The sequence below is a fragment of the Brienomyrus brachyistius genome, unplaced genomic scaffold (assembly GCF_023856365.1).
Source record: "Brienomyrus brachyistius isolate T26 unplaced genomic scaffold, BBRACH_0.4 scaffold32, whole genome shotgun sequence".
NCBI lineage: Eukaryota > Metazoa > Chordata > Actinopteri > Osteoglossiformes > Mormyridae > Brienomyrus > Brienomyrus brachyistius.
The window spans coordinates 4788404-4932582 of record NW_026042307.1 but is presented as its reverse complement, the minus strand read 5'-3'; the positions used below and the strand labels follow the sequence as shown (position 1 = coordinate 4932582).

Here is a 144179-nt window from a genome sequence, read left to right as displayed (position 1 = left end):
GATTTACAAATGAGAGGAGGCCATTCGGCCCATCAAGCTCCTTTGAGGAGAACTTAGCTAATAGCTCAAAAATCTTATCTAGCTCTGATTTAAAAGAACCCAGGGTTTTAGCTTGTGTTACAATAACAGGAAGACTATTCCATACTCTAACTACACGCTGTGTACAGAAATGCTTCATCAAATTCGTTTTAAAATGTTCTCCAGCTAATTTCCACTTATGGCCACGAGTTCTGGTATTTAAACTAACATTGAAATAGCCATTTGGCTGAACAGCATCCAGACCTGTTAGAATCTTAAACACCTGGATTATGTCCCCCCTTAGTCTCCTTTGCTCGAGGCTAAACAGATTCAGCTCAGCTAACCTCTCCTCATTAGACATTCCTCTAAGACCAGGAATCATTCTCGTTGCCCTACGTTGCACCTTTTCCAAGGCAGCAATGTCCTTCTTAAGGTATGGTAACCAAACCCGCACACAATATTCTAGGTGGGGTCTTACCAAGGAATTATATTATCGTAGCATCACTTGCCTTGTCTTAAACTCCACACACCTAGAGATGCAATGTGCCTTCTCGCGTGGTGTTCCTGCAGAGGGAGTCTGTGAGTGCTGGAGATTGGGGGAGGGGGCAGTGTGGCTATGTCTGCTCTGTGTTCCTCCAGACGAGCAAAGAAGCTGTTTAGCTCCTTTGCTAAAAGGGCGTTGCTGTTAACAGTGACGGTGTTGTTGCCTTTGAAGTTTGTAATGTGTTGTATTCCCTGCCACACCCACTGTGGGTTGTTGTATGTGAAGTAGACCTCTATTTTCTGTTTCTCTGCCTGCCTGGCAACCTTGATGCCCCTATTCAGGTTAGCTCTGGCTGCACTCTGTGTTCTTGACTGCGCTGTCTTGTCCTGTAGTATTGTATTGTTGCTCTTGTGTTTATCTTGCACTTTCTCCCTCTGTTTGTGCTCCTTTCACTCTGTATAGTTCTATCTTGCCCGCACTTGTGTCATCTTGTGTTGTTTCTGTTTTTCTTCTTTGTGTTGCACCGTGGTCCAGGAGGAACAATGTTTCCTTTCACTGTGTACTGTGTATATTGCTGAAATAACAATAAACCCACTTGACCACCTGCCTCAATTCATCCTGAAGAGTTTTCCAATGTTGTTCAAAGGTCTGTTTGTTTCGAGTGAAGGACACGCCCCTGGACGTGCTGGATAAGGGGACCACAGATCAGTGTCCTCAGTCCTGCTTCTCCCTTCAAAGCTGAGAGGAAGATGACCCGCCTGCTGCTTCTGGTTTTGGCTTATGGAGCTCTGCTTATCTCCACAGAGGCCCAGCAAGATTACCACAGTCTCCCTGCACTCACAAGACGGCCATTAAACTCGCAGTCGAAAATGCTCATCAAGGAACCCGTCAGCACATGAATTTCTATAACATCCAGGGCCGTCCGAAGGTAACTGCTGAGAAAGTGTTTACAAAAGTGTGAAACTTTCATCATCTGCAAGCTGAACTAATGAGTATCACATTGATTTTGATGTTTTAATTTCAATGCATATGATGCTTAATGTCTCTTCACAATGAAAGTGATGGTTGTATATCTCAGCCCTGGTCAATTTTACCTTCTCACAGTTTCTCTCTGAATCTGCTGCAGTCAAGTCTGTGACAGTTTGCCATTTTTTGGGTGATTATTGTTTGTTATATTGCCTTTAAAACAGTTGTAGGCAATTTTGTATATAACGTGTTTATGTGATTTAGATCAGCAGTGAATACATTGACATTGAGATTCTCTTGAGAGCAACAAAATGTCCAAAGTCAACTGCAACAGACCATCGGGCTGACTGTATTTTCATGGACAAGAGGGTAAGTAAAGAGTCACTGTGACTGTGAGCATTGGACATATCAGTTAGCAAATTAATTTAGGTTCATGTTAACTTTTTTGATGCCCTGCGGGGGAAAGTTAGCCAACAATAAAGTAACAAATACATAGGTGGCCTCAAAGAGCCAGTTCCTTCACCTTATTCTCAAATTTTAGTAGGTTTACAGGCTTAAAGGCTGGATTACCAGGCAGAAGCAAATGCTAATCATCTGAGGGGTGACCTGTAGATTATGCTTCGAGCTATGAACCCTAGCTGGCCTTATTTAAAGACCTGTGGGCTGTACTACAAAGCGGGTTTTACATACCCAGAGTTAACTCAATCGAGCCAGGTTAACTAAAACTCATTGTTGAAATCAGCCTTAAATGGCAGTGTGGTGTTTTGTGGTGAAAGGGCAGGACTTAACTCTTGTTTTAATTAGAAAGCCAGTAATTAAACCTGGTCAGAGCAGGGTAGATGTGCAGTGTGAATTACCCTTTAAATTTACCTCTTTAAATAGTGAACTACAGGACCACTTAGCTTGATCGGAGGACAGTATTTTAATACAGAGCAGTGTTCAGTTAAACGGGATTTGTTGTTCATACTTTTAGATGAACTTGCTTTGTATAATATAGCCTTATGGTGACCCTGCTTTGGAAGCTCTTTCCTCTAAAATTGTTCTGTGTCATTAAACCCTGCACTCCAGCAGCTCTGCCTTAAATCATTAGATATATCTTTACTACACCTTCTCTCACTGTATTTATTGCCCACCACTCTTTAAATACTGTTTTTGTGTGTCTGTGTGTTTTTGCAGCCATTCATTAACTGTAGAGTTTGCAGCAGACGGTCTGGTAATGATCTTACACATCCATCAAATGACTGTGTACCAAACAAGAAAGTGGATGAAGTAAGTGTAGAGAGTCTTAGCATTATGGAAATGTAACAGGTGTGTGAATTGTGTCTAAACATGTGGTTAAACTTTGATTGTGTTTGTACATGCAAAAATTTGATCAGAGTACTGTTTATTAATGACAATGTTACTTTTAATCTGAACAACAGTGGCAGCACCAAGGAAAAGCTTGGGGGGGGGGGGCTCTAGCTCCTCCTCCAATGACCATAGTACCCCCACAGCACCCCCAAAATATTGGTTTCATTTTTTCTTTAACTATCTGTAAAATCTGTATATTGTGTAAGACATTTTTGCGGTTTTTACAGCATACTTGTAGTGTATTTTTTCTTCAAAGTACACATAGAGGCTCTGTGAGCTAGACGTTAGAATTTCATATTTTATCCTATTTTATCCATGCTGTAGCTTATCGTGCTGTGTGCTTCTATACACCATCTACATAAGCTGAAAAGCTAAAGCACCCGGTCTAAATAATCTCACTCCCCTATAGCACCTGTAGCATTAAGTCACTGGCGCTGCCACTGCTGAATAAACGACTCCAATCTGACTAAACCGCTTAACTTTTCCTCCCCATGTTACATTTCAGGACAAACGACGTAATATGTGTCCTTCTGATAAACCTCTTCTCAGACCTAAAACTGCCTTGGCTTCCAAGGACACTAAAGAAGCTGAAGGAGACCGTCTGACTGTTTCTGATGGCTGATGGTCCTGCAATGTGGACCAGAGGAGGAAACTGGGAGGGAAAATGCTTTGCTTTATATCATGCCCACCCAAAGCCCCCAGTGAGTAAGCCATAGGCGCCGATAGGATGGAAAAACTCCCAAGAAGGAAGAAACCTTGGGAGGGACCAAACTCAAAGGGGGAGCCCATCCTCCTGGGGCCGGCAAAGTGTAGGTGCAGGATCACAAAAAAACTTGACGAGAGAAACGAGAGAATTCGACTGTCCCTCACAAAAACTGTAAAGTTTTAGTGGCTAAATTGCTTTTTCTATGCCTTTTCAAACAGGAGGAGATTTGTTTGGCTATACGTAGAAATTTTCTATACAATTTAGACAGCACAGAATCATTAACCTACTTTAATGCATTTATTAATACAACCACATATTTCACACATTTTGACATCAGTCATGCAGTGAAGATACAGTCTCTTTATTTCTTGACGCCAACCCTCCCCATTAATCCGGGCTTGGGACCGACACCTAGTTGAGCTGGCTTTCTCCCTTAAGTGGCTGGGTTAGGCTAAACTATGCACATATTTATGAAGACTACTATAAATTTATAAAGACCTCCCTAAATATGTAGTCTAACAAAACGCAGTTTAAAGAAGGTAGCCTACCTGGTAAACAAAGAAATTAAAAGGCCCACAGCATATAATCGGGCTATATCCAAGCAGTTTTTAAGAACGTAACCTACATGGCGAAATTGAATTACTTTCTGGACCAACAAACGCAACCAGACATGAACATTATGCACCTTCCTAGTCTTGATGTATGTCGTCATACAGATGAGGACGTTAAGGCAGCCTTTAGGTCCGACCCATCATGCACTGCAGTTTTTTGCAAATTCCTCAGATGGAAAACCATTAAATACCTCTTCTATTACCTTATATTACCTTATATTCATGTAATAAATATACAAATATCAATTAGTTGGAAATCAGCCAGACAGACGTAATTACTACAAATGGTTTCCACTGTATTTGTGACTCTGAGTGCCGCAGGCTTGGATGCAGTGCCGCACCATTTTGTAAGGCATGCACTGGCCAATCATGTAGCACTTCTCTCATAAATATTAATGAGACATCACCTACCACCCTGCAAAAAAGAAATTTGCCGCTCGTCCCCCTGCACATGAACCAACATGGCTGTCTCAACCAGCGGAGCTCCGGAGCCTCTGGAGAAACACGCGGCAAAAAAGGCTCGCATACGGTCTTCCAGAGTTTGGGAATACTTCAGTCATGACACCTTTTCTGCGCCTCTACTGTAGCTGGCGTTAATGACGCTGTTTCAGCCATTTTATATTTTCTGTTTACTTATTCTGTCATGTAAGACTGAGACAAATTATCGTTTACGACTATTCTTACACACTGTAGCCTGACTTGCTGACTTAAGTAAGCTTAACTATAAGCTACCTTTGCTAGTGTTTGTGAATAACATGTTTCTCTAGTTATGAAATTATTCCATGTTTTAGCATCTGTTTCAACATTAAAGTCAAATTGGTATATTGAAATATGTAAAAACTATTGAACTATTAGCTTAAGTCTAACATAGAAAATCCTACTGAATCTCTTAAGATTTTCCTTTTTTGTTAATGCACTAATGTTTAAGAAGTGTCTTAAATTGAATTTCAGATTTGTGTGTGGGTGGGAGTGGGTGAATTGTATTAAATTCATACATTCATTCTTTTGGCTCAGACATTACTGACCTAAAACAAATTGAGGCATTGGGTAAGTGCTTAAATTAGCTACTAAATGGCAAAAAATATTCTAAATATCACATTTTCCATTCTTCGGTATAATTTTAATGAATCACCTATGCTGCCAAACATTAACGCATAGATTGTCACAACACTCTATGTTTTAGTTCTTCTTTATGTGTATAGGACGGTGTGATGGTTCTGGTGGTGGGTGTGGCCGACGCTGCTCGCGATGTTTGGCTATGCTGCAGTCCCAGGGACCAAGTTGGAACACATTTCCACCTTCAAGCTTAGGTGGAAAAACGGCACCGAGACCCAGCAGCAGGACAACTTCTTGTCCAGACAACCAGCCCTGCTTCATCATTGAAGTAAGCCCTGTGAACAGGAGCGAGATGTACTTCTGCAGTGGATGTTATAGCGGAAAGAACATCCCCATCCTCACGTCTGCCGGAGTGCCCCCTCAAGTGGGTGTGTGACTTAACTCGATGGATGAATTGGACAGAATGTACTGTTACTAGAGGTCGACCGATATGGGTTTTTCAAGTCAAGGGTCAGGCGATGGCCGATATATGCTGCTGATTTTTTTTGGCCGATAATTGGACGTTTTCCCCTCTATTTGCATGGTAAAATATCACACTAATAATAACAAACGATACACAAAATTTCTCAATTTAGCATTTATTGAATACTCAACTTGGAAACAATAACACATTTATAAACAATAAAAATAGCAGCATCAGAATCTCTGTTAGTGCACAATATAGCAGCAAACTCCTCATGTTTGACGGAAGGAAATTTGTAAACAATACAAAAAGGAATAAGCATGTTATCTTTAGTTGTAATCCCACTTCCAGTCCCTGAGTCTTACTCACCACACTCATACTTCACAGCAAACAGACAGCAGTTAATTAACCAGAAGAGAAAAATGCAAAAACACAACAGAACTTGTAAATAATAACAAACTAATAGACAATAAAAATAGCAGCATCAGAATCTCTATTAGTGCCAAATATAGCAGCAAACTCCTCATGTCTGACGGAAGGAAAATTTGTAAATACACAAAGGAATGAGCACATCTTCAGTTTTAATCCCATTTCCAGTCCCTGAGTCTTCCTCATCCCACAACCAGGCAAGGCATGTCACCCCGGTTGTGTGACACTTATTTTATATAATAAAATAAGTGCCCCCTGCGGCCCCAGAGCCCGAGCAGCCGTCTCCGCTGCCTGCAGCTACCGCGCCCACGTCCGAGGCGCTTTCCCTGCCTGCAGCTCCCGGGCAGGCGCCCCCTCTGCAGCCTGCAGCTCCAGTCCCTGGCCCCACTCCAGTCCCTTCTCCCCCTGTGACTCTGGTACCCTCACCCCGACGAGCCCGACCCCGGCCGCAGGTCCTTATGTCTGTGTCCCATAAGGGGAGAGGACACAGACGCACGGCTGGGGTCCCACCCGCCCAGCCCCCTGGCTCGCCCTCCCTCGCCGGCGCTAGGGCTTGGTCGGCACCTGCGGGTCCTGGCCCTCCGGGTCGGCTGTCGTCTGCGGGTCCCCCTCCGCGGCCTCGTCGCCCTGCCTCGGTCCCTCCTCCGGCGTCTTATCGGTTGCCTGCGGGCCCCCCGACGGCGGCTCCTCATTCGCCTGCTGGTCCTCCCGCTCTGGCGTGTCGGAGGACGTCGCCGTCTGCTGCGGCTCCCCCTCTCTCCTTGCCCTCGCCAGGGTCCCTTCCAGCTCCTTCGTCCCCTTCCCTGGTCTCCCCTCCGACTCCCTCCTTCGTCCCTGCGTCTGTCCCTCACCCCGTCTCCTCGGCCCCTCCGGCTCCGGCCTCCCGGCCGCCTGCAGCCCTTCCGGCTGCCTCCCGTCGCCCGCTGGGTCTCCCTCGGGCTCCTCTTGGTTCCCCCTCCTTCTCTCCCTGGCCTCCCGTCTTTGTCCCTCCTGCCTCTGCTCCCCCTCGCTTTGTTCCTCCTGTCTCTGTCCCTCCTCTCTTTGTCCCTCGTCCCTCTGGCTTCTGCTCCTCTTTCCCCGATGTTCCCTTCGTTCACTCCCGGTCCTTTTGTCCTGCCTGTTCCCTCCGTGTCCCCCTTTCTGATCTGTTTCTCTGCCTTTCCTGTCTTATGTCAAGTCTTGTCCTGGCTCCTTCCCCTGTGCCAGTTCTGTCTGTCCGTTCTGTTCCCTGTCCCTCATTAATGAGGTTTTATATAGATATACATATATGCCCGGCTTGTCCGCTCCTCGTGTGTGCCACGCCCCCTGATTACCCACGTGTGCTTCCCTGATCGTCTCCTGCTTTGCCCGATTACTTTGATTAGTCATGACCTATTTTAAGTCCTGGTCTTACCTGTTTGCCCTGTCCGTCATTGTAGTTTGTCAATGCCTGCGTTCCGTCCTGCTCTACCCGCTCCGTTTCCCCGATTAAAGACCCGTTTTCACAAACACAAAAAAAACTATATGTATACATATACATACACTGAACAAAAATATAAACGCAACACTTTTGTTTTTGCTCCCATTTTTCATGAGATGGACTTAAAGATCTACAATTCATTCCAGATACACAATATTACCATTTCTCTCAAACATTTCTCACAAATCAGTCTAAATGTGTGATAGTGAGCACTTCTGCTTTGCTGAGATAATCCATCCCACCTCACAGGTGTGCCACATCAAGATGCTGATCTGACATCATGGGTAGTGCACAGGTGTACCTTATACTGCCCACAATAAAAGGCCACCCTGGAATGTGCAGTTTTGTCTCACAGCAAAATGCCACAGATGCCACAAGCATTGAGGGAGCGTGCAATTGGCATGCTGACAGCAGGAATGTCAACCAGATCTGTTGCTCGTGCATTGAATGTTCATTTCTCAACCATAAGCCGTCTCCAAAGGCGTTTCAGAGAATATGGCAGTACATCCAACCGGCCTCACAACCGCAGACCACGTGTAACCACACCAGCCCAGGACCTCCACATCCAGCAGGTTCACCTCCAAGATCGTCTGAGACCAGCCACTCAGACAGATGATGCACGGCCCCATGTTGCAAGGATCTGTACACAGTTCTTGGAAGCTGAAAATGTCCCAGTTCTTGCATGGCCAGCATACTCACCGGACATGTCACCCGTTGAGCATGTTTGGGATGTGCTTGACCGGCGTATACGACAGCGTGTACCAGTTCCCACTAATATCCAACAACTTCGCACAGCCATTGAAGAGGAGTGGACCAACATTCCACAGGCCACAATTGACAATCTGATAAACTCTATGCGAAGAAGATGTGTTGCATTGTATGAGGCAAATGGTGGTCACACCAGATACTGACCGGTTCTGAGTCCCCAGACCCCCAATAAAGCAAAAAACTGCACATTCCAGGGTGGCCTTTTATTGTGGGCAGTATAAGGTACACCTGTGCACTACCCATGATGTCAGATCAGCATCTTGATGTGGCACACCTGTGAGGTGGGATGGATTATCTCAGCAAAGCAGAAGTGCTCACTATCACACATTTAGACTGATTTGTGAGAAATGTTTGAGAGAAATGGTAATATTGTGTATCTGGAATGAATTGTAGGTCTTTAAGTCCATCTCATGAAAAATGGGAGCAGAAACAAGAGTGTTGCGTTTATATTTTTGTTCAGTATATATATTTATGGGTGTATCGAGACTAGATGGTCAGTATGGATAACTAAGGTGCACTAAAACTGGGTGAGCAGGCAAGGCATGTCACCCAGGTTGTGTGACAATTATTTTATATAAATGTATATATGTATATATATATTCCATCCACCATCCCTCCTTTACGGAGAACTGCGTTATTTTTATTGTCCATTACGAAAAAAATAAAAAAACTATATATATATATATATATATACATATATATTTATGGGTGTATCGAGACTAGTTGGTCATTATGGATAACTAAGTTGCACTAAAATTGGGTGAGCAGGCAAGGCATGTCACCCAGGTTGTGTGACAATTATTTTATATATATGTATGTATATATTCCATCCACCATCCCTCCTTTACGGAGAACTGCGTTATTTTTCTTTTCTATTGCTAATAAAAAAACTATATATATGTACATATATATATATATATATATGGGTGTATCGAGACTAGATGGTCAGTATGGATAACTAAGGTGGACTAAAATTGGGTGAGCAGGCAAGGCATGTCACCCAGGTTGTGTGACAATTATTTTATATATATGTATATATATATTCCATCCACTATCCCTCCATTATGGAGAACTGCGTTATTTTTATTGTCTATTGCAAAAAAAAACACAAAAAAACTATATATATATATATATATATACACATATATATTTATGGGTGTATCGAGACTAGTTGGTCATTATGGATAACTAAGGTGCACTAAAATTGGGTGAGCAGGCAAGGCATGTCACCCCAGTTGTGTGACAATTATTTTATATAAATGTATATATATATTCCCTCCACCACCCCTCCTTTACGGAGGACTGCTTTATTTTTAATATCCATTGCGAAAAAAAAACACAAGAAAAAGAAAAAATATCTATATATATACATATATATATATATATATATATATATATATATATATATGGGTGTGTCGAGACTAGATGGTCAGTATGGATAACTGAGGTGCACTAAAATTGGGTGAGCAGGCAAGGCATGTCACCCAGGTTGTGTGACAATTATTTTATATATATGCATATACATATTCCATCCACCATCCCTCCTTTATGGAGAACTGCGTTATTTTTATTGTCTATTGCAAAAAAAAAACAGAAAAACTATATATATATATATATATATATATATATATATATATATATATATATATATATACATATATATTCATGGGTGTATCGAGACTAGATGGTCATTATGGATAACTAAAGTGCACTAAAATTGGGTGAGCAGGCAAGGCATGTCACCCAGGTTGTGTGACAATTATTTTATATAAATGTATATATATATATATATATTCCATCCACCATCCCTCCTTTACGGAGAACTGCGTTATTTTTCTTTTCTATTGCTAATAAAAAAACTATATATATATATACATATATATTTATGGGTGTATCGAGACTAGATGGTCATTATGAATAACTAAGGTGCACTAAAATTGGGTGAGCAGGCAAGGCATGTCACCCCGGTTGTGTGACAATTATTTTATATATATATTCCATCCACCATCCCTCCTTTACGGAGGACTGCTTTATTTTTAATATCCATTGCGAAAAAAAACACAAGAAAAAGAAAAAATATCTATATATATATACATATATATATATATATATATATATATATATATATATATATATATATATATATATGGGTGTGTCGAGACTAGATGGTCAGTATGGATAACTAAAGTGCACTAAAATTGGGTGAGCAGGCAAGGCATGTCACCCAGGTTGTGTGACAATTATTTTATATAAATGTATATATATATATATATATATATATATATATATATATATATATATATATATATATATATATATATATATATTCCATCCACCATCCCTCCTTTACGGAGAACTGCGTTATTTTTCTTTTCTATTGCTAATAAAAAACTATATATATGTACATACATATATATATATATGGGTGTATCGAGACTAGTTGGTCATTATGGATAACTAAGTTGCACTAAAATTGGGTGAGCAGGCAAGGCATGTCACCCAGGTTGTGTGACAATTATTTTATATATATATGTATATATATATTCCCTCCACCACCCCACCTTTACGGAGGACTGCTTTATTTTTAATATCCATTGCGAAAAAAAAAACACAAGAAAAAGAAAAAATATCTATATATATATACATATATATATATATATATATATATATATATATATATATATATATGGGTGTGTCGAGACTAGATGATCAGTATGGATAACTAAAGTGCACTAAAATTGGGTGAGCAGGCAAGGCATGTCACCCAGGTTGTGTGACAATTATTTTATATAAATGTATATATATATATATATATATATATATATATATATATATATATATATATATATATATATATATATATATTCCATCCACCATCCCTCCTTTACGGAGAACTGCGTTATTTTTCTTTTCTATTGCTAATAAAAAAACTATATATATGTACATATATATATATATATATATGGGTGTATCGAGACTAGTTGGTCATTATGGATAACTAAGTTGCACTAAAATTGGGTGAGCAGGCAAGGCATGTCACCCAGGTTGTGTGACAATTATTTTATATATATATGTATATATATATTCCCTCCACCACCCCTCCTTTACGGAGGACTGCTTTATTTTTAATATCCATTGCGAAAAAAAAACACAAGAAAAAGAAAAAATATCTATATATATACATATATATATATATATATATATATATATATATATATATATATATATATATATATGGGTGTGTCGAGACTAGATGGTCAGTATGGATAACTAAGGTGCACTAAAATTGGGTGAGCAGGCAAGGCATGTCACCCAGGTTGTGTGACAATTATTTTATATATATGCATATACATATTCCATCCACCATCCCTCCTTTACGGAGAACTGCGTTATTTTTATTGTCTATTGCAAAAAAAAAACAGAAAAACTATATATATATATATATATATATATATATATATATATATATATATATACATATATATTCATGGGTGTATCGAGACTAGATGGTCATTATGGATAACTAAAGTGCACTAAAATTGGGTGAGCAGGCAAGGCATGTCACCCAGGTTGTGTGACAATTATTTTATATAAATGTATATATATATATATATATTCCATCCACCATCCCTCCTTTACGGAGAACTGCGTTATTTTTCTTTTCTATTGCTAATAAAAAAACTATATATATATGTACATATATATATATATATATGGGTGTATCGAGACTAGTTGGTCATTATGGATAACTAAGTTGCACTAAAATTGGGTGAGCAGGCAAGGCATGTCACCCAAGTTGTGTGACAATTATTTTATATATATGTATATATATATTCCATCCACCATCCCTCCTTTATGGAGAACTGCGTTATTTTTATTGTCTATTGCAAAAAAAAAACAAAAAAAACTTTATATATATACATTTATATTTATGGGTGTATCGAGACTAGATGGTCATTATGAATAACTAAGGTGCACTAAAACTGGGTGAGCAGGCAAGGCAAGTCACCCAGGTTGTGTGACAATTATTTTATATATATGTATATATATATTCCATCCACCATCCCTCCTTTATGGAGAACTGCGTTATTTTTATTGTCTATTGCAAAAAAAAAAACAAAAAAAACTATATATATATATACATATATATATATGGGTGTATCGAGACTAGAAGGTCATTATGCATAACTAAAGTGCACTAAAATTGGGTGAGCAGGATAGGCATGTCACCCCAGTTGTGTGACAATTATTTTATATATATGTATATATATATATATATTCCCTCCACCACCCCTCCTCTACGGAGGACTGCTTTATTTTTATTTCCATTGCAAAAATAAAAAAATTTAAAACACAAAAAAAAAAAAAAAACGAAAATAATAATAATAAAAATAATTTTGAATGTGTATTCAAATAAGTTTGAATGTGTGTGAACTATATATAAATATATATATACACATGCATATACAGAAATATATACACACACACACACAGACACACACTCACATAAACACATACACACACTGTGTACAGTCTTATGCAAAGGTTTGGCACCCCTTGACAAATAACATCTTTTCAATTACAAAAGCAACAATATCAGTTAATACAGTCTCTTTAGGAACTGGGGGAAAAATACACAATATTTTCAGCAAACATTGATGAATAGTTACTTTTTATGCCATAAATTGAACAAAATTACAAAATAAAAACATTATTATGGCACTCTGCAAAAGTTTGGGCACCCTACGTAATCAGTACTTAGTAACACCTCCTCTGCCAGATATCACAGCTTACAAGCGCTTCTTATAGCCAGCTGAAAGGCTTTCAGTTCTTGTACTTGGGATTTTCTCACATTCTTCCTTGCAAAAGGCTTCTAGTTCTGTAATATTCTAATATATCAAGGGCTGTATTGTCAAATAGGAGATCGGCAGCATTCTCCCACCTGAGAAAACTGTACTACAATGCCCTTGATAGTGTGTAGAAACACACTCGTCAGCTCTAGTCCTCCTGTAACAACGCAAAAGGACTGGCAACCCTCAGGTATTTATGCGTGCGATTGTATGATAAATTCACCCTGACAGTCTCACACTTCTCTTGGTACCAACAGGTCTCATGGAATATATAAAAGGCAACTGCAACAATTATACTCGGCACTAAACATCGAGGCACGGAAATGCAGCAGAGCTTGTGTATTTCTCAGGATGCATTCTAGTAAAATGCCCGGAAAATGAGCTAAAGACATATTTCAAGGGGCACTATATAAAACCGATGGAAATTTTACTGATTAAATAAAAGGAAAAGCATCGTTTGAAAAATCACAAATGTTTCTAAGATTCAATGCATCGCTTTTTGACCACATCATAGCGATGAACACATCATTGTTCCTGACAATGTCCTAATACAGAAATAAAACTTTATGTTGGTAAACTCAAAAAGCCTTCAGCTGTCACACTGGCTAACGATCTCAAACGATTATAAAGCAGCATTTTGAAAAGCGCTGTTTTAAAATAACAGATACAACACTTACCTTGTCTTCTGGCCAAATGCTTTTCACGGCTTGGCACTCCAACGGTGCTGAAACGAAATTTGTATTTCCTCCTACCTCGTTGGCCCTTCAGTTCTTCTTTTCTCCCTTTGGATGTTTTTTTCCTTCTTCTTTGGATATTGTTTTTTATTTTTGTTAGTTTTTTTTTACTTTGCATGTTTTTCCTTCTTCGGATATTATTTTTTTGGCTTATTTTTTTAGACGATGTTTTTTTCGTCTTCTTTAAAAATTGATTTTTTTCGTCTTCTTTAAATATTGTTTTTTTTTTCATCCTTTTGATGTTGTTTTACGGAACAAGAGCCGTACAGTGCTACTCTATCAGGAGGTAGCGCCAACTGAACGCCTTGAAGCAGTACCCAGCTCTTTTATAGGGAGCGTCAACCCGAAGTCAAGTTCTAGAACGTTGCACTCACTTTTCATTGGTTTCCCAGCTATGCTGTCAGAATAATGTTTGCTGATTGGTCGAAAATTTTAAAACGTACCCGAGTACTGTAAAAAAAACTCAAGATCTTGCTACCCTACGGAGCACCCATAAGGTGATTTTTTTTATACGTTATATGCAGCTATTTGTAGCAGGCCGTAATTAGACTAATCCACCCTTTGTCAATAAAGCCAACAAGAGAACAGGTTGCCCAAAGTTTGCTCAGGTACACGCCACAGCACAACCTTAAAAACACATCCAGCACAAATCACACTAGTGAATGACACAGCAAATCACAGCAATAAAAAAGACCCCTATGGGCAATCCAGCACCCAGACTACAGGTGCCAAAAGGCCCAGCCTGCCTAATAATGAACCCAAAATATACATACAACAAAGAAAAAGACACAAACAAAAAAGAAAATAAAACTAGCCAGCTGCTCCCACTAAACCCCGCTCCCGAGGCCACTAAGCCGGCTGGCTTGATAATACACGATACAACCTCAGATAAAACATATTAAAGCAACACCAGGGAGGTTTACAACCTGATCCTTAAAATTATCGACCCGTAATTCCACCTTGAAAACCCCTAAAGAACAGTAGTTTACCCCATGACTCACTGCCCCATTCAAACAAAAAAAAAACAGGTTTTTGGGGTAACCTTTAGGTCAGCTCTTCAAAACCAGGTATGAGGACTCTTCAGCTAATCAGTCCTCTAATTAGAAATCTAATTAGGGAGTTGCAGCGAAAACCTGCATACACACCGGCCCTTTGCGGATAAGATTGTTCACCCCTGAAACAAGCAAACAGAAAGGCTGCTACACTGCAAATTCAATATGCCCGCCGATGCTCCACCAAATCTATCAGGACCCTGCCTGTCTTTCCCGTGCCTGCTCCTTTGCCAATATGCCCTACCATCGGAACATGCACAGCCATCTCGCCCCGGCTATGCCTCCAGTCCGAACTGCAGTTCCTATACCTGCCTATAATTGCCTGGCTACAATCCATCCCCCAAAATGAAATTGATGACCCAACGATCACAGCTAAGAATTCTATCCCCAAACCACTGGTCTTCCTCCCCAACCGAACGATCATTCACTGACCGTGGTAACTTATAAGGGTTGGTATGATGACCAGTGGTGGACCTCACCGAACGTTTAACTGGTCTCTACACCTCGGGGGGGACATAACCTCCTCCATTATACGAGGCCTACTTGTGGATGCTCTATTGCGACCCCTCCCACCAGCCCTGTCCCCGTAAAACCACAGAGTCCTCATCCGATTCCATTTCTGTTGCCCCTGTGGGCAACCCAGACTCAGGAGACATTACCAGAACATCTTCCCCTGACATAACAACCCCCTGTGGTACTGGACGCAACTCTGTTCGGTGAACTTGACGGACAACCCCGTCCCCCTCCATTGGAGTTGCAGAGTAAACTGCACCCTGATCTTGGGGACACCGAACTACCATATACAAACAGGCATCCCAATGATCCTGTATTTTACCTCGAACATGGTTCCGCAAACACACCAGCTGACCTTCATCAAACCCCTAATCATTAACCAACTCATTGTGTTTCCGATTTCGTGGTGTGGCTTGTTCCTCCAACTAAGCCTTCACATACTCTTGAAGCACCTGCAAACTTTCCTGATGGTTTTGTACCCATTCCTCCAAAGGTCCACCATACTGACTGATCCCGGCAGGAGCCTGAAGATAGTGTATCGGTAATCGAGGCTCACAGCCAGACCTTAAATAAAAAGGCATCATCCAGTCATTTGGTGGGGTGTAGTATTGTAAGCTTCTCTGCTGGAGGAAGTGTGTGAAGCAAATTGTGCAAAAAAAATATTAAAGCAACACCAGGGAGGTTTACATCTAGATCCTTAAAATGATCGACCTGCAATTCCACCTTGAAAATCCAATTACCATATAAAGGATACAAGATGTAAAGATGACAAATGACATGGCACACATTTGTTGTTTAGACTGTTGTGTCAGGTTAATTGAAAGCTGAAGGATCTTAGTGTTTACTAGTCTAAGTAACAGAATGTCTAAACACTGTGCTTGCCTTTATGGGTTTTTAAGCAGAACATATAGGTATAGAAACATATTAACATTACGTTTCACGATTCACTGACTGGAGAATAGGAGAATATACACATCAATATTACTACTTAAGTTAACTAACCCTAATCCCAACCCCTATTGGCACGGAGCCCGCCAGGGTTCAGGTGAGATATAAATCTGTAATCTGTATCAATGGTTTTGCTATCCATACCCACCCTATTAATGTTAGCTTCCCAGGGTTTCTTGTTAGACAAGCTCTGTGTCTCTCTATACCCCCATTTACTGCACGACTGATTGTCCATTTATAAAGAATCAAATAGGGTGAAGATGGTTTTAGTTTACAATTACTCTGGAAGGTGACCAGATTAAAAAAAACTAAATACCATGCCTACGTGTATGTAATCTCCATCACAGTCCCCATTTTCCCCATAATCCTCGTTTTGATAGTGCCAATTTGTGTAATGTGAGTTTTTTTTTTTTTTTTAAAATTGTTATAGAAGAACATACTGGATGCCACATGTGTACAATTACCCCTTTCTAATTAGTGGGGTCCATTGTGTCAGCTACAGCCTTTACTAACATACACATAAGTATACAGTCTTACAGCACTTTTGTTTTCCTTTTGTATTTAATGGTTTTCCATTTAGGGGGCAGCATGGTGGTGCAGTGGTTAGCACTGTTGCCTCACACCTCTAGGGCCCGGGTTCGAGTCTCCACCTGGGTCACATGTGTGTGGAGTTTGCATGTTCTACCCATGTCATCGTGGGGTTTCCTCCGGGTACTCTGGTTTCCCCCACAGTCCAAAAACATGCTGAGGCTAATTGGAGTTGCTAAATTGCCCATAGGAGTGTATGCGTGAGTGAATAGTGTGTGAGTGTGCCCTGCGATGGGCTGGCCCGCCATCCTGAGTTGTTCCCTGTCTCGTGCCCATTGCTTCCGGGATAGGCTCCAGACCCCCCGCGATCCAGTAGGATAAGCGGTTTGGAAAATGGATGGATGGATGGACAGTTTTCCATTTGAGGAATTAGCAAAAAACTGCAGTGCATGATGGGTAGGATCTAAAGGCTGCCTAACGCCCTTAATTTGTTTGCAATTTCGCCAGGTAGGCTACCTTCTTTAAACTGCGTTTTGCTAGACTACACATTTCGAGATGTTTTATTGTAGTCTTGGTAAATATATATATATAGTTTAGCCTAACCCAGCCACTTAAGGGAGCAAGCCAGCTCAGGTAGGTGCCAGTCCCAAGCCCGGATTAATGGAGAGGGTTGGCGTCAAGAAATAAAGAGAAATAAAGACAACTAATACTCCTAGTTTGCGAGATCTGACTGCAATGGCAGCACTGCTACAAGGGTGTGGATAAATCTATACAAATATCACCTGCATGCACATTACTTCTTTTACAATAACCAACTCCTGATCCATACTGTTAGTCGTGAAAAAAAAAACTATCGTGTACATAGAGGCCCTGTGTAAAAAGATAACTGCCAAGGAAAAGATCAAAAACATTTATTTCAAGGATACAAAGTTTTTATGGTCATGTACAGTGTACAGTGCAATTCTTATTTGATTAACTTGAATGTCTCCACAGACTAGACGATTAAACAAATAAAGCAGCGCAACATTACAATAACTAATAACAAATAAACAAAGCTCACGAGTACTATTACAGTATTTATATCATTTATTTAAACTTAATTTTACCAGGTAAATTAACTACAAAGCAGTTACCACTGCTTTACCTGCTTCTCGGGAGAAATAGCAGATATACGTCATGTATGTGACTAAATTCTTAAGCCAATAAGGGCAAAGTTGTGTCGTAATGGAGGCGGATCCAGTTTGTGCAGCCGGTTAAAGACACTACGGGCATGTAAATGGAGAACGAAATTATAGTTATAATTCGGCGTGTTCGCGAAAACGACTTCATTTATTTTCTTATTGATTTATCGACAGACCATCATACTTTTTAGACGTTATAATAACAACACTCTATTGATCCCCAAAGAGAGAAATTCTCTCCTTGCCTGCCCCCTCTTACTGTCCATGATACACAAGCACATATGTAGAAAAACGTCAGCTTGGAAGCCAAGGCTGGACTTAACCTACTCTATTCTGGTATTCTGTTCTCCCAAGTAAGGCATCCCAAGTTCGAATCCAACTTCCGACAAAAGTTCTTCAATCGCTACAGCAGAATTTGAGCCACTGATCGGCTTTAATTGCTTTGTTTTATTTTTGCGTTTCAGGCAAAACTACATAACACTTAAAGACACTACGGGCATGTAAATGGAGAACGAAATTATAGTTATAGCGAATCTCCTACACACAATACCAAGGTTACCGAACTTTGGTCAGCTGGCCGGAGTGAGACGTTCAATTCCCGTAAGATTTCTTTGCGCCAGCCTGAGAGTCTGAAAACACGTCACACCAGATGCATGAGAGATGGAAACCTGGGATATTCAGTCGAATCAGATCAAATATGATGCTAAGTTAGTACTAAGTTAAAATATGTTCCGCACTTGTAACATGCACCCATGATTTGGAACAGCAGCATACCTGTCAAGGTTTGGATTTGAAAATAAAGGAAATTTTCCGGCACCCGCCGTGAGCCATCCCACCACCGCAACCAGGCTCCAGTATCCCTTACATTTTAAGACAGGAAATATAAAATAATATAAATTATATAAAATATAATATAAATATAAATATAAATATATAAAATATATAAAATATATTTTTGGCCACAACCGGGATTCGAACCCCGGTCTCCTGTGTGAAAGGCGGCGATCTTACCACTACACTATCCAGCAACTATATAATATAAGGGAGATTTACGGGAAAATACTAATACGGGAGGACGGCGGGAAAGAGAAGTAAAATACGGTAGTTTCCCGGCCAAAACGGGAGACTTGACAGCTATGGCTGTCTCTGGCCACGCCCCCTACAGTCGGTCCGGCCCCTGTTCGCGTGTTCGCGAAAACGACTTCATTTATTTTCTTATTGATTTATCGACAGACTTTTTAGACGTTATAATAACAACACTCTATTGATCCCCCTCTTACTGTCCATGATACACAATGACGAGACACATGTTCACTAATGACGAGAACTATTCTATTTTTCATGCCGGGGGTCCTTCAAATCTTACATTTACAAATCTTGTTCTTGTTCTCTGCTTTCTCCTTTCTCGTTCCCGTAGATATATATTATTATACGGAGATTTACGGAGTCTTCAAAGACGGTCCGGCTCCAGCTCAAGGATCACTGTTGCTGTGGTGTAGATCAGCTGATCTGTAGTAGTCTTCTACGTACATCTTCTAGTAGACCTTCTGAGGGTACTTCACGCATTCTTGGTCGGAGGGTCCAGGTTTCCAGCTTAGCTTATTTCTTATTTCTCAGGTCAGCTGCTCTTGTTTGGGATGTGCTTGACCGGCGTATACGACAGCGTGTACCAGTTCCCACTAATATCCAACAACTTCGCACAGCCATTGAAGAGGAGTGGACCAACATTCCACAGGCCACAATTGACAATCTGATAAACTCTATGCGAAGAAGATGTGTTGCATTGCATGAGGCAAATGGTGGTCACACCAGATACTGACCGGTTCTGAGTCCCCAGACCCCCAATAAAGCAAAAAACTGCACATTCCAGGGTGGCCTTTTATTGTGGGCAGTATAAGGTACACCTGTGCACTACCCATGATGTCAGATCAGCATCTTGATGTGGCACACCTGAGAGGTGGGATGGATTATCTCAGCAAAGCAGAAGTGCTCACTATCACACATTTAGACTGATTTGTGAGAAATGTTTGAGAGAAATGGTAATATTGTGTATCTGGAATGAATTGTAGGTCTTTAAGTCCATCTCATGAAAAATGGGAGCAGAAACAAGAGTGTTGCGTTTATATTTTTGTTCAGTATAGAATAAGCCCAGATTTATGTTTATTCAGTGGAGATAAGTACAACCTCTAAAGATAGGCCTACACCCGTTTTGGCAGTGTCTCCGGATCCCATGACAAATAATGCCTTCAGTACATCCTCCTCAACCCACACTGAAAGCAGAAGTGCTATGGGCTTTGCAAACGGTTTGCCGACATCACTCCTATACGTCCAATGATGACATTCACACCGTCTCCAGGGTGATGTTCCCTGACTCGCAGGGTCACTTGTGGTAAAGATAAAACCGCTTTTCTTGCGCGATTTGGACTCGCTCCATATATTAAAAGGGAGCTTCGTTGTCATGTTTGACGTAAGTATGAACAGGACCATCAAAAGAAAACAACTGGATGTGCATGTCAGGTATTGGGTGAATTATGAGAATGGCTCTCGAGTGCAGTCCTGGTTCTGGGATCACAGTACATGAGCCACTCCACCGCTGAAGACTTACTGGAGAAGTTTAAGGTAAGCCATTCAATAACATTTAAACTCATTAACGAACCCATGATTTTTAAATATCCATGGTTTATCTTTACATGTGTTTAAATGGGAGAACCATATTTATTGGTAAGCATATTTTAAAGATTTTATTGCTGCTTCATGGCTTTTGCTGCAAAAAAAATAGTTCATTGAGGAAATAGAATGTTTAAGTGTTGTGTAGCAACATGTACAGCTGTTGTACAGGCAAAAACTCTGGCTCAGTCCAAAGGAGGTGGATATAGGAATGGCTGTCATCAAGGTGGGACTTCTGTGAATTCACTGGTATCTTTACATACAAATGTATCAAACAATTGTGAAGTAAAAAATATGTGAATAACATGGAGTTTGAGCTGGTTTGATATGTACAGCTGAGGTAGTGTTAACCTTGGGCTGAGTGTGCAGAAAGATTCTGGAAATTTGACAAACCATCTTTTTGTCAGAGACAGTCAGGAGCCAAAGGCAGTGGAAGTGACCTTGGTGTCCTTCAGATTAAAAAAAATTGCCAGATTGTGCTCTCAAAAATGTGCAAAAAGGCCTTGGATAAATGCCCTCTGAAGTACTCGATTGTACATGAGATGACGTGCTTGGACCCAAACAAAATGCACACCAGCCAGATAACTGCCAGCAGAAAAGGAGAAATCTCATGCAGAAGTTTGCGCAGGAGAATCGGTTGGCAGGCAGGATATCTGCTGGTAAATCATAGGATAAGAATAGGATAGTTCAGAATATTATTTTTAAATTATGCTTTTCTTTTTTCACATCTAACTGAATCAGGGACGGATTACAAACCGGGTTAGCGGGGCCGCTGCCCAGGGGCCCTTGGGGTGCAGGGGGCCCGTGGGCCCCAAGCCCAAAACAATTTGCAACGCTTATCAGCAATGTATTTTCGTTTGTCTATTTTAGAGGGCCTACATTCTTTGATCCTCTGCCTACAAGGTCCCCTGACCCTATAGGGAGGGTGTTTGGCTGCCAAGGGCCCTTGACTTGTGGTGGTTGTGGTGGTGGTGCAGGTGGTGGTGGTGGGGGGGGGCCTCGCGAACGTTTTACCCAGGGGCCCACACAACCCATAATCCGTCCCTGAACTGAATAGTGTTAACACGTAGATTTTAGCAGTATTTAGAAGACCGACTCTTGGTGTTTGAAAAGAAGCATCAGCCCAGTTATATTTTCTTTGATGAGCCTAGAGATATCTCAAGATTAAATTAAAATGATTGCACATTTATGGTATCATAGGAAAATTGGGTTATAAATCACTTTCCTATTCTACATGTGATTCTGTGTATTGACATTGTTGATCTGCATCTAATCTACTGTAATTAATGTAATTACAGGTGATGCAATATCCCAGCAGTCTGATAATCACCTGCACAATGAGGCAAAAGGCTTGGATTTTATATCCTTCATTCCTTCAGCACCATCCAAAGTTGATGTCTTTTTACATCAAAAAGTTAGTGGGCCTTATCCTGACCTCTGGATGTTCTGCAAGAACTTGCTGCTGCTGTCCTATGGGCAAGCCGAAGTGGAACGAATAGAGGTGGAGACCTGCAACTTATCAGAGGAAACAGTTGTTGCACAGAGGCTTATATGCGACCATGTCAGAGTGTGTGGGGGAGCAACCAAAGCGCCTCTGACCAAAGGTGAAAGATGAGCGAAAAGCAAAAAAGAAAACTTGAGGAACTCAAGAGGAAGAGAGTCTCACTGGAAAGTGTATGTGAGAGTTTACAAAAGGATGCTGAGCACATGGCAGAGGAAGCAGAGAGTGCTGCTGGAACCAAAAGGGCAACATTACTTACCAAGTCCAATACTCTGAGCCGACGAGCGAAGGAGGAGAAAGAGCAGTTGGTGGTCTTAAATGCAGATACTGAAGAATAGGCTACTGAACTGTGACTCCTAACACATCAAGAGTGAATCGGTGGAAACAAAAATATTTAGGTTCTTTGCATTTTTGGAGTATTTTACTTTCTGTGCCTGTTTGTACATTGTTCACAGCCATAATACTTTATAATTACAAGGTAGTTTTATGTTAGAGCTCTTGCTCCAATAAATATGTGCCTTGTAATTAACTAAATTCTAGGCTATTCAGTTTTTTTTGCCCTCGTGATGGTCGTGGGTTGTGAAAAAAGCCTTCTTCTTAGGGGTACCGCTGGGGCCAGCCGGGGCGTATGTCGTGGCTTCAGTGAGTACTTATGTTTGTCATGCTGCCTGTGTACTTTATAGCGGCACAACATATTTCTGCAAATTGCATGCGTCAAATTGTCTGTCTCTCTTAAAAAATATGAAGTGTCACCAAAATTTTAAACGGGGAATCAATCTCAATGAAAAATATTCGTCAAGTAACGTTTCTAAAATAATATAGACATACTAATAATTATATATTAATAAATCGGATGAACGATGCATCCCAAATTGTATCCGCTGCGCACTTCTTAATCAGGGCAATCGCATCGTGGAGGTTTCTGCAGACGCCCAAAAAGACTTACTTAAGAAAACTGTTGCATGATAATTTGTACCATTTTCAAGGGTGGGGGGCGTGCAGTAGATGCCCCCTTTATTTTTGTGCTTCTGCCGTTCAAACCGAGCAGCACTGAGTTTGTCATGGCACCTGACGCCAAATCTACTGCTTAGCTGCTACAGACAGAACTATCTTCAAATCACCACTAGGGGGTGTCAATGCTGCAGCTTCGTTCTATGGTTGATCTTTTTCAAAGACAGTTTTTTTTCTCTCTCTCCACATAATCAACTTAACTGATTAGCGTGCTTTCATAGTAATGGTTTTTAATCCGTGTTAATCTTCTGAACAATGACTAGTAAAGGTTCTATGAGGTTGTCCTACTTACTATGGATTTTAAGTTTTTTATCAAGGTGTTAAAACGTACCACAGTTGCCAGTCCTGTGTTTTATGTCTAGCAATTTGTACAGTTTCTTCAGTATAAACACATGCCATGATCTGTGAGAATCTCCTCCAGAACTCTGCATTTCCTCAAGATCTTTTTGTAATATTGCATCATGGCACTGCTCAGAACAACACAGATGGTGCATAACAACACAAGGGAGTACAAGACAACATGGTGCAGAAACAGTGCGATACAAAGCAGGACAAAACTGGATGATACGTGGTCAGTGGTGGATAAAGTGCAGTAACAGCTGTACAGTGCAGCTGCCGTGGAAATGACTGTTACAGGGGATGCAAAAGCTGCAGGTTTGAATTGTTTGGCGAATGAAGCTGTTCATGAATCTGCTAGTCAGTGTTTGTGGATGGTGGTCAGAGTCCTGGATTATAGACTGAACCTTGTTACTGTGGCAGTTAAAGTACAGCTGGTCAATGGAGGGCAGTTCAGTGCGAATGATGTTCTTAACAGACTTCGCAATGTACTGCCTTCCTGTCATGTGGCTCCACCATACCATAGTACTACTGTAAGAACTAGGGATGTAACGATACATTCAACTCACCATTTGATACGATTCACGATTCTGAGTTCACGATACAATTTTCTCATTTTTTGCAGAATGAGCTGCAGACAAATATATTCAAAAATATTCTTATATTTATCTTTCTGAACTGTTGACACTGTTGTGAACAGTGCAACTGAATTTGAATAAAATACTGTTGAAAAAAATCCCAAATCAAAATAAGTAAATAAAAAAAAATAAATCAAATAAATAAGCTAAGGTTTGCATGTGCAGCTTTTTAGCGTGCTTTGCCCTTTTAATAATCTTCACTCAGCTCACGGTGGTGCCAGTGGACCTGTTTGTGTATGTTATCAGTCTATTACAATGTTTGCATGCAGTTTATGTCTTGTCTGTGCTTTTCTCGCTGTTTCCTCCTCGTTTGTGATTACCGGAAAGCTAATATGCTGCCACACCGCCAATTGAAGATCGGGCGGTGCGTCCATCCATCCATTTTCTGAAACCACTTAATCCCAACTGGGATCGCGGGGGAGACCGGAGCCTATCCCGGGAACAAGGGGCGCAGACAGGAACCAAGCCCAGGCAGTCACCTACACACCGCAGGTCGCACACACTCACACAACTACAGGGCCAATTTAGACTCACCAGTCAACCTATCCTGCATGCTTTTGGACCGTGGGAGGAACCTGGAGTCCCCGGCGAAAACGAGGAGAGCATGCGAACTCCACACAGAAAGGGCCCTGGACCGAAGCCAGCACTAACCACTGTGCCGTCCTCAGTTTCAAATTCATTCATCATCTCGCGTTCGCTCAAAACCAAAAACTGACGTACGATGTCGACGTGATACGCAGTGACATCTGACGTCAAACTCACATTGTGAAATCAAATGTAATATTACACCAGTTTTTCTGTTAAAGTACTGTGAAGTACTCCTACAATAGTGATTCATTTTCCACATCAGCCGGTTTAAATCTTCATGCATTTGCACCGATTTTTAACTGATTTGTGATTCATCATTACATGCCAGGGCCAGCAGCTCTGCATGGCTCGACCCTCATAAACATTCTCCACACATGCTGTTCAGGCAGTGGCCACAGAAATTCCCCCAGTGAACTTTATGCTTTCTGTCGGAGAGTATGCTGTGTTCTGGCCTTAAACCCTGCATACTACTTTGCAGACTTTGATCCTCTTAACAACAATTGGCATTTCTGGTGGCTGAATATCCATCCATCCGTCATCCAACTGCATGCTTAAAAGCTGTGAATAATAGTAATAATTCTTAAAATTGCAACTATCTAGAATTTCAGCCTAGTTACTCAGCTAAATTACTATTTAAACCTAGAATAATTTCTATAAGGGGCGGCATGGTGGTGCAGTGGTTAGCACTGTCGCCTCACACCTCTGGGACCCGGGTTCGTGTCTCCGCCTGGGTCACATGTGTGTGGAGTTTGCATGTTCTCCCCATGTCGTTGTGGGGTTTCCTCTGGGTACTCCGGTTTCCCCCCACAGTCCAAAAACATGCTGGGGCTAATTGGAGTTGCTGAATTGCCCGTAGGTGTGTGTGTGTGAGTGGATGGTGTGTGAGTGTGCCCTGCGATGGGCTGGCCCCCCATCCTGGGTTGTTCCCTGCCTCGTGCCCATTGATTCTGGGATAGGCTCCGGACCCCCCGCGACCCAATAGGATAAGCGGTTTGGAAAATGGATGGATGGATAATTTCTATATGTGTGATAGAATCAAAAAATATTTTGTTTTACATATAAATCTTCACAAGGTGTATTACACATGGTATTCCCCAGACACCGCCACCCCAACAGATGCTTTGTTTGTTAAGACAATAGCTCAGAAAGTGGTTGATCGATCTTTTGCAGCTTTTACCAAGGTTTGTACAAGCCAAAATTAAATTTTGAAACGGATCCCTGCCACACCCTGCCCTCCTGAACCTCCCGTTTCCTCCCTAGTGTGGTATAACGTGCCATGCCTGTTCCGCGTTTGTTTTACCTCTCCTTCCTGCCCTTGTGTTACTCATTTCAGGTGCCTCTAGTTTGCTCCCTGCTTAGCCTTGTATAAATGTGCTTCTCAGTCCTGCCTTTAATGTTGCTGCTGCTGTTTGCCTGTGTGTTCTTCCCTGCTTATGATTCCCCCGTGATCCAGTTGTGATCCAGTTGTCTTCATATCATGTATTCACATTCCTCAGCTGAGAGTGAACAAAGTTCTGTGGAAAGTATCTGACTACAGATAGACTTTCACCCAGTTCTCTGCGGGAGCACTGATTACAGAGTGACTCCCCGACTACTTCTGAAGCCCTTCCTTAAGTATCCAGACCAGGTGATGGCATGTTTCTGAAGACTGACTAATTTCGGTCAATGGTTAATTTTAGGGGCATTGCTGACCTTGGTTCTCAAGTCCCCAGCCAATCAGATCACTTTAGGGGGTGGTTGTAATTCCCTTGTTCTACCATGAGAGAATCTCTCTCAGTTTGGTGGGTTGAGCCGAAGTTTCTGTATTTCTCTTAGGAAAAGCTATACTGCCTTAAATCTGAGAGTATAATACTCCTCGTCTCATGCCTATTCAAACGAGACCAAACATGCGTGTATTTGTCCCTAACATCTATGTGTGCTGAGTTATCCTGTTTATAGTGGAAAAGGTGTCTGTGTCTGGAGGCTGACAGCTGTTGTTGCTGTGGATTGATTGTGGAACTCTGGTCACTCCGGGGGTGAAAGGTCTTGCTTTTTCTGTGCTGCTCCAGTTATTCCTATCCAGTCTCTCAGGAGCCGGCAGGCCTTTGCCTTCCTTAAAAGGGGTGGTTTGACGAGTTGAGTCCAGTCTTGCCTGGGCCAGCGGAGCTCTGAAATAGACTGATGCAGGCTGATCAGAGTTGGGGCCTGCAGGACCTATAAGTTTTATGTCCTTACAGAATGTAAGTGGCATCATACTAAACTAGTGGTGTTCGAACTAGCATGGAAAGAGGCTATGGGTAGCTACAAAAAGGCTCTTAGTGCCGCCAAATCATCTAGTATCTATCAGAACTAATTGAAATAAACAAAAATAATCCTAGATTCCTATTTACTATGGTGTCCAAGCTGACTAATAACCAGACCACTGGTTATTTTCCAGTGACGACTTTATGAAACTTTTTGACCAAAAATATGCTCAATTAAACAGAACATTTTGAATATTGAATATTGGTTAACCAGTCAGAACTGATGTACTTAATTTTATCTTCAAATTCATCTACTTGTATGCTAGACCCTGTTCCATCAAAATTATTCAGCGATGCTCCCAGCATTGATTGAACCGCTACTAGCAATAGTTAAACTAAAACATATAATCATATTACCCCAATTTTATCTTCACTGCACTGGCTGCCAGTTAGATTTCGTGTTGACTACAAAACACTGCTCTTAACCTATAAAGCTGTAAATGGTCTTGCACCGCAGTATGTGAGTGACCTCATTTGCGTTCCGAATCATACACTTAGATGACGAGATGGAGGTATTCTATCCGTACCCAGAATAAAGAACATTACCTTTGGGGGAAGAGCATTTGCTCATAAAGCACCACAGCTATGGAATAAACTTCCTATTAGTGTTCGGAACTCAGACACAATCTCTGCTTTTAAGTCAAGGCTTAAGATGTACCTCTTTCGCCAGTCTTTTGGATAGTTAAATCTTCTTTTCTAAGGTGAATGGGAAATCTGGAGGTTCATAGTTATTTGAGATTGAAGGGGAAAGGGGGGATTGGTGCTGTCGTCCTGCCACTCTCGCCGATCACTTAAGCTGTGGATGGGAGGTGGCTTGACGCCAAAACCTCTGTAAACCCTCATGCCTGTGCTTCCTTCCAGGTCACTCTTTTAGGCAGGCTGTCATAGTTGCTTTAGTCCTGCCGGTTAGGTGTAGGGCAATAACTCTTCTCCATCTTCTCTTTTTCGAGCTGATACCGAGCCGACTACACCGTGTGAACCCGCACCTGGACTCCTGGATATAACTACATGAAACCAACTGGGACTTTATAACTATATGAACTCTAATGAATGTCAATGTAAATGCAGTTTCATGCTCCTTGGTCGCCCAGAGGAGGATGGGGTCCCCTTCTGAGTCTAGGTTCCACTCAAGGTTTCTTCCTGCTAGAGGGAGTTTCCTTGCCACTGTCGCCTCAGGCTTGCTTGGTGGGGTTCTGGCCGGTTAAATGTAAAGTGCTTTGTGACAATGCATGTCGTTAAAAGCGCTATATAAATAAAATTGAATTGAATTGAAGTGCTTCCTCAGATTCATTTTTAAATGTTCTCCAGCTAATTTCCACTATGGCCACGAGTTCTAGTATTTTAAATTAATATTGAAATGGTCATTTGGCTGAACAGCATCCCGACCTGTTAGAATCTTATATACCTGGATCATGTCCCCCCATAGTCTCCTTTGCTTGAGGCTAAACAGATTCAGCTCAGCGAACCTCTCCTCATAAGACATTCCTCTAAGTGCAGGAATCATTCTAGTCATCCTACGTTGCACCTTTTCCAAGGCAGCAATGTCCTTCTGAAGGTATGGTGACCAAACCTGCACACAGTATTCTAGGTGGGATCTTACCAAGGAATTATATAATCGTAGCATCACTTCTCTTGACTTACATCTCTAGGTGTGTGGAGTTTAATCCAACATCCTTTTGCCTTTTTTTAATGCTTCCCCACACTGGCAAGAGTGGGACATGGAAGTATCAACATACACACCGAGATCTTTCTCGTAATCAGCTACCTTTATTTCAGTGGAACCCATAAAATATCTGTACTTTACTATATTTACTATATTTCTGCTCCCTGCATGGATTACCTTATATTTATCTATGTTAAATTTCATCTGCCACGTATGAGCCCAGTCGCTAATTAAATCCAGATCCTGTTGTAGCCTCTCTGGACATGAGACATGATCTAACATCAATCAGAAGATACCACACCAGCAGATAATGATTTCTGGAATAGTAAAGTTAAAGGTTGGCTAATAATACCCCTCATCTCTTTTAAAACTATAGATAAGATGCCATCAGGGCCTTGCGATTTATTTATTTTGAGCTTAGCTAGGCTTTGTACCACATCAGCCTCAGTTATACATATATTGGTCATAGACATCGTTGTATTTGTACTAAATGGTGGTAAGCTATTCTACTGTGAACAGCCATTGTAAAATAATCATTAAACTCATTTATATCAATTTCATTTTCAATTATAAGGCCCTTACTATCCTGCAAATGAGTGATTTTCAGCTTTTAGAGCTCTTTCGGAGTTAAAATATTGGAAGAAACTTTTAACGTCATCCTTATAACTGTTATTAACTAAACCTGTAGACTTAGATACTCCTGCTTTATTTTGAAATCATTAGTTAATTTCCATTTGTGGAAGAAAGCCCTTTTGCTCCTGACTTTATTCTTAATTTTCGTAGTAAACCACCTGTGACATCGCGTGCTGGACGAACAGGCAGGAAGCGAGGAATCAAGGATCCGGGAAACGGAGAGTCGGGAATGAGGGTTTATTGATGAAAACAGGTACCAACAGCGAGAGATTTCAATGACAGGACTGGGGAAACAGACTTGAATGTGGACTAAATACACAGGACTACTCAAACTGACAGAAAACAGCTGGTTACAATCGGGGCAGCACACATGGTTAATGAGGGGGCGTGGCACACACGAGGATCGTACAAGCAGGTCATGACACCAGCTTGGTTGCAGTTTCCTAGATTTAGTTTTTCTGGAAACGGGTATGAAGTTCTTTTGCACTTGCAACAATGTGCTTTTAAAAAATTCCCATGCCTCTTCCACAGTATTGCTATTTAACTCCATCCGATTTACAGTTTCTAGTTTCAGTCTCATACCATTGAATTACCCTTCCTAACATTGTATACTTTTGTTTTGGACTTGGTTGAAGACTCAGGCAGCAGGAGTTGCCCCAACGTTGGTATGTCCTTATCCATAAGGGGGAGTAAACGTTCTGGTTTCCCGACCTTATAAATGAAGGAGTTGGGGGATGTTGCCAGTGACCTGCCGGATTCCAGGCAGAACAGGCCTCGCTATGCCACAGCCCTTCAGAGACTGGGCCTTCCGTGCAGAACCTCTGCATCCAAATTAGACCAGTTGTTTAACAAAACCCTAAAATGGGGTTATTTTTGACATGGAACGGGACTTTGATTCAACAACCCATTACTTAGTTGCGGCAAGTACCCAATATCAAGTATAGCTGCAAAGAATCTGCCAGAGATTTTCAGAGAAGTTCCCCAGATGCATGGACTGGACTAAGGTGCGTCAGATTAAACAGGAGCCTGGTAAATTCTGTGAGCCCCACGCCAAGTGACTGATGGAAACATACTCCAGCTACAGTGAGATGGACCCTCCAGCGGACCGAGAGTGGGATTCCCTCTGGGAGCGACAACTCGTGCAGTTGCTGGTGGATGAGCTGCAAACAGACATCAAGAAGGACTTCCAACCTCACAATCATTTACCAAACCACTTCAGGTAACTTGTAAAGATGTAGGTATTGGAGTATTCACACATTCATTTGCAGTGTCCACCTCCTGTCCGGTAAATTTGGCAGGACAAAATTTGAATAACCTATAGGCCAGACTCATGAATGCGGCTGAACGAGTAAAGGTAGAACAGGTGGCCAATCCTGTTATACAGTCCTAGTAGATTGAGAACCACCTGATTGCAACTGTAGTTGGAATCAAGGGCTGAGCAGCATGGTGGCCTGGGGGACAATTATGAAAACACAGACCCACTGATATCCTTAAAACCCACAATCAAAAGAGGAGTCAGGATGGCCAGTGACATGTGCTGGCTAAATGGGGACAACAAAGAGAGAACAGAACAAGGCAGGGAGGGATTCTGACACAGGTGCCATGCTACTTTGTTTAAATATGCTGTAATGTTTTAGTGCAAGCCTTAGACAATGGAATCTCTGAATGACGCCGCAGTCTGGCTCTTTCTGAAGGTCCTATACTGTAACCGTCCTGAGAAGTTGTTTGCATGCACTTGCTGCCTTGACACTTGTTGATGTGCGTGTGCCCTGCTCGAGCAGTAAAGGGGAGATCACATGCAGAGCTGATTTTCTGTAGTTCCTTAGAATAAAAATAGAATATTCTCTTCAAATAGGAACACATGCTGCGTTTGATTATTTCACTCCAACTCGGACAAAAACGTCACGAAAAACATCACTTCCCATTAGAAACGCCTCTTTTATGACGTTAATGTCTGACAGAATCTTCTTGTCCGAGTTGCCCCTGTGACGTAATTTCAACATGGCGGCTTACACACTCAACATTAATTCTATTTTACAAATCCTTAAAAATGTTTATTTTGTTAAATTTATTATTATCCCATCCATCCATTTTCCAAACTGCTTATCCTACTGGGTCACGGGGGGTCCGGAGCCTATCCCGGAAGCAATGGGCACGAGGCTGGGAACAACCCAGGATGGGGGGCCAGCCCATCGCAGGGCACACTCACACACACCATGCACTCTCACATGCATTCCTACGGGCAATTTAGCAAGTCCAATTAGCCTCAGCATGTTTTTGGACTGTGGGGGGGAACCGGAGTACCCGGAGGAAACCCCACGACGACATGGGGAGAACATGCAAACTCCACACACATGTGACCCAGGCGGAGATTTGAACCTGGGTCCCAGAGGTGTGAGGCAACAGTGCTAACCAGTGCACGACCATACCGCCCATTTATTATTATTATTATTTATAATTATTAGTAATTATTAATGTAATTGCACGTGTTCGATTTAGAGAATACCATATTGTGACCGTAAACAGTATCCTAACATGCAATATCAGATTTTTACCAGACTTGTTAGTGTTTTTGGTTTGTTTGTAGTTTGTTTGCCTCTCGAAAAAAGAATATCGCTATGAATGTACTAAAATACTTTATAAAGCTTTTAATGTGGTTTGACTAGTTCCTGTTTCTTGTTTATTTGTCTGAAATAATAATCTTACTCCATAACTGCTAAAATATAAAGCAACAACACAGCAGCGTATTCATGGAGGCAGCCATGTTTGTTCCGAGTTGTGCTAGCTTGAACGGGAGATTGTTGGATGTGATGTCACCCAATTTGGAATTTCCAAGTTCCGAGAGAAAAACGAACGCACCACAAGACTCTGGCTGGAAATTTCTACAATAGAGCCATTTAGTTATTTCTAGAAAAATATTTAGAGCCAATGACCTGATGTCATTGTAACACAGGTCACTGTCCGTGGTGCTGAATTCTCTACTTGATGGGCTGGTGCTGAATGAATATGACAGCTGGCCAACATGTCTGTGTGCTTCCACTGACTGGCACCCAGACATATAATGACTTTTAACAATGAGGAGGGAAACGTCCAGACAGGAAATTAGTCAACAGTAATTAGTAATCACATATAGTTCTCATTTATCATGATGTAAAATTCAAAAACCTTTTTTTTATTATTAAGGGATAAATGTAATTGAGTTTTAATGTATCCTTTCCGCTCTTAAAATCGCAAATTATTTCTGACTATTAATCTGCACATTTTAATAATTTCATTAATATTACCTAATTGGTTTGTCTTTTTTATTAAATTTTAAAACTAGCTGTACAATTGTTGATGTTGTTGCTGTTCTGAATGTCATTGGCCTGTTGCCTTACGTCTGTCTAAACATGAGTGAGGGGATGGATGCACTATTCTATGGGGGCCTCTGTAGAGAATAAATGATCCTAATTTTATATTGAGAGAGATGGTTAATTCCTTTTTAATCCATACTGCGTTCAGAGCCCCTGTTCTGCCGTTGATCACTGCTGCATATCATCCCCAAACCAATGGCCTGGATGAGAAAACGAATGATGACATAAAATGGTAAGTCTGTTTTTGAGGTTGTTTTAGAACTGTGTGAGACAGGCTCTATTCTTTTAACATTACATCAGGAATTACTGATATTATTGACAATCAATCCCTTAATATACAGTATCTCACAAAAGTGAGTACACCCCACACATTTTTGTAAATATTTTATTATATCTTTTCAAGGGACAACGTTAAAGATATGAAACTCTGATAGAATGTAAAGTAATCAGTGTACAGCTTGTATAATGGTGTAAATTTGATGTCCCCTCAAAATAACTCAACACACAGCCATTAATGTCTGAACTGCTGGCAACAAAAGTGAGATTAAAAATGATTTGTGGCAAGATCGGATCATGTGTGTTGAAGAGTTTCTTATGACTGACAAGTAGTTATTTAAAAACATATCTTGAAACAGCAAATTACATTGTTCTTAATGCTTTTAGAAAATGACTCTTTATAATGATCTGTGAATAATAATAATTTGCTATGAATGTTTTTCCACTTCAGCTTTCCACAATTATTCTTCCCGATGAGAAAAGCTACGGCACGTTTTTTGATGAAAAAAATAAAGTAGTTGAGACAATAAGCAACAACAGCTGAAAACATCTCCTAGTAACAGGAAAAACAGAAGCAGGCATGTGGTAAACGAATACAAAAGAGGTACCAAAACACAGTTTATCATGTTGGAGATGAGGCGCTTCTGTTCAACATGAGGAAGCGGGGACGGAAAGGAGGAAGAACGGAACCGGATTTTACCGGACCTTATGTCATCCAGGCAATATGTGGCAAGCTGGTTACACTGTCTAATTCTGAAGGGGCAACTTTAAAGAACAAATACAATGTAAACCACATACAGAAGGAGCCAAACTGATGTCCCAAGTCAGGAATCACACAAGGTGCCAGAAGAGTATAAGACCAGTAAACCTCCCTCTAGCGCAGAGCTTCTGACAATCGAGAAGGATGCTGACAGTTGAAAAAAAACTCATGTCTGTGTGTTATGAAAGAATATCAATAAATGTTTCCGAAAGGGGATGACTCATTTGGTAATTATTTACGGCTTATGTTATGGCTGCCAATTTACAGTCTTTACTGAAGTCTGACTTCTTTTGAGTCACCTTTAATATAGATTGGACACTCTCTATGCAATGTGCAATACTTACATAGATGGTAAATGTTTACCTGCTTGCACAGATGGATGATTAGGTAATTAGTGTAAGTGTGTGTGTGTGTTCAATCGCATGTATGTCCAAGGTCCATAGTAAATAATATACACTGATCAAGAGATGCCCGAAAGTGGATAAAAGAGGACATTAGTGGGTGTATCACTTAGTGTAACGCGTGCAGGAAAATGAGCAGGACTGCAAGCCATATAATGACCCTTGTCTAGCTCTTAATACAGTATGCATACAGTGATGTATCTACAATGGACAGCTACTATGAGCAGATAGCACAGTACAGGTGCTTATAAGATCTGTATGCTATTTCCATCCATCCATCCATTGTCCAAACCGCTTATCCTACTGGGTCGTGGGGGGTCTGGAGCCTATCCCGGAAGCAATGGGCACGAGGCAGGGAACAACCCAGGATGGGGAGCCAGCCCATCACAGGGCACACTCACACACTATTCACTCATACATGCATACCTACGGGCAATTTAGTAACTCCAGTTAGCCTCAGCATCCATCCATCCATCCATTGTCCAAACCGCTTATCCTACTGGGTCACAGGGGGTCCGGAGTCTATCCCGGAATCAATGGGCACGAGGCAGGGAAGAACCCAGGATGGGGGGCCAGCCCATCACAGCTCACACTCACACACCATTCACTCACACATGCACACCTACGGGCAATTCAGCAACTCCAATTAGCCTCAGCATGTTTTTGGACTGTGGGGGGAAACCGGAGTACCCGGAGGAAACCCCACGACGACACGGGGAGAACATGCAAACTCCACACCCATGTGACCCAGGCAGAGACTCGAACCCGGGTCCCAGAGGTGTGAGGCAACAGTGCTAACCACTGCACCACCATGCCGCCCCCTGTATGCTATTTCATTCTATAAAAAGAAACTTACTGTACTGTACAATAAAGTATTTCACCACTGCTTCTTCCTCAGCTCCCACTGTTTGCTAGCACATGCATCTTTTGATTTCTTAGTGCAATCTGTGCTTTATTTTTTTTTTGTGAAATGTAAGTGCAGTATCTGTTTATTAAGTGCTGTGGTTTAATATGTACATTATTATTTCAGTACTGTGTATACTGTCCTTAATGTCTTGCCTCTCTCGTATAACTTGAGATACGCCCAAATTGACTTGCAACAAGTGGTCCTGGTTCCAAATGCGGAAGGCGATGGATACCTGTATTTTATATGCTGTAGTGTGCTGGGTGTCAGACATTGCAATGCACCTTGCTTTGATCTTGACCTGTTAGATCAGAGGGAGGTAATCTTATCCAGAAAGGGCCACTGTGTATGATGGTTTTCACTGCAACTCTCTGAACAGCGAACCTAACAGTTATCCCAATACCTTGATCTTGCTAGCATATTTAAATGTGTACCTATTCAGGAATAGAGTGGTGAAGGCATTCAGAGGAGGACTGATGATTATCAGAGGGAACAAAGGGGCTGGGTACTTGTCAGTATCCAGTAGAACCACCAGACTCCTACACTGAATGGTTCTGGATGTGGCACAGACGTTAATCCCTCTGTATTAGGGGATCCGTCTCCAGTTTGTACTCTTCTAGTTAATAGGTAGATTATCAGGCAGTTTTTCACCCTAGTCCAGTACTCATTGACAGCCTAATACACCGTGTTTCAGTTTGTCTTGATAGTCAATACATGTCACAGGATGTACATTACTCTGATGGGCAGGCCCTCTTACATATGATGGAAATTGCAATACCTACTTTTGGCCACGAGATGGCAGCAAGAAAATAGAAAAATTATTTTCCCACGGTCTACTAGCAGCTTTTAGATGTTAATTCTTCATAAAAATAATTTGACTTGATCCAATGTATTTTTAATACAAACAATTACCACACAAAGCTGCTAGTTTCCTCCGGTTTCCCCCCACAGTCCAAAAACATGCTGAGGCTAATTGGAGTAGCTAAATTTACCGTAGGTGTGCATGTGTGAGTGAATGGTGTGTGAGTGTGAGCTGTGATGGGCTGGCCCCCCATCCTGGGTTCTTCCCTGCCTCGTGCCCATTGATTCCGGGATAGACTCCGGACCCCCTGTGACCCAGTAGGATAAGCGGTTTGGACAATGGATGGATGGAAATAGCATACAGATTAAGCACCTGTACTGTGCTATCTGCTTATAGTAGCTGTCCATTGTAGATACATCACTGTATGCATACTGTATTAAGAGCTAGATAAGGACAGTGGGTCATTATATGGCTTGCAGTCCTGCTCATTTTCCTGCACCCGTTACACTAAGTGATACACCCACTAATGTCCTCTTTCATCCACTTTCAGGCATCTCTTGATCAGTGTATATTACTTACTATGGACCTTGGACATACATGCGATTGGACACACACACACACACACACACACTTACACTAATTACCTAATCAACCATCTGTGCAAGCAAGTAAACATGTACCATCTATATAAGTATTGTACATAGCATAGAGAGTGTCCAATCTATATTAAAGGTGACTCGAAAGAAGTCAGACTTTAGTAAAGACTGTAAATTTCTCAGCCATAACATAAGCCGTAAATAATTACCAAATGAGTCATCCCCTTTCGGAAACATTTATTGATATTCTTTCATAACACACAGACATGAGTTTTTTTTCAACTGTCAGCATCCGATCCAAACGGGATTCCCATTTCCTTTCTGTGGGATCCAACAGAACACGGGCTGACCATCAGTCAACATGTCTTCAACCATGCAGGACAGGACCCAGTCCAGGCCAAACCTCACGGTGCTGGTGTTAATAAAAAAAATGTAAGGAACATGCAGCTGCAGCTCACACACAAACACAGTCCACAGCATCCAGAAAAAGGTCAGGCCTTTTTCTTCTTTAGCTGACTCCGCCCAGACCTCGCCCCCTTTCTGGGCGCCTCGCACTATGCCTTTGAACTGGCCCTGCAGCTTGGCCCGTTTCCTGTTTCCCAATGCAAGTCATAAGATTCACCCGTAAATGATATTTTGAATCGGAACGATATTTATTACTATTGTTTAGATTAAATATATAACGGTTTAATGATTGAATATAACTTGATATTGTTGTTTGTGTTGTTTAGTTTGAGGTTCTAGTTTCTGTCTTTATCCGCTTTCGTTTCAGTAGGCAGCTGGTTCATCCCAGGCTCAGGGTCTCTCTGCTCTTCATCAAACCCACACCCCCAGTTTGGGAGCACCCTCTCCCTCTCCTCCCCCCACGGCTGTGACTGTTACTCCTCCTTGAGGAGTAACTGCTCCGCCCCCTATCCCAGCCCCTATACCCACAGGAGTGCATCACCCAGTGAGCCGCCGCCCTGCCTGTCCCCTCACACAAGCACACACTGAAATCATGGTCCTAAGCTCTCTGTGTGGGTCACCACGATAGTACAGCACACCGACGATTACCCTCTGACTGAATCAGAATCAGCTTTATTTGGCCAAGTATGTTCACACATATTGGGAATAGTTAGACATTTAATCAAAATAATTAAGACAAGACATAAACATACAGTTCTGTTGATATGCGACGCATATAACCTCTGCATTCACAGCACTGCTTCAGTTATCGAAGAGCAAATTTCCAAAACTCACTCAGTCCGATAACCTAAAGTAATAAGTCATAATCCTCTTCATACGTTGCAGTAATGGGAATGAAATCTCACTCAGTGTTTATGTAATGGAGCAATGGAATTTCGTGAAATTTCCAAAAGTCCACAGAAATATTTAGAAAAACATTCCTGCAGACTGAGTTTTTGATATTTGCTTTTCAATTAACACAATTTTCTTCAGTCTGAGGTTTAACAGAATTCAGCCATATGCTGTTCAAAAAAAACTACACAGAACAAAAACAGAATGGACTTTACATCTGTCTGAAAGGAAAGTTGACACAGGCTGCAGCAGTGAACAAATCAATCAATGTATTAAAGTTAGGCATTAAGTAACTGGAGGCAGTATATACATAACATGATAACATGCCTTTTCTGTATTGACCATATTAAGGACGCTGTAACACTGCCCACCACATACCTGCTTCATTTATTGTTTTATACTTGCAGCTGCTTATTCAGACAGCTCGTCTACCTGTCTGTCCATGTTGCCCTCCCATGACAACTGGTCCAGCCTACAGGTGCCGTCCCATTCCGGCATGTTACCCATGAGTCATAGCGGCACCTCCGGGAGCAGCTCCAGGTGAGCCCGTGCCTCCCCTCCCCCACCTGTCCCCATGCTGAGTCTCGGGCCCCCGTCTTCCCTCTTGTTCTCGCCTATACCCACATCCTGGCCTGTGTCTGCATCGTCTCACCTCGTTAACAGGACTTTCGCCTTCTTCTGTCCTGATCCATTCAGGCCCATCATTCTGGGACATGCTTTGATTTATTTCGCCATAGTTACTCTTTGTTTTCCTTTGTACTTTGCACTCTACAAGTAAAATGAATAAAAAATAGGCATTATTTTGATATTGTTTTAGTACAGTGACACTAGTATATTTGTTGTTGTTTCCAGGCAACACTGCATGCTGATTTAACGTCTTTCCTTAATCTCCACCCCATTGCTCACACACAGCCAGTATCCCAGTTTGTGGTCAATGAGCTCCTCCTCACTCACCCCAGTCTCCTAGTCCAGTGGAATGTCCAACAGCTTGGGCTCTCAGTTCCTGCGTGTCATGCCCGGCTCGTCCGCTCCTCCTGTGTGCCACGCCCCCTGATTACCCACGTGTTTTCTCCCGATTTGTACCCAGCTGTATCTAGTTAATTTGCTCAGTCCTGTGTATTTCAGTCCGTGTCTTACCTGAGTCCAGTGTCTGTCATTGATGTTTGTATGCGTGAGATGTTTCCCCGTCCGCGCTTCCTAATTAAACTCCCGTTTTTGCCTGTCCGCTTGCTCCTTGCACGCCTTGCCCGCACGATCGCCTGCCTGCTTGTACCCGATCGTGACACTGCGCAGCTCTACAACTCATTACCCAGGGCTCTCGCACCCGGCCACAGTGCCCCTCTCAGGCTCCCCGCTGTATGACAGCACTGCCCCATCGGAAGTTCATGAAGCCTCACAGTACGACGCCTCTCCCCACGCGCGCTTAGCCACCACCGGGACTCCCATCACTCCTCCTTCCCTGTAGGGCGGCGCACTTCCATTATTATTACAGTTTCTACTGTCACTCTGTTGCTTTTCCTGGTGCTGGACTTTTGACAGATAAATACATTATTTGTTGCATTCAGTGACAAAAGATTGGTCTGTTTAACACCCTCAGTCTCCACCCTATGAGCCCCTTGTTGGCGGCAGAATCAGGAAGATGTCGGAGAAAGCAGAGGTAAAGTGAATAGTCACCTCGACAATAATGTGGAAACCGCTAATGGTGATCATGCCTGTGTGGGTGAAATGGATCACCACAGTATAAGCGGATGATGATTATAGACGATTTTTCCCTTTTTCTTTATGTCTGTTTACCATCTAATAGGCATTTTTTTTCTTTGGGATGCGTCTAGGTCAGATACGACCAAAATATTTTTCTCATTTCAGAAGTGAAAAAAAATATTGCTCTCAGATTCTGTTCAGTTGTAGTTTTTTAAAATAATGTACCTTGATTTGTGTTTGTTTAAAATGCCATTACCTGTTGCTTACTGGGCCGCTGAAAATGTCTGGCCCAGCTAAATTTCTTGGTTTAAAAATCTGGCCCAACTACTTTCCAGACCTGGACTAGCCCTACTGAATCATACACTAATGTTATTCTGTTATGTGGGCTGTTGTGATAGGGAGATTTGCTGGATGCTGCACGACGGGTGGTGTCCCTGCTGCAGAATGCCCTGTCTGAAGCAGCACCTAGAGACAGTGAGGGTTGTTGTTATCACCTTAATATTGTATATACGCAATCTGTTATTTCTTAACTAATATAATTGTAAGGTATTCTTCTAATATATTGTGCACAGCCAACAAAAAAGAGAAAAATGCAAAACCAAAGGAAGGCTTTCTTTTCTCTTAAAAGTCTTTTTTCTAAACCAACTGAGAGTCAGTTAGAGGGGTGTTCATTATCAGTATTGTTGCTGGCATTTCTGAAAATGTGCCAATTTTAGTCAAGTGGCTACTTTTCAAATGCAGTCCCTGGCCAAGATGAAGAAAGTTCATGAAGACTACATGATAATATTAAGCACTGACATAACAAACAACATTTTTTACATGCAAAATATACAGGAAATATACACTGCAACAGGCTAGGATAGACAAATAACCAAATACACTTGCAAGCCTGACCACTTTAGACCCCAGATTAGAAAATTGGTGAATGAGCATATATTTTTTCCAAGTTTTGTTTTGCTTTCAAGTTCTCACAAAAAAAAAAAAAAAAGATTTTCCCACTATAGCCAGATCCAGTTTCTGTGGGGGGCGGGGGGGGGTGACAATTTGTAGTAATAACTATTTCCTGCTGAAAACCACTGGTAAACTATCCACATGTCTCTGAATATCTGTGAGTCCCGAGACCTCCATGACAGATAGATATAAGTTGCTAGTGTTGATCGGCAGGAAATCTTCTCCAAAGCCCCACCACCACCTCACACCAATCCACCCAGGGTTTACTCCAAATAAATTTGCTGGTAATACAAACCGGATCAACTTGTGGTTTGTGTCCACGTGTACTAGAGACAAAGGCCCTGGTACATTCTGCGTACAACACAGCCAAGACTTGACAACCTTTATATGATGCGCATGGAATCAACCCTATGCATGGAGGCTGCAACTCTTCTCCACCGAACCCTGTAGCCCATTGACTGCAGCCTGCATTGACTATCCTGTAGCCTGCATTTGGTAGATCATTCTTGACAGAAGAAACCAAATTGTCAAGTTCCCTAACACAGAGCTCATACTCTTTTATTCTTCTTAAGATTGTTCTTCTTGAAACACCCATCAGTGTGGCTATGCAAGGCACAGGAAGTTGAGTATGGAGCATTTCTTTCAAACATTGTTCTTCAATCAAAATCTTGGGTCGTCTATTGGTGGCAGCGACTTCCTGTGTGACACATGGGGCTGGACGTTCCAGATGTGCCCTCACAAGGTCAAAGAGCTCTTGCAAAGCCAGGGTGATAGCAGGAGGTACTTCAATGTGATTAGACAGGGCCTGCAGAAGATACAGCTCCTGATGACAAAGGAACTCCAGGTAATCCAAATTTAGTGGAGTCGCGCTGAATCCTATTTCTATTTTATGCAGAAGACTTTCGAGAAGGTGGTATCTGAGCTGTTCACAGAACAAATTATAGTTAATGAGGTGTCAAGATCTTGTCTCTGATCCACACACTAGGCCTACCATTCAAAAGTTTTAATTATGAAAATGAAATGTTTTTGTTTTGTGAGGTGCTTGTTCATGTATGATGATGTAGTGGCTGCTCTGTTTGACCGTGGTAAACCTTTTCACAAACAATATAAGTGAAGAAGTATGACATTAGATCTAAGGACCAGAGTATAATAAAGTTAAATAAAATCCATCAAAAACACTTACTCAGTGGAGATTCCAATGTAGTAGGCAGACAACTTTATGGCTTTAATAATGAGTGTATTTAGCAGCTACAAGGACAAAAGATATTATAAACCTCTCCATTTTAATGCTAATTTAATAAACATTAACAGATAGCACTTAAGGTGGTTTCGCCTATAGTCTGCTAACACTAACCCGAGAACTAATATCTGAGGAGCGTTCTTCCCAGGATTTGAATTTATTAAATTGGCTTTGTGATGTTGTATTAAGAAATTTTATTCACAATGCAATTTACCGTACATTGGCCCATTCTTTTATATACGGTAAGACGAAGCGGGAAATTCGAGCGAGCGAGTGCTGTGCAGACGCGAGCGCGTAGAGGGGATGGGTTTTCAGCACTCGAGCACACGCACGCGCGTGGTTCGACTTTTGGCCCTAATTTAACGGCGAGCGAGTGAGTGAGTGCTGTGCAATCGCGAGCGCGTAGAGAGCATGGATTTTCTGTTTTTATGCGCACGACTTTTGGCACTAATTTAACGCCATAGAAATGTGTGTTTAAAAGGGGAGGAGATCGGGTTGCAGCGCTGGTGTGAGCGGTTTCTCCGGGCAGTTCGCTCGAGGCTAACGTGGCTTTGGGAACGTGGTGTACCCGTCACCCATGCCAGGGAAGAAATCAAAACCGAAATGCTAGGAATATGGACTTCATCTTACGTCAAGCGTTTTCCCCTCCATTGACGCCCATAAAGAAAAGGCTTAAAGTCCATATTCCTAGCATTTCGGTTTTGATTTCTTGTCAGGTAAGTCTTTATGGCCAGATACATTCGCGAGAAATTTGGTGATTTGTGGTGACTGTTTTAATACATTAAGTTGCGTTACGCATTTTCACATTAAGCGTTTTAGAATGTCCCGTGGCAGGTATCCCCTTCTATTGCCCTAGGGAGGGTTGTAACCCTCGTCTGTATATTAATAAAGAATAATCCTTCTATTCCTGTCTCATGTATCTGGACCTCCCCAGCAATTTAACGAAATTTGGTGGCAGCGGTTACAAGTGAACCCGTTTAAGTTTAGCGCTCATACTTCCGTCCATATGTTTAAGACCCACCTTGGCTGACTTAGCTGACATGTCCTGATTTCATAATCTTCAAATTTGTAATCTTTTCTCCTTCATCTAACTCCATGTTTTTAACTTCTTGTCATTTTCTTGCCGTTTGACTCATAGAAAATTATCAGACTTAAATGACACGTCAGCCTGTGCAGACAGCGATTTCAATGTTTTAATAAATTGGCCAGCAGGTGGGGGCAGTGCTCAATTTCATTAATGCCATTCAGAAAACTTTCAGGCTTTATGTCTTAATGAACAGCCTAGAAAAGGACAAAGCATTATATTACTGATGCATACAGCAGATCCCCAACTCAGGCTGTGTTGCATATTCTTAACAGTGCTACAGTATGTTCACACAGCCAGTACAAACAAACTTGCAAGATCTAGACCAGGGGTCACCAACCTTTTTAAAACGGAGAGCTACTTCACGGGTACTGAGCCATACGAAGTTTGATATCAGTTTTAAACGCCCTCCTAAACATGTCTAAACTTCATGCATGATAAACATGTTTTAAATGCTTTTTTATATTCAATTTCAAATCTATATAAATGCAAATGTGATAGATTAGAAACAGGACAAAATAAAATTTTAGATGATGTTCGCTGGTGAGTTGTGCTATTTTATAGAACAGGTCCACGGGCAACTCATGTGGTCATTGGGGGCATCCTTGGGGCACCATGTTGGTGACCCCTTATCTAGACCTACCACATCAGGTAGGAAGGTGCCTATTTCTACCAACTATTCAGACCATCAGACCCAAACCATACATTCAGTCATGCACAGGCACTCCACCAGAGGGCTCTACATTCTGTCCTACATCTGCTCACCTGTTAGACCCACACTCAGTCTCCATCCTGATTTCTACCTACTACTCGGACTATCTCACCAAAACCAGTCCTGTGGCCTGTTCTATGAAGCGGGGTTACTGGCTTATTGGGGAAACTTGTCGGATTTCTTGATCGGGACCTTCAACTGCTCTGCCATAGAGAGCATCCTAACATGCTGCCTTACGGTCTGGTATGCGGGCTGCTGGTGGCCTCCTACCGCTCTGCCATAGAGAGCATCCTAACATACGGCCTTACGGTGTGGTATTCGGGCTGCTGGTGGCCTCTATGACTTTTTTTGTAGACAGTCCATCTGTGTGGTGCTGTTTGCACGAATTGTTTTGGGAAATGCACTTACAGTTTTGCAGATGTTAAGGGTGATTCCAGAAATGCATCAAAGCAACTGAGGAACTGCAATGTCACTGTACAGTTACTTATAATGGGCGCCAATGTAATGTGTAGAGTGGCAAATAAACTGATTCACCATTTACTCTCATGTACATCACTTAAAATGCTTGTTTTAAATGCAAATGTGTGAATGTAAATCTAAGCAGTAAAGCTACAATTTACATTCTGTTTGCATGGTGGAAAGAACATTTAATCTGCCTTTTAAGTGTGATTAGAAGATCTAATGCCTGTGTGCTTGTAATAAGATGGTCGCTGGTTCAAACCCAGCCACAGCACATCTCTGCGTCCTTGAGCGAGGCCCTTAACCCCCAGCTCACTGGGCATCACTATGGGTGGCTGCCCTTCGCAGACAACTTACTCTGTTTACTCTAAAAAAAAGAGAGCAAGTTGAGAGAGAAGTTAAGACAATTTCTCCACAGGGACCAATAAAGTATCAATTATTATTACTGTATGAGAGACTGTCTAATATCAGATAGATAACAGACTCATACTGTGCTGAGCTTGTCTGAGAGAGATGATTAGCAAATGCTCTCCCACAGTATCTCAGCACTCTGTACAAAGAACTTTATATGCTCAGTATCTGCTCCTGTTTATCTAATTGTTCTCATTTTAACTGGATGTTAAGGAGTAAATTAATAAACGTCATGTAAGTGCACATTAAAATGCTTTTTCACTGTTACTTAAGTTCCCATGTGAACAGCCAATCAGATCAGCCTGATGTGTGTCTCTCTGTTTCCTCTCTGTTTCCTGCCCTTTCATCCCGACCACGACCATGATCTCTCACTTAGCAGCAGAGCAGTTTATTCTAAACAGTGGAAGCACAAAAATGTTCAGACTCTTTGGTCTTCTCATTTTCATTAGTAAGGCCCTATAATATAAATTATTTTGGGATTTTAATATTTTCATTTATCTGTATGATGTGATCAGTGGAATTTGGCCATTTAATCTGCATCATAGTTAATAGTTATTTAGATTACTATTATATGTCTTATTTGATTATGATTTTTTTTGTTTTTCTGTTTTTGCAGACACTGCACTGACTACAGATGTTGTTCAGCCCAGTCACCTGATGAGGGTTCAGCTTGGAGACAGTGTGACCCTGACATGCTTCTGTCAAGGAGAAACAACTTTTGTTACTTTGTTTAAGCAAGCTGTTGGTCGGAAGCCCCAGCCCATGGCGAAAGCACTTCTCTACGTACCTGGTGAATTTTACAAGGAATATAAAAGCATAAAACGTTACTCCTTACTGAATGCAGAGGGGAGTTTTAACCTCACTATTTCTAACGTGGAGCCGTCAGATTCTGCAGTGTATTATTGTGCTGCTGTGTTTCTTCATGAGGTCACCTTCGGGAATGGAACCTTTGTCATAATCACAGGTAAATGAGATTCCAACTATTTTCATATTTGCTTTATTATAATGTCAGTAAGATTATTCCCTGCAAAATAATTTTGACAGTTTAGTTGTTTGTCAATATAAAATTAGCAAAGATACCTTATTGTCTGCTTTGTTCCATAAATGTTTTTCTAAACATCAAACAAAAATCATTCATTATTATTATTATTATTATTATTATACAATTTGTTGCATTTTGCTTGCTGTCAGCCAAAAGCCTAACCTTCTCTTTATACAGATGTTAATGTTACACATTGCAGCCTCTTTAAAACAAATAACATAAAAAAATGTTTGAGTTGTTATATACAGTATAGGACTGTGCAAAAATCTTAAGCAACAAAAGAAAATTATTTTTGACGTTATTTATCTGAGCAGTCAGTGTGTATTCACTCTGAAAAAAAAAATGCATGATTTAACATATGAACTAGGGATGTGCACCATTCAGAACTGATTTGAGAATGAAATTCTCAAATACGTATCCTAAAATTCAGGATTTTGAATACATATATGAACTTGAATTTCAGTTCATTTTGTTAATCTGAATTACATTTGAATTGTGGTTGAAAACAGGTTGTGGCATTGAAATTTATATTTGAATTTAAAGAAGAAGAACGAAAAAGGGTTTGGATTCAAATTCAAGTTCATATACGTACTGTAGGTGTAGCTTTTAACTAAAATATGAACTTTAATTTAAATATGAATTATACATAAACACATTAACATTGTTATACATCATTGTTATAAAAATGTCGTTTTGTAAAGAATGAAATAATGCAACATTTGAAGTGTCACCTAAAATAATAATTATACTGTCATTTTGTGCACCATGGTGGATCTGCTCATAGGAAGAGCTGAGTGTCTCTCCTTAAAAGTCAGTGTTGGCTGCAGTGACGGCAGTTTCTAACCTAAGAAACGTCCCAAACACTTTTCCTGCATCAAAAGTCAAACTAGTCCCTATTCCTGCCATGAAAGGTTCACATAATGTCACCGATACCTGAACCAACCATGTTTATCAGAGGATGCCAACCCTTTGGCTGCAGCTTTCTCTGCACACGCTGAGAGAGTCTTCAGTGTAGCAGGAAAAGATTTCAGGCCAGAAGATTGCAAATTAAATCATGAAACCTTTGAAGATATTATGCTGAATAAATGTAATAATAATGAAAAATTAGCAATGTGTATTGGAATAAAGCATAATTGTATTTGCCATGACGTTTTGCTTTTCGCTGTAGTGCTATGGTTGAACGGAAAAACTTACTTTTGTGTGCATAAGAAAATAAATAGGAGGAACTACGAAACCAAGTAATTCCTTTTACTATGTATACTTTTTCTTTAATGTTAAAAGATAGACAAACTAGTAATGGGCAAACAGCTCTTCGGCTCTTGAATTAAATTATGCAGGTACTACAGCAAAATGCTCAAAAATACCAAAACACATCAAGAGCTAAATATGCAAAAACAATAAATACCTTCCTGTGGAAAAGGGGCAACATAAACCAAATGTAAAGTCACGAAAATCATGAAAATATAAAGTACACTTTACACACTTCATTTCTTTGAATTGAAATTAATTATATTCATCTACCTTCATACATTAATACAAGACATTATATGATTATAATGTTTGTTATTATCATATAATTTTTATTTAGGTATTATGTAGGTGCAGTTAATGTATAGTGTTACCTGATATATACTAATAAGCAGTAATACAATAAAAAGAGAGAAGAATGTCAGCTGTTCTCCAAGAAGTTACTGATTTCTTGGATGGCTAGAAGAACATCGATTCAGTTCCCAAAAATCTGTAAGAACAATTTTTGAGGATCTGTATTTTCCATTGTTATTCTCAAAGGGCTGTCATCATGACTATTTTGCTTTTCAGGTAAAGACTCCAACAGCAGGACTGTGGTACAGCAGCCTGTGTCTGACACATTGCAGCCAGGAGACTCTGTGAGCCTGCAGTGTACGATAGAGACTGGGAGCTGTGCAGGAGAACACAGTGTTTACTGGTTCAGACATGGATCAGGAGAATCCCTTCCTGGAGTCATTTACAGCCATGGAAACAGCAGTGATGAGTGTGAGAAGAGCCCTGAGGCTGGATCTCCTACACGGAGCTGCGTCTACAGCCTCCCCAAGGGGAACCTCAGCCTCTCCGATGCTGGGACTTACTACTGCGCTGTGGCCATGTGTGGGGAGATGCTGTTTGGGAACGGCACATAGCTGGATATAGATGGTAACACCCAGTGTGGGGAGATGCTGTTTGGGAACGGCACACAGCTGGATATAGATGGTAGCACCCAGTGTGGAGAGTATATCTGCTTCAAAGTTTTATTTAGCTTATTCTGCTATTAAGACATTTATTTCTTTTTTTAATGTAATGAATTTTCTAATTTAAGTGCTTAAATTAAATTACACAGATGTTAATTTAATAATTATCCATCCATCCATCCATTTTCCAAACCGCTTATCCTATTGGGTCGCGGGGGGTCCGGAGCCTAATTTAATAATTATTTCAAATATTAATATCCATCCATCCATCCATTTTCCAAACCGCTTATCCTATTGGGTCGCGGGGGGTCCGGAGCCTAATTTAATAATTATTTCAAATATTAATATAAATTGTTAAAATGCAAAATACTAGAAGTTCATGTTAAAAATGGACTATTTACAAAACAACTGCTGTAATGTGTTATCGATTTGATCTTTAACTAATGTAATGTAAGCAAATGGGAAATGTGTCTCTATATCATTATGCTGAAATCTATCTCTTTGTTACAGGCTTTCAGAAGCTGCTGGATCCTCTTCACTCTGGCTTGCTGATAGTTTTATCTTGCATCATTATTCTGAACGTTGCTCTCATTTGTATAAGATGTAAACTGACCTGTACACACTGTGCAGGTACGCTGCCCGGCTTTATGCACTCAGAAGGACAAAATGTAGATTTTAACAAATTATAGAAATATAAAATTGTTTTATGATAGATAACATTTTCATATTAAAACCACTCTTGCAGGTAATACAGTTTTAAAATCCATTATTAAATCTCACCTTATTTATATAAACCTTTTTGTACTGTAAGATTTACATTTTTGTATTATATCTTTCATATTTTGCAAAATCTATTGAAATATACATGTTGCAATAAGTTGCATATCAATAACTTTTATTACCAAGATCTCCTTTATAGCAATTTTATTATATATGATATATGAGAACAAATGACACGTATCCAAACATGCACACTTAAATTGACAGAAGTCATTTTTACTTTCATTTTTGAGACAAAAAGGATGTTGATTGCTTGAAAATTCGGAATGTTATCTGACCACGGTATGATACCGTGCGAAATTAAATAATATATTGATGTGTTATATATTTTAAACAGATGAAAAGAACAGTGATATATCAAAAGTGGAATGGTCACGCAAGCAAGTATGTAATAAATATTTCAAATTACAAATCGTCAGTAAAACAAATGAACCTCAGACTGATTTCCATCCTGGGATCAGCATTTTAAGTGCTATTTGTGAAAATAGGTAATAGCAAACCGATTTGATCCATCCAATTCTGCCATCTTTGTCTCCACAGTGCCATGACGAGGACACACTGAATTACGCTGCCCTGAACCTTAAGAAGCCAAAACCCAGGAGACAGAAGAAAGACGGGAATAATGACACTCTGTATTCTGACCTCCGCTACAGAGATTATGAATAAAGATGCTTCTCATTCATGTCAGTCACACAGAGTGTTCAGGGTGTAGCTTTAATAATGTTCAGAGGAGGGCAGGGGAGCCAGTGCTTCTGAGACTGAATCACGGGATTTTACGGAGCACCGGTGCTGAGTTTGGTGTCAGTGTGTTTGGGGCGCATTTTTACTGGAAGTGCAAATGTTCAAGCCAGACTGGGGGCTGAGGGAGGGGGAGAGGGGAGCCACAGAGATTATTTCTTCATGGCATGGGGGGGAATAAGCGGCTTTAATGTTGTGGAAAGGCTGAGTTGCTGCAATCAGTTCTTTGATGTCACACATGCTTACTTGTCTCCCTTGTGTACCATGCTGAATGGTTTGGGGCAAACGCACAGGGACTGATCGATTATATTAAACAGATGAAAGAAACTGAATGAAAATTTCAAGTGTTCTTAAATTACGTTTTTCATTTAATTGTGTGTTCTGGATGTATTTTTGAGTATATACATGTACCTGTATATGTACCTGTATATATACCTGTGTCGTTAATAACGATGTGGATAATTAAGAAAGAGGAGTTTTGTTTCTTGCTCCCTGTCTTGTTACTTGGCTCACAAACATACACACACATAGACACACACACAAACATACACAGACACACAAACACACACACACATAGACACACACACACACAAACACACATGCACACATGCACACACACACACTGCTACGGCTCTGTAAGAACACTACCATGCTCTTTTGTGTGAGTGGGGTGGGGGGTGTTAAATAAGATGAAAATGACAATGGCTGTACTTTTGTTATGTCAGTTGTGTTTCTATAGTCATTGTATCATATTCCACAAGCTTTTTATTCTACAAGATATACAAGCCAGTCAGTGTATTCAGTGGGGTGTTCAGGAGTCATTAGGTTCTGAAAAATGTCTTGCATTTAAAACATAATGTACTTTTGAATACTTAAGTATTTTTAGATGCAAATACTCCAGTACTTTAACTGAAGTAAAAAATTAACTGAAAAACTTTGAGTATTATTTGACGAGGAGTATCTATACTTAACTCAAGTAGTGAAGTTGTGTACTTTGTCCACCTCTGTCCAAAAGTGACATACAGCTGTAAGCTGTTTGGGTTTGTTTGTCTGCTGAGTGCTTCTCTGCAGTGCTGCAGATGTTTCCACTGGTTAGATGCAGCTCAGGAAGACTGACCCACTGACTGCACTGTGCTGGACTCACTTTGCAAAGAGTAAAAACCACACAGACAGAACAATATCTGCTTCTTGTAAGACCCTGTTTCCTCTCTACCTCACCCAGGTCACGCTTTCAAGTATTCAGCCTAAGTTATTTTATCCAAACAAGCCACCATTATTATTCATGCAGCTGGACATTTGACTGGAGCACATGATTGCTACATATCACTACTGTACATGGAACGGAATGTACAGTTTTCACAACAGAACTTTAGAAAAGCAAAATTCTCATCAGTCCACATCTCTAACCACCACACATCCTAGGGCTCCCATTTATAATGGTACATTTTTGTTTTATTCACATTCTTTTTCATCACACAGATAAACACCATCCATTAATCTTACAGCATGTATCCTGGTCAGGGTGATGGGGACGACACCACCTATATCGAGTGTGATTTAAGGCCAAGACCTTAAAAGGGAGAGTCAAGACTGAGGCTTGTTACAAGAGCAGTGGGGCACAAAACAACAAACAACATCATTATGAATGTAAAAGAAATGGATGTATATATAAATATAGGGTAATAATAGAAACAAAAAATAAGAATATATTACATACAGAGGAATATTATAGGAATATTAAAATTAACTTATACACAATCCTTAACTTATACACAATCCTATTGCATGTAACATTATTGCTCATGTGCCAGATATTAGCCTCCCAAAGGAAGCTGCCACACAGGGCATAATGCACTGGCTCAATGCAACACTGCACATCAGTGAATAAGGAGGAACAATATTGCAGATCAGCAGCAGATAGAAACTGTATCAGAAGACAGTGAACAGGGGAAAAGTTCAATGAGCAGAGTGCAGATTATAAAGCCTGACTGCTGTGGGGCCCAATGACCTGCGGTACCGTTCTGTCACACGCCGGGTGTCTGAGTCTCTTACTGAAGGAGCTGCCCTTACGGGCCTCCATAGTCTGCTGGGGGGGTGAGAGGTGTCACATAAAATTGATGACAGCCTTGTTATCAGCCTGCTCTCATCCATCTACTCTACAGTGCCAAGGGACGCTCCTCCCTGATGATGAGAGGAGTCTAAGCATGTGGACATTTGGGATAATGTGAGTTCAGAACTGGATGGTCAGCTGTACGACTTCCAGTCTGTAGGCAGACTCATCACCTTCAGTTATGATGGCAAACACAGTAGTATCACCTGCAAAATTCAGGATCTTCACTGGAGCAGCAGTGATTTGTGTAGAAATTGAAGAGAAGAGGGAGAGCACAGAGCCTGGAGGAGCTCAGTGCTGAGGGTCAGCGTGTCTGATGTGTGCTGTAAGCATACAGATGTCCTGCATTTGTGGAACATTTTGTTTGTGCTGCTGTTTATATGTGTTGTTGACGCTGCAGTCAGTAATTTTCCACTAGCAGTCTCACCTCTGCATTTTACAGGAAGACTGACCGACTGAGAGCAGGGTGTTTGTGTCTCTCTTCTCAGTGAGCGAAAACCACACAACCATCAGGTCCTCAGCTCAGGCCCACTGCTTCACTAGAAAAACCACAAAGGGTATTTTTATCTAAAAGTGGGTGAGCAAGTGAGATGTTATTGACAGCATGAATTTGTCTACTAACATTTTAAATTCAAACCTAAAAAGCAGTATGTCCAGGATGTCAGTAATTACATTTAGTCAGTATGAACAATTTGGGTGCAATAATATAGAATAATGTAGAATTTTGCATAATTCAGTTAATACCAGTAAGATACCGATCATTAACACTATAAGGTCATGTTGCTGAATCTCATTGTTAAAGTTAAATGAATCTACGCATTTTTATACACACAAGACTGTGCTTAGTTCATCTTTCAGTCAAAATCACACAGTGAGGCAAATCTGACCATCTTAATTGTTTTTGCTTGTGTGGAATGGCATCCCATGCAGGCCTGTGCTCTGTGCTTCCTGGGACAGGTCCCACCCTCTCCAGACCCCGATGAGAATTAGTAGTCGCTGGATAAAAGATTGACAAAAGATAAAAATACAAAAGTCATTCTTGCTGTCTAACCTCTGATTACTGCATGACATTTCTGATTTCTGATAACTGATAAGTAGAAAATATGTTTAGTCTCTTGCTTGGTGGTAAGAAAAAAGGAGAACCACAAAGAGCACAGTCATTTTCAAGGTTATTTCTCACTGGTCAGTGTGAAAGGCTGCGTCATTAATATAACGCCGGGCTCAGCACAGTGACTGCACCTGCGCTGCACTGTAGAACACAAGCCAGGCTGCAGACCATCAGCCCTGAAAGTTAAAACAGGACTCGTATGTGTGTCATGTGGTGTTTAATAAAAATTTACAGGACAGAACATAGTGGATTCAGTTTCCTTTGCTCTTACACTCCCAGTCCAAAGTGTGGCCACGACTGCTGTCAATGCATCTGTCTCTTTTTTCACCTTAATTTTTCACCTGTGTTATTCACCTTAATATCAAAAGGCTCCAAAGCAGTACAGTAATGCAGAACAAATATTGTAACTAACAAGGAAGTGGGGAGGTAATGGACAGAAGTGTTGGTTTTTGGTAACTCCACTCCTCTGACCTCCACTGTAATTTTAGGTTCCTTGGAACAATATTGTAAACCAGTCATCACACATCACACACATAAAGTCGACACCAACCTTAAGTTTGACACTCAGATAAGGTTAGTTGTCAAGTCAAGCTTTTTACAATTGAGGCAGTTGGCCAAAATAAAGCCAATTCTTTCTAGGCAACACTTTGAGACAGTAATCCACTCTTTTGTCACTACTAGTTTGGACCACTGTAACGCCCTCTATGTTGGGGTTAGAGGCTCCACTATTGTTCACCTCCAGAAGGTTCAAAATGCTGCCGCACATGGAAATATGAGCATGTCTCCCCCATTTTAGCCTCACTCCACTGGCTGCCCGTACATTTTAGGATTCATTTTAAAATTCTGTTATTTGCTTTTAAAGCCCTCAGTGGTCTTGCTCCATCTGACCTCTGTGAGCTGCTTCACCCTTACACCCCCACCCGCTCTCTCAGGTCAGCTGATCAGCTGTTCCTGACGGTTCCTAAGACTCAGCGTGAGCTTAGAGGGGATCGAGCCTTTGCAGTCGCAGCTCCTAAAATGTGGAATGACTTGCCTTTTCACATTAGAGAGGAATCCCCTCTGTCCGTTTTTAAATCTCTTCTAATCTCTTCTCCTTCACCTTTGACACATTGTGAGATGTTAATTTTAATAGTAAATCTTATTTTAATCTTAGCCTTTTCTTTATTAATTAATTGATTTTTTTAAATTTTTATTAATGGCCTTTTACTCACATTGAATGTTTTGGTTTTTATTAAATTTCTTTTACTTCGTTTTTAAGTGTGTGAATGTTTTTATTTATTCCTTTGTGCAGCACTTTGGTCCATAAGGTTGTTTAAAGTGCTTTTCAAATAAAGAGCTGGATTGGATTACATTGGAAGATGGCTCAACAAATCTCTTTCACAGAATGTAAAATTCGACAGAGGGCGCAAGGTGACATTCTGTCAGGGGCCCAGAATTTTTAGCTACACCTCTGTGTTACTGTGTTTTTTTTGTTCTAGCCATCAATAACTCTGGAGTTGCTATATCGCCACCTGGTGGTGAAAAGATCAGACAAAAATATGTACACATGTTACCAACAGTTTGAAATTGAAGTGCAGAGTTAACAGGTTTAATTAATCGTCCCCACGGATGCCAGTCATGAAATTTGAGAATTGCAAATTAAAACACAGGAAAAAATCAGGAACACTACAAGATAAAATATTTAGCAAACACTCAATGTGCATCCAGGGTGACAAGGGACAACTGGAGGATGATATGACAATCTGACAGTGACATTCACAGCACTTTATATGTTGCCAAAAACAGAAAAGGGGATTAAAATCAAGAATCAGAAATCATGTATGAGGGTGGGGCTGCTTGGTGGTGCAGTGATTAGCACTGTTACCTCCCACCACTGGGACTCAGGTTCGAGTCTCCGCCTGGGTCACATGTGTGGGGAGTTTGCATGTTCTCTCTTGCTAAATTGGCCGTAGGAGTGCATGTGTGTGTGAATGGTGTGTGAATGTGCCTTGCAATGAGCTGCCCCCCCGTCCTGGGTTGTTCCCTGCCTCGTGCACAGATCCTGCCAGGATAGGCTCTGGACCCCCCGCGACCCAGTAGCATAAGCGGTTTAGACAATGGATGGATGTATGAGGGTGAGTCACAATGACGACAGCTGCTCTGTTGACTTGGTCCCAGGAGTCGTCAGCGTTGGTCTGCCGGGGCCCCCGTCCTGTCTGTGGAAGCACCCGTCTTGTTGGCTGTTCTCTCTGCCTGGGCCCCCTCTCCTGCTGCCTCACGTTTGGGTTGAAGTGGCTCCCCAGTGCTTCTGTAAAGCTCTTTGTGTATCTTAGAAAAGGGCTGTATAAATGTAACATTCATTCATTTATTCAAGGTCCCAGCCAGAAGAGTGCAGTACTACACTGTCCCCCACAGCCTGAATCAGCTGGATGTTATAGGATTAAGACACTTCCTGCATTAGGCCATTTACCCTCAGTGTATTTCCATACCCTGACAGGATGGATGACAATACTATGGCCCTAATTTTCAATACACAGTTTTCACAGGAGTCTCACCCTCATCCACATTCTCTGCATTCCTTATCTCATGCTTCTTTGCCACCCGCATCTCCTCTGCCTGCTTTGTCTCATTTTCCCACAATTGAAACACCGTCCAATTTGTCTCTGTTTTAGTTCTACCACATTAGTCCCTGAGCAACCAGTCTGATCCCGTTCCTCTAATTTCAGACGCATCTGGCTTATCTGATTGGGACTGAAGCTGCTGTTACTAGGAAAACCACATTCGTCCCACTGGGGCAGGTCTGACACCGCGTCCTTCCCATATGTCTCCCATAATTGTTGTACAGAATTTCAGCTGGAGTTCTTTCCCAGAAGCAAGTAATTTCACTTTAGCACCTGTTCAGTAAAAGTCAAGTAGGTCTTTAATGTTATTTTTAACTTTACACAGTTGAGTATAGTACAGTTACAAAAGAAACTGTTTCCCTCGGACCAAGGTGCTACTTAAATTAACAGAAGACTAACACATACCAACCTAGCAACATACTGTATGGTGCATAATGAGCAAAAACTGTGCAAACATTGCAGGACAGTGCAAAAAGAGAGGACAACTGACACCAACGAGCACAAACAGCACAGTAAACCCAGTACTGAGAAGGCGCAGTTTGGTTGTCCAATGAGGTAGCAATAAAAATAAATAAAAGTAACTGTAAACATGGCGACAATAAGATAAAAAATAGTAGTTAAATAATAAAGTGTGTTAATGAGTGTATGTGTGTGTGGTATCAGATTAGTCCCTGAGAGTTCAGTAGTCTGACGGCATGGGGGATAAAGCTGTTTGAGTCTGGCTGTAAAGGCCCGAATGCTCCGGGACCTATTTCCAGAAGGCAGGAGGGTGAAACGATAATGTGAGGGGTGGGTGGGGTCATCCACAATGGTGGTGGCTTTGCGGATGCAGTGTGTGGTGTGAATATCTGTGATGGAGGGGAGAGATATGTTAGGGTTATCTTCTTCTGAAGATGCGCTGGAAACAAACCAGTCTCTGAACACAGAACAACGCAGACAGCTGTGATGACGTTTTACTTGCTGCAAGGTGTAGGGAATCCACTTGCAGAGTCTCCGCAGTTTCAGCAAAATGATGGTTTATTGAACAGCAAAAATAATACAATGTAATACAGTGTAGAGACACACCGGGTACTGAAAGGCAGCTCAGATACAAATTGAAGACAGTTCTTCACCCCCCTTTATACCCAAAAAGGCCCTCCCCACCAAGGTGTTGTGTGTAGGTGTTGTGAGTGAATTTACATATAAAGAGTGACCCCCTGGAGTGTGAGGATCCTGAGACAGGGACGGGACAGGACAGGGTGGAGACTTTTATGATCATTGTAATTCAATTCTTATCACCTTATCTTATCCTTATCACCATAGTGGTGCCAACTGGAACCCCCATTCTCTCCCTGGCTTCCCCCATGATCATAAATTCCTAACATTGTCTGCATTCAAATGATCAACCAAGAACCTTGGGACATTTTTACCACTTTTCCTTACAAAGGGAAGCCCGGTCCTGACCTCGAGGTGTCAGCCTCTCAGTCGAACTCAGCCAACTTCGAAAGAGTAACTCCCCTCGCAGTGTCTTTTATTGAGGTACACAAACAGGATATGCAACTGACATTGAACATTGTTTGTCACCATATATGGGGTGGAAATATTCAAGCGACAGTTCTTGAGACGTGTTATTGCTCAATTAAGATCAAGCTGCGGCAGGGTGTTGTTTCTAAGCGTCTAGCAAAATGATGATAAAAAAAGTACATATTTCTCTAACACGATACTCCCAATGATTTTCTCACCTGTCATCACTATCTGTTGTAGGGACTTGTGATCTGAGGCGACACAGTTCTCAAAGCAGACCGTGATGCAGCTGCTCAGGGTGCTTTCAACAGTTCCCCAATAGAGTGTGAGAATGGGAGATGGGCTTTTCTGAGCTTCCGTGGAGAGTAGAGGTGCTGCTGTGCTTTCCTTACTATGGAGCTGATGTTGAAGGACCTGGTGAGATTCTCCGCCAGATGGACAACAAGGAATCTGGTACTCTCTACGATCTCCACAGATGAGCCATCGATGTGCAGCAGAGAGTGGTCACTCTGTGTTTTGTGTTCTTCTAACGTCAACAACCATCTCTTTGGTCAACATTCAGAGACAGGTTGTTGGCTCTGCAGCAGTCCGATAGTCATCACACTTCCTCTTTGTATGCTGAGTCACCGTTTTTATTGATGAGACCCACAACAGTCTTGTCATCTGCCTGATGTTGATGATGGAATTCGAAATGTGCATTGCTGCTCAGTTGTGAGTCATCGGAGTTAACAGCAGTGGGCTGAGCATAAAGTCCTGGGTTCCTGCTACAGCGTCTGAGCAGTTGCCTTCGTCGCCCATAGCTCCTGCGCAGCCCGAGCAGCCGCCTCCGCTGCCCCCTGCGGCCCCAGAGCCCGAGCAGCCGCCGCCTGCTTTGCCCGTAGCTCCTGAGCAGCCGCCTCCGCTGCCCCCTGCGGCCCCAGAGCCCACGCCCGAGGCGCTCCCTCCGCCTCAAATGACTGTGCCCCCTGGGGCTCTTGTTCCTGGCCCCACTCCTGTCCCTGACCCAGCTCCAGACTTTCCTGCCCTAGTCCCCGAGGAGGTCCCGGACAGTCTGACCACCGTGTGTGCCACGCCCCCTGATTATCCACGTGTGCTTCCCTGATCGTACCCAGCTGTGTCCGATTATTTTCAATCAGTCCGGTCTATTTGAGTTCATGTCTTACTAGAGTTCAGTGTCCGTCATTGAAGTCCGTCTGCGTGAGATGTTTCCTGCACCCCGTGTTCCTAATAAATCCCCGTATCCTGCCTGCCTTGCCTGTTTCCTGCCCGTCCGCCGCTCCCGTTAAATGGCGATCGTGACACAAGGCACACGCACATCAAGTACCAATGCAGCAAATACAGATGAACAATTTAGGAGGAATACTAGTCAAAGGAAGGAAGAAAAGCAGCCCACCCTATCTCATGGTCACGGACACAAACATCAGGGAGTGTTATGAAGAAGACATCACACTTAACACCATTGGTTTTATGCAGTGAATTACACCAGAGAGAGTTTTTACATTCTAGCTGTGTTACGTAACATTCCTCAGCCTTCAGGTTTTTTCCACACAATGCACGACATGCAGGGGTGCCAAACAAAACAGCGGAACTGCAGTGTAGCCAATTATTTGTTTCAGTAGTTTTAAGAAAACTAGAACATAAAATGTTTGTTTTACTTAGTCCACAAAAGAGTTTTTACCTATCTTAGTGTATTTTACATCACATACACTCTCGGTCCGTTGTGGAGTCCATCCCACTGTAGTTGGAGAATGCTGCCATCAGTCGCTTGGTGTAGCACTCGCAGGATTTACCAGGCTCCTGTTTAAACTGATGCATCATGCCCCAGTCCATGCGCAGGAGGACCAGTCTCTGAAGGGCTGTCGCATGGTGAGGCCTGTTCTGCCTGGGGTCCAGCAGGTCACTGGCAATGTCCTTCAACTCACAGTGGGCTTGCGTTCATAGTGGGGTACCGCAGGGTTCGATTTTAGGACCACTATTGTTCCTAATTTACATAAATGATATGGATACCAATATATACAGTAAACTGGTGAAATTTGCAGATGACACCAAGGTGGGTGGTGTAGCAGATACTGAATTAGTGGCTCAGCAGCTACAGCGGGATCTTGATTTAATTAGTGACTGGGCCGATACCTGGCAGATGAAATTTAACGTCGATAAATATAAGGTACTCCATCTAGGGAGCAGAAATATAAAGTACAGGTATTTCATGGGTGTCACTGAAATAAAGGTAGCTGATCATGAGAAAGACCTTGGTGTGTATGTTGATGCTTCCATGTCCCATTCTCGCCAGTGTGGGGAAGCAATAAAAAAGGCCAATAGGATGTTGGGGTATATCTCCAGGTGTGTGGAGTTTAAGTCAAGGGAGGTAATGCTAAGATTATACAATTCCTTGGTGAGACCTCACCTAGAATATTGTGTGCAGGTTTGGTCACCATATCTTAAAAAGGACATTGTGGCCTTAGAAAAGGTGCAGCGTAGGGCCACAAAAATGATTCCTGGTCTTAGAGGAATGTCATACGAGGAACGGTTACTTGAGCTAAATCTGTTCAGTCTCAAGCAAAGGAGATTGAGGGGGGACATGATCCAGGTATATAAGATTCTAACAGGTTTGGATGCTGTTCAACCAAATAGTTACTTCAGCATTAGTTTAAATACACGAACTCGTGGCCATAGGTGGAAATTAGCGGGAGAACATTTCAAGCTGGATTTAAGGAAGCACTTCTTTACGCAGCGTGTAGAGTATGGAATAGTCTTCCTGATAATGTAGTGCAAGCTGAATCCTTGGGTTCCTTTAAATCAGAGCTAGATAAGATTTTAACGACTCTGAGCTATTAGTTTAGTTCTCCCCAAGCGAGCTTGATGGGCCGAATGGCCTCGTCTCGTTTGTATAGTTCTTATGTTCTTATGTTCAACTCCTTCATCTACAGTGTCAGATGAGCAAACCTTATCTCCCCCTTGAGGATTTGGACATACCAACATAGGGGCAAGAATTTCTGCTACCTCGTCCTGCTGCCTGAGTGTTTCGCCACGGCACTTCTTCACCGAGAAGGAGGTAGAGTCGGGTGCTGAATGGTTATGATCCTCGTCTGCAGGGGGGAGAGGGGAAGGGGCAGGGGAACCACTGGCTACTCCTCCCTCGGTGGCATAAGGAGGAAGCTGCTGTTTGGGCAGCAATGCTTGGGCAGGAGCCACACAGTTTATTTCTGGGTATCTAATTAGCGGACACCATTAGGTCCCTTCAGGGGCTCCACAGACAAACTCATTGACAAAATAGAATTGTCACAGAAAAATTCTTTGTCACATGCTCAGTCGACATGGACTGTGTGCTATTTACATATTTTTGGCACAAACGAAATCTCATATGCATATCGATGTATCTTTCGCACAAGTGGACCTCCATCACTTTAAAGAGGGTAAACTCTGATCAGGAAATTTACGACGTCAGAATAAACGGATTTTTTAACAGAAGTAACTGACATGCCCTAATAAGGAAATGCATACAATCAGAATACAATATCTGTGGTTTTTAACAGTGGTAACAATCTGATAATGAAAGGAATCAGATAAACATTTCTATAGCATGTAACAGAGCTTGCTCCCCTCCAGAACTCATTGTTCCAGTAGTTATCTGAAATCATCTGCAGGAGCTATTCTTTTATTTGTATATTAAGCATAATTATTCATGAATATTATTGATTATGTTTATTTGTTTAATGTTTTTATTTATTCGTATTTATTGTTTATAATATAATGTTATATAGTATTGCAACACTTGAAACGAGAGGTACTTGCCTGCCTTAGTGATATTTACTATTGTCTAAGTGTATTCCCACCTGTAGGAGGCAGCAATGGTTGTTATTAAAGGTGCTGAGATTACGCGGCTCAGGGCTGAAGGTGCAAAGTGAAACAGTCATTGACCGTATTTGCCATGTGTGATGGTGTCTGCATATCGGCCCTTTTGCGCCAAACAAACCAGTTCAAAGTACTGTGTGTTAAAATATCATATGAATAAATCCTCTCAAGAACTAAACTCAATATCGTATCCTCATCATTCAACGCGTCTGACTTTTGCACCTCTTACCACAAGGCAGTGGATTACATGGGGAAATTACAAACAAGGAGAATTTAATCTGTTTTTCCTCTACATTGTCGTTATTCAGAATATTACAGACTATGAACAAAAACGGACAATGTAAGAAAATAAAAAAATGTGTATGACAGAAAGCTAGAGTATTTTTGCAATGGTGAGCACTAGCTGGTTTATGTACTAGCTCACACTCAAGAAACAGCATAAATGCTACTCATACACAGTTGGGGGGCAGGGGTCAGTCCTTGTGCCTGTAATGAGGTCACCAGTTGAAACTAACCCAGCCTCAGCACGTCTGTGGGTCCTTGAGCAAGGCCCTTAACCCCCAGCTCCCTGGGCGCCCCAACAGGTAGCTGCACTTCGCGGACAACTTACTCCACAAAGAGTAAGTTGAGGGAGACATAAAAAACACAATTTCCCCACGGGGATTAATAAAGTCCATCCATCTATGGAATATTATTTAGCACTATATAACGCAGAATATAAGAATTACGATTTTATAAAAAGTATGCCAAATATCCATGATATAATCATTACAATGTAAACATTATAATGTAATCAACACAATGGAACCAACTGAGTATGTATTTGCACCTTTTGTTAGTCTGAGTTTCTGTTAGCTACTTTGTTAGTCCTGAATCTATGAATATTCACATTTTTATCGCGTATATTTTATCACTATGTAAAAGGACAAATATATTATCAACCTTTTAGTGAGACAATGTGTAAACGGCTGAAACTACCAAGGTTTACTACTGAAGGAAGGGATTCACCTGAGTTCACCAAAAGTTCATGGCTGAGTATTTTTAAAAAACCAAGTGGAGCTGCTCGCGCCACTATTATGTTCAACCGAGAGGCCAAACGGTAAAAGAAATGACTGTCAAACTTATCACCTAGGGGTAAATATAAATCTATACAAATATCACCTGCATGCACATTACTTCTTTTACAATAACCAACTCCTGATCCATACTGTTAGTCGTGAAAAAAATAACTATTGTGTACATAGAGGCCCTGTGTAAAAAGATAACTGCCAAGGAAAAGATCAAAAACATTTATTTCAAGGATTCAAAGTTTTTATGGTCATGTACAGTGTACAGTGCAGTTCTTATTTGATTAACTTGAATGTCTTCACAGACAAGACGATTAAACAAATAAAGCAGCGCAACATTACAGTAACTAACAACAAACAAAGCTCACGAGTACTATTACAATATTCATATCATTTATTTAAATTTAATTTTACCAAGTAAATTAATTGAAAAGCAGTTACCGCTTTACCTGCTTCTCGGGAGAAATAGCAGATATACAAACGTCATGTATGTAACTAAAATCTTAAGCCAATAAGGGCAAAGTTGTGTCGTAATGGAGGCGGATCCAGCCTGTGCAGCCTGCTAAGAGGTGCTGCCTGATGTGTCTTGCTCTCGCGGAGTTTTGGTACCATGTGACATGGTGACGTAATGCAACGGGCGATAAAAAATATAACCATGATGCATTGCGTCAGGACCAGAATGCATTGCTTTAAGCTAGCGCTGTATGTGGGTGCATGAAGTGGAAAGCACCCAATAATAAACATAACATTTTTTTTAAAATGTTTTCTTCACCGGTGCAGTGAATTTAAATAAAGAGCTATGATGGTGCTGCAAATGGCTTTGCATAGTAGTTAGTAGTAGCATTAGCCGCTGTGTGCGGCATTAGCTTTCTACAGTCCTTACAGATGGTTCGTGTTTTGTCTGTCTCCCTTTCGCCATTTATATTTTCCGCCGGGCACCCGAAATGCTGACACACAAAAGATTCAAAAGTGTCTGGGGTATCTACTATAGTAATTTAGTCAGATGCCGACATATTTACAGCAGCTCATTTGCAGCGCATTCGTGAAACGGCTTTTCGCTCCAACGAGAAATCTCGTCATGTTGTAATATCGCGAGATCTCGTGACACGCGTTTCACTCCCACTTCTTAGTAACAGTCATGATTTGATAAAGTGACAACCTGCGTAATAATTTGTAATACATAGAGTTTGCTATTGTTCAGGCTAGCAGACTGTTATGGCTTGAGGTTAATGGTGCCTGTTACTTGTGAATTTTCACATTTGCAGGGATCTTCTGCCTCGTGAACGTGAAACGGGTAATTATGCTAAAAGAAGAAAAAAGCAGAACTGCAATGTGTGTAAGGCTGGTGCTGATTTTTCAGTCTGAACACAGTAAAATTTATACAAATTACCTGTATTCAAACTTGTATTCTTTATATAGTTTGGTTAATTACTATTTAAAAGTTTTATCTGCGCTCCATTGTATAACTTATATTGGAGACTTGTATGTACTTTTCGATTGGAAATGGTTAGCTGTATACAGGGGCGCCGCTAAGGGGGGGAAAGTTGGGACAATTCTAAGGGCCCACGCCCTTTAGGGGCCCCCAGAGATCTGAATGGGTGTGATAGGGGGGCCCAACCTCATATTTTGTCATAGGGCCCAAAATTGCTAGCGGCGCCCCTGGCTGTATATACTTTGAATATTTTTATGATTAATTTCTTTGTTTATTTAATTTGGCAACAGATCTGCACTTTTAGCAGTATTGCTGTCAATTTTTGTGAAAGTTGTTACTAAATAAAACAAAAGAAGCAGACTTGTGTAAATCCTATATTGGTCGTGTATTCTTCCTGTAGCGTAGTGACAGCTTTTTGTACGGAAGCCGTGAACGGCTGTGCTTGCAAATATATTTTCTTCTGAATAATTAGAAGGATAAGCATATTTTGTCGCCGCCGCGAGATAGTCATGCCATACACAGCTCTGCTCGTTTTTGTACTGTAACCGTGTTACTTAATTTGCGAATCCATGAATTTAACGTTGACATTAAGTCAACATTGACATTGACAACGTTGACATTAAGTGTTGCACCTATCTAGTGTTTTACCGTGAAGGGCATGTTATATCTTGTCTCTAAGTCGCACTATGGTCCAGGGGAATGCTATGTCATATTAGAACATGTGTCGATGATGTGGCAATATAAATATTTTAGAATACTGTCAGTTTTAGTTTCAGAAATCCATCATTTGAGAAAAAAGGCCAGTCACGACAAATATATATGGAATATAACAACAGAGGTTAGCTGTATTTGTTTAAGTGTAAAGATGCACATAGAAACATGCATGAGCTCATCTGAGAATAAACTGAATGCAATGAAGATTTGTGACTCCTGCTGGAAAATGCGAATAGTGGCAGGGTCTTCAAGCAGTACATTTGTCTGAGAGTCAGTTAATATTAGGAAAGGCACCGTTTTTTTTTCAATGGCGCTAATTATCAAGAAGGAAATGGAGTACCCCAGTACCTGGTTTACGGGCACTGGAAGCTCCAGTATCAGTCAGACTTTCATGTAAGTATATGTGTGTTTAATGACTTGTGCATGTTTCATCTTTACCAGGGGCAGAGGGGAAACTCAATAAATAGCCTTCTCTCACACTTCCAGGCCTGCAGAACTGAGCATGTCCCCTGGTTTTGTGCATATGTCTGTAGGCTTTGAGTTTTTCCTATGGGGGCTTCAATTTCCTCCCAGAGTACAAATACGTGCAGATCAGTTGCATTGGGGAGTCCATACTGTGATGCTGAGTGGGTGTAGGAGGAGATTGAGAGATGAAACTCCGGATGATTTACTCCCTCGGCTAACTAACCAGAACAGGATCGTACCAATACCAAAATGATAAGTTTATAAATGTTTTTCACTACCCTGATTCATTCAGTTATTTCTGTTTGTTAATTCCATCCCCCAAGCAAATACATAAATAAACAAACAAATATTCAGGGGGAATGTGTCATAGGTGATAGAATCAGTGGATGAATCTAAAGAAAAAAAGTAATGATTTCTTTCTCTCCAAAACACAATGCACAAAACTCTTAAGTTAGGTAAGACATTGAAATTTTATGACAGTAGCATGATGCAGAGGAACAACAGAAGGAAAAATCTAACTAAACCTGAGTCAACTAGGACTAATTACACTAAATTAAGTGGAACACACAAAATACCTAAAACAACTTAATAAACAAGCAAGAAATATTACATTTGATTAACTATACTGATGCCTGAGGGAAGTTCTTGTGCATAATGCAGCAAGTATATACAGCTGCAGAGACACTACACATAGTGCAAATAAATTAAAAAGTATACAGTACACACACTGATTCCTGAAAAATCTAAATACCATGGAATACTAATGAAATACTGATGATGATGATAATAATAGAAATAATAATGAATTAGTTTAGGGTATTATGCAATTGACATGTACAATTAAAAAAGAAATTGCACCAGACATTTCCTGTGGCAAAGAAGGGTTGCTTTGTGCCACATTACTCAAGTCAATTCACTTTATTTTGTATAGTACATTTTCATAGCCTTACATTGTCTCAAAGCACTTTACTTTGTCCCTGCCCAATTGTCCCAGTGAGCAAGATCTAGCCTGAAAAATTAGAAAGCGACATTGGCAAGGATAAACTCAGTCATAGTAAGAAACCTTTGGAGGAACCAGAGTGAAAGGGGGAGCCCATCCTCCACAGGTCAGAAGTCACGTTAACAAAGTCCTGATTTATATGGTTTATATGGTTCAATTAGTTAAGTCCGGATGTAAATACAGAATAACTGGCAGCAGGGCACACAGGAAAGACGTAAACAGGCAGGAGGGCAGGCAGGAGGGTGGCACAGGCAGGACGTAATGGGCAGGAGGGCGGGCAGGCAGGGCAGCACAGGCAGCCAGAACTGTTTTGCCACTGCAGTTTGTTTTACAATTTCATCTGCATTTGTTCCCCCAAGGTATAACAGCAGCTAATTTATGAACATGCTGCTTTTCAGAAAAGAAGTTTAATTTCCAGGAGCATGACCAGTGCATACATTTAGTGTTGATGGTTCTTTGTAAAATGGATGTTCTGTACTTTTATTGATCTGTCCATCCATCCATCCATCCATCCATCCATCCATCCATCCATCCATTCATCCATTTTCTAACTACTTCTGATGAAGTTCCGGGTTATGAGGTATCCTGAAGCCCAGGCAATATGGGACAAACACACACATGCACACACATAGGGTATACCTATCCTTATGGGGCCCGCTCATTGACTTCTATTGGATAAATGCTAACGCTAACTATGACAATCTTAACCCCCACCCTGCCCTAACCATAACCATAAGTAACCAAGCAAAATAAAAGAGGTTTTGCATTTTTAGTTTTTCCACAGCAGTCACAGATTTTTATAAAATAGAGTTTTCCTGGTTTTCAGTTTCGTGGTCCCCATAAGGGAAAAAAAAAACAGGTATTTATCACGCTATGGGGTAGGATAGGTATACCCGCTCGCACACACACACACAGACATGCACACAAATGGATAGATCACCACAGTTACTATGGATGTCGATCCTGCAATAATGAGACAGAACTATCATACTTAACAGGATCATATCCCTAGTTCTACATATGCATAATTATATTTAAAAAAGATCCCACGCACCTAGCACATGAGATGTTTGAACTTCTGCCCTCTGGTAAACGTTACCGCAGTATGCATTGCAGAACAACCAGATTTAATAAGAGCTTCTAACCCCAAAGCCATCAGAATACTAAATGCTAATGAACATACGTTTATGTGAAACCCTACTCTCTCTTACTCTCTGTGCACTTTATTACCACAACTGGTATTAAGTTTACTTTTTATTTATACAGTATAGTGCAATAATATAATCACGATTTGTGTGTGAGTGTGCCCTGTGATGGGCTGCCCCCCATCCTGGATTGTTCCCTGCCTCGTGCCCATTCCACATTCCGGGATAGGTTCCGGACCACCCGCGACCCAGTAGGATAAGCAGTTTGGAAAATGGATGGATGGATATAACTAACATAAGACAGACATTACACCTAACAAACAATAAACACGAAATAAAGGAGTGGATACAAAAAAAATGTAATGCAATGACCAGATTTAACACCTGGATTATGTCCCCCCTTAGTCTCCTTTGCTCGAGGCTAAACAGATTCAGCTCAGCTAACCTCTCCTCATTAAACATTCCTCTAAGACCAGGAATCATTCTCCCAGCCAAGCAAGCCTGAGTCCGGCTTCCACTCCCCCGATCCCCAGCAATGTTAACTTGGAAGGGCGTATTCTGTATGCACAACTGAGACAACCCAGGTGGAGCTTATCGGCTGGCAAAATTGCCTTCAGGTATCACCCACCCTAGTGAGAGTCCAAGCTAGGGCCGTTCTCAGAACTCACCCTAAACGAAGTCCTGCTCAAAAGTTGTAATGACCGCCTGAGGTACCTGTCAGCCTTGCCCGTAATGAGTCAGTGGGTGTAGCCGGGCTGACACGCTTTTGGGCATCCAATTGCTGAGAACTCCCCTTCGGTTCTGACAAACTGTACGATCACAAGCAGTGACAGCAGAGCCACAGACAAGCTCAACCAACAGAGAGCGAATGGTAAGCACCCAGCACCCGAAGGGCTCAACTGATCACATCCAAACGACTTCCTGATGGGATTGTGTACGTAACTGGTTTACTGTTGTTAATAGTGGTTGAACTTCTATGCAAGTCCCCTTGTTGGGGGAGATGGAATGAATGAAAGCATAAGGTGAAATAAAACCTAAAATAAATCAAAAAGGTTAAACGGGAATCAAACCAAATGAATTGTGTTTCTTATTCAATTGTAAACATCAATTAGTTATGCAACAATAACCTAATTGGATGTTAATGTATTGTGATCAAACTGATTTAGTCTGTGAAGTTGATTCCTGCTTTCAGGCAAGAACCTGTGTGTCCAATTATGCGTGTTGTATCACCGCAGTTGACCACCAGAGACCCAACTCAGATGTTGTTAACCTACTATGGCGGACCACTAGAGGTGCAATTTCAATGGAGTGGCACTGCTATGGCTTGCCACTAGAAGCGCAATTTCAAAATTGAGTGGTAGTTCTATGCCTGACCACTAGAAGTGCAATTTCGAAATGGAGTGGTAGTTCTATGCCTGACCACCGGGGGCGCAATATCGAAATGGAGTTGTAGTTCTATGCCTGACCACTGGAGGCGCGATTTTGAAATGGAGTGGTAGTTCTATGCCTGACCACTGGAGGCGCAATTTCGAACTGGAGTGGTAGTTCTATGCCTGACCACCGGGGGCGCAATATCGAAATGGAGTGGTACTTCTATGCCTGACCACCGGGGGCGCAATATCGAAATGGAGTGGTAGTTCTATGCCTGACCACCGGGGGCGCAATTTCGAAATGGAGTGGTAGTTCTATGCCTGACCACTAGAGGCACGATTTCGAAATGGAATAGTAGTTCTATGCCTGACCACTAGAGGCGCGATTTCGAAATGGAGTAGTAGTTCTATGGCTTGTCACTAGAAGCGCAATTTCAAAATTGAGTGGTAGTTCTATGCCTGACCACTAGAAGCGCAATTTCGAAATGGAGTGGTAGTTCTATGCCTGACCACCGGGGGCGCAATATCGAAATGGAGTGGTAGTTCTATGCCTGACCACTAGAGGCGCGATTTCGAAATGGAGTAGTACTTCTATGGCTTGCCACTAGAAGCGCAATTTCAAAATTGAGTGGTAGTTCTATGCCTGACCACTAGAAGCCCAATTTCGAAATGGAGTGGTAGTTCTATGCCTGACCACCGGGGGCGCAATATCGAAATGGAGTGGTAGTTCTATGCCTGACCACTAGAGGCGCGATTTCGAAATGGAGTGGTAGTTCTATGCCTGACCACTAGAGGCGCAATTTCGAACTGGAGTGGTAGTTCTATGCCTGACCACCGGGGGCGCAATATCGAAATGGAGTGGTAGTTCTATGCCTGACCACCGGGGGCGCAATATCAAAATGGAGTGGTAGTTCTATGCCTGGCCACTAGAGGCGCAATATCGAAATTGAGTGGTAGTTCTATGCCGGGCCACTAGAGGCGCAATTTCGAAATGGAGTGGTAGTTCTATGCCTGACCACTAGAGGCACGATTTCGAAATGGAATAGTAGTTCTATGCCTGACCACTAGAGGCGCGATTTCGAAATGGAGTAGTAGTTCTATGGCTTGTCACTAGAAGCGCAATTTCAAAATTGAGTGGTAGTTCTATGCCTGACCACTAGAAGCGCAATTTCGAAATGAAGTGGTAGTTCTATGCCTGACCACCGGGGGCGCAATATCGAAATGGAGTGGTAGTTCTATGCCTGACCACTAGAGGCGCGATTTCGAAATGGAGTAGTACTTCTATGGCTTGCCACTAGAAGCGCAATTTCAAAATTGAGTGGTAGTTCTATGCCTGACCACTAGAAGCCCAATTTCGAAATGGAGTGGTAGTTCTATGCCTGACCACCGGGGGCGCAATATCGAAATGGAGTGGTAGTTCTATGCCTGACCACTAGAAGCGCGATTTCGAAATGGAGTGGTAGTTCTATGCCTGACCACTAGAGGCGCAATTTCGAACTGGAGTGGTAGTTCTATGCCTGACCACCGGGGGCGCAATATCGAAATGGAGTGGTAGTTCTATGCCTGACCACCGGGGGCGCAATATCAAAATGGAGTGGTAGTTCTATGCCTGGCCACTAGAGGCGCAATATCGAAATTGAGTGGTAGTTCTATGCCTGGCCACTAGAGGCGCAATTTCGAAATGGAGTGGTAGTTCTATGCCTGACCACTAGAGGTAACCAAAGATATAGCTAGGCGGTTGCCGACGCTAGATGAGTGACACACACATTTAATGCATGCGCATGCTGCTTGTGGCCTTCTTCTGTGCCTTGCACAGTATAAAACCCCTTAAAACAATTACTGAAGCGAGACGGCGCACGCGTTACGGCGACAGATTTAAATTGTGAGTGCACTATATCTCGTCGCAAATGGTGCTTAACCACGGCGGGTCTCAAGCACAGGAGACTCCCAATTTCTAAATGACACACACTTGGCTCACAGCGCAAAGTTGTGTTAAACTTGCTTTGTCTAAAGCAGGCACACACATACGAGTATGATCCTGATAGGTAACTAAGCTATCGGTCTTATGTCCAAGCGCAACATAATTTAGGTTAGAACCTCATAACAAGTATTCCCGTTCGCTAATAGAGAGATCTCTCCCAGGATATATAGAAACGGAGACACTCGTCCGAATTGAACCTGGAAACAAAGCGCTACATCTGAGAATCTCGTCAGACATAGGGTTAAAGTTTACTGCAGTTTAATACGAAAGAACTACAATGAAATCACCGAAAATAAAACAAAATAATATAACTACTAATAATAGAAATAAAAATAACTATAATAAGCCCATATGATCCCGCTTAAATGCCTTCAGATTGCCATGAGTGCGACTTTTGCAACCAGTTGACAGTAGCGCTTCTTCACTGCACGTTCGGTCATAAAAAGTTTAAATTGTGTGCTCAGAATAAGTTTAAACCTTGTGCCTTGTGATTATTAACCAATTTTTATGCTGAATGGTCGGCTCAAACTCAATTGCGAAACACCGTGAGTCTGTTAATGTGTGACTTAAATGGAACTCATTAATAACCAGTATCACGTAATAACCTGGGTTAGAATAGAAGGCTTGTCCAACGAGCTGCGTCACCAGGTAATGTAAACGATCGGTAGCGAAGCTCCCCTCACGGCCAATGAGAGAGAGTCTCGCGATATTTCAGGCGAATTTGAGGTTTCAGAGCGTAGATCGCACAGGCAGGGATTCTTGTGAGCACTCAATGAACGGAGGCTGAAGTTGTGTAAAAGACATGCATTTATTCCTATAACTAACATAAGACAGACATTACACCTAACAAACAATAAACACGAAATAACGGAGTGGACACAAACAATGTAATCATGAAAATGCAATGACCAGATTTAAAATGAGTAACCTTAAAAGGGAAAATACTGTTCTGCAAAGCAAGCAATTTGTGGAAATACTGTCCTAAAGTAATATAGCAGGTGAATAGGAGTTTAGGTTGTTATAAATGAAAGGAAGTTTGTTTACTTGGTTGCAGAGTGGGGGGGGGGGGTCTTGGCAGTTGGTTGCGGAGGCTGATGAGCTGATGGGTGATGGCACTCAGGGAGGCGCGGTGTTTGCAGCGGTTGTTGGAGTGGAGCCCCTCTGATTCCCTCTCCTGGTGAAGCTTGGGCTTGGTTGCAGTTCTCTGTCCAGCTGGGTCTTCACTGATAGGCTTCAGGAGGGCTTCTTGTGGGCTTCTCTTCTCTTGGGCTGATGTTCTCTGCCTCTCTTCGTGCTGATGGTCTTTTGTTTTCTCCTCCCTTCTGTTTCTCCTCTCCTGGCTTTGTTCTGAGGTGCCAGGTTTTATAGTGTAAAGTTCGTGAATAGGAGTGACCAGGAATTCGACTCCTGGACCAATGGCTGACCATCCATTTGGCGGGCTTTCGGAAGGGGGTCTGTATCAGTCCTTTTGAGATTTATGACCAGAGTGATTTCCCTTGTATTGATGATTTTCGTTAGGCTGGTGTAACTTTTGATATATTCACTTTCGTGGTAACCACTGACCAGATTTGGAAACTGGAGTGATTTTCCATCGGTTTGATACCAAACATGCCATAGCAGCCTAGCGGTTCACACCTCATACCATCTGTAATGATTAATTAATGATTACTTATATTATGTCGTTATGTTATATTACTCACACCTTATTTTATGCCTCACAATCTATATAATTGTAAATATACTGTGTAGCTGCTGGCGCGTTCCAAACTAAATCTCATTGTACTTACAATGTCAATAAAAACATCCATCCATCCATCTAGGCAGGCCAGTGTCGCCTCCATCCTTCCTGAAGTCAGTGATTCCTTTGTCTTTGTGCTGTTTAGTGCCAAATTGTTTGCTGAACTCCAACCTATCAGTTTCTGGACCTCATCTCTGTAAGCTGACTCATAAGAACCAAAGAGATTTACAAATGAGAGGAGGCCATTCGGCCCATCAAGCTCCTTTGAGGAGAACTTAGCTAATAGCTCAAAAATCTTATCTAGCTCTGATTTAAAAGAACCCAGGGTTTTAGCTTGTGTTACAATAACAGGAAGACTATTCCATACTCTAACTACACGCTGTGTACAGAAATGCTTCATCAAATTCGTTTTAAAATGTTCTCCAGCTAATTTCCACTTATGGCCACGAGTTCTGGTATTTAAACTAACATTGAAATAGCCATTTGGCTGAACAGCATCCAGACCTGTTAGAATCTTAAACACCTGGATTATGTCCCCCCTTAGTCTCCTTTGCTCGAGGCTAAACAGATTCAGCTCAGCTAACCTCTCCTCATTAGACATTCCTCTAAGACCAGGAATCATTCTCGTTGCCCTACGTTGCACCTTTTCCAAGGCAGCAATGTCCTTCTTAAGGTATGGTAACCAAACCCGCACACAATATTCTAGGTGGGGTCTTACCAAGGAATTATATTATCGTAGCATCACTTGCCTTGTCTTAAACTCCACACACCTAGAGATGCAATGTGCCTTCTCGCGTGGTGTTCCTGCAGAGGGAGTCTGTGAGTGCTGGAGATTGGGGGAGGGGGCAGTGTGGCTATGTCTGCTCTGTGTTCCTCCAGACGAGCAAAGAAGCTGTTTAGCTCCTTTGCTAAAAGGGCGTTGCTGTTAACAGTGACGGTGTTGTTGCCTTTGAAGTTTGTAATGTGTTGTATTCCCTGCCACACCCACTGTGGGTTGTTGTATGTGAAGTAGACCTCTATTTTCTGTTTCTCTGCCTGCCTGGCAACCTTGATGCCCCTATTCAGGTTAGCTCTGGCTGCACTCTGTGTTCTTGACTGCGCTGTCTTGTCCTGTAGTATTGTATTGTTGCTCTTGTGTTTATCTTGCACTTTCTCCCTCTGTTTGTGCTCCTTTCACTCTGTATAGTTCTATCTTGCCCGCACTTGTGTCATCTTGTGTTGTTTCTGTTTTTCTTCTTTGTGTTGCACCGTGGTCCAGGAGGAACAATGTTTCCTTTCACTGTGTACTGTGTATATTGCTGAAATAACAATAAACCCACTTGACCACCTGCCTCAATTCATCCTGAAGAGTTTTCCAATGTTGTTCAAAGGTCTGTTTGTTTCGAGTGAAGGACACGCCCCTGGACGTGCTGGATAAGGGGACCACAGATCAGTGTCCTCAGTCCTGCTTCTCCCTTCAAAGCTGAGAGGAAGATGACCCGCCTGCTGCTTCTGGTTTTGGCTTATGGAGCTCTGCTTATCTCCACAGAGGCCCAGCAAGATTACCACAGTCTCCCTGCACTCACAAGACGGCCATTAAACTCGCAGTCGAAAATGCTCATCAAGGAACCCGTCAGCACATGAATTTCTATAACATCCAGGGCCGTCCGAAGGTAACTGCTGAGAAAGTGTTTACAAAAGTGTGAAACTTTCATCATCTGCAAGCTGAACTAATGAGTATCACATTGATTTTGATGTTTTAATTTCAATGCATATGATGCTTAATGTCTCTTCACAATGAAAGTGATGGTTGTATATCTCAGCCCTGGTCAATTTTACCTTCTCACAGTTTCTCTCTGAATCTGCTGCAGTCAAGTCTGTGACAGTTTGCCATTTTTTGGGTGATTATTGTTTGTTATATTGCCTTTAAAACAGTTGTAGGCAATTTTGTATATAACGTGTTTATGTGATTTAGATCAGCAGTGAATACATTGACATTGAGATTCTCTTGAGAGCAACAAAATGTCCAAAGTCAACTGCAACAGACCATCGGGCTGACTGTATTTTCATGGACAAGAGGGTAAGTAAAGAGTCACTGTGACTGTGAGCATTGGACATATCAGTTAGCAAATTAATTTAGGTTCATGTTAACTTTTTTGATGCCCTGCGGGGGAAAGTTAGCCAACAATAAAGTAACAAATACATAGGTGGCCTCAAAGAGCCAGTTCCTTCACCTTATTCTCAAATTTTAGTAGGTTTACAGGCTTAAAGGCTGGATTACCAGGCAGAAGCAAATGCTAATCATCTGAGGGGTGACCTGTAGATTATGCTTCGAGCTATGAACCCTAGCTGGCCTTATTTAAAGACCTGTGGGCTGTACTACAAAGCGGGTTTTACATACCCAGAGTTAACTCAATCGAGCCAGGTTAACTAAAACTCATTGTTGAAATCAGCCTTAAATGGCAGTGTGGTGTTTTGTGGTGAAAGGGCAGGACTTAACTCTTGTTTTAATTAGAAAGCCAGTAATTAAACCTGGTCAGAGCAGGGTAGATGTGCAGTGTGAATTACCCTTTAAATTTACCTCTTTAAATAGTGAACTACAGGACCACTTAGCTTGATCGGAGGACAGTATTTTAATACAGAGCAGTGTTCAGTTAAACGGGATTTGTTGTTCATACTTTTAGATGAACTTGCTTTGTATAATATAGCCTTATGGTGACCCTGCTTTGGAAGCTCTTTCCTCTAAAATTGTTCTGTGTCATTAAACCCTGCACTCCAGCAGCTCTGCCTTAAATCATTAGATATATCTTTACTACACCTTCTCTCACTGTATTTATTGCCCACCACTCTTTAAATACTGTTTTTGTGTGTCTGTGTGTTTTTGCAGCCATTCATTAACTGTAGAGTTTGCAGCAGACGGTCTGGTAATGATCTTACACATCCATCAAATGACTGTGTACCAAACAAGAAAGTGGATGAAGTAAGTGTAGAGAGTCTTAGCATTATGGAAATGTAACAGGTGTGTGAATTGTGTCTAAACATGTGGTTAAACTTTGATTGTGTTTGTACATGCAAAAATTTGATCAGAGTACTGTTTATTAATGACAATGTTACTTTTAATCTGAACAACAGTGGCAGCACCAAGGAAAAGCTTGGGGGGGGGGGCTCTAGCTCCTCCTCCAATGACCATAGTACCCCCACAGCACCCCCAAAATATTGGTTTCATTTTTTCTTTAACTATCTGTAAAATCTGTATATTGTGTAAGACATTTTTGCGGTTTTTACAGCATACTTGTAGTGTATTTTTTCTTCAAAGTACACATAGAGGCTCTGTGAGCTAGACGTTAGAATTTCATATTTTATCCTATTTTATCCATGCTGTAGCTTATCGTGCTGTGTGCTTCTATACACCATCTACATAAGCTGAAAAGCTAAAGCACCCGCTCTAAATAATCTCACTCCCCTATAGCACCTGTAGCATTAAGTCACTGGCGCTGCCACTGCTGAATAAACGACTCCAATCTGACTAAACCGCTTAACTTTTCCTCCCCATGTTACATTTCAGGACAAACGACGTAATATGTGTCCTTCTGATAAACCTCTTCTCAGACCTAAAACTGCCTTGGCTTCCAAGGACACTAAAGAAGCTGAAGGAGACCGTCTGACTGTTTCTGATGGCTGATGGTCCTGCAATGTGGACCAGAGGAGGAAACTGGGAGGGAAAATGCTTTGCTTTATATCATGCCCACCCAAAGCCCCCAGTGAGTAAGCCATAGGCGCCGATAGGATGGAAAAACTCCCAAGAAGGAAGAAACCTTGGGAGGGACCAAACTCAAAGGGGGAGCCCATCCTCCTGGGGCCGGCAAAGTGTAGGTGCAGGATCACAAAAAAACTTGACGAGAGAAACGAGAGAATTCGACTGTCCCTCACAAAAACTGTAAAGTTTTAGTGGCTAAATTGCTTTTTCTATGCCTTTTCAAACAGGAGGAGATTTGTTTGGCTATACGTAGAAATTTTCTATACAATTTAGACAGCACAGAATCATTAACCTACTTTAATGCATTTATTAATACAACCACATATTTCACACATTTTGACATCAGTCATGCAGTGAAGATACAGTCTCTTTATTTCTTGACGCCAACCCTCCCCATTAATCCGGGCTTGGGACCGACACCTAGTTGAGCTGGCTTTCTCCCTTAAGTGGCTGGGTTAGGCTAAACTATGCACATATTTATGAAGACTACTATAAATTTATAAAGACCTCCCTAAATATGTAGTCTAACAAAACGCAGTTTAAAGAAGGTAGCCTACCTGGTAAACAAAGAAATTAAAAGGCCCACAGCATATAATCGGGCTATATCCAAGCAGTTTTTAAGAACGTAACCTACATGGCGAAATTGAATTACTTTCTGGACCAACAAACGCAACCAGACATGAACATTATGCACCTTCCTAGTCTTGATGTATGTCGTCATACAGATGAGGACGTTAAGGCAGCCTTTAGGTCCGACCCATCATGCACTGCAGTTTTTTGCAAATTCCTCAGATGGAAAACCATTAAATACCTCTTCTATTACCTTATATTACCTTATATTCATGTAATAAATATACAAATATCAATTAGTTGGAAATCAGCCAGACAGACGTAATTACTACAAATGGTTTCCACTGTATTTGTGACTCTGAGTGCCGCAGGCTTGGATGCAGTGCCGCACCATTTTGTAAGGCATGCACTGGCCAATCATGTAGCACTTCTCTCATAAATATTAATGAGACATCACCTACCACCCTGCAAAAAAGAAATTTGCCGCTCGTCCCCCTGCACATGAACCAACATGGCTGTCTCAACCAGCGGAGCTCCGGAGCCTCTGGAGAAACACGCGGCAAAAATGGCTCGCATACGGTCTTCCAGAGTTTGGGAATACTTCAGTCATGACACCTTTTCTGCGCCTCTACTGTAGCTGGCGTTAATGACGCTGTTTCAGCCATTTTATATTTTCTGTTTACTTATTCTGTCATGTAAGACTGAGACAAATTATCGTTTATGACTATTCTTACACACTGTAGCCTGACTTGCTGACTTAAGTAAGCTTAACTATAAGCTACCTTTGCTAGTGTTTGTGAATAACATGTTTCTCTAGTTATGAAATTATTCCATGTTTTAGCATCTGTTTCAACATTAAAGTCAAATTGGTATATTGAAATATGTAAAAACTATTGAACTATTAGCTTAAGTCTAACATAGAAAATCCTACTGAATCTCTTAAGATTTTCCTTTTTTGTTAATGCACTAATGTTTAAGAAGTGTCTTAAATTGAATTTCAGATTTGTGTGTGGGTGGGAGTGGGTGAATTGTATTAAATTCATACATTCATTCTTTTGGCTCAGACATTACTGACCTAAAACAAATTGAGGCATTGGGTAAGTGCTTAAATTAGCTACTAAATGGCAAAAAATATTCTAAATATCACATTTTCCATTCTTCGGTATAATTTTAATGAATCACCTATGCTGCCAAACATTAACGCATAGATTGTCACAACACTCTATGTTTTAGTTCTTCTTTATGTGTATAGGACGGTGTGATGGTTCTGGTGGTGGGTGTGGCCGACGCTGCTCGCGATGTTTGGCTATGCTGCAGTCCCAGGGACCAAGTTGGAACACATTTCCACCTTCAAGCTTAGGTGGAAAAACGGCACCGAGACCCAGCAGCAGGACAACTTCTTGTCCAGACAACCAGCCCTGCTTCATCATTGAAGTAAGCCCTGTGAACAGGAGCGAGATGTACTTCTGCAGTGGATGTTATAGCGGAAAGAACATCCCCATCCTCACGTCTGCCGGAGTGCCCCCTCAAGTGGGTGTGTGACTTAACTCGATGGATGAATTGGACAGAATGTACTGTTACTAGAGGTCGACCGATATGGGTTTTTCAAGTCAAGGGTCAGGCGATGGCCGATATATGCTGCTGATTTTTTTTGGCCGATAATTGGACGTTTTCCCCTCTATTTGCATGGTAAAATATCACACTAATAATAACAAACGATACACAAAATTTCTCAATTTAGCATTTATTGAATACTCAACTTGGAAACAATAACACATTTATAAACAATAAAAATAGCAGCATCAGAATCTCTGTTAGTGCACAATATAGCAGCAAACTCCTCATGTTTGACGGAAGGAAATTTGTAAACAATACAAAAAGGAATAAGCATGTTATCTTTAGTTGTAATCCCACTTCCAGTCCCTGAGTCTTACTCACCACACTCATACTTCACAGCAAACAGACAGCAGTTAATTAACCAGAAGAGAAAAATGCAAAAACACAACAGAACTTGTAAATAATAACAAACTAATAGACAATAAAAATAGCAGCATCAGAATCTCTATTAGTGCCAAATATAGCAGCAAACTCCTCATGTCTGACGGAAGGAAAATTTGTAAATACACAAAGGAATGAGCACATCTTCAGTTTTAATCCCATTTCCAGTCCCTGAGTCTTCCTCATCCCACAAGCAGGCAAGGCATGTCACCCCGGTTGTGTGACACTTATTTTATATAATAAAATAAGTGCCCCCTGCGGCCCCAGAGCCCGAGCAGCCGTCTCCGCTGCCTGCAGCTACCGCGCCCACGTCCGAGGCGCTTTCCCTGCCTGCAGCTCCCGGGCAGGCGCCCCCTCTGCAGCCTGCAGCTCCAGTCCCTGGCCCCACTCCAGTCCCTTCTCCCCCTGTGACTCTGGTACCCTCACCCCGACGAGCCCGACCCCGGCCGCAGGTCCTTATGTCTGTGTCCCATAAGGGGAGAGGACACAGACGCACGGCTGGGGTCCCACCCGCCCAGCCCCCTGGCTCGCCCTCCCTCGCCGGCGCTAGGGCTTGGTCGGCACCTGCGGGTCCTGGCCCTCCGGGTCGGCTGTCGTCTGCGGGTCCCCCTCCGCGGCCTCGTCGCCCTGCCTCGGTCCCTCCTCCGGCGTCTTATCGGTTGCCTGCGGGCCCCCCGACGGCGGCTCCTCATTCGCCTGCTGGTCCTCCCGCTCTGGCGTGTCGGAGGACGTCGCCGTCTGCTGCGGCTCCCCCTCTCTCCTTGCCCTCGCCAGGGTCCCTTCCAGCTCCTTCGTCCCCTTCCCTGGTCTCCCCTCCGACTCCCTCCTTCGTCCCTGCGTCTGTCCCTCACCCCGTCTCCTCGGCCCCTCCGGCTCCGGCCTCCCGGCCGCCTGCAGCCCTTCCGGCTGCCTCCCGTCGCCCGCTGGGTCTCCCTCGGGCTCCTCTTGGTTCCCCCTCCTTCTCTCCCTGGCCTCCCGTCTTTGTCCCTCCTGCCTCTGCTCCCCCTCGCTTTGTTCCTCCTGTCTCTGTCCCTCCTCTCTTTGTCCCTCGTCCCTCTGGCTTCTGCTCCTCTTTCCCCGATGTTCCCTTCGTTCACTCCCGGTCCTTTTGTCCTGCCTGTTCCCTCCGTGTCCCCCTTTCTGATCTGTTTCTCTGCCTTTCCTGTCTTATGTCAAGTCTTGTCCTGGCTCCTTCCCCTGTGCCAGTTCTGTCTGTCCGTTCTGTTCCCTGTCCCTCATTAATGAGGTTTTATATAGATATACATATATGCCCGGCTTGTCCGCTCCTCGTGTGTGCCACGCCCCCTGATTACCCACGTGTGCTTCCCTGATCGTCTCCTGCTTTGCCCGATTACTTTGATTAGTCATGACCTATTTTAAGTCCTGGTCTTACCTGTTTGCCCTGTCCGTCATTGTAGTTTGTCAATGCCTGCGTTCCGTCCTGCTCTACCCGCTCCGTTTCCCCGATTAAAGACCCGTTTTCACAAACACAAAAAAAACTATATGTATACATATACATACACTGAACAAAAATATAAACGCAACACTTTTGTTTTTGCTCCCATTTTTCATGAGATGGACTTAAAGATCTACAATTCATTCCAGATACACAATATTACCATTTCTCTCAAACATTTCTCACAAATCAGTCTAAATGTGTGATAGTGAGCACTTCTGCTTTGCTGAGATAATCCATCCCACCTCACAGGTGTGCCACATCAAGATGCTGATCTGACATCATGGGTAGTGCACAGGTGTACCTTATACTGCCCACAATAAAAGGCCACCCTGGAATGTGCAGTTTTGTCTCACAGCAAAATGCCACAGATGCCACAAGCATTGAGGGAGCGTGCAATTGGCATGCTGACAGCAGGAATGTCAACCAGATCTGTTGCTCGTGCATTGAATGTTCATTTCTCAACCATAAGCCGTCTCCAAAGGCGTTTCAGAGAATATGGCAGTACATCCAACCGGCCTCACAACCGCAGACCACGTGTAACCACACCAGCCCAGGACCTCCACATCCAGCAGGTTCACCTCCAAGATCGTCTGAGACCAGCCACTCAGACAGATGATGCACGGCCCCATGTTGCAAGGATCTGTACACAGTTCTTGGAAGCTGAAAATGTCCCAGTTCTTGCATGGCCAGCATACTCACCGGACATGTCACCCGTTGAGCATGTTTGGGATGTGCTTGACCGGCGTATACGACAGCGTGTACCAGTTCCCACTAATATCCAACAACTTCGCACAGCCATTGAAGAGGAGTGGACCAACATTCCACAGGCCACAATTGACAATCTGATAAACTCTATGCGAAGAAGATGTGTTGCATTGTATGAGGCAAATGGTGGTCACACCAGATACTGACCGGTTCTGAGTCCCCAGACCCCCAATAAAGCAAAAAACTGCACATTCCAGGGTGGCCTTTTATTGTGGGCAGTATAAGGTACACCTGTGCACTACCCATGATGTCAGATCAGCATCTTGATGTGGCACACCTGTGAGGTGGGATGGATTATCTCAGCAAAGCAGAAGTGCTCACTATCACACATTTAGACTGATTTGTGAGAAATGTTTGAGAGAAATGGTAATATTGTGTATCTGGAATGAATTGTAGGTCTTTAAGTCCATCTCATGAAAAATGGGAGCAGAAACAAGAGTGTTGCGTTTATATTTTTGTTCAGTATATATATTTATGGGTGTATCGAGACTAGATGGTCAGTATGGATAACTAAGGTGCACTAAAACTGGGTGAGCAGGCAAGGCATGTCACCCAGGTTGTGTGACAATTATTTTATATAAATGTATATATGTATATATATATTCCATCCACCATCCCTCCTTTACGGAGAACTGCGTTATTTTTATTGTCCATTACGAAAAAAATAAAAAAACTATATATATATATATATATATACATATATATTTATGGGTGTATCGAGACTAGTTGGTCATTATGGATAACTAAGTTGCACTAAAATTGGGTGAGCAGGCAAGGCATGTCACCCAGGTTGTGTGACAATTATTTTATATATATGTATGTATATATTCCATCCACCATCCCTCCTTTATGGAGAACTGCGTTATTTTTCTTTTCTATTGCTAATAAAAAAACTATATATATGTACATATATATATATATATATATGGGTGTATCGAGACTAGATGGTCAGTATGGATAACTAAGGTGCACTAAAATTGGGTGAGCAGGCAAGGCATGTCACCCAGGTTGTGTGACAATTATTTTATATATATGTATATATATATTCCATCCACTATCCCTCCTTTATGGAGAACTGCGTTATTTTTATTGTCTATTGCAAAAAAAAACACAAAAAAACTATATATATATATATATATACACATATATATTTATGGGTGTATCGAGACTAGTTGGTCATTATGGATAACTAAGGTGCACTAAAATTGGGTGAGCAGGCAAGGCATGTCACCCCAGTTGTGTGACAATTATTTTATATAAATGTATATATATATTCCCTCCACCACCCCTCCTTTACGGAGGACTGCTTTATTTTTAATATCCATTGCGAAAAAAAAAACACAAGAAAAAGAAAAAATATCTATATATATACATATATATATATATATATATATATATATATATATATGGGTGTGTCGAGACTAGATGGTCAGTATGGATAACTGAGGTGCACTAAAATTGGGTGAGCAGGCAAGGCATGTCACCCAGGTTGTGTGACAATTATTTTATATATATGCATATACATATTCCATCCACCATCCCTCCTTTATGGAGAACTGCGTTATTTTTATTGTCTATTGCAAAAAAAAAACAGAAAAACTATATATATATATATATATATATATATATATATATATATATATATATATATACATATATATTCATGGGTGTATCGAGACTAGATGGTCATTATGGATAACTAAAGTGCACTAAAATTGGGTGAGCAGGCAAGGCATGTCACCCAGGTTGTGTGACAATTATTTTATATAAATGTATATATATATATATATATTCCATCCACCATCCCTCCTTTACGGAGAACTGCGTTATTTTTCTTTTCTATTGCTAATAAAAAAACTATATATATATACATATATATTTATGGGTGTATCGAGACTAGATGGTCATTATGAATAACTAAGGTGCACTAAAATTGGGTGAGCAGGCAAGGCATGTCACCCCGGTTGTGTGACAATTATTTTATATATATATTCCATCCACCATCCCTCCTTTACGGAGGACTGCTTTATTTTTAATATCCATTGCGAAAAAAAAACACAAGAAAAAGAAAAAATATCTATATATATATACATATATATATATATATATATATATATATATATATATATATATATATATGGGTGTGTCGAGACTAGATGGTCAGTATGGATAACTAAAGTGCACTAAAATTGGGTGAGCAGGCAAGGCATGTCACCCAGGTTGTGTGACAATTATTTTATATAAATGTATATATATATATATATATATATATATATATATATATATATATATATATATATATATATATATATATATATTCCATCCACCATCCCTCCTTTACGGAGAACTGCGTTATTTTTCTTTTCTATTGCTAATAAAAAAACTATATATATGTACATATATATATATATATATATATGGGTGTATCGAGACTAGTTGGTCATTATGGATAACTAAGTTGCACTAAAATTGGGTGAGCAGGCAAGGCATGTCACCCAGGTTGTGTGACAATTATTTTATATATATATGTATATATATATTCCCTCCACCACCCCTCCTTTACGGAGGACTGCTTTATTTTTAATATCCATTGCGAAAAAAAAACACAAGAAAAAGAAAAAATATCTATATATATATACATATATATATATATATATATATATATATATATATATATATATATATATGGGTGTGTCGAGACTAGATGATCAGTATGGATAACTAAAGTGCACTAAAATTGGGTGAGCAGGCAAGGCATGTCACCCAGGTTGTGTGACAATTATTTTATATAAATGTATATATATATATATATATATATATATATATATATATATATATATATATATATATATATATATATATATATATATATATATATTCCATCCACCATCCCTCCTTTACGGAGAACTGCGTTATTTTTCTTTTCTATTGCTAATAAAAAAACTATATATATGTACATATATATATATATATATATGGGTGTATCGAGACTAGTTGGTCATTATGGATAACTAAGTTGCACTAAAATTGGGTGAGCAGGCAAGGCATGTCACCCAGGTTGTGTGACAATTATTTTATATATATATGTATATATATATTCCCTCCACCACCCCTCCTTTACGGAGGACTGCTTTATTTTTAATATCCATTGCGAAAAAAAAACACAAGAAAAAGAAAAAATATCTATATATATACATATATATATATATATATATATATATATATATATATATATGGGTGTGTCGAGACTAGATGGTCAGTATGGATAACTAAGGTGCACTAAAATTGGGTGAGCAGGCAAGGCATGTCACCCAGGTTGTGTGACAATTATTTTATATATATGCATATACATATTCCATCCACCATCCCTCCTTTACGGAGAACTGCGTTATTTTTATTGTCTATTGCAAAAAAAAAACAGAAAAACTATATATATATATATATATATATATATATATATATATATATATATATATATATATATATATATACATATATATTCATGGGTGTATCGAGACTAGATGGTCATTATGGATAACTAAAGTGCACTAAAATTGGGTGAGCAGGCAAGGCATGTCACCCAGGTTGTGTGACAATTATTTTATATAAATGTATATATATATATATATATTCCATCCACCATCCCTCCTTTACGGAGAACTGCGTTATTTTTATTGTCTATTGCAAAAAAAAAACAAAAAAAACTATATATATATACATATATATTTATGGGTGTATCGAGACTAGATGGTCATTATGAATAACTAAGGTGCACTAAAACTGGGTGAGCAGGCAAGGCATGTCACCCAGGTTGTGTGACAATTATTTTATATATATGTATATATATATTCCATCCACCATCCCTCCTTTATGGAGAACTGCGTTATTTTTATTGTCTATTGCAAAAAAAAAAACAAAAAAAACTATATATATATATACATATATATATATGGGTGTATCGAGACTAGAAGGTCATTATGCATAACTAAAGTGCACTAAAATTGGGTGAGCAGGATAGGCATGTCACCCCAGTTGTGTGACAATTATTTTATATATATGTATATATATATATATATTCCCTCCACCACCCCTCCTCTACGGAGGACTGCTTTATTTTTATTTCCATTGCAAAAATAAAAAATTTTAAAACACAAAAAAAAAAAAAAACGAAAATAATAATAATAAAAATAATTTTGAATGTGTATTCAAATAAGTTTGAATGTGTGTGAACTATATATAAATATATATATACACATGCATATACAGAAATATATACACACACACACACATATATATATATATATACACACACACACACAGACACACACTCACATAAACACATACACACACTGTGTACAGTCTTATGCAAAGGTTTGGCACCCCTTGACAAATAACATCTTTTCAATTACAAAAGCAACAATATCAGTTAATACAGTCTCTTTAGGAACTGGGGGAAAAATACACAATATTTTCAGCAAACATTGATGAATAGTTACTTTTTATGCCATAAATTGAACAAAATTACAAAATAAAAACATTATTATGGCACTCTGCAAAAGTTTGGGCACCCTACGTAATCAGTACTTAGTAACACCTCCTCTGCCAGATATCACAGCTTACAAGCGCTTCTTATAGCCAGCTGAAAGGCTTTCAGTTCTTGTACTTGGGATTTTCTCACATTCTTCCTTGCAAAAGGCTTCTAGTTCTGTAATATTCTAATATATCAAGGGCTGTATTGTCAAATAGGAGATCGGCAGCATTCTCCCACCTGAGAAAACTGTACTACAATGCCCTTGATAGTGTGTAGAAACACACTCGTCAGCTCTAGTCCTCCTGTAACAACGCAAAAGGACTGGCAACCCTCAGGTATTTATGCGTGCGATTGTATGATAAATTCACCCTGACAGTCTCACACTTCTCTTGGTACCAACAGGTCTCATGGAATATATAAAAGGCAACTGCAACAATTATACTCGGCACTAAACATCGAGGCACGGAAATGCAGCAGAGCTTGTGTATTTCTCAGGATGCATTCTAGTAAAATGCCCGGAAAATGAGCTAAAGACATATTTCAAGGGGCACTATATAAAACCGATGGAAATTTTACTGATTAAATAAAAGGAAAAGCATCGTTTGAAAAATCACAAATGTTTCTAAGATTCAATGCATCGCTTTTTGACCACATCATAGCGATGAACACATCATTGTTCCTGACAATGTCCTAATACAGAAATAAAACTTTATGTTGGTAAACTCAAAAAGCCTTCAGCTGTCACACTGGCTAACGATCTCAAACGATTATAAAGCAGCATTTTGAAAAGCGCTGTTTTAAAATAACAGATACAACACTTACCTTGTCTTCTGGCCAAATGCTTTTCACGGCTTGGCACTCCAACGGTGCTGAAACGAAATTTGTATTTCCTCCTACCTCGTTGGCCCTTCAGTTCTTCTTTTCTCCCTTTGGATGTTTTTTTCCTTCTTCTTTGGATATTGTTTTTTATTTTTGTTTGTTTTTTTTTACTTTGCATGTTTTTCCTTCTTCGGATATTATTTTTTTGGCTTATTTTTTTAGACGATGTTTTTTTCGTCTTCTTTAAAAATTGATTTTTTTCGTCTTCTTTAAATATTGTTTTTTTTTTCATCCTTTTGATGTTGTTTTACGGAACAAGAGCCGTACAGTGCTACTCTATCAGGAGGTAGCGCCAACTGAACGCCTTGAAGCAGTACCCAGCTCTTTTATAGGGAGCGTCAACCCGAAGTCAAGTTCTAGAACGTTGCACTCACTTTTCATTGGTTTCCCAGCTATGCTGTCAGAATAATGTTTGCTGATTGGTCGAAAATTTTAAAACGTACCCGAGTACTGTAAAAAAAACTCAAGATCTTGCTACCCTATCTTGCACCCATAAGGTGATTTTTTTTATACGTTATATGCAGCTATTTGTAGCAGGCCGTAATTAGACTAATCCACCCTTTGTCAATAAAGCCAACAAGAGAACAGGTTGCCCAAAGTTTGCTCAGGTACACGCCACAGCACAACCTTAAAAACACATCCAGCACAAATCACACTAGTGAATGACACAGCAAATCACAGCAATAAAAAAGACCCCTATGGGCAATCCAGCACCCAGACTACAGGTGCCAAAAGGCCCAGCCTGCCTAATAATGAACCCAAAATATACATACAACAAAGAAAAAGACACAAACAAAAAAGAAAATAAAACTAGCCAGCTGCTCCCACTAAACCCCGCTCCCGAGGCCACTAAGCCGGCTGGCTTGATAATACACGATACAACCTCAGATAAAACATATTAAAGCAACACCAGGGAGGTTTACAACCTGATCCTTAAAATTATCGACCCGTAATTCCACCTTGAAAACCCCTAAAGAACAGTAGTTTACCCCATGACTCACTGCCCCATTCAAACAAAAAAAAAACAGGTTTTTGGGGTAACCTTTAGGTCAGCTCTTCAAAACCAGGTATGAGGACTCTTCAGCTAATCAGTCCTCTAATTAGAAATCTAATTAGGGAGTTGCAGCGAAAACCTGCATACACACCGGCCCTTTGCGGATAAGATTGTTCACCCCTGAAACAAGCAAACAGAAAGGCTGCTACACTGCAAATTCAATATGCCCGCCGATGCTCCACCAAATCTATCAGGACCCTGCCTGTCTTTCCCGTGCCTGCTCCTTTGCCAATATGCCCTACCATCGGAACATGCACAGCCATCTCGCCCCGGCTATGCCTCCAGTCCGAACTGCAGTTCCTATACCTGCCTATAATTGCCTGGCTACAATCCATCCCCCAAAATGAAATTGATGACCCAACGATCACAGCTAAGAATTCTATCCCCAAACCACTGGTCTTCCTCCCCAACCGAACGATCATTCACTGACCGTGGTAACTTATAAGGGTTGGTATGATGACCAGTGGTGGACCTCACCGAACGTTTAACTGGTCTCTACACCTCGGGGGGGACATAACCTCCTCCATTATACGAGGCCTACTTGTGGATGCTCTATTGCGACCCCTCCCACCAGCCCTGTCCCCGTAAAATCACAGAGTCCTCATCCGATTCCATTTCTGTTGCCCCTGTGGGCAACCCAGACTCAGGAGACATTACCAGAACATCTTCCCCTGACATAACAACCCCCTGTGGTACTGGACGCAACTCTGTTCGGTGAACTTGACGGACAACCCCGTCCCCCTCCATTGGAGTTGCAGAGTAAACTGCACCCTGATCTTGGGGACACCGAACTACCATATACAAACAGGCATCCCAATGATCCTGTATTTTACCTCGAACATGGTTCCGCAAACACACCAGCTGACCTTCATCAAACCCCTAATCATTAACCAACTCATTGTGTTTCCGATTTCGTGGTGTGGCTTGTTCCTCCAACTAAGCCTTCACATACTCTTGAAGCACCTGCAAACTTTCCTGATGGTTTTGTACCCATTCCTCCAAAGGTCCACCATACTGACTGATCCCGGCAGGAGCCTGAAGATAGTGTATCGGTAATCGAGGCTCACAGCCAGACCTTAAATAAAAAGGCATCATCCAGTCATTTGGTGGGGTGTAGTATTGTAAGCTTCTCTGCTGGAGGAAGTGTGTGAAGCAAATTGTGCAAAAAAAATATTAAAGCAACACCAGGGAGGTTTACATCTAGATCCTTAAAATGATCGACCTGCAATTCCACCTTGAAAATCCAATTACCATATAAAGGATACAAGATGTAAAGATGACAAATGACATGGCACACATTTGTTGTTTAGACTGTTGTGTCAGGTTAATTGAAAGCTGAAGGATCTTAGTGTTTACTAGTCTAAGTAACAGAATGTCTAAACACTGTGCTTGCCTTTATGGGTTTTTAAGCAGAACATATAGGTATAGAAACATATTAACATTACGTTTCACGATTCACTGACTGGAGAATAGGAGAATATACACATCAATATTACTACTTAAGTTAACTAACCCTAATCCCAACCCCTATTGGCACGGAGCCCGCCAGGGTTCAGGTGAGATATAAATCTGTAATCTGTATCAATGGTTTTGCTATCCATACCCACCCTATTAATGTTAGCTTCCCAGGGTTTCTTGTTAGACAAGCTCTGTGTCTCTCTATACCCCCATTTACTGCACGACTGATTGTCCATTTATAAAGAATCAAATAGGGTGAAGATGGTTTTAGTTTACAATTACTCTGGAAGGTGACCAGATTAAAAAAAACTAAATACCATGCCTACGTGTATGTAATCTCCATCACAGTCCCCATTTTCCCCATAATCCTCGTTTTGATAGTGCCAATTTGTGTAATGTGAGTTTTTTTTTTTTTAAAAAAACTGTTATAGAAGAACATACTGGATGCCACATGTGTACAATTACCCCTTTCTAATTAGTGGGGTCCGTTGTGTCAGCTACAGCCTTTACTAACATACACATAAGTATACAGTCTTACAGCACTTTTGTTTTCCTTTTGTATTTAATGGTTTTCCATTTAGGGGGCAGCATGGTGGTGCAGTGGTTAGCACTGTTGCCTCACACCTCTAGGGCCCGGGTTCGAGTCTCCACCTGGGTCACATGTGTGTGGAGTTTGCATGTTCTACCCATGTCATCGTGGGGTTTCCTCCGGGTACTCTGGTTTCCCCCACAGTCCAAAAACATGCTGAGGCTAATTGGAGTTGCTAAATTGCCCATAGGAGTGTATGCGTGAGTGAATAGTGTGTGAGTGTGCCCTGCGATGGGCTGGCCCGCCATCCTGAGTTGTTCCCTGTCTCGTGCCCATTGCTTCCGGGATAGGCTCCAGACCCCCCGCGATCCAGTAGGATAAGCGGTTTGGAAAATGGATGGATGGATGGACAGTTTTCCATTTGAGGAATTAGCAAAAAACTGCAGTGCATGATGGGTAGGATCTAAAGGCTGCCTAACGCCCTTAATTTGTTTGCAATTTCGCCAGGTAGGCTACCTTCTTTAAACTGCGTTTTGCTAGACTACACATTTCGAGATGTTTTATTGTAGTCTTGGTAAATATATATATATATATAGTTTAGCCTAACCCAGCCACTTAAGGGAGCAAGCCAGCTCAGGTAGGTGCCAGTCCCAAGCCCGGATTAATGGAGAGGGTTGGCGTCAAGAAATAAAGAGAAATAAAGACAACTAATACTCCTAGTTTGCGAGATCTGACTGCAATGGCAGCACTGCTACAAGGGTGTGGATAAATCTATACAAATATCACCTGCATGCACATTACTTCTTTTACAATAACCAACTCCTGATCCATACTGTTAGTCGTGAAAAAAAAAACTATCGTGTACATAGAGGCCCTGTGTAAAAAGATAACTGCCAAGGAAAAGATCAAAAACATTTATTTCAAGGATACAAAGTTTTTATGGTCATGTACAGTGTACAGTGCAATTCTTATTTGATTAACTTGAATGTCTCCACAGACTAGACGATTAAACAAATAAAGCAGCGCAACATTACAATAACTAATAACAAATAAACAAAGCTCACGAGTACTATTACAGTATTTATATCATTTATTTAAACTTAATTTTACCAGGTAAATTAACTACAAAGCAGTTACCACTGCTTTACCTGCTTCTCGGGAGAAATAGCAGATATACGTCATGTATGTGACTAAATTCTTAAGCCAATAAGGGCAAAGTTGTGTCGTAATGGAGGCGGATCCAGTTTGTGCAGCCGGTTAAAGACACTACGGGCATGTAAATGGAGAACGAAATTATAGTTATAATTCGGCGTGTTCGCGAAAACGACTTCATTTATTTTCTTATTGATTTATCGACAGACCATCATACTTTTTAGACGTTATAATAACAACACTCTATTGATCCCCAAAGAGAGAAATTCTCTCCTTGCCTGCCCCCTCTTACTGTCCATGATACACAAGCACATATGTAGAAAAACGTCAGCTTGGAAGCCAAGGCTGGACTTAACCTACTCTATTCTGGTATTCTGTTCTCCCAAGTAAGGCATCCCAAGTTCGAATCCAACTTCCGACAAAAGTTCTTCAATCGCTACAGCACAATTTGAGCCACTGATCGGCTTTAATTGCTTTGTTTTATTTTTGCGTTTCAGGCAAAACTACATAACACTTAAAGACACTACGGGCATGTAAATGGAGAACGAAATTATAGTTATAGCGAATCTCCTACACACAATACCAAGGTTACCGAACTTTGGTCAGCTGGCCGGAGTGAGACGTTCAATTCCCGTAAGATTTCTTTGCGCCAGCCTGAGAGTCTGAAAACACGTCACACCAGATGCATGAGAGATGGAAACCTGGGATATTCAGTCGAATCAGATCAAATATGATGCTAAGTTAGTACTAAGTTAAAATATGTTCCGCACTTGTAACATGCACCCATGATTTGGAACAGCAGCATACCTGTCAAGGTTTGGATTTGAAAATAAAGGAAATTTTCCGGCACCCGCCGTGAGCCATCCCACCACCGCAACCAGGCTCCAGTATCCCTTACATTTTAAGACAGGAAATATAAAATAATATAAATTATATAAAATATAATATAAATATAAATATAAATATATAAAATATATAAAAATATATTTTTGGCCACAACCGGGATTCGAACCCCGGTCTCCCGTGTGAAAGTCGGCGATCTTACCACTACACTATCCAGCAACTATATAATATAAGGGAGATTTACGGGAAAATACTAATACGGGAGGACGGCGGGAAAGAGAAGTAAAATACGGTAGTTTCCCGGCCAAAACGGGAGACTTGACAGCTATGGCTGTCTCTGGCCACGCCCCCTACAGTCGGTCCGGCCCCTGTTCGCGTGTTCGCGAAAACGACTTCATTTATTTTCTTATTGATTTATCGACAGACTTTTTAGACGTTATAATAACAACACTCTATTGATCCCCCTCTTACTGTCCATGATACACAATGACGAGACACATGTTCACTAATGACGAGAACTATTCTATTTTTCATGCCGGGGGTCCTTCAAATCTTACATTTACAAATCTTGTTCTTGTTCTCTGCTTTCTCCTTTCTCGTTCCCGTAGATATATATTATTATACGGAGATTTACGGAGTCTTCAAAGACGGTCCGGCTCCAGCTCAAGGATCACTGTTGCTGTGGTGTAGATCAGCTGATCTGTAGTAGTCTTCTACGTACATCTTCTAGTAGACCTTCTGAGGGTACTTCACGCATTCTTGGTCGGAGGGTCCAGGTTTCCAGCTTAGCTTATTTCTTATTTCTCAGGTCAGCTGCTCTTGTTTGGGATGTGCTTGACCGGCGTATACGACAGCGTGTACCAGTTCCCACTAATATCCAACAACTTCGCACAGCCATTGAAGAGGAGTGGACCAACATTCCACAGGCCACAATTGACAATCTGATAAACTCTATGCGAAGAAGATGTGTTGCATTGCATGAGGCAAATGGTGGTCACACCAGATACTGACCGGTTCTGAGTCCCCAGACCCCCAATAAAGCAAAAAACTGCACATTCCAGGGTGGCCTTTTATTGTGGGCAGTATAAGGTACACCTGTGCACTACCCATGATGTCAGATCAGCATCTTGATGTGGCACACCTGTGAGGTGGGATGGATTATCTCAGCAAAGCAGAAGTGCTCACTATCACACATTTAGACTGATTTGTGAGAAATGTTTGAGAGAAATGGTAATATTGTGTATCTGGAATGAATTGTAGGTCTTTAAGTCCATCTCATGAAAAATGGGAGCAGAAACAAGAGTGTTGCGTTTATATTTTTGTTCAGTATAGAATAAGCCCAGATTTATGTTTATTCAGTGGAGATAAGTACAACCTCTAAAGATAGGCCTACACCCGTTTTGGCAGTGTCTCCGGATCCCATGACAAATAATGCCTTCAGTACATCCTCCTCAACCCACACTGAAAGCAGAAGTGCTATGGGCTTTGCAAACGGTTTGCCGACATCACTCCTATACGTCCAATGATGACATTCACACCGTCTCCAGGGTGATGTTCCCTGACTCGCAGGGTCACTTGTGGTAAAGATAAAACCGCTTTTCTTGCGCGATTTGGACTCGCTCCATATATTAAAAGGGAGCTTCGTTGTCATGTTTGACGTAAGTATGAACAGGACCATCAAAAGAAAACAACTGGATGTGCATGTCAGGTATTGGGTGAATTATGAGAATGGCTCTCGAGTGCAGTCCTGGTTCTGGGATCACAGTACATGAGCCACTCCACCGCTGAAGACTTACTGGAGAAGTTTAAGGTAAGCCATTCAATAACATTTAAACTCATTAACGAACCCATGATTTTTAAATATCCATGGTTTATCTTTACATGTGTTTAAATGGGAGAACCATATTTATTGGTAAGCATATTTTAAAGATTTTATTGCTGCTTCATGGCTTTTGCTGCAAAAAAAATAGTTCATTGAGGAAATAGAATGTTTAAGTGTTGTGTAGCAACATGTACAGCTGTTGTACAGGCAAAAACTCTGGCTCAGTCCAAAGGAGGTGGATATAGGAATGGCTGTCATCAAGGTGGGACTTCTGTGAATTCACTGGTATCTTTACATACAAATGTATCAAACAATTGTGAAGTAAAAAATATGTGAATAACATGGAGTTTGAGCTGGTTTGATATGTACAGCTGAGGTAGTGTTAACCTTGGGCTGAGTGTGCAGAAAGATTCTGGAAATTTGACAAACCATCTTTTTGTCAGAGACAGTCAGGAGCCAAAGGCAGTGGAAGTGACCTTGGTGTCCTTCAGATTAAAAAAAATTGCCAGATTGTGCTCTCAAAAATGTGCAAAAAGGCCTTGGATAAATGCCCTCTGAAGTACTCGATTGTACATGAGATGACGTGCTTGGACCCAAACAAAATGCACACCAGCCAGATAACTGCCAGCAGAAAAGGAGAAATCTCATGCAGAAGTTTGCGCAGGAGAATCGGTTGGCAGGCAGGATATCTGCTGGTAAATCATAGGATAAGAATAGGATAGTTCAGAATATTATTTTTAAATTATGCTTTTCTTTTTTCACATCTAACTGAATCAGGGACGGATTACAAACCGGGTTAGCGGGGCCGCTGCCCAGGGGCCCTTGGGGTGCAGGGGGCCCGTGGGCCCCAAGCCCAAAACAATTTGCAACGCTTATCAGCAATGTATTTTCGTTTGTCTATTTTAGAGGGCCTACATTCTTTGATCCTCTGCCTACAAGGTCCCCTGACCCTATAGGGAGGGTGTTTGGCTGCCAAGGGCCCTTGACTTGTGGTGGTTGTGGTGGTGGTGCAGGTGGTGGTGGTGGGGGGGGGCCTCGCGAACGTTTTACCCAGGGGCCCACACAACCCATAATCCGTCCCTGAACTGAATAGTGTTAACACGTAGATTTTAGCAGTATTTAGAAGACCGACTCTTGGTGTTTGAAAAGAAGCATCAGCCCAGTTATATTTTCTTTGATGAGCCTAGAGATATCTCAAGATTAAATTAAAATGATTGCACATTTATGGTATCATAGGAAAATTGGGTTATAAATCACTTTCCTATTCTACATGTGATTCTGTGTATTGACATTGTTGATCTGCATCTAATCTACTGTAATTAATGTAATTACAGGTGATGCAATATCCCAGCAGTCTGATAATCACCTGCACAATGAGGCAAAAGGCTTGGATTTTATATCCTTCATTCCTTCAGCACCATCCAAAGTTGATGTCTTTTTACATCAAAAAGTTAGTGGGCCTTATCCTGACCTCTGGATGTTCTGCAAGAACTTGCTGCTGCTGTCCTATGGGCAAGCCGAAGTGGAACGAATAGAGGTGGAGACCTGCAACTTATCAGAGGAAACAGTTGTTGCACAGAGGCTTATATGCGACCATGTCAGAGTGTGTGGGGGAGCAACCAAAGCGCCTCTGACCAAAGGTGAAAGATGAGCGAAAAGCAAAAAAGAAAACTTGAGGAACTCAAGAGGAAGAGAGTCTCACTGGAAAGTGTATGTGAGAGTTTACAAAAGGATGCTGAGCACATGGCAGAGGAAGCAGAGAGTGCTGCTGGAACCAAAAGGGCAACATTACTTACCAAGTCCAATACTCTGAGCCGACGAGCGAAGGAGGAGAAAGAGCAGTTGGTGGTCTTAAATGCAGATACTGAAGAATAGGCTACTGAACTGTGACTCCTAACACATCAAGAGTGAATCGGTGGAAACAAAAATATTTAGGTTCTTTGCATTTTTGGAGTATTTTACTTTCTGTGCCTGTTTGTACATTGTTCACAGCCATAATACTTTATAATTACAAGGTAGTTTTATGTTAGAGCTCTTGCTCCAATAAATATGTGCCTTGTAATTAACTAAATTCTAGGCTATTCAGTTTTTTTTGCCCTCGTGATGGTCGTGGGTTGTGAAAAAAGCCTTCTTCTTAGGGGTACCGCTGGGGCCAGCCGGGCGTATGTCGTGGCTTCAGTGAGTACTTATGTTTGTCATGCTGCCTGTGTACTTTATAGCGGCACAACATATTTCTGCAAATTGCATGCGTCAAATTGTCTGTCTCTCTTAAAAAATATGAAGTGTCACCAAAATTTTAAACGGGGAATCAATCTCAATGAAAAATATTCGTCAAGTAACGTTTCTAAAATAATATAGACATACTAATAATTATATATTAATAAATCGGATGAACGATGCATCCCAAATTGTATCCGCTGCGCACTTCTTAATCAGGGCAATCGCATCGTGGAGGTTTCTGCAGACGCCCAAAAAGACTTACTTAAGAAAACTGTTGCATGATAATTTGTACCATTTTCAAGGGTGGGGGGCGTGCAGTAGATGCCCCCTTTATTTTTGTGCTTCTGCCGTTCAAACCGAGCAGCACTGAGTTTGTCATGGCACCTGACGCCAAATCTACTGCTTAGCTGCTACAGACAGAACTATCTTCAAATCACCACTAGGGGGTGTCAATGCTGCAGCTTCGTTCTATGGTTGATCTTTTTCAAAGACAGTTTTTTTTCTCTCTCTCCACATAATCAACTTAACTGATTAGCGTGCTTTCATAGTAATGGTTTTTAATCCGTGTTAATCTTCTGAACAATGACTAGTAAAGGTTCTATGAGGTTGTCCTACTTACTATGGATTTTAAGTTTTTTATCAAGGTGTTAAAACGTACCACAGTTGCCAGTCCTGTGTTTTATGTCTAGCAATTTGTACAGTTTCTTCAGTATAAACACATGCCATGATCTGTGAGAATCTCCTCCAGAACTCTGCATTTCCTCAAGATCTTTTTGTAATATTGCATCATGGCACTGCTCAGAACAACACAGATGGTGCATAACAACACAAGGGAGTACAAGACAACATGGTGCAGAAACAGTGCGATACAAAGCAGGACAAAACTGGATGATACGTGGTCAGTGGTGGATAAAGTGCAGTAACAGCTGTACAGTGCAGCTGCCGTGGAAATGACTGTTACAGGGGATGCAAAAGCTGCAGGTTTGAATTGTTTGGCGAATGAAGCTGTTCATGAATCTGCTAGTCAGTGTTTGTGGATGGTGGTCAGAGTCCTGGATTATAGACTGAACCTTGTTACTGTGGCAGTTAAAGTACAGCTGGTCAATGGAGGGCAGTTCAGTGCGAATGATGTTCTTAACAGACTTCGCAATGTACTGCCTTCCTGTCATGTGGCTCCACCATACCATAGTACTACTGTAAGAACTAGGGATGTAACGATACATTCAACTCACCATTTGATACGATTCACGATTCTGAGTTCACGATACAATTTTCTCATTTTTTGCAGAATGAGCTGCAGACAAATATATTCAAAAATATTCTTATATTTATCTTTCTGAACTGTTGACACTGTTGTGAACAGTGCAACTGAATTTGAATAAAATACTGTTGAAAAAAATCCCAAATCAAAATAAGTAAATAAAAAAAAATAAATCAAATAAATAAGCTAAGGTTTGCATGTGCAGCTTTTTAGCGTGCTTTGCCCTTTTAATAATCTTCACTCAGCTCACGGTGGTGCCAGTGGACCTGTTTGTGTATGTTATCAGTCTATTACAATGTTTGCATGCAGTTTATGTCTTGTCTGTGCTTTTCTCGCTGTTTCCTCCTCGTTTGTGATTACCGGAAAGCTAATATGCTGCCACACCGCCAATTGAAGATCGGGGGGTGCGTCCATCCATCCATTTTCTGAAACCACTTAATCCCAACTGGGATCGCGGGGGAGACCGGAGCCTATCCCGGGAACAAGGGGCGCAGACAGGAACCAAGCCCAGGCAGTCACCTACACACCGCAGGTCGCACACACTCACACAACTACAGGGCCAATTTAGACTCACCAGTCAACCTATCCTGCATGCTTTTGGACCGTGGGAGGAACCTGGAGTCCCCGGCGAAAACGGGGAGAGCATGCGAACTCCACACAGAAAGGGCCCTGGACCGAAGCCAGCACTAACCACTGTGCCGTCCTCAGTTTCAAATTCATTCATCATCTCGCGTTCGCTCAAAACCAAAAACTGACGTACGATGTCGACGTGATACGCAGTGACATCTGACGTCAAACTCACATTGTGAAATCAAATGTAATATTACACCAGTTTTTCTGTTAAAGTACTGTGAAGTACTCCTACAATAGTGATTCATTTTCCACATCAGCCGGTTTAAATCTTCATGCATTTGCACCGATTTTTAACTGATTTGTGATTCATCATTACATGCCAGGGCCAGCAGCTCTGCATGGCTCGACCCTCATAAACATTCTCCACACATGCTGTTCAGGCAGTGGCCACAGAAATTCCCCCAGTGAACTTTATGCTTTCTGTCGGAGAGTATGCTGTGTTCTGGCCTTAAACCCTGCATACTACTTTGCAGACTTTGATCCTCTTAACAACAATTGGCATTTCTGGTGGCTGAATATCCATCCATCCGTCATCCAACTGCATGCTTAAAAGCTGTGAATAATAGTAATAATTCTTAAAATTGCAACTATCTAGAATTTCAGCCTAGTTACTCAGCTAAATTACTATTTAAACCTAGAATAATTTCTATAAGGGGCGGCATGGTGGTGCAGTGGTTAGCACTGTCGCCTCACACCTCTGGGACCCGGGTTCGTGTCTCCGCCTGGGTCACATGTGTGTGGAGTTTGCATGTTCTCCCCATGTCGTTGTGGGGTTTCCTCTGGGTACTCCGGTTTCCCCCCACAGTCCAAAAACATGCTGGGGCTAATTGGAGTTGCTGAATTGCCCGTAGGTGTGTGTGTGTGAGTGGATGGTGTGTGAGTGTACCCTGCGATGGGCTGGCCCCCCATCCTGGGTTGTTCCCTGCCTCGTGCCCATTGATTCTGGGATAGGCTCCGGACCCCCCGCGACCCAATAGGATAAGCGGTTTGGAAAAAGGATGGATGGATAATTTCTATATGTGTGATAGAATCAAAAAATATTTTGTTTTACATATAAATCTTCACAAGGTGTATTACACATGGTATTCCCCAGACACCGCCACCCCAACAGATGCTTTGTTTGTTAAGACAATAGCTCAGAAAGTGGTTGATCGATCTTTTGCAGCTTTTACCAAGGTTTGTACAAGCCAAAATTAAATTTTGAAACGGATCCCTGCCACACCCTGCCCTCCTGAACCTCCCGTTTCCTCCCTAGTGTGGTATAACGTGCCATGCCTGTTCCGCGTTTGTTTTACCTCTCCTTCCTGCCCTTGTGTTACTCATTTCAGGTGCCTCTAGTTTGCTCCCTGCTTAGCCTTGTATAAATGTGCTTCTCAGTCCTGCCTTTAATGTTGCTGCTGCTGTTTGCCTGTGTGTTCTTCCCTGCTTATGATTCCCCCGTGATCCAGTTGTGATCCAGTTGTCTTCATATCATGTATTCACATTCCTCAGCTGAGAGTGAACAAAGTTCTGTGGAAAGTATCTGACTACAGATAGACTTTCACCCAGTTCTCTGCGGGAGCTCTGATTACAGAGTGACTCCCCGACTACTTCTGAAGCCCTTCCTTAAGTATCCAGACCAGGTGATGGCATGTTTCTGAAGACTGACTAATTTCGGTCAATGGTTAATTTTAGGGGCATTGCTGACCTTGGTTCTCAAGTCCCCAGCCAATCAGATCACTTTAGGGGGTGGTTGTAATTCCCTTGTTCTACCATGAGAGAATCTCTCTCAGTTTGGTGGGTTGAGCCGAAGTTTCTGTATTTCTCTTAGGAAAAGCTATACTGCCTTAAATCTGAGAGTATAATACTCCTCGTCTCATGCCTATTCAAACGAGACCAAACATGCGTGTATTTGTCCCTAACATCTATGTGTGCTGAGTTATCCTGTTTATAGTGGAAAAGGTGTCTGTGTCTGGAGGCTGACAGCTGTTGTTGCTGTGGATTGATTGTGGAACTCTGGTCACTCCGGGGGTGAAAGGTCTTGCTTTTTCTGTGCTGCTCCAGTTATTCCTATCCAGTCTCTCAGGAGCCGGCAGGCCTTTGCCTTCCTTAAAAGGGGTGGTTTGACGAGTTGAGTCCAGTCTTGCCTGGGCCAGCGGAGCTCTGAAATAGACTGATGCAGGCTGATCAGAGTTGGGGCCTGCAGGACCTATAAGTTTTATGTCCTTACAGAATGTAAGTGGCATCATACTAAACTAGTGGTGTTCGAACTAGCATGGAAAGAGGCTATGGGTAGCTACAAAAAGGCTCTTAGTGCCACCAAATCATCTAGTATCTATCAGAACTAATTGAAATAAACAAAAATAATCCTAGATTCCTATTTACTATGGTGTCCAAGCTGACTAATAACCAGACCACTGGTTATTTTCCAGTGACGACTTTATGAAACTTTTTGACCAAAAATATGCTCAATTAAACAGAACATTTTGAATATTGAATATTGGTTAACCAGTCAGAACTGATGTACTTAATTTTATCTTCAAATTCATCTACTTGTATGCTAGACCCTGTTCCATCAAAATTATTCAGCGATGCTCCCAGCATTGATTGAACCGCTACTAGCAATAGTTAAACTAAAACATATAATCATATTACCCCAATTTTATCTTCACTGCACTGGCTGCCAGTTAGATTTCGTGTTGACTACAAAACACTGCTCTTAACCTATAAAGCTGTAAATGGTCTTGCACCGCAGTATGTGAGTGACCTCATTTGCGTTCCGAATCATACACTTAGATGACGAGATGGAGGTATTCTATCCGTACCCAGAATAAAGAACATTACCTTTGGGGGAAGAGCATTTGCTCATAAAGCACCACAGCTATGGAATAAACTTCCTATTAGTGTTCGGAACTCAGACACAATCTCTGCTTTTAAGTCAAGGCTTAAGATGTACCTCTTTCGCCAGTCTTTTGGATAGTTAAATCTTCTTTTCTAAGGTGAATGGGAAATCTGGAGGTTCATAGTTATTTGAGATTGAAGGGGAAAGGGGGGATTGGTGCTGTCGTCCTGCCACTCTCGCCGATCACTTAAGCTGTGGATGGGAGGTGGCTTGACGCCAAAACCTCTGTAAACCCTCATGCCTGTGCTTCCTTCCAGGTCACTCTTTTAGGCAGGCTGTCATAGTTGCTTTAGTCCTGCCGGTTAGGTGTAGGGCAATAACTCTTCTCCATCTTCTCTTTTTCGAGCTGATACCGAGCCGACTACACCGTGTGAACCCGCACCTGGACTCCTGGATATAACTACATGAAACCAACTGGGACTTTATAACTATATGAACTCTAATGAATGTCAATGTAAATGCAGTTTCATGCTCCTTGGTCGCCCAGAGGAGGATGGGGTCCCCTTCTGAGTCTAGGTTCCACTCAAGGTTTCTTCCTGCTAGAGGGAGTTTCCTTGCCACTGTCGCCTCAGGCTTGCTTGGTGGGGTTCTGGCCGGTTAAATGTAAAGTGCTTTGTGACAATGCATGTCGTTAAAAGCGCTATATAAATAAAATTGAATTGAATTGAAGTGCTTCCTCAGATTCATTTTTAAATGTTCTCCAGCTAATTTCCACTATGGCCACGAGTTCTAGTATTTTAAATTAATATTGAAATGGTCATTTGGCTGAACAGCATCCCGACCTGTTAGAATCTTATATACCTGGATCATGTCCCCCCATAGTCTCCTTTGCTTGAGGCTAAACAGATTCAGCTCAGCGAACCTCTCCTCATAAGACATTCCTCTAAGTGCAGGAATCATTCTAGTCATCCTACGTTGCACCTTTTCCAAGGCAGCAATGTCCTTCTGAAGGTATGGTGACCAAACCTGCACACAGTATTCTAGGTGGGATCTTACCAAGGAATTATATAATCGTAGCATCACTTCTCTTGACTTACATCTCTAGGTGTGTGGAGTTTAATCCAACATCCTTTTGCCTTTTTTTAATGCTTCCCCACACTGGCAAGAGTGGGACATGGAAGTATCAACATACACACCGAGATCTTTCTCGTAATCAGCTACCTTTATTTCAGTGGAACCCATAAAATATCTGTACTTTACTATATTTACTATATTTCTGCTCCCTGCATGGATTACCTTATATTTATCTATGTTAAATTTCATCTGCCACGTATGAGCCCAGTCGCTAATTAAATCCAGATCCTGTTGTAGCCTCTCTGGACATGAGACATGATCTAACATCAATCAGAAGATACCACACCAGCAGATAATGATTTCTGGAATAGTAAAGTTAAAGGTTGGCTAATAATACCCCTCATCTCTTTTAAAACTATAGATAAGATGCCATCAGGGCCTTGCGATTTATTTATTTTGAGCTTAGCTAGGCTTTGTACCACATCAGCCTCAGTTATACATATATTGGTCATAGACATCGTTGTATTTGTACTAAATGGTGGTAAGCTATTCTACTGTGAACAGCCATTGTAAAATAATCATTAAACTCATTTATATCAATTTCATTTTCAATTATAAGGCCCTTACTATCCTGCAAATGAGTGATTTTCAGCTTTTAGAGCTCTTTCGGAGTTAAAATATTGGAAGAAACTTTTAACGTCATCCTTATAACTGTTATTAACTAAACCTGTAGACTTAGATACTCCTGCTTTATTTTGAAATCATTAGTTAATTTCCATTTGTGGAAGAAAGCCCTTTTGCTCCTGACTTTATTCTTAATTTTCGTAGTAAACCACCTGTGACATCGCGTGCTGGACGAACAGGCAGGAAGCGAGGAATCAAGGATCCGGGAAACGGAGAGTCGGGAATGAGGGTTTATTGATGAAAACAGGTACCAACAGCGAGAGATTTCAATGACAGGACTGGGGAAACAGACTTGAATGTGGACTAAATACACAGGACTACTCAAACTGACAGAAAACAGCTGGTTACAATCGGGGCAGCACACATGGTTAATGAGGGGGCGTGGCACACACGAGGATCGTACAAGCAGGTCATGACACCAGCTTGGTTGCAGTTTCCTAGATTTAGTTTTTCTGGAAACGGGTATGAAGTTCTTTTGCACTTGCAACAATGTGCTTTTAAAAAATTCCCATGCCTCTTCCACAGTATTGCTATTTAACTCCATCCGATTTACAGTTTCTAGTTTCAGTCTCATACCATTGAATTACCCTTCCTAACATTGTATACTTTTGTTTTGGACTTGGTTGAAGACTCAGGCAGCAGGAGTTGCCCCAACGTTGGTATGTCCTTATCCATAAGGGGGAGTAAACGTTCTGGTTTCCCGACCTTATAAATGAAGGAGTTGGGGGATGTTGCCAGTGACCTGCCGGATTCCAGGCAGAACAGGCCTCGCTATGCCACAGCCCTTCAGAGACTGGGCCTTCCGTGCAGAACCTCTGCATCCAAATTAGACCAGTTGTTTAACAAAACCCTAAAATGGGGTTATTTTTGACATGGAACGGGACTTTGATTCAACAACCCATTACTTAGTTGCGGCAAGTACCCAATATCAAGTATAGCTGCAAAGAATCTGCCAGAGATTTTCAGAGAAGTTCCCCAGATGCATGGACTGGACTAAGGTGCGTCAGATTAAACAGGAGCCTGGTAAATTCTGTGAGCCCCACGCCAAGTGACTGATGGAAACATACTCCAGCTACAGTGAGATGGACCCTCCAGCGGACCGAGAGTGGGATTCCCTCTGGGAGCGACAACTCGTGCAGTTGCTGGTGGATGAGCTGCAAACAGACATCAAGAAGGACTTCCAACCTCACAATCATTTACCAAACCACTTCAGGTAACTTGTAAAGATGTAGGTATTGGAGTATTCACACATTCATTTGCAGTGTCCACCTCCTGTCCGGTAAATTTGGCAGGACAAAATTTGAATAACCTATAGGCCAGACTCATGAATGCGGCTGAACGAGTAAAGGTAGAACAGGTGGCCAATCCTGTTATACAGTCCTAGTAGATTGAGAACCACCTGATTGCAACTGTAGTTGGAATCAAGGGCTGAGCAGCATGGTGGCCTGGGGGACAATTATGAAAACACAGACCCACTGATATCCTTAAAACCCACAATCAAAAGAGGAGTCAGGATGGCCAGTGACATGTGCTGGCTAAATGGGGACAACAAAGAGAGAACAGAACAAGGCAGGGAGGGATTCTGACACAGGTGCCATGCTACTTTGTTTAAATATGCTGTAATGTTTTAGTGCAAGCCTTAGACAATGGAATCTCTGAATGACGCCGCAGTCTGGCTCTTTCTGAAGGTCCTATACTGTAACCGTCCTGAGAAGTTGTTTGCATGCACTTGCTGCCTTGACACTTGTTGATGTGCGTGTGCCCTGCTCGAGCAGTAAAGGGGAGATCACATGCAGAGCTGATTTTCTGTAGTTCCTTAGAATAAAAATAGAATATTCTCTTCAAATAGGAACACATGCTGCGTTTGATTATTTCACTCCAACTCGGACAAAAACGTCACGAAAAACATCACTTCCCATTAGAAACGCCTCTTTTATGACGTTAATGTCTGACAGAATCTTCTTGTCCGAGTTGCCCCTGTGACGTAATTTCAACATGGCGGCTTACACACTCAACATTAATTCTATTTTACAAATCCTTAAAAATGTTTATTTTGTTAAATTTATTATTATCCCATCCATCCATTTTCCAAACTGCTTATCCTACTGGGTCACGGGGGGTCCGGAGCCTATCCCGGAAGCAATGGGCACGAGGCTGGGAACAACCCAGGATGGGGGGCCAGCCCATCGCAGGGCACACTCACACACACCATGCACTCTCACATGCATTCCTACGGGCAATTTAGCAAGTCCAATTAGCCTCAGCATGTTTTTGGACTGTGGGGGGGAACCGGAGTACCCGGAGGAAACCCCACGACGACATGGGGAGAACATGCAAACTCCACACACATGTGACCCAGGCGGAGATTTGAACCTGGGTCCCAGAGGTGTGAGGCAACAGTGCTAACCAGTGCACGACCATACCGCCCATTTATTATTATTATTATTTATAATTATTAGTAATTATTAATGTAATTGCACGTGTTCGATTTAGAGAATACCATATTGTGACCGTAAACAGTATCCTAACATGCAATATCAGATTTTTACCAGACTTGTTAGTGTTTTTGGTTTGTTTGTAGTTTGTTTGCCTCTCGAAAAAAGAATATCGCTATGAATGTACTAAAATACTTTATAAAGCTTTTAATGTGGTTTGACTAGTTCCTGTTTCTTGTTTATTTGTCTGAAATAATAATCTTACTCCATAACTGCTAAAATATAAAGCAACAACACAGCAGCGTATTCATGGAGGCAGCCATGTTTGTTCCGAGTTGTGCTAGCTTGAACGGGAGATTGTTGGATGTGATGTCACCCAATTTGGAATTTCCAAGTTCCGAGAGAAAAACGAACGCACCACAAGACTCTGGCTGGAAATTTCTACAATAGAGCCATTTAGTTATTTCTAGAAAAATATTTAGAGCCAATGACCTGATGTCATTGTAACACAGGTCACTGTCCGTGGTGCTGAATTCTCTACTTGATGGGCTGGTGCTGAATGAATATGACAGCTGGCCAACATGTCTGTGTGCTTCCACTGACTGGCACCCAGACATATAATGACTTTTAACAATGAGGAGGGAAACGTCCAGACAGGAAATTAGTCAACAGTAATTAGTAATCACATATAGTTCTCATTTATCATGATGTAAAATTCAAAAACCTTTTTTTTATTATTAAGGGATAAATGTAATTGAGTTTTAATGTATCCTTTCCGCTCTTAAAATCGCAAATTATTTCTGACTATTAATCTGCACATTTTAATAATTTCATTAATATTACCTAATTGGTTTGTCTTTTTTATTAAATTTTAAAACTAGCTGTACAATTGTTGATGTTGTTGCTGTTCTGAATGTCATTGGCCTGTTGCCTTACGTCTGTCTAAACATGAGTGAGGGGATGGATGCACTATTCTATGGGGGCCTCTGTAGAGAATAAATGATCCTAATTTTATATTGAGAGAGATGGTTAATTCCTTTTTAATCCATACTGCGTTCAGAGCCCCTGTTCTGCCGTTGATCACTGCTGCATATCATCCCCAAACCAATGGCCTGGATGAGAAAACGAATGATGACATAAAATGGTAAGTCTGTTTTTGAGGTTGTTTTAGAACTGTGTGAGACAGGCTCTATTCTTTTAACATTACATCAGGAATTACTGATATTATTGACAATCAATCCCTTAATATACAGTATCTCACAAAAGTGAGTACACCCCACACATTTTTGTAAATATTTTATTATATCTTTTCAAGGGACAACGTTAAAGATATGAAACTCTGATAGAATGTAAAGTAATCAGTGTACAGCTTGTATAATGGTGTAAATTTGATGTCCCCTCAAAATAACTCAACACACAGCCATTAATGTCTGAACTGCTGGCAACAAAAGTGAGATTAAAAATGATTTGTGGCAAGATCGGATCATGTGTGTTGAAGAGTTTCTTATGACTGACAAGTAGTTATTTAAAAACATATCTTGAAACAGCAAATTACATTGTTCTTAATGCTTTTAGAAAATGACTCTTTATAATGATCTGTGAATAATAATAATTTGCTATGAATGTTTTTCCACTTCAGCTTTCCACAATTATTCTTCCCGATGAGAAAAGCTACGGCACGTTTTTTGATGAAAAAAATAAAGTAGTTGAGACAATAAGCAACAACAGCTGAAAACATCTCCTAGTAACAGGAAAAACAGAAGCAGGCATGTGGTAAACGAATACAAAAGAGGTACCAAAACACAGTTTATCATGTTGGAGATGAGGCGCTTCTGTTCAACATGAGGAAGCGGGGACGGAAAGGAGGAAGAACGGAACCGGATTTTACCGGACCTTATGTCATCCAGGCAATATGTGGCAAGCTGGTTACACTGTCTAATTCTGAAGGGGCAACTTTAAAGAACAAATACAATGTAAACCACATACAGAAGGAGCCAAACTGATGTCCCAAGTCAGGAATCACACAAGGTGCCAGAAGAGTATAAGACCAGTAAACCTCCCTCTAGCGCAGAGCTTCTGACAATCGAGAAGGATGCTGACAGTTGAAAAAAAACTCATGTCTGTGTGTTATGAAAGAATATCAATAAATGTTTCCGAAAGGGGATGACTCATTTGGTAATTATTTACGGCTTATGTTATGGCTGCCAATTTACAGTCTTTACTGAAGTCTGACTTCTTTTGAGTCACCTTTAATATAGATTGGACACTCTCTATGCAATGTGCAATACTTACATAGATGGTAAATGTTTACCTGCTTGCACAGATGGATGATTAGGTAATTAGTGTAAGTGTGTGTGTGTGTTCAATCGCATGTATGTCCAAGGTCCATAGTAAATAATATACACTGATCAAGAGATGCCCGAAAGTGGATAAAAGAGGACATTAGTGGGTGTATCACTTAGTGTAACGCGTGCAGGAAAATGAGCAGGACTGCAAGCCATATAATGACCCTTGTCTAGCTCTTAATACAGTATGCATACAGTGATGTATCTACAATGGACAGCTACTATGAGCAGATAGCACAGTACAGGTGCTTATAAGATCTGTATGCTATTTCCATCCATCCATCCATTGTCCAAACCGCTTATCCTACTGGGTCGTGGGGGGTCTGGAGCCTATCCCGGAAGCAATGGGCACGAGGCAGGGAACAACCCAGGATGGGGAGCCAGCCCATCACAGGGCACACTCACACACTATTCACTCATACATGCATACCTACGGGCAATTTAGTAACTCCAGTTAGCCTCAGCATCCATCCATCCATCCATTGTCCAAACCGCTTATCCTACTGGGTCACAGGGGGTCCGGAGTCTATCCCGGAATCAATGGGCACGAGGCAGGGAAGAACCCAGGATGGGGGGCCAGCCCATCACAGCTCACACTCACACACCATTCACTCACACATGCACACCTACGGGCAATTCAGCAACTCCAATTAGCCTCAGCATGTTTTTGGACTGTGGGGGGAAACCGGAGTACCCGGAGGAAACCCCACGACGACACGGGGAGAACATGCAAACTCCACACCCATGTGACCCAGGCAGAGACTCGAACCCGGGTCCCAGAGGTGTGAGGCAACAGTGCTAACCACTGCACCACCATGCCGCCCCCTGTATGCTATTTCATTCTATAAAAAGAAACTTACTGTACTGTACAATAAAGTATTTCACCACTGCTTCTTCCTCAGCTCCCACTGTTTGCTAGCACATGCATCTTTTGATTTCTTAGTGCAATCTGTGCTTTATTTTTTTTTTGTGAAATGTAAGTGCAGTATCTGTTTATTAAGTGCTGTGGTTTAATATGTACATTATTATTTCAGTACTGTGTATACTGTCCTTAATGTCTTGCCTCTCTCGTATAACTTGAGATACGCCCAAATTGACTTGCAACAAGTGGTCCTGGTTCCAAATGCGGAAGGTGATGGATACCTGTATTTTATATGCTGTAGTGTGCTGGGTGTCAGACATTGCAATGCACCTTGCTTTGATCTTGACCTGTTAGATCAGAGGGAGGTAATCTTATCCAGAAAGGGCCACTGTGTATGATGGTTTTCACTGCAACTCTCTGAACAGCGAACCTAACAGTTATCCCAATACCTTGATCTTGCTAGCATATTTAAATGTGTACCTATTCAGGAATAGAGTGGTGAAGGCATTCAGAGGAGGACTGATGATTATCAGAGGGAACAAAGGGGCTGGGTACTTGTCAGTATCCAGTAGAACCACCAGACTCCTACACTGAATGGTTCTGGATGTGGCACAGACGTTAATCCCTCTGTATTAGGGGATCCGTCTCCAGTTTGTACTCTTCTAGTTAATAGGTAGATTATCAGGCAGTTTTTCACCCTAGTCCAGTACTCATTGACAGCCTAATACACCGTGTTTCAGTTTGTCTTGATAGTCAATACATGTCACAGGATGTACATTACTCTGATGGGCAGGCCCTCTTACATATGATGGAAATTGCAATACCTACTTTTGGCCACGAGATGGCAGCAAGAAAATAGAAAAATTATTTTCCCACGGTCTACTAGCAGCTTTTAGATGTTAATTCTTCATAAAAATAATTTGACTTGATCCAATGTATTTTTAATACAAACAATTACCACACAAAGCTGCTAGTTTCCTCCGGTTTCCCCCCACAGTCCAAAAACATGCTGAGGCTAATTGGAGTAGCTAAATTTACCGTAGGTGTGCATGTGTGAGTGAATGGTGTGTGAGTGTGAGCTGTGATGGGCTGGCCCCCCATCCTGGGTTCTTCCCTGCCTCGTGCCCATTGATTCCGGGATAGACTCCGGACCCCCTGTGACCCAGTAGGATAAGCGGTTTGGACAATGGATGGATGGAAATAGCATACAGATTAAGCACCTGTACTGTGCTATCTGCTTATAGTAGCTGTCCATTGTAGATACATCACTGTATGCATACTGTATTAAGAGCTAGATAAGGACAGTGGGTCATTATATGGCTTGCAGTCCTGCTCATTTTCCTGCACCCGTTACACTAAGTGATACACCCACTAATGTCCTCTTTCATCCACTTTCAGGCATCTCTTGATCAGTGTATATTACTTACTATGGACCTTGGACATACATGCGATTGGACACACACACACACACACACACACTTACACTAATTACCTAATCAACCATCTGTGCAAGCAAGTAAACATGTACCATCTATATAAGTATTGTACATAGCATAGAGAGTGTCCAATCTATATTAAAGGTGACTCGAAAGAAGTCAGACTTTAGTAAAGACTGTAAATTTCTCAGCCATAACATAAGCCGTAAATAATTACCAAATGAGTCATCCCCTTTCGGAAACATTTATTGATATTCTTTCATAACACACAGACATGAGTTTTTTTTCAACTGTCAGCATCCGATCCAAACGGGATTCCCATTTCCTTTCTGTGGGATCCAACAGAACACGGGCTGACCATCAGTCAACATGTCTTCAACCATGCAGGACAGGACCCAGTCCAGGCCAAACCTCACGGTGCTGGTGTTAATAAAAAAAATGTAAGGAACATGCAGCTGCAGCTCACACACAAACACAGTCCACAGCATCCAGAAAAAGGTCAGGCCTTTTTCTTCTTTAGCTGACTCCGCCCAGACCTCGCCCCCTTTCTGGGCGCCTCGCACTATGCCTTTGAACTGGCCCTGCAGCTTGGCCCGTTTCCTGTTTCCCAATGCAAGTCATAAGATTCACCCGTAAATGATATTTTGAATCGGAACGATATTTATTACTATTGTTTAGATTAAATATATAACGGTTTAATGATTGAATATAACTTGATATTGTTGTTTGTGTTGTTTAGTTTGAGGTTCTAGTTTCTGTCTTTATCCGCTTTCGTTTCAGTAGGCAGCTGGTTCATCCCAGGCTCAGGGTCTCTCTGCTCTTCATCAAACCCACACCCCCAGTTTGGGAGCACCCTCTCCCTCTCCTCCCCCCACGGCTGTGACTGTTACTCCTCCTTGAGGAGTAACTGCTCCGCCCCCTATCCCAGCCCCTATACCCACAGGAGTGCATCACCCAGTGAGCCGCCGCCCTGCCTGTCCCCTCACACAAGCACACACTGAAATCATGGTCCTAAGCTCTCTGTGTGGGTCACCACGATAGTACAGCACACCGACGATTACCCTCTGACTGAATCAGAATCAGCTTTATTTGGCCAAGTATGTTCACACATATTGGGAATAGTTAGACATTTAATCAAAATAATTAAGACAAGACATAAACATACAGTTCTGTTGATATGCGACGCATATAACCTCTGCATTCACAGCACTGCTTCAGTTATCGAAGAGCAAATTTCCAAAACTCACTCAGTCCGATAACCTAAAGTAATAAGTCATAATCCTCTTCATACGTTGCAGTAATGGGAATGAAATCTCACTCAGTGTTTATGTAATGGAGCAATGGAATTTCGTGAAATTTCCAAAAGTCCACAGAAATATTTAGAAAAACATTCCTGCAGACTGAGTTTTTGATATTTGCTTTTCAATTAACACAATTTTCTTCAGTCTGAGGTTTAACAGAATTCAGCCATATGCTGTTCAAAAAAAACTACACAGAACAAAAACAGAATGGACTTTACATCTGTCTGAAAGGAAAGTTGACACAGGCTGCAGCAGTGAACAAATCAATCAATGTATTAAAGTTAGGCATTAAGTAACTGGAGGCAGTATATACATAACATGATAACATGCCTTTTCTGTATTGACCATATTAAGGACGCTGTAACACTGCCCACCACATACCTGCTTCATTTATTGTTTTATACTTGCAGCTGCTTATTCAGACAGCTCGTCTACCTGTCTGTCCATGTTGCCCTCCCATGACAACTGGTCCAGCCTACAGGTGCCGTCCCATTCCGGCATGTTACCCATGAGTCATAGCGGCACCTCCGGGAGCAGCTCCAGGTGAGCCCGTGCCTCCCCTCCCCCACCTGTCCCCATGCTGAGTCTCGGGCCCCCGTCTTCCCTCTTGTTCTCGCCTATACCCACATCCTGGCCTGTGTCTGCATCGTCTCACCTCATTAACAGGACTTTCGCCTTCTTCTGTCCTGATCCATTCAGGCCCATCATTCTGGGACATGCTTTGATTTATTTCGCCATAGTTACTCTTTGTTTTCCTTTGTACTTTGCACTCTACAAGTAAAATGAATAAAAAATAGGCATTATTTTGATATTGTTTTAGTACAGTGACACTAGTATATTTGTTGTTGTTTCCAGGCAACACTGCATGCTGATTTAACGTCTTTCCTTAATCTCCACCCCATTGCTCACACACAGCCAGTATCCCAGTTTGTGGTCAATGAGCTCCTCCTCACTCACCCCAGTCTCCTAGTCCAGTGGAATGTCCAACAGCTTGGGCTCTCAGTTCCTGCGTGTCATGCCCGGCTCGTCCGCTCCTCCTGTGTGCCACGCCCCCTGATTACCCACGTGTTTTCTCCCGATTTGTACCCAGCTGTATCTAGTTAATTTGCTCAGTCCTGTGTATTTCAGTCCGTGTCTTACCTGAGTCCAGTGTCTGTCATTGATGTTTGTATGCGTGAGATGTTTCCCCGTCCGCGCTTCCTAATTAAACTCCCGTTTTTGCCTGTCCGCTTGCTCCTTGCACGCCTTGCCCGCACGATCGCCTGCCTGCTTGTACCCGATCGTGACACTGCGCAGCTCTACAACTCATTACCCAGGGCTCTCGCACCCGGCCACAGTGCCCCTCTCAGGCTCCCCGCTGTATGACAGCACTGCCCCATCGGAAGTTCATGAAGCCTCACAGTACGACGCCTCTCCCCACGCGCGCTTAGCCACCACCGGGACTCCCATCACTCCTCCTTCCCTGTAGGGCGGCGCACTTCCATTATTATTACAGTTTCTACTGTCACTCTGTTGCTTTTCCTGGTGCTGGACTTTTGACAGATAAATACATTATTTGTTGCATTCAGTGACAAAAGATTGGTCTGTTTAACACCCTCAGTCTCCACCCTATGAGCCCCTTGTTGGCGGCAGAATCAGGAAGATGTCGGAGAAAGCAGAGGTAAAGTGAATAGTCACCTCGACAATAATGTGGAAACCGCTAATGGTGATCATGCCTGTGTGGGTGAAATGGATCACCACAGTATAAGCGGATGATGATTATAGACGATTTTTCCCTTTTTCTTTATGTCTGTTTACCATCTAATAGGCATTTTTTTTCTTTGGGATGCGTCTAGGTCAGATACGACCAAAATATTTTTCTCATTTCAGAAGTGAAAAAAAATATTGCTCTCAGATTCTGTTCAGTTGTAGTTTTTTAAAATAATGTACCTTGATTTGTGTTTGTTTAAAATGCCATTACCTGTTGCTTACTGGGCCGCTGAAAATGTCTGGCCCAGCTAAATTTCTTGGTTTAAAAATCTGGCCCAACTACTTTCCAGACCTGGACTAGCCCTACTGAATCATACACTAATGTTATTCTGTTATGTGGGCTGTTGTGATAGGGAGATTTGCTGGATGCTGCACGACGGGTGGTGTCCCTGCTGCAGAATGCCCTGTCTGAAGCAGCACCTAGAGACAGTGAGGGTTGTTGTTATCACCTTAATATTGTATATACGCAATCTGTTATTTCTTAACTAATATAATTGTAAGGTATTCTTCTAATATATTGTGCACAGCCAACAAAAAAGAGAAAAATGCAAAACCAAAGGAAGGCTTTCTTTTCTCTTAAAAGTCTTTTTTCTAAACCAACTGAGAGTCAGTTAGAGGGGTGTTCATTATCAGTATTGTTGCTGGCATTTCTGAAAATGTGCCAATTTTAGTCAAGTGGCTACTTTTCAAATGCAGTCCCTGGCCAAGATGAAGAAAGTTCATGAAGACTACATGATAATATTAAGCACTGACATAACAAACAACATTTTTTACATGCAAAATATACAGGAAATATACACTGCAACAGGCTAGGATAGACAAATAACCAAATACACTTGCAAGCCTGACCACTTTAGACCCCAGATTAGAAAATTGGTGAATGAGCATATATTTTTTCCAAGTTTTGTTTTGCTTTCAAGTTCTCACAAATAAAAAAAAAAAAAGATTTTCCCACTATAGCCAGATCCAGTTTCTGTGGGGGGCGGGGGGGGGGGGTGACAATTTGTAGTAATAACTATTTCCTGCTGAAAACCACTGGTAAACTATCCACATGTCTCTGAATATCTGTGAGTCCCGAGACCTCCATGACAGATAGATATAAGTTGCTAGTGTTGATCGGCAGGAAATCTTCTCCAAAGCCCCACCACCACCTCACACCAATCCACCCAGGGTTTACTCCAAATAAATTTGCTGGTAATACAAACCGGATCAACTTGTGGTTTGTGTCCACGTGTACTAGAGACAAAGGCCCTGGTACATTCTGCGTACAACACAGCCAAGACTTGACAACCTTTATATGATGCGCATGGAATCAACCCTATGCATGGAGGCTGCAACTCTTCTCCACCGAACCCTGTAGCCCATTGACTGCAGCCTGCATTGACTATCCTGTAGCCTGCATTTGGTAGATCATTCTTGACAGAAGAAACCAAATTGTCAAGTTCCCTAACACAGAGCTCATACTCTTTTATTCTTCTTAAGATTGTTCTTCTTGAAACACCCATCAGTGTGGCTATGCAAGGCACAGGAAGTTGAGTATGGAGCATTTCTTTCAAACATTGTTCTTCAATCAAAATCTTGGGTCGTCTATTGGTGGCAGCGACTTCCTGTGTGACACATGGGGCTGGACGTTCCAGATGTGCCCTCACAAGGTCAAAGAGCTCTTGCAAAGCCAGGGTGATAGCAGGAGGTACTTCAATGTGATTAGACAGGGCCTGCAGAAGATACAGCTCCTGATGACAAAGGAACTCCAGGTAATCCAAATTTAGTGGAGTCGCGCTGAATCCTATTTCTATTTTATGCAGAAGACTTTCGAGAAGGTGGTATCTGAGCTGTTCACAGAACAAATTATAGTTAATGAGGTGTCAAGATCTTGTCTCTGATCCACACACTAGGCCTACCATTCAAAAGTTTTAATTATGAAAATGAAATGTTTTTGTTTTGTGAGGTGCTTGTTCATGTATGATGATGTAGTGGCTGCTCTGTTTGACCGTGGTAAACCTTTTCACAAACAATATAAGTGAAGAAGTATGACATTAGATCTAAGGACCAGAGTATAATAAAGTTAAATAAAATCCATCAAAAACACTTACTCAGTGGAGATTCCAATGTAGTAGGCAGACAACTTTATGGCTTTAATAATGAGTGTATTTAGCAGCTACAAGGACAAAAGATATTATAAACCTCTCCATTTTAATGCTAATTTAATAAACATTAACAGATAGCACTTAAGGTGGTTTCGCCTATAGTCTGCTAACACTAACCCGAGAACTAATATCTGAGGAGCGTTCTTCCCAGGATTTGAATTTATTAAATTGGCTTTGTGATGTTGTATTAAGAAATTTTATTCACAATGCAATTTACCGTACATTGGCCCATTCTTTTATATACGGTAAGACGAAGCGGGAAATTCGAGCGAGCGAGTGCTGTGCAGACGCGAGCGCGTAGAGGGGATGGGTTTTCAGCACTCGAGCACACGCACGCGCGTGGTTCGACTTTTGGCCCTAATTTAACGGCGAGCGAGTGAGTGAGTGCTGTGCAATCGCGAGCGCGTAGAGAGCATGGATTTTCTGTTTTTATGCGCACGACTTTTGGCACTAATTTAACGCCATAGAAATGTGTGTTTAAAAGGGGAGGAGATCGGGTTGCAGCGCTGGTGTGAGCGGTTTCTCCGGGCAGTTCGCTCGAGGCTAACGTGGCTTTGGGAACGTGGTGTACCCGTCACCCATGCCAGGGAAGAAATCAAAACCGAAATGCTAGGAATATGGACTTCATCTTACGTCAAGCGTTTTCCCCTCCATTGACGCCCATAAAGAAAAGGCTTAAAGTCCATATTCCTAGCATTTCGGTTTTGATTTCTTGTCAGGTAAGTCTTTATGGCCAGATACATTCGCGAGAAATTTGGTGATTTGTGGTGACTGTTTTAATACATTAAGTTGCGTTACGCATTTTCACATTAAGCGTTTTAGAATGTCCCGTGGCAGGTATCCCCTTCTATTGCCCTAGGGAGGGTTGTAACCCTCGTCTGTATATTAATAAAGAATAATCCTTCTATTCCTGTCTCATGTATCTGGACCTCCCCAGCAATTTAACGAAATTTGGTGGCAGCGGTTACAAGTGAACCCGTTTAAGTTTAGCGCTCATACTTCCGTCCATATGTTTAAGACCCACCTTGGCTGACTTAGCTGACATGTCCTGATTTCATAATCTTCAAATTTGTAATCTTTTCTCCTTCATCTAACTCCATGTTTTTAACTTCTTGTCATTTTCTTGCCGTTTGACTCATAGAAAATTATCAGACTTAAATGACACGTCAGCCTGTGCAGACAGCGATTTCAATGTTTTAATAAATTGGCCAGCAGGTGGGGGCAGTGCTCAATTTCATTAATGCCATTCAGAAAACTTTCAGGCTTTATGTCTTAATGAACAGCCTAGAAAAGGACAAAGCATTATATTACTGATGCATACAGCAGATCCCCAACTCAGGCTGTGTTGCATATTCTTAACAGTGCTACAGTATGTTCACACAGCCAGTACAAACAAACTTGCAAGATCTAGACCAGGGGTCACCAACCTTTTTAAAACGGAGAGCTACTTCACGGGTACTGAGCCATACGAAGTTTGATATCAGTTTTAAACGCCCTCCTAAACATGTCTAAACTTCATGCATGATAAACATGTTTTAAATGCTTTTTTATATTCAATTTCAAATCTATATAAATGCAAATGTGATAGATTAGAAACAGGACAAAATAAAATTTTAGATGATGTTCGCTGGTGAGTTGTGCTATTTTATAGAACAGGTCCACGGGCAACTCATGTGGTCATTGGGGGCATCCTTGGGGCACCATGTTGGTGACCCCTTATCTAGACCTACCACATCAGGTAGGAAGGTGCCTATTTCTACCAACTATTCAGACCATCAGACCCAAACCATACATTCAGTCATGCACAGGCACTCCACCAGAGGGCTCTACATTCTGTCCTACATCTGCTCACCTGTTAGACCCACACTCAGTCTCCATCCTGATTTCTACCTACTACTCGGACTATCTCACCAAAACCAGTCCTGTGGCCTGTTCTATGAAGCGGGGTTACTGGCTTATTGGGGAAACTTGTCGGATTTCTTGATCGGGACCTTCAACTGCTCTGCCATAGAGAGCATCCTAACATGCTGCCTTACGGTCTGGTATGCGGGCTGCTGGTGGCCTCCTACCGCTCTGCCATAGAGAGCATCCTAACATACGGCCTTACGGTGTGGTATTCGGGCTGCTGGTGGCCTCTATGACTTTTTTTGTAGACAGTCCATCTGTGTGGTGCTGTTTGCACGAATTGTTTTGGGAAATGCACTTACAGTTTTGCAGATGTTAAGGGTGATTCCAGAAATGCATCAAAGCAACTGAGGAACTGCAATGTCACTGTACAGTTACTTATAATGGGCGCCAATGTAATGTGTAGAGTGGCAAATAAACTGATTCACCATTTACTCTCATGTACATCACTTAAAATGCTTGTTTTAAATGCAAATGTGTGAATGTAAATCTAAGCAGTAAAGCTACAATTTACATTCTGTTTGCATGGTGGAAAGAACATTTAATCTGCCTTTTAAGTGTGATTAGAAGATCTAATGCCTGTGTGCTTGTAATAAGATGGTCGCTGGTTCAAACCCAGCCACAGCACATCTCTGCGTCCTTGAGCGAGGCCCTTAACCCCCAGCTCACTGGGCATCACTATGGGTGGCTGCCCTTCGCAGACAACTTACTCTGTTTACTCTAAAAAAAAGAGAGCAAGTTGAGAGAGAAGTTAAGACAATTTCTCCACAGGGACCAATAAAGTATCAATTATTATTACTGTATGAGAGACTGTCTAATATCAGATAGATAACAGACTCATACTGTGCTGAGCTTGTCTGAGAGAGATGATTAGCAAATGCTCTCCCACAGTATCTCAGCACTCTGTACAAAGAACTTTATATGCTCAGTATCTGCTCCTGTTTATCTAATTGTTCTCATTTTAACTGGATGTTAAGGAGTAAATTAATAAACGTCATGTAAGTGCACATTAAAATGCTTTTTCACTGTTACTTAAGTTCCCATGTGAACAGCCAATCAGATCAGCCTGATGTGTGTCTCTCTGTTTCCTCTCTGTTTCCTGCCCTTTCATCCCGACCACGACCATGATCTCTCACTTAGCAGCAGAGCAGTTTATTCTAAACAGTGGAAGCACAAAAATGTTCAGACTCTTTGGTCTTCTCATTTTCATTAGTAAGGCCCTATAATATAAATTATTTTGGGATTTTAATATTTTCATTTATCTGTATGATGTGATCAGTGGAATTTGGCCATTTAATCTGCATCATAGTTAATAGTTATTTAGATTACTATTATATGTCTTATTTGATTATGATTTTTTTTGTTTTTCTGTTTTTGCAGACACTGCACTGACTACAGATGTTGTTCAGCCCAGTCACCTGATGAGGGTTCAGCTTGGAGACAGTGTGACCCTGACATGCTTCTGTCAAGGAGAAACAACTTTTGTTACTTTGTTTAAGCAAGCTGTTGGTCGGAAGCCCCAGCCCATGGCGAAAGCACTTCTCTACGTACCTGGTGAATTTTACAAGGAATATAAAAGCATAAAACGTTACTCCTTACTGAATGCAGAGGGGAGTTTTAACCTCACTATTTCTAACGTGGAGCCGTCAGATTCTGCAGTGTATTATTGTGCTGCTGTGTTTCTTCATGAGGTCACCTTCGGGAATGGAACCTTTGTCATAATCACAGGTAAATGAGATTCCAACTATTTTCATATTTGCTTTATTATAATGTCAGTAAGATTATTCCCTGCAAAATAATTTTGACAGTTTAGTTGTTTGTCAATATAAAATTAGCAAAGATACCTTATTGTCTGCTTTGTTCCATAAATGTTTTTCTAAACATCAAACAAAAATCATTCATTATTATTATTATTATTATTATTATACAATTTGTTGCATTTTGCTTGCTGTCAGCCAAAAGCCTAACCTTCTCTTTATACAGATGTTAATGTTACACATTGCAGCCTCTTTAAAACAAATAACATAAAAAAATGTTTGAGTTGTTATATACAGTATAGGACTGTGCAAAAATCTTAAGCAACAAAAGAAAATTATTTTTGACGTTATTTATCTGAGCAGTCAGTGTGTATTCACTCTGAAAAAAAAAATGCATGATTTAACATATGAACTAGGGATGTGCACCATTCAGAACTGATTTGAGAATGAAATTCTCAAATACGTATCCTAAAATTCAGGATTTTGAATACATATATGAACTTGAATTTCAGTTCATTTTGTTAATCTGAATTACATTTGAATTGTGGTTGAAAACAGGTTGTGGCATTGAAATTTATATTTGAATTTAAAGAAGAAGAACGAAAAAGGGTTTGGATTCAAATTCAAGTTCATATACGTACTGTAGGTGTAGCTTTTAACTAAAATATGAACTTTAATTTAAATATGAATTATACATAAACACATTAACATTGTTATACATCATTGTTATAAAAATGTCGTTTTGTAAAGAATGAAATAATGCAACATTTGAAGTGTCACCTAAAATAATAATTATACTGTCATTTTGTGCACCATGGTGGATCTGCTCATAGGAAGAGCTGAGTGTCTCTCCTTAAAAGTCAGTGTTGGCTGCAGTGACGGCAGTTTCTAACCTAAGAAACGTCCCAAACACTTTTCCTGCATCAAAAGTCAAACTAGTCCCTATTCCTGCCATGAAAGGTTCACATAATGTCACCGATACCTGAACCAACCATGTTTATCAGAGGATGCCAACCCTTTGGCTGCAGCTTTCTCTGCACACGCTGAGAGAGTCTTCAGTGTAGCAGGAAAAGATTTCAGGCCAGAAGATTGCAAATTAAATCATGAAACCTTTGAAGATATTATGCTGAATAAATGTAATAATAATGAAAAATTAGCAATGTGTATTGGAATAAAGCATAATTGTATTTGCCATGACGTTTTGCTTTTCGCTGTAGTGCTATGGTTGAACGGAAAAACTTACTTTTGTGTGCATAAGAAAATAAATAGGAGGAACTACGAAACCAAGTAATTCCTTTTACTATGTATACTTTTTCTTTAATGTTAAAAGATAGACAAACTAGTAATGGGCAAACAGCTCTTCGGCTCTTGAATTAAATTATGCAGGTACTACAGCAAAATGCTCAAAAATACCAAAACACATCAAGAGCTAAATATGCAAAAACAATAAATACCTTCCTGTGGAAAAGGGGCAACATAAACCAAATGTAAAGTCACGAAAATCATGAAAATATAAAGTACACTTTACACACTTCATTTCTTTGAATTGAAATTAATTATATTCATCTACCTTCATACATTAATACAAGACATTATATGATTATAATGTTTGTTATTATCATATAATTTTTATTTAGGTATTATGTAGGTGCAGTTAATGTATAGTGTTACCTGATATATACTAATAAGCAGTAATACAATAAAAAGAGAGAAGAATGTCAGCTGTTCTCCAAGAAGTTACTGATTTCTTGGATGGCTAGAAGAACATCGATTCAGTTCCCAAAAATCTGTAAGAACAATTTTTGAGGATCTGTATTTTCCATTGTTATTCTCAAAGGGCTGTCATCATGACTATTTTGCTTTTCAGGTAAAGACTCCAACAGCAGGACTGTGGTACAGCAGCCTGTGTCTGACACATTGCAGCCAGGAGACTCTGTGAGCCTGCAGTGTACGATAGAGACTGGGAGCTGTGCAGGAGAACACAGTGTTTACTGGTTCAGACATGGATCAGGAGAATCCCTTCCTGGAGTCATTTACAGCCATGGAAACAGCAGTGATGAGTGTGAGAAGAGCCCTGAGGCTGGATCTCCTACACGGAGCTGCGTCTACAGCCTCCCCAAGGGGAACCTCAGCCTCTCCGATGCTGGGACTTACTACTGCGCTGTGGCCATGTGTGGGGAGATGCTGTTTGGGAACGGCACATAGCTGGATATAGATGGTAACACCCAGTGTGGGGAGATGCTGTTTGGGAACGGCACACAGCTGGATATAGATGGTAGCACCCAGTGTGGAGAGTATATCTGCTTCAAAGTTTTATTTAGCTTATTCTGCTATTAAGACATTTATTTCTTTTTTTAATGTAATGAATTTTCTAATTTAAGTGCTTAAATTAAATTACACAGATGTTAATTTAATAATTATCCATCCATCCATCCATTTTCCAAACCGCTTATCCTATTGGGTCGCGGGGGGTCCGGAGCCTAATTTAATAATTATTTCAAATATTAATATCCATCCATCCATCCATTTTCCAAACCGCTTATCCTATTGGGTCGCGGGGGGTCCGGAGCCTAATTTAATAATTATTTCAAATATTAATATAAATTGTTAAAATGCAAAATACTAGAAGTTCATGTTAAAAATGGACTATTTACAAAACAACTGCTGTAATGTGTTATCGATTTGATCTTTAACTAATGTAATGTAAGCAAATGGGAAATGTGTCTCTATATCATTATGCTGAAATCTATCTCTTTGTTACAGGCTTTCAGAAGCTGCTGGATCCTCTTCACTCTGGCTTGCTGATAGTTTTATCTTGCAGCATTATTCTGAACGTTGCTCTCATTTGTATAAGATGTAAACTGACCTGTACACACTGTGCAGGTACGCTGCCCGGCTTTATGCACTCAGAAGGACAAAATGTAGATTTTAACAAATTATAGAAATATAAAATTGTTTTATGATAGATAACATTTTCATATTAAAACCACTCTTGCAGGTAATACAGTTTTAAAATCCATTATTAAATCTCACCTTATTTATATAAACCTTTTTGTACTGTAAGATTTACATTTTTGTATTATATCTTTCATATTTTGCAAAATCTATTGAAATATACATGTTGCAATAAGTTGCATATCAATAACTTTTATTACCAAGATCTCCTTTATAGCAATTTTATTATATATGATATATGAGAACAAATGACACGTATCCAAACATGCACACTTAAATTGACAGAAGTCATTTTTACTTTCATTTTTGAGACAAAAAGGATGTTGATTGCTTGAAAATTCGGAATGTTATCTGACCACGGTATGATACCGTGCGAAATTAAATAATATATTGATGTGTTATATATTTTAAACAGATGAAAAGAACAGTGATATATCAAAAGTGGAATGGTCACGCAAGCAAGTATGTAATAAATATTTCAAATTACAAATCGTCAGTAAAACAAATGAACCTCAGACTGATTTCCATCCTGGGATCAGCATTTTAAGTGCTATTTGTGAAAATAGGTAATAGCAAACCGATTTGATCCATCCAATTCTGCCATCTTTGTCTCCACAGTGCCATGACGAGGACACACTGAATTACGCTGCCCTGAACCTTAAGAAGCCAAAACCCAGGAGACAGAAGAAAGACGGGAATAATGACACTCTGTATTCTGACCTCCGCTACAGAGATTATGAATAAAGATGCTTCTCATTCATGTCAGTCACACAGAGTGTTCAGGGTGTAGCTTTAATAATGTTCAGAGGAGGGCAGGGGAGCCAGTGCTTCTGAGACTGAATCACGGGATTTTACGGAGCACCGGTGCTGAGTTTGGTGTCAGTGTGTTTGGGGCGCATTTTTACTGGAAGTGCAAATGTTCAAGCCAGACTGGGGGCTGAGGGAGGGGGAGAGGGGAGCCACAGAGATTATTTCTTCATGGCATGGGGGGGAATAAGCGGCTTTAATGTTGTGGAAAGGCTGAGTTGCTGCAATCAGTTCTTTGATGTCACACATGCTTACTTGTCTCCCTTGTGTACCATGCTGAATGGTTTGGGGCAAACGCACAGGGACTGATCGATTATATTAAACAGATGAAAGAAACTGAATGAAAATTTCAAGTGTTCTTAAATTACGTTTTTCATTTAATTGTGTGTTCTGGATGTATTTTTGAGTATATACATGTACCTGTATATGTACCTGTATATATACCTGTGTCGTTAATAACGATGTGGATAATTAAGAAAGAGGAGTTTTGTTTCTTGCTCCCTGTCTTGTTACTTGGCTCACAAACATACACACACATAGACACACACACAAACATACACAGACACACAAACACACACACACATAGACACACACACACACAAACACACATGCACACATGCACACACACACACTGCTACGGCTCTGTAAGAACACTACCATGCTCTTTTGTGTGAGTGGGGTGGGGGGTGTTAAATAAGATGAAAATGACAATGGCTGTACTTTTGTTATGTCAGTTGTGTTTCTATAGTCATTGTATCATATTCCACAAGCTTTTTATTCTACAAGATGTACAAGCCAGTCAGTGTATTCAGTGGGGTGTTCAGGAGTCATTAGGTTCTGAAAAATGTCTTGCATTTAAAACATAATGTACTTTTGAATACTTAAGTATTTTTAGATGCAAATACTCCAGTACTTTAACTGAAGTAAAAAATTAACTGAAAAACTTTGAGTATTATTTGACGAGGAGTATCTATACTTAACTCAAGTAGTGAAGTTGTGTACTTTGTCCACCTCTGTCCAAAAGTGACATACAGCTGTAAGCTGTTTGGGTTTGTTTGTCTGCTGAGTGCTTCTCTGCAGTGCTGCAGATGTTTCCACTGGTTAGATGCAGCTCAGGAAGACTGACCCACTGACTGCACTGTGCTGGACTCACTTTGCAAAGAGTAAAAACCACACAGACAGAACAATATCTGCTTCTTGTAAGACCCTGTTTCCTCTCTACCTCACCCAGGTCACGCTTTCAAGTATTCAGCCTAAGTTATTTTATCCAAACAAGCCACCATTATTATTCATGCAGCTGGACATTTGACTGGAGCACATGATTGCTACATATCACTACTGTACATGGAACGGAATGTACAGTTTTCACAACAGAACTTTAGAAAAGCAAAATTCTCATCAGTCCACATCTCTAACCACCACACATCCTAGGGCTCCCATTTATAATGGTACATTTTTGTTTTATTCACATTCTTTTTCATCACACAGATAAACACCATCCATTAATCTTACAGCATGTATCCTGGTCAGGGTGATGGGGACGACACCACCTATATCGAGTGTGATTTAAGGCCAAGACCTTAAAAGGGAGAGTCAAGACTGAGGCTTGTTACAAGAGCAGTGGGGCACAAAACAACAAACAACATCATTATGAATGTAAAAGAAATGGATGTATATATAAATATAGGGTAATAATAGAAACAAAAAATAAGAATATATTACATACAGAGGAATATTATAGGAATATTAAAATTAACTTATACACAATCCTTAACTTATACACAATCCTATTGCATGTAACATTATTGCTCATGTGCCAGATATTAGCCTCCCAAAGGAAGCTGCCACACAGGGCATAATGCACTGGCTCAATGCAACACTGCACATCAGTGAATAAGGAGGAACAATATTGCAGATCAGCAGCAGATAGAAACTGTATCAGAAGACAGTGAACAGGGGAAAAGTTCAATGAGCAGAGTGCAGATTATAAAGCCTGACTGCTGTGGGGCCCAATGACCTGCGGTACCGTTCTGTCACACGCCGGGTGTCTGAGTCTCTTACTGAAGGAGCTGCCCTTACGGGCCTCCATAGTCTGCTGGGGGGGTGAGAGGTGTCACATAAAATTGATGACAGCCTTGTTATCAGCCTGCTCTCATCCATCTACTCTACAGTGCCAAGGGACGCTCCTCCCTGATGATGAGAGGAGTCTAAGCATGTGGACATTTGGGATAATGTGAGTTCAGAACTGGATGGTCAGCTGTACGACTTCCAGTCTGTAGGCAGACTCATCACCTTCAGTTATGATGGCAAACACAGTAGTATCACCTGCAAAATTCAGGATCTTCACTGGAGCAGCAGTGATTTGTGTAGAAATTGAAGAGAAGAGGGAGAGCACAGAGCCTGGAGGAGCTCAGTGCTGAGGGTCAGCGTGTCTGATGTGTGCTGTAAGCATACAGATGTCCTGCATTTGTGGAACATTTTGTTTGTGCTGCTGTTTATATGTGTTGTTGACGCTGCAGTCAGTAATTTTCCACTAGCAGTCTCACCTCTGCATTTTACAGGAAGACTGACCGACTGAGAGCAGGGTGTTTGTGTCTCTCTTCTCAGTGAGCGAAAACCACACAACCATCAGGTCCTCAGCTCAGGCCCACTGCTTCACTAGAAAAACCACAAAGGGTATTTTTATCTAAAAGTGGGTGAGCAAGTGAGATGTTATTGACAGCATGAATTTGTCTACTAACATTTTAAATTCAAACCTAAAAAGCAGTATGTCCAGGATGTCAGTAATTACATTTAGTCAGTATGAACAATTTGGGTGCAATAATATAGAATAATGTAGAATTTTGCATAATTCAGTTAATACCAGTAAGATACCGATCATTAACACTATAAGGTCATGTTGCTGAATCTCATTGTTAAAGTTAAATGAATCTACGCATTTTTATACACACAAGACTGTGCTTAGTTCATCTTTCAGTCAAAATCACACAGTGAGGCAAATCTGACCATCTTAATTGTTTTTGCTTGTGTGGAATGGCATCCCATGCAGGCCTGTGCTCTGTGCTTCCTGGGACAGGTCCCACCCTCTCCAGACCCCGATGAGAATTAGTAGTCGCTGGATAAAAGATTGACAAAAGATAAAAATACAAAAGTCATTCTTGCTGTCTAACCTCTGATTACTGCATGACATTTCTGATTTCTGATAACTGATAAGTAGAAAATATGTTTAGTCTCTTGCTTGGTGGTAAGAAAAAAGGAGAACCACAAAGAGCACAGTCATTTTCAAGGTTATTTCTCACTGGTCAGTGTGAAAGGCTGCGTCATTAATATAACGCCGGGCTCAGCACAGTGACTGCACCTGCGCTGCACTGTAGAACACAAGCCAGGCTGCAGACCATCAGCCCTGAAAGTTAAAACAGGACTCGTATGTGTGTCATGTGGTGTTTAATAAAAATTTACAGGACAGAACATAGTGGATTCAGTTTCCTTTGCTCTTACACTCCCAGTCCAAAGTGTGGCCACGACTGCTGTCAATGCATCTGTCTCTTTTTTCACCTTAATTTTTCACCTGTGTTATTCACCTTAATATCAAAAGGCTCCAAAGCAGTACAGTAATGCAGAACAAATATTGTAACTAACAAGGAAGTGGGGAGGTAATGGACAGAAGTGTTGGTTTTTGGTAACTCCACTCCTCTGACCTCCACTGTAATTTTAGGTTCCTTGGAACAATATTGTAAACCAGTCATCACACATCACACACATAAAGTCGACACCAACCTTAAGTTTGACACTCAGATAAGGTTAGTTGTCAAGTCAAGCTTTTTACAATTGAGGCAGTTGGCCAAAATAAAGCCAATTCTTTCTAGGCAGCACTTTGAGACAGTAATCCACTCTTTTGTCACTACTAGTTTGGACCACTGTAACGCCCTCTATGTTGGGGTTAGAGGCTCCACTATTGTTCACCTCCAGAAGGTTCAAAATGCTGCCGCACATGGAAATATGAGCATGTCTCCCCCATTTTAGCCTCACTCCACTGGCTGCCCGTACATTTTAGGATTCATTTTAAAATTCTGTTATTTGCTTTTAAAGCCCTCAGTGGTCTTGCTCCATCTGACCTCTGTGAGCTGCTTCACCCTTACACCCCCACCCGCTCTCTCAGGTCAGCTGATCAGCTGTTCCTGACGGTTCCTAAGACTCAGCGTGAGCTTAGAGGGGATCGAGCCTTTGCAGTCGCAGCTCCTAAAATGTGGAATGACTTGCCTTTTCACATTAGAGAGGAATCCCCTCTGTCCGTTTTTAAATCTCTTCTAATCTCTTCTCCTTCACCTTTGACACATTGTGAGATGTTAATTTTAATAGTAAATCTTATTTTAATCTTAGCCTTTTCTTTATTAATTAATTGATTTTTTTAAATTTTTATTAATGGCCTTTTACTCACATTGAATGTTTTGGTTTTTATTAAATTTCTTTTACTTCGTTTTTAAGTGTGTGAATGTTTTTATTTATTCCTTTGTGCAGCACTTTGGTCCATAAGGTTGTTTAAAGTGCTTTTCAAATAAAGAGCTGGATTGGATTACATTGGAAGATGGCTCAACAAATCTCTTTCACAGAATGTAAAATTCGACAGAGGGCGCAAGGTGACATTCTGTCAGGGGCCCAGAATTTTTAGCTACACCTCTGTGTTACTGTGTTTTTTTTGTTCTAGCCATCAATAACTCTGGAGTTGCTATATCGCCACCTGGTGGTGAAAAGATCAGACAAAAATATGTACACATGTTACCAACAGTTTGAAATTGAAGTGCAGAGTTAACAGGTTTAATTAATCGTCCCCACGGATGCCAGTCATGAAATTTGAGAATTGCAAATTAAAACACAGGAAAAAATCAGGAACACTACAAGATAAAATATTTAGCAAACACTCAATGTGCATCCAGGGTGACAAGGGACAACTGGAGGATGATATGACAATCTGACAGTGACATTCACAGCACTTTATATGTTGCCAAAAACAGAAAAGGGGATTAAAATCAAGAATCAGAAATCATGTATGAGGGTGGGGCTGCTTGGTGGTGCAGTGATTAGCACTGTTACCTCCCACCACTGGGACTCAGGTTCGAGTCTCCGCCTGGGTCACATGTGTGGGGAGTTTGCATGTTCTCTCTTGCTAAATTGGCCGTAGGAGTGCATGTGTGTGTGAATGGTGTGTGAATGTGCCTTGCAATGAGCTGCCCCCCCGTCCTGGGTTGTTCCCTGCCTCGTGCACAGATCCTGCCAGGATAGGCTCTGGACCCCCCGCGACCCAGTAGCATAAGCGGTTTAGACAATGGATGGATGTATGAGGGTGAGTCACAATGACGACAGCTGCTCTGTTGACTTGGTCCCAGGAGTCGTCAGCGTTGGTCTGCCGGGGCCCCCGTCCTGTCTGTGGAAGCACCCGTCTTGTTGGCTGTTCTCTCTGCCTGGGCCCCCTCTCCTGCTGCCTCACGTTTGGGTTGAAGTGGCTCCCCAGTGCTTCTGTAAAGCTCTTTGTGTATCTTAGAAAAGGGCTGTATAAATGTAACATTCATTCATTTATTCAAGGTCCCAGCCAGAAGAGTGCAGTACTACACTGTCCCCCACAGCCTGAATCAGCTGGATGTTATAGGATTAAGACACTTCCTGCATTAGGCCATTTACCCTCAGTGTATTTCCATACCCTGACAGGATGGATGACAATACTATGGCCCTAATTTTCAATACACAGTTTTCACAGGAGTCTCACCCTCATCCACATTCTCTGCATTCCTTATCTCATGCTTCTTTGCCACCCGCATCTCCTCTGCCTGCTTTGTCTCATTTTCCCACAATTGAAACACCGTCCAATTTGTCTCTGTTTTAGTTCTACCACATTAGTCCCTGAGCAACCAGTCTGATCCCGTTCCTCTAATTTCAGACGCATCTGGCTTATCTGATTGGGACTGAAGCTGCTGTTACTAGGAAAACCACATTCGTCCCACTGGGGCAGGTCTGACACCGCGTCCTTCCCATATGTCTCCCATAATTGTTGTACAGAATTTCAGCTGGAGTTCTTTCCCAGAAGCAAGTAATTTCACTTTAGCACCTGTTCAGTAAAAGTCAAGTAGGTCTTTAATGTTATTTTTAACTTTACACAGTTGAGTATAGTACAGTTACGAAAGAAACTGTTTCCCTCGGACCAAGGTGCTACTTAAATTAACAGAAGACTAACACATACCAACCTAGCAACATACTGTATGGTGCATAATGAGCAAAAACTGTGCAAACATTGCAGGACAGTGCAAAAAGAGAGGACAACTGACACCAACGAGCACAAACAGCACAGTAAACCCAGTACTGAGAAGGCGCAGTTTGGTTGTCCAATGAGGTAGCAATAAAAATAAATAAAAGTAACTGTAAACATGGCGACAATAAGATAAAAAATAGTAGTTAAATAATAAAGTGTGTTAATGAGTGTATGTGTGTGTGGTATCAGATTAGTCCCTGAGAGTTCAGTAGTCTGACGGCATGGGGGATAAAGCTGTTTGAGTCTGGCTGTAAAGGCCCGAATGCTCCGGGACCTATTTCCAGAAGGCAGGAGGGTGAAACGATAATGTGAGGGGTGGGTGGGGTCATCCACAATGGTGGTGGCTTTGCGGATGCAGTGTGTGGTGTGAATATCTGTGATGGAGGGGAGAGATATGTTAGGGTTATCTTCTTCTGAAGATGCGCTGGAAACAAACCAGTCTCTGAACACAGAACAACGCAGACAGCTGTGATGACGTTTTACTTGCTGCAAGGTGTAGGGAATCCACTTGCAGAGTCTCCGCAGTTTCAGCAAAATGATGGTTTATTGAACAGCAAAAATAATACAATGTAATACAGTGTAGAGACACACCGGGTACTGAAAGGCAGCTCAGATACAAATTGAAGACAGTTCTTCACCCCCCTTTATACCCAAAAAGGCCCTCCCCACCAAGGTGTTGTGTGTAGGTGTTGTGAGTGAATTTACATATAAAGAGTGACCCCCTGGAGTGTGAGGATCCTGAGACAGGGACGGGACAGGACAGGGTGGAGACTTTTATGATCATTGTAATTCAATTCTTATCACCTTATCTTATCCTTATCACCATAGTGGTGCCAACTGGAACCCCCATTCTCTCCCTGGCTTCCCCCATGATCATAAATTCCTAACATTGTCTGCATTCAAATGATCAACCAAGAACCTTGGGACATTTTTACCACTTTTCCTTACAAAGGGAAGCCCGGTCCTGACCTCGAGGTGTCAGCCTCTCAGTCGAACTCAGCCAACTTCGAAAGAGTAACTCCCCTCGCAGTGTCTTTTATTGAGGTACACAAACAGGATATGCAACTGACATTGAACATTGTTTGTCACCATATATGGGGTGGAAATATTCAAGCGACAGTTCTTGAGACGTGTTATTGCTCAATTAAGATCAAGCTGCGGCAGGGTGTTGTTTCTAAGCGTCTAGCAAAATGATGATAAAAAAAGTACATATTTCTCTAACACGATACTCCCAATGATTTTCTCACCTGTCATCACTATCTGTTGTAGGGACTTGTGATCTGAGGCGACACAGTTCTCAAAGCAGACCGTGATGCAGCTGCTCAGGGTGCTTTCAACAGTTCCCCAATAGAGTGTGAGAATGGGAGATGGGCTTTTCTGAGCTTCCGTGGAGAGTAGAGGTGCTGCTGTGCTTTCCTTACTATGGAGCTGATGTTGAAGGACCTGGTGAGATTCTCCGCCAGATGGACAACAAGGAATCTGGTACTCTCTACGATCTCCACAGATGAGCCATCGATGTGCAGCAGAGAGTGGTCACTCTGTGTTTTGTGTTCTTCTAACGTCAACAACCATCTCTTTGGTCAACATTCAGAGACAGGTTGTTGGCTCTGCAGCAGTCCGATAGTCATCACACTTCCTCTTTGTATGCTGAGTCACCGTTTTTATTGATGAGACCCACAACAGTCTTGTCATCTGCCTGATGTTGATGATGGAATTCGAAATGTGCATTGCTGCTCAGTTGTGAGTCATCGGAGTTAACAGCAGTGGGCTGAGCATAAAGTCCTGGGTTCCTGCTACAGCGTCTGAGCAGTTGCCTTCGTCGCCCATAGCTCCTGCGCAGCCCGAGCAGCCGCCTCCGCTGCCCCCTGCGGCCCCAGAGCCCGAGCAGCCGCCGCCTGCTTTGCCCGTAGCTCCTGAGCAGCCGCCTCCGCTGCCCCCTGCGGCCCCAGAGCCCACGCCCGAGGCGCTCCCTCCGCCTCAAATGACTGTGCCCCCTGGGGCTCTTGTTCCTGGCCCCACTCCTGTCCCTGACCCAGCTCCAGACTTTCCTGCCCTAGTCCCCGAGGAGGTCCCGGACAGTCTGACCACCGTGTGTGCCACGCCCCCTGATTATCCACGTGTGCTTCCCTGATCGTACCCAGCTGTGTCCGATTATTTTCAATCAGTCCTGTCTATTTGAGTTCATGTCTTACTAGAGTTCAGTGTCCGTCATTGAAGTCCGTCTGCGTGAGATGTTTCCTGCACCCCGTGTTCCTAATAAATCCCCGTATCCTGCCTGCCTTGCCTGTTTCCTGCCCGTCCGCCGCTCCCGTTAAATGGCGATCGTGACACAAGGCACACGCACATCAAGTACCAATGCAGCAAATACAGATGAACAATTTAGGAGGAATACTAGTCAAAGGAAGGAAGAAAAGCAGCCCACCCTATCTCATGGTCACGGACACAAACATCAGGGAGTGTTATGAAGAAGACATCACACTTAACACCATTGGTTTTATGCAGTGAATTACACCAGAGAGAGTTTTTACATTCTAGCTGTGTTACGTAACATTCCTCAGCCTTCAGGTTTTTTCCACACAATGCACGACATGCAGGGGTGCCAAACAAAACAGCGGAACTGCAGTGTAGCCAATTATTTGTTTCAGTAGTTTTAAGAAAACTAGAACATAAAATGTTTGTTTTACTTAGTCCACAAAAGAGTTTTTACCTATCTTAGTGTATTTTACATCACATACACTCTCGGTCCGTTGTGGAGTCCATCCCACTGTAGTTGGAGAATGCTGCCATCAGTCGCTTGGTGTAGCACTCGCAGGATTTACCAGGCTCCTGTTTAAACTGATGCATCATGCCCCAGTCCATGCGCAGGAGGACCAGTCTCTGAAGGGCTGTCGCATGGTGAGGCCTGTTCTGCCTGGGGTCCAGCAGGTCACTGGCAATGTCCTTCAACTCACAGTGGGCTTGCGTTCATAGTGGGGTACCGCAGGGTTCGATTTTAGGACCACTATTGTTCCTAATTTACATAAATGATATGGATACCAATATATACAGTAAACTGGTGAAATTTGCAGATGACACCAAGGTGGGTGGTGTAGCAGATACTGAATTAGTGGCTCAGCAGCTACAGCGGGATCTTGATTTAATTAGTGACTGGGCCGATACCTGGCAGATGAAATTTAACGTCGATAAATATAAGGTACTCCATCTAGGGAGCAGAAATATAAAGTACAGGTATTTCATGGGTGTCACTGAAATAAAGGTAGCTGATCATGAGAAAGACCTTGGTGTGTATGTTGATGCTTCCATGTCCCATTCTCGCCAGTGTGGGGAAGCAATAAAAAAGGCCAATAGGATGTTGGGGTATATCTCCAGGTGTGTGGAGTTTAAGTCAAGGGAGGTAATGCTAAGATTATACAATTCCTTGGTGAGACCTCACCTAGAATATTGTGTGCAGGTTTGGTCACCATATCTTAAAAAGGACATTGTGGCCTTAGAAAAGGTGCAGCGTAGGGCCACAAAAATGATTCCTGGTCTTAGAGGAATGTCATACGAGGAACGGTTACTTGAGCTAAATCTGTTCAGTCTCAAGCAAAGGAGATTGAGGGGGGACATGATCCAGGTATATAAGATTCTAACAGGTTTGGATGCTGTTCAACCAAATAGTTACTTCAGCATTAGTTTAAATACACGAACTCGTGGCCATAGGTGGAAATTAGCGGGAGAACATTTCAAGCTGGATTTAAGGAAGCACTTCTTTACGCAGCGTGTAGAGTATGGAATAGTCTTCCTGATAATGTAGTGCAAGCTGAATCCTTGGGTTCCTTTAAATCAGAGCTAGATAAGATTTTAACGACTCTGAGCTATTAGTTTAGTTCTCCCCAAGCGAGCTTGATGGGCCGAATGGCCTCGTCTCGTTTGTATAGTTCTTATGTTCTTATGTTCAACTCCTTCATCTACAGTGTCAGATGAGCAAACCTTATCTCCCCCTTGAGGATTTGGACATACCAACATAGGGGCAAGAATTTCTGCTACCTCGTCCTGCTGCCTGAGTGTTTCGCCACGGCACTTCTTCACCGAGAAGGAGGTAGAGTCGGGTGCTGAATGGTTATGATCCTCGTCTGCAGGGGGGAGAGGGGAAGGGGCAGGGGAACCACTGGCTACTCCTCCCTCGGTGGCATAAGGAGGAAGCTGCTGTTTGGGCAGCAATGCTTGGGCAGGAGCCACACAGTTTATTTCTGGGTATCTAATTAGCGGACACCATTAGGTCCCTTCAGGGGCTCCACAGACAAACTCATTGACAAAATAGAATTGTCACAGAAAAATTCTTTGTCACATGCTCAGTCGACATGGACTGTGTGCTATTTACATATTTTTGGCACAAACGAAATCTCATATGCATATCGATGTATCTTTCGCACAAGTGGACCTCCATCACTTTAAAGAGGGTAAACTCTGATCAGGAAATTTACGACGTCAGAATAAACGGATTTTTTAACAGAAGTAACTGACATGCCCTAATAAGGAAATGCATACAATCAGAATACAATATCTGTGGTTTTTAACAGTGGTAACAATCTGATAATGAAAGGAATCAGATCAACATTTCTATAGCATGTAACAGAGCTTGCTCCCCTCCAGAACTCATTGTTCCAGTAGTTATCTGAAATCATCTGCAGGAGCTATTCTTTTATTTGTATATTAAGCATAATTATTCATGAATATTATTGATTATGTTTATTTGTTTAATGTTTTTATTTATTCGTATTTATTGTTTATAATATAATGTTATATAGTATTGCAACACTTGAAACGAGAGGTACTTGCCTGCCTTAGTGATATTTACTATTGTCTAAGTGTATTCCCACCTGTAGGAGGCAGCAATGGTTGTTATTAAAGGTGCTGAGATTACGCGGCTCAGGGCTGAAGGTGCAAAGTGAAACAGTCATTGACCGTATTTGCCATGTGTGATGGTGTCTGCATATCGGCCCTTTTGCGCCAAACAAACCAGTTCAAAGTACTGTGTGTTAAAATATCATATGAATAAATCCTCTCAAGAACTAAACTCAATATCGTATCCTCATCATTCAACGCGTCTGACTTTTGCACCTCTTACCACAAGGCAGTGGATTACATGGGGAAATTACAAACAAGGAGAATTTAATCTGTTTTTCCTCTACATTGTCGTTATTCAGAATATTACAGACTATGAACAAAAACGGACAATGTAAGAAAATAAAAAAATGTGTATGACAGAAAGCTAGAGTATTTTTGCAATGGTGAGCACTAGCTGGTTTATGTACTAGCTCACACTCAAGAAACAGCATAAATGCTACTCATACACAGTTGGGGGGCAGGGGTCAGTCCTTGTGCCTGTAATGAGGTCACCAGTTGAAACTAACCCAGCCTCAGCACGTCTGTGGGTCCTTGAGCAAGGCCCTTAACCCCCAGCTCCCTGGGCGCCCCAACAGGTAGCTGCACTTCGCGGACAACTTACTCCACAAAGAGTAAGTTGAGGGAGACATAAAAAACACAATTTCCCCACGGGGATTAATAAAGTCCATCCATCTATGGAATATTATTTAGCACTATATAACGCAGAATATAAGAATTACGATTTTATAAAAAGTATGCCAAATATCCATGATATAATCATTACAATGTAAACATTATAATGTAATCAACACAATGGAACCAACTGAGTATGTATTTGCACCTTTTGTTAGTCTGAGTTTCTGTTAGCTACTTTGTTAGTCCTGAATCTATGAATATTCACATTTTTATCGCGTATATTTTATCACTATGTAAAAGGACAAATATATTATCAACCTTTTAGTGAGACAATGTGTAAACGGCTGAAACTACCAAGGTTTACTACTGAAGGAAGGGATTCACCTGAGTTCACCAAAAGTTCATGGCTGAGTATTTTTAAAAAACCAAGTGGAGCTGCTCGCGCCACTATTATGTTCAACCGAGAGGCCAAACGGTAAAAGAAATGACTGTCAAACTTATCACCTAGGGGTAAATATAAATCTATACAAATATCACCTGCATGCACATTACTTCTTTTACAATAACCAACTCCTGATCCATACTGTTAGTCGTGAAAAAAATAACTATTGTGTACATAGAGGCCCTGTGTAAAAAGATAACTGCCAAGGAAAAGATCAAAAACATTTATTTCAAGGATTCAAAGTTTTTATGGTCATGTACAGTGTACAGTGCAGTTCTTATTTGATTAACTTGAATGTCTTCACAGACAAGACGATTAAACAAATAAAGCAGCGCAACATTACAGTAACTAACAACAAACAAAGCTCACGAGTACTATTACAATATTCATATCATTTATTTAAATTTAATTTTACCAAGTAAATTAATTGAAAAGCAGTTACCGCTTTACCTGCTTCTCGGGAGAAATAGCAGATATACAAACGTCATGTATGTAACTAAAATCTTAAGCCAATAAGGGCAAAGTTGTGTCGTAATGGAGGCGGATCCAGCCTGTGCAGCCTGCTAAGAGGTGCTGCCTGATGTGTCTTGCTCTCGCGGAGTTTTGGTACCATGTGACATGGTGACGTAATGCAACGGGCGATAAAAAATATAACCATGATGCATTGCGTCAGGACCAGAATGCATTGCTTTAAGCTAGCGCTGTATGTGGGTGCATGAAGTGGAAAGCACCCAATAATAAACATAACATTTTTTTAAAAATGTTTTCTTCACCGGTGCAGTGAATTTAAATAAAGAGCTATGATGGTGCTGCAAATGGCTTTGCATAGTAGTTAGTAGTAGCATTAGCCGCTGTGTGCGGCATTAGCTTTCTACAGTCCTTACAGATGGTTCGTGTTTTGTCTGTCTCCCTTTCGCCATTTATATTTTCCGCCGGGCACCCGAAATGCTGACACACAAAAGATTCAAAAGTGTCTGGGGTATCTACTATAGTAATTTAGTCAGATGCCGACATATTTACAGCAGCTCATTTGCAGCGCATTCGTGAAACGGCTTTTCGCTCCAACGAGAAATCTCGTCATGTTGTAATATCGCGAGATCTCGTGACACGCGTTTCACTCCCACTTCTTAGTAACAGTCATGATTTGATAAAGTGACAACCTGCGTAATAATTGGTAATACATAGAGTTTGCTATTGTTCAGGCTAGCAGACTGTTATGGCTTGAGGTTAATGGTGCCTGTTACTTGTGAATTTTCACATTTGCAGGGATCTTCTGCCTCGTGAACGTGAAACGGGTAATTATGCTAAAAGAAGAAAAAAGCAGAACTGCAATGTGTGTAAGGCTGGTGCTGATTTTTCAGTCTGAACACAGTAAAATTTATACAAATTACCTGTATTCAAACTTGTATTCTTTATATAGTTTGGTTAATTACTATTTAAAAGTTTTATCTGCGCTCCATTGTATAACTTATATTGGAGACTTGTATGTACTTTTCGATTGGAAATGGTTAGCTGTATACAGGGGCGCCGCTAAGGGGGGGAAAGTTGGGACAATTCTAAGGGCCCACGCCCTTTAGGGGCCCCCAGAGATCTGAATGGGTGTGATAGGGGGGCCCAACCTCATATTTTGTCATAGGGCCCAAAATTGCTAGCGGCGCCCCTGGCTGTATATACTTTGAATATTTTTATGATTAATTTCTTTGTTTATTTAATTTGGCAACAGATCTGCACTTTTAGCAGTATTGCTGTCAATTTTTGTGAAAGTTGTTACTAAATAAAACAAAAGAAGCAGACTTGTGTAAATCCTATATTGGTCGTGTATTCTTCCTGTAGCGTAGTGACAGCTTTTTGTACGGAAGCCGTGAACGGCTGTGCTTGCAAATATATTTTCTTCTGAATAATTAGAAGGATAAGCATATTTTGTCGCCGCCGCGAGATAGTCATGCCATACACAGCTCTGCTCGTTTTTGTACTGTAACCGTGTTACTTAATTTGCGAATCCATGAATTTAACGTTGACATTAAGTCAACATTGACATTGACAACGTTGACATTAAGTGTTGCACCTATCTAGTGTTTTACCGTGAAGGGCATGTTATATCTTGTCTCTAAGTCGCACTATGGTCCAGGGGAATGCTATGTCATATTAGAACATGTGTCGATGATGTGGCAATATAAATATTTTAGAATACTGTCAGTTTTAGTTTCAGAAATCCATCATTTGAGAAAAAAGGCCAGTCACGACAAATATATATGGAATATAACAACAGAGGTTAGCTGTATTTGTTTAAGTGTAAAGATGCACATAGAAACATGCATGAGCTCATCTGAGAATAAACTGAATGCAATGAAGATTTGTGACTCCTGCTGGAAAATGCGAATAGTGGCAGGGTCTTCAAGCAGTACATTTGTCTGAGAGTCAGTTAATATTAGGAAAGGCACCGTTTTTTTTTCAATGGCGCTAATTATCAAGAAGGAAATGGAGTACCCCAGTACCTGGTTTACGGGCACTGGAAGCTCCAGTATCAGTCAGACTTTCATGTAAGTATATGTGTGTTTAATGACTTGTGCATGTTTCATCTTTACCAGGGGCAGAGGGGAAACTCAATAAATAGCCTTCTCTCACACTTCCAGGCCTGCAGAACTGAGCATGTCCCCTGGTTTTGTGCATATGTCTGTAGGCTTTGAGTTTTTCCTATGGGGGCTTCAATTTCCTCCCAGAGTACAAATACGTGCAGATCAGTTGCATTGGGGAGTCCATACTGTGATGCTGAGTGGGTGTAGGAGGAGATTGAGAGATGAAACTCCGGATGATTTACTCCCTCGGCTAACTAACCAGAACAGGATCGTACCAATACCAAAATGATAAGTTTATAAATGTTTTTCACTACCCTGATTCATTCAGTTATTTCTGTTTGTTAATTCCATCCCCCAAGCAAATACATAAATAAACAAACAAATATTCAGGGGGAATGTGTCATAGGTGATAGAATCAGTGGATGAATCTAAAGAAAAAAAGTAATGATTTCTTTCTCTCCAAAACACAATGCACAAAACTCTTAAGTTAGGTAAGACATTGAAATTTTATGACAGTAGCATGATGCAGAGGAACAACAGAAGGAAAAATCTAACTAAACCTGAGTCAACTAGGACTAATTACACTAAATTAAGTGGAACACACAAAATACCTAAAACAACTTAATAAACAAGCAAGAAATATTACATTTGATTAACTATACTGATGCCTGAGGGAAGTTCTTGTGCATAATGCAGCAAGTATATACAGCTGCAGAGACACTACACATAGTGCAAATAAATTAAAAAGTATACAGTACACACACTGATTCCTGAAAAATCTAAATACCATGGAATACTAATGAAATACTGATGATGATGATAATAATAGAAATAATAATGAATTAGTTTAGGGTATTATGCAATTGACATGTACAATTAAAAAAGAAATTGCACCAGACATTTCCTGTGGCAAAGAAGGGTTGCTTTGTGCCACATTACTCAAGTCAATTCACTTTATTTTGTATAGTACATTTTCATAGCCTTACATTGTCTCAAAGCACTTTACTTTGTCCCTGCCCAATTGTCCCAGTGAGCAAGATCTAGCCTGAAAAATTAGAAAGCGACATTGGCAAGGATAAACTCAGTCATAGTAAGAAACCTTTGGAGGAACCAGAGTGAAAGGGGGAGCCCATCCTCCACAGGTCAGAAGTCACGTTAACAAAGTCCTGATTTATATGGTTTATATGGTTCAATTAGTTAAGTCCGGATGTAAATACAGAATAACTGGCAGCAGGGCACACAGGAAAGACGTAAACAGGCAGGAGGGCAGGCAGGAGGGTGGCACAGGCAGGACGTAATGGGCAGGAGGGCGGGCAGGCAGGGCAGCACAGGCAGCCAGAACTGTTTTGCCACTGCAGTTTGTTTTACAATTTCATCTGCATTTGTTCCCCCAAGGTATAACAGCAGCTAATTTATGAACATGCTGCTTTTCAGAAAAGAAGTTTAATTTCCAGGAGCATGACCAGTGCATACATTTAGTGTTGATGGTTCTTTGTAAAATGGATGTTCTGTACTTTTATTGATCTGTCCATCCATCCATCCATCCATCCATCCATCCATCCATCCATTCATCCATTTTCTAACTACTTCTGATGAAGTTCCGGGTTATGAGGTATCCTGAAGCCCAGGCAATATGGGACAAACACACACATGCACACACATAGGGTATACCTATCCTTATGGGGCCCGCTCATTGACTTCTATTGGATAAATGCTAACGCTAACTATGACAATCTTAACCCCCACCCTGCCCTAACCATAACCATAAGTAACCAAGCAAAATAAAAGAGGTTTTGCATTTTTAGTTTTTCCACAGCAGTCACAGATTTTTATAAAATAGAGTTTTCCTGGTTTTCAGTTTCGTGGTCCCCATAAGGGAAAAAAAAAACAGGTATTTATCACGCTATGGGGTAGGATAGGTATACCCGCTCGCACACACACACACAGACATGCACACAAATGGATAGATCACCACAGTTACTATGGATGTCGATCCTGCAATAATGAGACAGAACTATCATACTTAACAGGATCATATCCCTAGTTCTACATATGCATAATTATATTTAAAAAAGATCCCACGCACCTAGCACATGAGATGTTTGAACTTCTGCCCTCTGGTAAACGTTACCGCAGTATGCATTGCAGAACAACCAGATTTAATAAGAGCTTCTAACCCCAAAGCCATCAGAATACTAAATGCTAATGAACATACGTTTATGTGAAACCCTACTCTCTCTTACTCTCTGTGCACTTTATTACCACAACTGGTATTAAGTTTACTTTTTATTTATACAGTATAGTGCAATAATATAATCACGATTTGTGTGTGAGTGTGCCCTGTGATGGGCTGCCCCCCATCCTGGATTGTTCCCTGCCTCGTGCCCATTCCACATTCCGGGATAGGTTCCGGACCACCCGCGACCCAGTAGGATAAGCAGTTTGGAAAATGGATGGATGGATATAACTAACATAAGACAGACATTACACCTAACAAACAATAAACACGAAATAAAGGAGTGGATACAAAAAAAATGTAATGCAATGACCAGATTTAACACCTGGATTATGTCCCCCCTTAGTCTCCTTTGCTCGAGGCTAAACAGATTCAGCTCAGCTAACCTCTCCTCATTAAACATTCCTCTAAGACCAGGAATCATTCTCCCAGCCAAGCAAGCCTGAGTCCGGCTTCCACTCCCCCGATCCCCAGCAATGTTAACTTGGAAGGGCGTATTCTGTATGCACAACTGAGACAACCCAGGTGGAGCTTATCGGCTGGCAAAATTGCCTTCAGGTATCACCCACCCTAGTGAGAGTCCAAGCTAGGGCCGTTCTCAGAACTCACCCTAAACGAAGTCCTGCTCAAAAGTTGTAATGACCGCCTGAGGTACCTGTCAGCCTTGCCCGTAATGAGTCAGTGGGTGTAGCCGGGCTGACACGCTTTTGGGCATCCAATTGCTGAGAACTCCCCTTCGGTTCTGACAAACTGTACGATCACAAGCAGTGACAGCAGAGCCACAGACAAGCTCAACCAACAGAGAGCGAATGGTAAGCACCCAGCACCCGAAGGGCTCAACTGATCACATCCAAACGACTTCCTGATGGGATTGTGTACGTAACTGGTTTACTGTTGTTAATAGTGGTTGAACTTCTATGCAAGTCCCCTTGTTGGGGGAGATGGAATGAATGAAAGCATAAGGTGAAATAAAACCTAAAATAAATCAAAAAGGTTAAACGGGAATCAAACCAAATGAATTGTGTTTCTTATTCAATTGTAAACATCAATTAGTTATGCAACAATAACCTAATTGGATGTTAATGTATTGTGATCAAACTGATTTAGTCTGTGAAGTTGATTCCTGCTTTCAGGCAAGAACCTGTGTGTCCAATTATGCGTGTTGTATCACCGCAGTTGACCACCAGAGACCCAACTCAGATGTTGTTAACCTACTATGGCGGACCACTAGAGGTGCAATTTCAATGGATTGGCACTGCTATGGCTTGCCACTAGAAGCGCAATTTCAAAATTGAGTGGTAGTTCTATGCCTGACCACTAGAAGCGCAATTTCGAAATGGAGTGGTAGTTCTATGCCTGACCACCGGGGGCGCAATATCGAAATGGAGTTGTAGTTCTATGCCTGACCACTGGAGGCGCGTTTTTGAAATGGAGTGGTAGTTCTATGCCTGACCACTGGAGGCGCAATTTCGAACTGGAGTGGTAGTTCTATGCCTGACCACCGGGGGCGCAATATCGAAATGGAGTGGTACTTCTATGCCTGACCACCGGGGGCGCAATATCGAAATGGAGTGGTAGTTCTATGCCTGACCACCGGGGGCGCAATTTCGAAATGGAGTGGTAGTTCTATGCCTGACCACTAGAGGCACGATTTCGAAATGGAATAGTAGTTCTATGCCTGACCACTAGAGGCGCGATTTCGAAATGGAGTAGTAGTTCTATGGCTTGTCACTAGAAGCGCAATTTCAAAATTGAGTGGTAGTTCTATGCCTGACCACTAGAAGCGCAATTTCGAAATGGAGTGGTAGTTCTATGCCTGACCACCGGGGGCGCAATATCGAAATGGAGTGGTAGTTCTATGCCTGACCACTAGAGGCGCGATTTCGAAATGGAGTAGTACTTCTATGGCTTGCCACTAGAAGCGCAATTTCAAAATTGAGTGGTAGTTCTATGCCTGACCACTAGAAGCCCAATTTCGAAATGGAGTGGTAGTTCTATGCCTGACCACCGGGGGCGCAATATCGAAATGGAGTGGTAGTTCTATGCCTGACCACTAGAGGCGCGATTTCGAAATGGAGTGGTAGTTCTATGCCTGACCACTAGAGGCGCAATTTCGAACTGGAGTGGTAGTTCTATGCCTGACCACCGGGGGCGCAATATCGAAATGGAGTGGTAGTTCTATGCCTGACCACCGGGGGCGCAATATCAAAATGGAGTGGTAGTTCTATGCCTGGCCACTAGAGGCGCAATATCGAAATTGAGTGGTAGTTCTATGCCGGGCCACTAGAGGCGCAATTTCGAAATGGAGTGGTAGTTCTATGCCTGACCACTAGAGGCACGATTTCGAAATGGAATAGTAGTTCTATGCCTGACCACTAGAGGCGCGATTTCGAAATGGAGTAGTAGTTCTATGGCTTGTCACTAGAAGCGCAATTTCAAAATTGAGTGGTAGTTCTATGCCTGACCACTAGAAGCGCAATTTCGAAATGAAGTGGTAGTTCTATGCCTGACCACCGGGGGCGCAATATCGAAATGGAGTGGTAGTTCTATGCCTGACCACTAGAGGCGCGATTTCGAAATGGAGTAGTACTTCTATGGCTTGCCACTAGAAGCGCAATTTCAAAATTGAGTGGTAGTTCTATGCCTGACCACTAGAAGCCCAATTTCGAAATGGAGTGGTAGTTCTATGCCTGACCACCGGGGGCGCAATATCGAAATGGAGTGGTAGTTCTATGCCTGACCACTAGAAGCGCGATTTCGAAATGGAGTGGTAGTTCTATGCCTGACCACTAGAGGCGCAATTTCGAACTGGAGTGGTAGTTCTATGCCTGACCACCGGGGGCGCAATATCGAAATGGAGTGGTAGTTCTATGCCTGACCACCGGGGGCGCAATATCAAAATGGAGTGGTAGTTCTATGCCTGGCCACTAGAGGCGCAATATCGAAATTGAGTGGTAGTTCTATGCCTGGCCACTAGAGGCGCAATTTCGAAATGGAGTGGTAGTTCTATGCCTGACCACTAGAGGTAACCAAAGATATAGCTAGGCGGTTGCCGACGCTAGATGAGTGACACACACATTTAATGCATGCGCATGCTGCTTGTGGCCTTCTTCTGTGCCTTGCACAGTATAAAACCCCTTAAAACAATTACTGAAGCGAGACGGCGCACGCGTTACGGCGACAGATTTAAATTGTGAGTGCACTATATCTCGTCGCAAATGGTGCTTAACCACGGCGGGTCTCAAGCACAGGAGACTCCCAATTTCTAAATGACACACACTTGGCTCACAGCGCAAAGTTGTGTTAAACTTGCTTTGTCTAAAGCAGGCACACACATACGAGTATGATCCTGATAGGTAACTAAGCTATCGGTCTTATGTCCAAGCGCAACATAATTTAGGTTAGAACCTCATAACAAGTATTCCCGTTCGCTAATAGAGAGATCTCTCCCAGGATATATAGAAACGGAGACACTCGTCCGAATTGAACCTGGAAACAAAGCGCTACATCTGAGAATCTCGTCAGACATAGGGTTAAAGTTTACTGCAGTTTAATACGAAAGAACTACAATGAAATCACCGAAAATAAAACAAAATAATATAACTACTAATAATAGAAATAAAAATAACTATAATAAGCCCATATGATCCCGCTTAAATGCCTTCAGATTGCCATGAGTGCGACTTTTGCAACCAGTTGACAGTAGCGCTTCTTCACTGCACGTTCGGTCATAAAAAGTTTAAATTGTGTGCTCAGAATAAGTTTAAACCTTGTGCCTTGTGATTATTAACCAATTTTTATGCTGAATGGTCGGCTCAAACTCAATTGCGAAACACCGTGAGTCTGTTAATGTGTGACTTAAATGGAACTCATTAATAACCAGTATCACGTAATAACCTGGGTTAGAATAGAAGGCTTGTCCAACGAGCTGCGTCACCAGGTAATGTAAACGATCGGTAGCGAAGCTCCCCTCACGGCCAATGAGAGAGAGTCTCGCGATATTTCAGGCGAATTTGAGGTTTCAGAGCGTAGATCGCACAGGCAGGGATTCTTGTGAGCACTCAATGAACGGAGGCTGAAGTTGTGTAAAAGACATGCATTTATTCCTATAACTAACATAAGACAGACATTACACCTAACAAACAATAAACACGAAATAACGGAGTGGACACAAACAATGTAATCATGAAAATGCAATGACCAGATTTAAAATGAGTAACCTTAAAAGGGAAAATACTGTTCTGCAAAGCAAGCAATTTGTGGAAATACTGTCCTAAAGTAATATAGCAGGTGAATAGGAGTTTAGGTTGTTATAAATGAAAGGAAGTTTGTTTACTTGGTTGCAGAGTGGGGGGGGGGGGGTCTTGGCAGTTGGTTGCGGAGGCTGATGAGCTGATGGGTGATGGCACTCAGGGAGGCGCGGTGTTTGCAGCGGTTGTTGGAGTGGAGCCCCTCTGATTCCCTCTCCTGGTGAAGCTTGGGCTTGGTTGCAGTTCTCTGTCCAGCTGGGTCTTCACTGATAGGCTTCAGGAGGGCTTCTTGTGGGCTTCTCTTCTCTTGGGCTGATGTTCTCTGCCTCTCTTCGTGCTGATGGTCTTTTGTTTTCTCCTCCCTTCTGTTTCTCCTCTCCTGGCTTTGTTCTGAGGTGCCAGGTTTTATAGTGTAAAGTTCGTGAATAGGAGTGACCAGGAATTCGACTCCTGGACCAATGGCTGACCATCCATTTGGCGGGCTTTCGGAAGGGGGTCTGTATCAGTCCTTTTGAGATTTATGACCAGAGTGATTTCCCTTGTATTGATGATTTTCGTTAGGCTGGTGTAACTTTTGATATATTCACTTTTGTGGTAACCACTGACCAGATTTGGAAACTGGAGTGATTTTCCATCGGTTTGATACCAAACATGCCATAGCAGCCTAGCGGTTCACACCTCATACCATCTGTAATGATTAATTAATGATTACTTATATTATGTCGTTATGTTATATTACTCACACCTTATTTTATGCCTCACAATCTATATAATTGTAAATATACTGTGTAGCTGCTGGCGCGTTCCAAACTAAATCTCATTGTACTTACAATGTCAATAAAAACATCCATCCATCCATCTAGGCAGGCCAGTGTCGCCTCCATCCTTCCTGAAGTCAGTGATTCCTTTGTCTTTGTGCTGTTTAGTGCCAAATTGTTTGCTGAACTCCAACCTATCAGTTTCTGGACCTCATCTCTGTAAGCTGACTCATAAGAACCAAAGAGATTTACAAATGAGAGGAGGCCATTCGGCCCATCAAGCTCCTTTGAGGAGAACTTAGCTAATAGCTCAAAAATCTTATCTAGCTCTGATTTAAAAGAACCCAGGGTTTTAGCTTGTGTTACAATAACAGGAAGACTATTCCATACTCTAACTACACGCTGTGTACAGAAATGCTTCATCAAATTCGTTTTAAAATGTTCTCCAGCTAATTTCCACTTATGGCCACGAGTTCTGGTATTTAAACTAACATTGAAATAGCCATTTGGCTGAACAGCATCCAGACCTGTTAGAATCTTAAACACCTGGATTATGTCCCCCCTTAGTCTCCTTTGCTCGAGGCTAAACAGATTCAGCTCAGCTAACCTCTCCTCATTAGACATTCCTCTAAGACCAGGAATCATTCTCGTTGCCCTACGTTGCACCTTTTCCAAGGCAGCAATGTCCTTCTTAAGGTATGGTAACCAAACCCGCACACAATATTCTAGGTGGGGTCTTACCAAGGAATTATATTATCGTAGCATCACTTGCCTTGTCTTAAACTCCACACACCTAGAGATGCAATGTGCCTTCTCGCGTGGTGTTCCTGCAGAGGGAGTCTGTGAGTGCTGGAGATTGGGGGAGGGGGCAGTGTGGCTATGTCTGCTCTGTGTTCCTCCAGACGAGCAAAGAAGCTGTTTAGCTCCTTTGCTAAAAGGGCGTTGCTGTTAACAGTGACGGTGTTGTTGCCTTTGAAGTTTGTAATGTGTTGTATTCCCTGCCACACCCACTGTGGGTTGTTGTATGTGAAGTAGACCTCTATTTTCTGTTTCTCTGCCTGCCTGGCAACCTTGATGCCCCTATTCAGGTTAGCTCTGGCTGCACTCTGTGTTCTTGACTGCGCTGTCTTGTCCTGTAGTATTGTATTGTTGCTCTTGTGTTTATCTTGCACTTTCTCCCTCTGTTTGTGCTCCTTTCACTCTGTATAGTTCTATCTTGCCCGCACTTGTGTCATCTTGTGTTGTTTCTGTTTTTCTTCTTTGTGTTGCACCGTGGTCCAGGAGGAACAATGTTTCCTTTCACTGTGTACTGTGTATATTGCTGAAATAACAATAAACCCACTTGACCACCTGCCTCAATTCATCCTGAAGAGTTTTCCAATGTTGTTCAAAGGTCTGTTTGTTTCGAGTGAAGGACACGCCCCTGGACGTGCTGGATAAGGGGACCACAGATCAGTGTCCTCAGTCCTGCTTCTCCCTTCAAAGCTGAGAGGAAGATGACCCGCCTGCTGCTTCTGGTTTTGGCTTATGGAGCTCTGCTTATCTCCACAGAGGCCCAGCAAGATTACCACAGTCTCCCTGCACTCACAAGACGGCCATTAAACTCGCAGTCGAAAATGCTCATCAAGGAACCCGTCAGCACATGAATTTCTATAACATCCAGGGCCGTCCGAAGGTAACTGCTGAGAAAGTG

At 41.6% G+C, this 144179-nt stretch overlaps 1 long non-coding RNA gene across 3 annotated transcripts; it reads left to right on the top strand.

The window, feature by feature from the left end:
- The first annotated feature begins 47244 nt into the window (after positions 1-47244).
- LOC125721219 (uncharacterized) lies at positions 47245-120516 on the top strand. Of its 3 annotated transcripts, none has more exons than XR_007385734.1 (4): positions 47245-47592; positions 119420-119539; positions 120027-120073; positions 120230-120516. It is a non-coding gene; the product is annotated as an uncharacterized LOC125721219 (long non-coding RNA). The 3 variants fall into 3 exon arrangements; XR_007385733.1 differs by lacking the exons at positions 119420-119539; positions 120027-120073; positions 120230-120516 and adding exons at positions 48138-48257; positions 48745-48791; positions 48948-49234; XR_007385732.1 differs by lacking the exon at positions 47245-47592 and adding an exon at positions 118527-118874.
- Positions 120517-144179: the final 23663 nt, after the last annotated feature.